Raw genomic sequence first — 128,870 nt, 5'->3', positions numbered from 1 at the left:
AGATGCTAGCAATAGCAAGCTAGCTTTGAAGGCATTAGAGCCTACCCTCTCTTCTGAGCGCTCTCCAAAGCCATGCCCCAAAACCACATGAACGCACACAGCAGAGTCTGCAAAGCGGCACGAGATGAGAGACGGCGTTAAATTACCTCATGTCTCAAAGCACATAACATTATAATAATAATGAACGTAAACAAATTACAGAGCTCTTACTTGTACCACCTGACTGCTGCAGATTAATTTGGGCATTGATAGTGTTGACATAGAAACACAAAAATCCAAGTCTAAGGACTGAACAGCTGTGAGTAAAACGTCATGAGTTGCCATCTCGTAATTACGGTTACGAGATGGCATGAACGCGGCATAAGCTCAGTCATATGTTCAATCAATGTTTTGGTTCAGGAGTAAAAGGTGTAACTGTGAAAGGTGGCCGCTGTTTGTTTGTGGCGCTCGGTGTCTGTCTGTCTACGGAACACACTGATGACGTGTGATGTTTGCGTGAACAGGGTGTCAGATCGACAGAGGGTTATTAGCAGAACAGTTATTGTAAGGGTTTATCACTGAACATTGTACTGTACTTTGTCTATTCTTTAAACAGCATAATGGTAAAAATGGAACACTATGGCAACAGCTTTCTTGCCTGTACTCGACGGCATTGTTTCGGGAGTTTGGTGGAACTAATGGCAGTTTTTTTCAGTTTTACTCCTCTGTTTGGCATAAAACACTGTGTTCATGGCCATCCAGTTTGAAATGTTGGCTACAAACACAGAGGTTTTTCAGATTTTCCCTCACGCTGTTCTCTTCATATTATTTACAATATACGATCGTTTGCAGCCTTCAGCCAACACTATGGGTGTGTACAATATGCTGGATCCTACACTGGAAACCGAAAGTAACTCACTACAACTAAATGTTTACTCTTTGAATTCTTGAATTCTAGAACCCTGGAATAACAGAGTGCCTCAGGGATGACACATTTTTGCAGGCAAAATCCGGAAGCGAGTTAGCATTTTAGGACTTCCGGTTCCAACGCCGTAAAGTCTATGGGTTTTTTGAATGGGTTTTTGCTAAATCGCCTGAAATAAGGTCTGTGGTTAATAAAGCCTCTAAATACTTTCACATTTTGATCTTTGACATAAAACACACCAGTTATAACGCACTTGTGATTTTTTAAACTTTTACTGTGTCTTCAAATCGGCGGTTGCTAACAAATTGCTAAAAGGGACTACTTCCTTTGGCGGGGACTTCAGACATCATCATTAAAAACGGGACATTTGGACAGCATTTCTCATGAAAAAGTGGATAAGTATTCATACACAGCACAGATCATAATCAGTGAGGATGTTTTTAAATAGAGTTGTTTTCTAAATAAAGTTTGAGGACGCTTGGTGGTGACGACGTTGATCCGCGAACATGGTGTGCTGTAGTCTGTTTATAGCCTACTGTTAGCCTTTTATATCTGACAACTTTATTTAGGCTTCAAAATCTATAAATGTTGTGTTAACTTGTAAAGATTATCTTGATAGACAAAACGTGTAAGTGTCATAACCCTTTGTTAAACACAGAGCTTATTTTCTGCGATTTTCCAAAAGTATGGGAAAAATGCATAGGCTTTCAACCGAGGGAACCTGTGCGCCGCTAACTTCCGGGTTGGCCTACAAAAATGCATCATCCCTGAGGCACTCTATACAATTCGACACAATTATGACAAAGTTTGCCAAGAAGTTTTACATAGGAAGGCCTATTTGACTCTGGTAAGCATATACATAGCCGACTGGTGGGAGTGGCCTTGGATGGCAAAATGCCCAGTGCATTATGGGTGTTGAAGTTTTCCTACCTATTTGACAAAAGGGAAGACAACAGCCTTTTTTCTCTGTTTTCTCTAGTCAGATAGCACTGATTTAAAAAAAAAAGACAGCAAAGTTTTATTAAAAGCCCATTTTGCAACCTGGTCTCATGGAAAGACGTACCTGTGGGAACGTTTGCGCGAGTCGCAAAAATACGTACCAATACGTACATATTATCACTGCAGTTTCCAACAGAAATGAACACTAGAGGCAGTAAAACAGAAAGCGTTTTTAATCGTTTTCATACACAGTTACGATTATAGGATCTGATTATGGATTAATAAAGACTTTGTTTTTACATCTCCTTGCACAATATTATGTTATGACTTCAAAACGCTTTTTATCGAAGTGCACGATTTGTAAACGAATATATTTTGGACTTTGCATCGGTTAACCAGCTCCATATGTTTTGCTTTTCTGAAATAACAAGCTTGCTTGGTAGCTCAGCTGATACGGAGTTGGACTTAGGACAAGGAAGCCTTGGGTACGAATCCGTGGAAAAACGAGTCATGGTAAAAGAGCTCAAAGATCAAAAGAAGCTAAAACGGCATGATAACAGATGCTTTTTGTGTCACATTTGCTTTTGTTAACTCTATCAGGTAGGTTTAGGTGTAGTGTTGGTACTGGTAGTACGTTATTTTAAAAAATAATGGAGCATTACACTTTTAACGCCACTGACTGGACAAAATTTCAAATCAGAACTGCGGTGATTTGCATAAAAACCAACGTCATAAAAAATGAAACATGAAAATGAACATGCTTTTAGTGCTCAGTGGATATTTCACATTGAAACTGCAGTGATATGTACGTATAGGTACGTATTTTGCGACTCGCAAAAATGTTCCCACAGGTACATTTTTCTAATGAGACCAGGCTCACATTTTGCCAGCAGTGAAGTACCCCTTTAATAATAACAACAGCAGCTAATCTAATATAATCTAATCTAATCTAATTTTATAATATAATATAATATAATATAATATAATATAATATAATATAATATAATATAATATAATATAATATAATATAATATGAGCAGAATTATTTAGGAAAATCGTGTATGCTTGTGTGCAAATTAGAGGTAAAAAAATGCAACAATAATATTCTGTAATAAATGTGTATATAAAAATATAATCAGTCAATAATGATGTGCACACAGTCATTCTGCCTCTGGTGATACACAGCTGGAGAAAATGAAACAAAATAGAGAAATAAATAAATAAAAGATCTTCATACATTTTTATGACCACACATATAAGGTCAGCCATGTGCTTTCGTTACTAAGCAACACTGCAAGCCTGTGTGAGGGTTTTGTCAGAAGTTGACTCAGATGTGTTGTACGGCTGTGAGAGTAACAATCAGGCTTTGATTACTGTGCAGTGTCAAGCCCGACAGCAGCTGCCTATGAGCTTAGTCCTGTGTGTGAATCTGTCTCCTCCTCAAAAATTCAGTAGAAGCTCACAAATTATTAAGGAATAGTGGACTCAACAGAATTTTTTTGATAATTTTTTTCTGAGCCAATCTAATAAATGTAATTTCCACCATATTATTTTTTGTTCTCTGGCAGTAATTTTGGTAACAATTTATTTTACAGTGTTCTTGTAATATGTACTTACTGAAGTAATAACAGCAAAATATGCAACTCTCAACCAAACACTAGTAATTATGTACATTTTGTTAATTAATATTATTTAAATGTATAGTTACACTAACAAGGACACCATAATATTAAGTGTCCAAAATTTATTTGCTTCGCTAAGACTAATTTCATAGCGTTTTATGTATATTAAATAAAACATTTACTAGTTTTTCATACGTTTTGCATGAGACAAATGCTAGATAGAATGTGATATCTTATATTCTCAAATAAATATTAAAATTATTTGCACTCCCTGTTAAGATTATAATAGTAGAAAATTTATATTTATATCATCAATTTCCCAATTTTTTAGATTTAGACAAGGGTAAAACAAAGGGTTAGTTCACTCAAAAATTAAAATTCTGTCATTAATTACTCACCCTCATGTCTTCTACATCCGTTAGACCTTTGTTCATCTTCAGAACACAAGATATTAAGATATTATTTGATGAAGTCTGAGAGGTTTGTGTCCCCATCTTATTACTTCAGATGTGGAACGACATGTGGGTGAGTAATTAAGGACAGAATTTTGATTTTTGGGTGAACTAACCGTTTAAATATTTAAAAAATAAAAATCTGAATAGCAAAAATAAATGATGCAGGCATGAATCTGTTTAATAAAAATGTAAAAAATCAAATAAAATAATAGTGCCCTTTTATATTCGCAACTTAAATGAATTAAGTTGATTACTAATTTTTTTCACATTTGTGTATTTCAGTGTTTCTATTTGCTTAATGTTCTGCATTCGAAACAGCACTGGAAACGTGAAGCCTGTGTCACAAAATGAAATGCAATGACGTATCAAAGGTCCTATTATGATGCTTTTTAATGCCTCTTTCATTCAATGGCTCCTTTCATTCTCTCTCCCTCTCTACTACAGCCCTGTTTTATTGCATTGCGCCTGAAGAGTCCTGCTGGGCGTGGATCGGTGTGGAGAGCCAATAGCAGGCCGGCAGGCGGGTGGCGGTCAGTGGCCAATGATCCAGGGTGGGGTTACTGTGTCAAAATCAGAATAAAGAAAAGGGTCAGCAGTTCTTTATTCATACACAGAAAACTCACTCAAAACAATCATAATAATAATTATAAACAGGCAATATAGCTTTTTTCACCTTTTCCTTTGAACAGAGATCAAAGAAGATGCATTTTACAGATGAAAGTGTTTTATTCAGCGCTGCACTGGACGTGCTGCTTGAGAGGATGAGATCTGGATGAAGACGCTGCTGCATTGAGCCTTTAGACTCTGAGCATTCAATATGTGTGATCAATACATGGATTCCCAACAGCAGGTCATTAAGACTGTTCAGCCCAATCAAGCGCTTATTCTCCTGTGTGGAAGAGATTCGCCGTTTCATTTAGCTTCCAGTGATTCATGGGAGTTACCTTATTAGGCAGGACCTCTCCTGTAAAACGAGCTCATTCACTTGAGCACCCGGCTGCTAGTATTAATGAAGTCAAACACACGTCACATCTTAAGCATTTTAGACCAGAAAGTGAAAGAGAAATCATTTTGTATGTTACATATTCTTAGTTTGATCATATTCTGGTGTCTGAAAGCTGGTGACACAGATAATATTGGTTAATACGCTCTTAAAATTAAAGGTTTTAAAAGGGGGTTTTTACAGCAATGCCATAGAAAAGAATCTAAAGCACCTTTCTCCACTATAAAGAACCTTTTGTGGAATGGAAAGATTCTTCATGGAACCATCAATGCCAATACAGATCCTTTTAACTTTAGAATATTATTGACAATATATAGTAAAATATACAATATTACTGCATGATTTATGCAATTTCTGAAATTTTAAAACATCTATAGATCCATCTATAGATTAAATAACATTATGTTTCTAAAAAGTATCTATAGTATCTGTTTAGCAAAATTACATTTCTTATAGACTTTCAAATGTTTTTTATAGACAAATGTTTCTCTCTCTCTCAATTTTCCAACTATATGATATATTTATATATTTTTTTTTCTACTTTGGTGGTTGGATTGGATTCTAACACCTTTTGTTCTTTCTTTCTCTATTGTCACAGATAACATCCATTGTACCTGCAGAGGAACATCCGGACATCCGGTAAGATTCTGTCATTTATTGTAAGCCACATTCTAGATGAAATAAAGCAGCATGTGAGAAGAGTCCGGGGAGAGCTGCAGGCATGTGTGCTTTTGTAAGGGATTCTCCAGCCCAACAGCTGAAACAGCTGCAAGAGCGGCAGCTCCGGTGCTGATGCTCTGGCACAGAAATGCTTGTTAGGGCAGAATATAGCCAGAGCTCCAGGGACCATCCAGACACAGTGACTATTCATAACTGTAATGGGTATCAACCACGTCGACAAAAAAAAAAAAAAAAAAAAAAAAAAGTGAAAGAAAGCAAGAGATGTGCTGAAAATACAAATTTATGGGAAACACTTATTGTATCAAAACTAAAAAAAATCCTGTCCAAAAGCATCATATTGTTCTTGTTGCTCTACTACAGAACAAGTGCAAAACCCATGAGAATCCTGAAATGTTTCCTGTAATATTTTCTACTTTATTCTATATATTTATAATTTTATTTAAATGTAATTTATATAGAACTATAGAATGTATAGCATATATATATATATATATATATATATATATATATATATATATATATATATATATATATATATATATATATATATATATACATTCTATAGTTCTATATAAATTACATTTAAATAAAATGAAAAATATATAGAATAAAGTAGAAAATAATTTTTTTTTCTTCTGTGATTTCTGAAAATAGAAACTATGTACTAAAGAACACATTCTAATGCATAAACAGTTTACGAAACTAAAACACATGCAATCTACTGAAACTAACATCATCCCAAATCCCTGAGAATCCTGAAAGTGTTTCCTGGACTTTTTTTCTACTTTATTCTGTAAACATGTATTTTATTTTATTTTATTTTATTTTATTTTATTTTATTTTATTTTATTTTATTTTATTTTATTTTATTTTATTTTATTTTATTTTATTTTATTTTATTTTATTTTATTTTATTTTATTTATATAACATCCTCCCACATCCCTCCTGACCACTGCCTGTCCTGCTCATAATTAGCTGTTCTGTTTTAATCCGTTCCCTGAGGTTCTCTCCCATCCTCTAGGCTGGAGTCACTCCGAGAGAGCAAACCACAGGAGATGTGTCCATGGGCAACGCCTATCCGTAGACACAACATCCTCGGCGTGCCTGGTGCACATGACTCGCCCCCTGAGAAAGAACAGCGCCCTGATATCTGCTCTGTGATAGCAGCCAACACGACTCCCCTCGGCTAAACCCGCCGTACGAACTGCGGCTGTCTCGCGTGGGCTGTGCAAACCGAGCGCCAACATTGTTATTGGCTACAAAAGCTAACGAAACCATAGCTTTTTCTCTGTTTCACATCTTGTGACAAAAGCCTGCCTGGTTAGAGCGGATGCTCTGTGAATCAATGGCTGCTTTAGACAAGCTTACACTGCACAACATGCATGTGGAAACTCAGTTATGCTGCAGTGAAGCGGCTCATGCATGGAAAGAATCAGAATGAATATGTTGCCATTTAAAGTAGAGCGCATGTCTAGTCATTTATGTATAAAATAAATAGATAAATGATATTGAAATGTCTTTAGAAATAAGACAAGATAAAAATGGCACCTAAAGGGAATCCTGAAAAAAAAAAAAATTCTCTAATTCAGTAAATGGTGCAGAGGTTGTGCTGGGCGATGGGTGGGGGGATAGAAAGATCCGAGGGGAATGTAAAGACTTGTGCAGCTCATGTGAAGACAGCAGGCAGCCCTGGAAAAAAAAAACACTACCGGATACTGTGAACGGGAACAATACAGACGCTTTAAAAATCACAGGGCTATTTGAGAAGAGATTGGACCGTCTCAGATTCTTGGCTTTATTTGCCACCAAAATTTGTATTTCATGCCGCCTGTTGAGTTAATCATACCAGCACACTTTCTAGTAAGTTGCGTCTGTCGAGGGGATTTCTGTAAATGTATCAGGATAAACGAGCATGCAGAGCTGGGGAAAAGCAGACTGGAGCTTTGGGTTAGTCGTGTCGCGGTGGCTGAGTCTAATGATGTGCTGTGGTTTTGGCAGTGACGAGTGACAGCTCCTGTATTCTGCAGCATGCAAAGATCTGTGCTGAATCTGAAAACCACAGGCAGAGCCTGTGCAGACAAGAAAAGGAGCAAATTGTCTACAAATCACACTCTTGATAGAAGAACAGTACTTAAAGAAATATAGAAACGCTATTGGAATATTATAATTTTACAATAATCAGCAATGGTTGATTATGGTTTAGTGGACATATAATTTTACCATTCAGAATGAAGTATTTCAGAAAGCAGTTTCATAAATAATAAATAAATAAAATAAAAATATGTACGGAAGAGGATTACGGCCAAGCAATAATAAAAAAATAAAACCATCTCAAGATTAAAGTTGTTAAATTGCGAGAAAAAAGTCGAGATAAAATGTGGAGAATAAAGTCATTAAATTATGAGAAAAAAGTTGTTAGATTATGAGAACAAATTCATTAAATTATGAGAAAAAAAGTCGTTAAATTTCGAGAAAAAAAGTCAAGATAAATGTTGAAAATAGTCATTAAATTACGAGAAAAAAGTTGTTAAATTATGAGAACAAATTCGTAATTTAACAAATTTGTTCCTGTAATTTAACAAATTTGTTCTCATAATTTAATGACTTTTTTCTAGTAATTAAATGAGTTTATTCTCAACATTGTATCTCGACTTTTTTCTCGAAATTTAACGAAATTTTTCTTATAATTTAACGAATTTGTTCTCGTAATTTAACGACTTTTTTCTTGTAATTTAATGACTTCATTCTCAACAATTTATCTTGACTTTTTTCTCTAAATTTAACGACTTTTTTCTCATAATTTAACAAGTTTATTCTCAACATTTATCTCAACTTTTTTCTTGAAATTTAATGACTTTATTCTCAACATTTTATCTCGACCTTTTTCTCGAAATGTAACTAATTTTTTCTCGTAATTTAACGAGTTTATTCTCAACATTTTATCTCGACTTTTTTCTCGGAATTTAACGAGTTTTTTCTCGAAATTTAACAACTTTAATCTCGAGATGGTTTCATTTTTTTATTTTTGCTTGGCCCTAATCCTCTTCCGTGTGTGTGTGTGTGTGTGTGTGTGTGTGTGTGTGTGTGTGTGTGTGTGTGTGTGTGTGTGTGTGTGTGTGTGTGTGTGTGTGTGAATTTAAAAACCATTTACCTTGTTTGTGTGTGTATAAATACATATATGAGCCAAAACATTATGACCACCTGCCTAATATGCTGTTGGTCCTCCATGTGCTGCCAAAACAGCACCAACCCGCCGAGGCATGGACTCCACTAGACCCCTGAAGGTGTGCTGTGGTATCTGGCAATAAGTTGTTAGCAGCAGATCCTTCAAGTCCTGTAGGTTGCGAGGTGGAGCCACCATTGATCGGACTTGTTTGTTCAGCACATCCTACAGATGCTCAATTGGATTGAGATCTGGGGAATTTCGAGGCCAGGGCAACAACTTGAACTCTTCGTCATATTCCTCAAACCATTCCTGAACATGTGTGCAGTGTGGCAGGGGGTATTATCCTGCTGAATAAGGCCACTTGCACCAGGGAACACCATTGTCATGAAGGGGTGAACCTGGTCTGCAGCAGTGTTAGGTAGGTGGAATGTGTCACACTCCCTCCACCAGATTGTCATCGTCCCACAGTGCATGCCATCATTTCCCCAAATGGCGCGCACATATATGGGACTCATCGGACCAGTCGACCTACTTCCAGTGCTCCAAGGTCCAGTTCCGACACTCCACGTGCCCACTGTAGGCGCTTTCGGTGATGGACAGGGGTCATTATAGGCACTCTGAGTGGTCTGTAGCTACGCAGCCCCATACACAGCAGAATGCGATGCACTGTGTGTTGTGACACATTCCTCCCATAACCATCATTAAAATTTTGTGCCACAGTAGACCTTATGTTGGCTCAGACCAGATGGGATAACCTTCGTTGCCCTCGTGCATTGATAAGCCTTCGGCGTCCAACACCCTGTCGCCGGTTTGCAGTTTGTCCCTCCTCTAAACACTGTTGGTAAATTCTCATCATTGCTGACCGGGATCAACTCAAAAGCCTTGCTGTTTCAGAGAGACCCAGTTGTCTTGCCATAACAATTTGGTCCTTGTCAAAGTCGCTCAGATCTTTATTCCTGCCCATTTCTCCTGCATCCAACATGTTGATTACGAGAACTGATTGTTTGCTTACCAACTAATCTACCCAGACCTTAATATGTGGCCTTGTTAGGAGATGACTTTTGTAATATACATGAAAATTATAATATACGTGACATTTAAAAGTGTATAAATCTATTGTGTTTTTTTAAAGTAACACTGTCCAGCTGCGACACCCGCAGGTAAAATTACAACGGGACGCTGCGTCTCTTGTGCCTCCCCTGAGCCTATTGACTTTAAACAGACCCCCTAAAGTATGCTGTGGCTTTAGTGGGGGGTAATTGAGAATGAATGGGGGAAAGTCACGTGAGAGGAGGCAATGCCTCATCACGCTATGATTGGATGTGATTGGTTATGATTGGCTATGATTGGTTCACACGATAAATCCCGCATCTTGTTTTCGTGCTTTGTTCCATATTGTTACTGTCATTAGTTGTTATTTTGGAATAAATGTGAAAATGCTTAAAACACTAACTTGATTCAATTTATGCTTGGTTTTAATAAAACAGAACATTAATTATATTGTTAATGTAGAAATACAAAATAGAATTGTATTTGGTTTTTTTTTGTTTCTTTTTTCTTTTTCTTTTTTTTTTGATGTAGGAATTATATATATATATATATATATATATATATATATATATATATATATATATATATATATATAATTCAGTATATAATATATATAATACTTAAAAACTATTATTATTAATTGTCTAGGTTATAATAATAAATAAATACCACATTAATTTATTTTTATTTTTAATTGCATATACAAATGGTTCAAAAACATCAAGTTTATTGTGTTATTATTAGACAGAACATAGGCTACTCAAAACTAATTAAAGGTTAATGTTTTTCATGAAAACGCAATGAGTCGCCCCAATGCCTCACTGCGCAGGAGGCAAATGCTCTGATTTGTCAAGGTCAATTAATGAAGCCAGCTTAAGGGACAAAAAAAAAAACCTCACATGCCCTCAGGGGTTCTGAATCCTAACAGAAACCGCATTAAATGACATGAATTCATGTCCTCCAATTAAGATCATTTAGAGGAAGTTGTCATACACAACTGTGATGTTACTGTTACCTTCATTCCATGCTGTTCATTTTTAGTTTATGTATAGTGTGCAATTCCTAACAAAAAGAAATTCAAGAACTTGCCACATGCTATTTAATTTTTTTATCACAGTCATGTTTCATTCATCTCAACATTTACTAATACATTTTTAAAATCAAAAGTTGTATCTGTTAACATTATGCACTGTGAAGATGAACATTTTTATTAATGTTAACATTAAATATTAACATTAACAAATGTTAATAAATGCTGTAAAAATATATTATGTAAATTATATTTTGCTCATTCTTAGTTTGTTAGTTAATGCATTAACTAATGTTAACAAATGAGTCCTTATTGTAAAGTGTTACAAAAACTCTTTAAATAAATGTCCAGTGGTGTAACTAAATTAAAGTAAAATAAATTAGTAAATTTTTCCTTGCACTTTGAACACGTGTGAACTTAATAACATTTTTCAATAATGTTTTAATTATTTTATATTTAATTTAAAATAAATTTGAATGAATGTTAAGTTAACTTTTTTTTTTTTGCCTGAACAAAACATAACTTTTTTTTTTTCTTTAATGAAAATGTTTTATTGGCAGTCCTCTCTTATGCTTATTTTGTCACATGACAACAAGATGGCTTCCTTTCAGTGAGGCTTTTTTCTTTATTAAAATATCCATACAGTTACACACCTAGATTTTTTACTTGCCACACACACACACACAATTTAAATAACATTTATTATGTTTGTATGATTTACATTTTAATGTATTTTTTAATAAAGTAATACCTTGAACCTCACATCATTGACCTTAATTTGTTGCATGTGAGTGATGATGCTTAATGATCACATGATTTTTTCGGTTTTTTTTTTTTTTTTTTTGGTGTGCTTGGACTCTCTCTTTAAGAGCAGCACCCCTGCACCTTTAAGGCTGCAGAGGAGAGAGAGAGAGAGAGAATGAGAGAGTGAGGGGGGTGTTGTGTTGTGTGATGCTCTGGTGCTGATGCTGAGCTCTGGAGTGATCAGTGCAGCAGGGGAAGATGCGCGTGCTTGCTGACTGCTGGACGGTGCGAGGTGGTGAAGAGGGATGTTGCTCTGAGTACAGCTAACAGCCATCATCTCTATCCCTTCACGCGCTGGAGTTTCAGAGCTTTTTCTTTTTAATTTCTTTTTCGTTCTTTTTTTTCTTTTCTGTAAACTTTCCGATATGATTTTTAATCATTAATAATTCAGTGGATTTACTTTCCCGCTGTTTATTTCTTGTACGAGACTACACCTGTGCGCAGTGCCCCTCAGTAAGCACGCGCTCTGACTCAGCATCGCACCTGCCCGCCGCTCACCGTCTCGCGCCACAGCTGGATCTCAGCTCGGAGACAATCAGCCTGGGAGCGCACGCGAGCGAGAGCTCTGGTTCATATGCATCCCTTTCACTGGAACTACTAATTACAGATATTCATATTCCTGCGCAACGGTTTTTTGGAGGAAAAGTGTGCAGTGGGCAAAGAAAAATCTTAGTTTGGAGATTGAAAGGAGCGGGGCATGTGGATATTGGCCATCATCTTTTTCCAGTGCATTTTGAATGGTGAGTAGTGTTTTATTAGTATTATTATTTTAAATGTTATGCAGGCTGTAACTTCGTGGAAATTAATTAACATCGCAAAGCACTAGGGATACATTTAAGCACGTTTGAAATACGATGCATTCTGCACCATTTGATTTAGTCTATGTTAACACCTTTGGTAGATTCTTTTAAAAGCTTTACATATATAATTTTAGTGCTTATGTCTAATTTTAGTGCTTATGTCCCCCCCAATAGTTTAAAATTTTGTAAATTAATTTGAGCAAGTAATTCAGGTGGAACCAGTACAGTAGCAGACTCGTAAATAAGCATGTAAATCGTTTTATGATTAGTCACTTTATTACATTTTACAGCACATAATACTAAACAAACAAGCATGCATTATTATGCAAATACCCTCAATTGCATCAAGAATGTCAAAAATATGAATCTTGACATCCTTGTTGGACCAAACCTAATGTGATGTGAAAAATTTTGTTTTTTGTTTTTTCCTCCCTTTCTTTATTATGACCTTGGACATATTTTATTTTAAGCATTTACAAAAAATGATCTGCTGGTAATACTTTTTAAAAACACACAAAAATAGAAAATTAAGGCAATAAAACAGTTTTATTCATTTAAAAAGCACCAAAAACAAACAAACAAACCAAAAAATCCTGAAAAGCATCTAAAAAAGAAAAAGAATAAAAAGAAAATTTGCTGTATTGTGGCATAGTGACACAGCCGCCATGTTTCAAGAAGAAGCACTGAAGCATTGAATGAAAAAATAACTCGCAGTCACTCAATTGGCACTTTACTGAATGCGTTCACTGTGACCTTTTCACAAAACATTTATTCAAAAAAAATAAAATAAAAATTTCCCATGTGGGTGTCCGAATCATATTGACCTCTAAAAAAAAATTCTACCGCAAATGCTCGACAGGAGGCGAGTGTGTTGATGGTTTTAAAATGGAGAGACAGTGAGTGGGTGCTGGTTGCTGGGCTAAATCAGGATGGGTGTGTTTGTGGTGGAATAGAGAGAGAGTGAGAGGGGGGTTATGAGGGATGGGGGGAGGAAGAAAGGAGAAAATGGGGCCATTTAGGTGGTTTTAACAGAGTAACACTGTGGGGCGTTAATATCAGACCCAGGCCACTCCACATAGACTGACCGGTGATAGTAAGAACAGGAGATGCATTTTGATAGGATGCACACACACACACACACACACACACAATAACCCAATGTTTTAGCATAAAGGGTGCGTTGAACGCAATGAGGCCACAATTTGTTGAATCGTATCAGTCTAATTTTCAGTCTTTCATATGATTTTTTCCAAGCTTTATCAGTTTTCTGCAGGGCTGCGATGAAGCCAGAAGTGGACACAAACGTTTAACCTCAATTAATGGTGTATCGACTAAATTGATTATCATTTCAGAGGGATTTTGTTTTTGGCCAATTGAGTGATGCATGTCTACTGAACTGTGTTCAAATGAGCATTTCTAAAAAGCATTTTAAGTGTTTCTCTTTGAATCAATATGGTCCCATTTGTGCCACTGCGTTCTAGCAGTGTATGTGGGTCTCTGAGACTACATTGATCAGCGTTCTGATGCAGTGCCGCTGCTGTCAGTGCAGTGAGCTCTCTCTCTCCCTCTCTATCTCTTTCTCTCTCTCTCTCGATCTCGCTCTTTCTGGCCAGTGTAGCATGTTTCTTGCGGGTGTGTGGGAAAGAGAGAGAGAGAGAGAGAGAGAGAGAGAGAGAAAGAAGCCATAAAAAAATGAGCCTTTCGTGATTTGGTTAAGCTCACAGCCCAGTTCTCCACTGGTCTCTATGGAAACCCCTGAAATGTATGTTGGTGCAGTGGCCTTGGAGCTTCCTTTACAGGTGACCCCGGAAGTGTTTTCATAATGACTAGCAGAGGAAAGCGTGGTGTGCTTGTTTGCAAAGCCACTTGGGATGTTTATCTAGAAGGGAAGGATAAATTAATTCCCTGGTCTCCTAAATATCCCTTTTGAGATTTCATATTTTTTTCCTTTTTTGTTGATGGACAAGTGTTCAGTGCAGTTGCAGCTTGTACACTCTTAGAAAAAAAGGTTCAATGGGTTTCTGTATAGAAGCCTAGAGTAATTAAATCAAGTTTAAAGAACCCTTTATGCCAAAAAGGTTCTATATAAGTGTAACCCCTCCAAGCGGGATTTAAACTGGCCAGGCGAGTGAGTTTTACCTGCACAGCTCTTTACTAGCTGGCTTCTGTTACACTCACTACCATCCAGGTCACGGAACCAATTTAACCCCTCCAGTTCTACTCGCAACTGCTCTGAGCAGGATTCGAACTGGCGCTTCCAGCATGGGAGTCAGGTGTGCTAACAAGGACACTAAAGACCTCAGCATCTAATGTCTGTCACTAGTGCTCCTCTTGAGGCCAGTGGAGTGAGGTTTACCTACACAGCTCTTTACTAACTGGCCTATGTTACACTCACTCCCATCCAGGTCACGGCACCAATGTAACCCCTCCGGTTCTATTCGCAACCGCTCTGAGAGGGATTCAAATGTTCTTTTCTGGCATGTGAGGCGGGCACGCTAACAAGGATACTAAAGACCACATCATCTAGCTTCTGTCGTAGTGCTCCTCTTGAGGCCAGGGGAGTGAGTTTTACCTGCACAGCTCTTTACTAGCTGCCCTACGTTACACTCACTCCCATCTGGGTCATGGCACTAATGTAACCCCTCCGGTTCTACTTGTAACTGCTCCGAGCGGGATTCGAACCGGTGTTTCCGGCATGGGAGGTGGCCATTAACAAGGACACTAAAGATTGGAGTGAGGTTTACCTGCACAGCTCTTTACTAACTGGCCTATGTTACACTAACTCCCATCCAGGTCATGGAACCAATGTAACCCCTTCGGTTCTACGCGCAACGGCTCAGAGTGGGATTTGAACTAACGTATCCGGCATGGGAGGCAGGCACTAATAAGGACACTAAAGACTGTAGCATCTAGCTTCTGTTGTAGTGCGCCTCTTGAGGCCATAGGAGTGAGTTTTACCTGCACAGCCCTTTACTAGCTAGCCTATGCTACACTCACTCCCATCCAGGTCACGGCACCAATGTAACCCCTCTGGTTCTACGCGCAACGGCTCAGAGTGGGATTTGAACTAACGTTTCCGGCATGGGAGGCAGGCACTAATAAGGACACTAAAGACTGTAGCATCTAGCTTCTGTCGTTAGTGAGCATCTTAAGGCCAGGCAAGTGAGTTTTATCTGCACAGCTCTTTACTAACTGGCCTATGTTACACTCACTCCCATCTGGGTCATGGCACTAATGTAACCCCTCTGGTTCTACTTGTAACCGCTCCGAGTGGGCTTCAAACCAGTGTTTCTGGCATGGGAGGTGTGTGCAAACAAGGACACTAAAGATCGTAGCATCTAGCTTCTGTCAGTAGTGTGCCTCTTGAGGCGATAGGAGTGAGTTTTACCTGCACAGCTCTTTACTAACTGGCCTTTGTTACACTCACTCCCATCTGGGTCATGGCACCAATGTAACTCCTCCGGTTCTTCTTGTAACTGCTCCGAGTGGGATTCGAACCATGGTTTCCGGCATGGGAGGTGGGTGCAAACAAGGACACTGAAGACTGCAGAATCTAACATTTGCACTAATGTACCTCTTGAGGCCATAGGAGTAAGGTTTACCTGCACAGCTCTTTACTAGATGCCCTATATTACACTCACTCCCATCCAGGTCACGGCACCAATGCAACCCCTCCGGTTCTATTCAACCGCTCTGAGAGGGATTCAAATGTTCTTTTCTGGCATGTGAGGCGGGCACGCTAACAAGGATACTAAAGACCACATCATCTAGCTTCTGTCGTAGCGCTCCTCTTGAGGCCAGGGGAGTGAGTTTTACCTGCACAGCTCTTTACTAGCTGCCCTACGTTACACTCACTCCCATCTGGGTCATGGCACTAATGTAACCCCTCCGGTTTTACTTGTAACTGCTCCGAGCGGGATTCAAACCAGTGTTTCCGGCATGGGAGGCAGGCACTAATAAGGACACTAAAGACTGTAGCATCTAGCTTCTGTCGTTAGTGAGCATCTTAAGGCCAGGCAAGTGAGTTTTACCTGCACAGCTCTTTACTAGCTGCCCTATGTTACACTCACTCCCTTCTGGGTCACGGCACCAATGTAACCCCTCCGGTTCTATTCGCAACCGCCCTGAGAGGGATTCGAACCAGTGTTTCCGGCATGGGAGGTGGGTGCTAACAAGGACATTTAAGACTGCAGAATCTAATATCTGTCACTAATGTACCTCTTGAGGCCATAGGAGTGAGTTTTACCTGCACAGCTCTTTACTAGCTGCCCTATGTTACACTCACTCCCATCCAGGTCACGGCACCAATGCAACCCCTCCGGTTCTATTCGCAACCGCTCTGAGAGGGATTCGAACCAGCGTTTATGGCATGGGAGGTGGCCATTAACAAGGACACTAAAGATTGTAGCATCTAGGGATTTAAACCCGTCTTTTATGGCATGTGAGGCGGGCACGCTAACAAGGATACTAAAGACCACATCATCTAGCTTCTGTCGTAGTGCGCGTCCTGTGGCCAGGGGAGTGAGTTTTACCTGCACAGCTCTTTACTAACTGGCCTATGTTACACTCACTCCCATCTGGGTCACGGCACTAATGTAACCCCTCCGGTTCAACTTGTAACCGCTCCGAGTAGGATTCGAACCAGCATTTCCGGCATGGGAGGTGGCCATTAACAAGGACACTAAAGAGAATAGCATATAGCTTCTGTCGTAGTGCGCCTCTTGAGGCCATAGGAGTGAGTTTTACCAGCACAGCTCTTTACTAACTGGCCTTTGTTACACTCACTCCCATCCGGGTCACGACACCAATTTAACCCCTCCGGTTCTACTTGTAACTGCTCCGAGTGGGATTCGAACCAGTGTTTCCACTATGGGAGGTGGGTGCTAACAAGGACACTAAAGACCGTAACATGTAATGTCTGTTGCTAATGTACCTCTTGAGGCCAGGCAAGTGAGGTTTACCTGCACAGCTCTTTACTAGCTGCCCTATATTACACTCACTCCCATCCAGGTCACGGCACCAATGCAACCCCTCCGGTTCTATTCGCAACCACTCTGAGAGGGATTCGAACCAGTGTTTCCGGCATGGGAGGTGGCCATTAACAAGCTGGCCTACGTTAAACTCACTCCCATCTGGGTCACGGCACCAATTTAACCCCTCCGGTTCTACTCGCAACCTCTCCGAGCGGGATTCAAACCAGCGTTTCCGGCATGGGAGGCGGGTGCTAACAAGGACATTAAAGATCGTAACATGTAATGTCTGTCGCTAATGTACCTCTTGAGGCCAGGCAAGTGAGATTTACCTGCACAGCTCTTTACTAGCTGCCCTACATTACATTCACTCCCATCCGGGTCACAGCACCAATGTAACCCCTCTGGTTCTACTCGCAACCACTCATTTTGGGCATGGGAGGTGGGCTTGCTAACAAAGACACTAAAGACCACAGCAACATTCTTTTGCTAGTGCACCTCTTTAGGCCAGAGGAGTGATGTTTACCTGCACAGCTCTTTATTAGCTTGCCTGTGTTACATAACGAGAAATGTCTTAAATGATTGGATAATACTTTCACGTTTAACATATTTAATTTTTTCCCCAGTGATAAAGTATGTTTACGACCTGTTTAATTCATAACATTTTATTCAAATTAAAATTGAAACAAATCTAATTATTTAAAAATAAATTCATAAAATGATTCCATGATGGGAAACATGAAATGGTTCTTTATATATGAAGCGCCTGACAGAACTCTTTAAAGTTCTATAAAGAACCTTTACCTCTAAGAGTGTAGATGCACAATTAATGCATTTAATACAAGTTTTATAATTTATTCCTAATAACAAACATTTGCACTCAGCTTTCTGGTATTGAACAAACAAATGTTTTTGCATGTAAAATCATGCCGAGTTGCTTTCAATGGCTCTTGTGTTGGTGAAGAGCTCTCGAGACCATGTGCATAATAACACACAAATGTAATTGGAACAACAGAAGCGTCCTTGCACAGACGGAGCCGAAAGTAGGTGCGATGTTGTTTTTGTAAACTGATGCTAGGGGCCAACTCTGACATACACTCAAATGGACACGAGTAAACAGCGCTGCGTAGAGCAAAGTGCCCAATCAGCTGTCGCTTTCCATGAGATGGTTTTTAAGAGAGCTTTTAGCTGAGTCCAGATCAAACAGACAAAAGTGTGTGGGCATATCCATTTGTTTTGCTTAACTGTACGCCTGGGTTTTTAAGACTGCAGCTGCATTTTGATGTGGTGGAGAGAAATCAAGGCCTTGTTTACAGTCCTGAAAGCAAAGCTAACTGATATTGCTCTACAAATAATTTGATATGTTTTAAAATCAACTTTGTCTCAGAACACTGTAGATTCATTGTTTTTGTTTTTTTGAAAGCTCCTGACATGCATAGAATGATAAGAAAGCAAAGCAAACATATTCTTGTTGGTTTTATATTATTATGGTTAATAGGCTATCCTAAAGTGTTTTTATTTTCATTATTTTTTTTTGTTTGTTTTTGCATTTTTAGAGTTAAAACAAATACTAATTATTTACTTTATTTATGAATTGTTTTTACAGATATAAAAAAATTTCCAGATTTTTTTTTTAAGAGTTTTTCCAGAATTTTGGGGAATTTACTAGCTTTTACTATAATTTTTAACATTATTGCATTAGATTGTATTTTTTAGGAACATTATTTACTTTATTCATTCATACCTTATTCATTATCTTCAAGAACATTCCAGAATTCTAATTCCAGATTTAAATAAGATTCACAATTTTGTTTAATTTTGCCCTCCGCTAAATAACATTTTTTGTATTATAATTATTTATTTATTTATTTTTAGCTCACCTATTAGGGACAGCTCTGTCCCCAAAACATAATTAAAACCTTTTTTGATGGTTTACTTTGAAACAATTTTCTAAATTACACAAATAATTTCACAGAGATGGCAAGTAACACATTGAACTGAATGTGAAATTTTGGAATAGAAAGTCTGAAATAGTCTATTCTTGTCAAACAAACAAAATTTATAACTTTGTTAATCTTTTTTTTTTTTTTTTTTTTTTTTACAGTGTTTTTTTTTTTTTACATTGTACGCACAATTTGCTTTGATGTATAAGTTGATTTCCCATAATATCCATTAAAAAAAGCATTAAAAAGGGATTTTTATCAGATGTTTCACACAGATGCGGTATTGTTGCTTTTTATTAGTTATAAGGTAATTAGTTAAGAAGATTAAAGCTGTGCCAAAAGGAAAGCAAAATGTGTATTAGAAATAGACATAAACGTGTGGTGTGTGTCAGACTCTGTAGAGCACACACACACACACACACACACACACACACACACACACACACACACACACACACACACACACACACACACACACACACAGCTCTACTCAACCTAGTAGCTCTTTCTCCAGCATATCAGTAATTCCAGGAGTCGTTTGGCATAATGGCATTTTGATGATCTGCTTGTACTAACTGTTTAGCGAGAAGTAAGGCTGATCAGTGTTCATATTTTCCATCAGCACAGCTTATTGTCAATCAGCTGGAAATATGCCTGACAGATGGGCCTGTACCAGTGGCCGTAATGTGTATTTATTTCCTGCTTTGATGACTTGGCAGAAAAAGCACTCTGTATTTTACACTGATGAGGACTTTCAGGCTTTTTTAGTAAAGAAGCTTGATGACTTTAGCACAAACCACTGTGTTGCTCCATCCACTGTGACCATCTTAAATGAGTTTTCCTGTCAGAAGTGCTTTTGGTCTGTTGTTGTGAAAGAACTGAGTGGTATAGGCTGTTTTTGGTGAGCCTTGATCAGGTAATAGGTGGAAAGGAGCAGATGGATCCATGTGCTTTTTTTTTTTTTTTTTGAGGTCTTGCATGTGATTTGTACATTTATCGCTTCACTGTCCTGTATGTAATTTTGGAAAGAAAGCATGTGAATACTATCTATCTATCTATCTTGTAAGTGTCTTTTTAATGAATGTTTCAAAGTAAAAATTAAATAAAAGTGCAGTTAATATTTTAAATAAATATAGATATTGCCATGTGATTTCTGTGATTTCTCAGTCACTGAATAATATTTTATATTAGTCATAATGAAAAATACTGGTTAATTTTAATTCAGTTACCAAATGAAGCACAATTAAGGTTTTTTAGGTTCAATTTTTAGTATTTTTTATGGCATATGAAGTTTTACCTATTTATACCTCATTTTTATGATCCAAAATAGATATCATATCATATTTTTAACCTAAATACAATCTTTATTGAATCATAATACATTTTTGACATCATCTCCAATATTCATATTAATGATCAACTAAGGTTTTCCTATAAAATTCTAAGACTGAAATTAAATTCTATTGTTTTGTGTGATTTATAAATCTCAATTTCAAAAACCCTTATGACTGGTCACATAACTTTTTATATATTTACATAATATGTTTAAACTATTGAAAAATTGACAATGCATTTGTCCTTTGTTTTTATTCAAAATAGGCCAAATAATTCTGCCTAAGTCAATATTTTTGTCTATCACAATTCAGATCTGGAGGGCTTAATTTATTGATTCTCCAAAATCTGTTATCATAGTGTGGAATCGATAATTACCCATGATTGTTTTTTTGTTTTTGTTTTTCACCACTGATGCTCCCATGGGGAATGTATCTGACTGATAAAGACAGCATGATTCCTCACTGTCCTCACTGTGGAGTTGCTCTTTGTTTTGGAAATTAGATTCTAATCTGAATACTGTAGGTGAAGTGTTCGCCCTCAATATCTATTGTATTTATGGTATTCACGCCCTTCCAAAAATGTATTATGATTATCTTCAGTGCATACTTTTATTAAAAATCGGATAGTAAACACCTGCAATTTTGTTTGACAGAAAAGAATTGGTTAAATCTGGTCCCCTGCAGTCTTGAATATGTGGTTACATCCTTGATTTTTGTCCACTAGTTAACAAAGTCTGTTTGATCACTGAATGTGTCCATGTAGCAGAGCAGACGGGGGAAAAAATGGGCAGAATTTCAACACCCAGAAATGTGTAACATTTGCAGAGATCCCAGCAAATGTCTCACTGAAGCTGCTCTCGCCTCAGGTCTGTTCTGTTTCCACTGCATTCTCTATCGGCCCGTCCCCAGAAGTGATTATGCTAATTGCTGTTTGATCAGATGATTAAATTATAATTCGATTAATCCTGAGCACTAAATGCTCTGAATACATTTACATCTGCTTGGCTGCGTCAGTGCGCAGAGGCGCAAGCTTTCAGCCATGCAGCCAGTGAGGAGAGGAGCTGACCTGAGACTCACACCCAAATATTAGCACAGGCACGTGTTTAGAAAAGGGCAGAAACTGAGACATTGGGATACTGTAAGCTGTTTAACAAAACAAAACAATATCGTTAAGTATTTAGTGGTAAACCAAGATTGATTTTTCAGTGGTTGATGTCAGTATATTTGGAGCCAGTATTTACACATATACATGTGTGTAATTAAATATATTGTATAATTATATAGTGTATTTAACAATTCAGCATAAATATACTGAAATTTTTTAAATAACATATGTGACCCTGAACCACAAAACCAGTCATAAGTCGCACAGGCATATTTGTAACAATAGCCAACAATACATTGTATGGGTCAAAATTATCGATTTTTCTTTAATGATGTTCTATGAAGATATATTGTAAATTTCTTACTGTAAATATATAAAAAATGTATTTTTGTGTGTGGATATGCATTGCTAAGGACTTCATTTGGACAACTTTAAAGCTGATTTTCTCAATATTTAGATTTTTTTGCACCCTCAGATTCCAGAAATAGTTGTATCTCAGCCAAATATTGTCCTGTTCTAACAAGCCATACATCAATGGAATGCTTATTTATGTATAAATCTCAGTTTCACAAAATTGATCCTTATGACTGGTCCAGGGTCACCTATGCTAACTTTTTATATATTTACATAATATGTTTAAACAATTAAAGAATGACAAAAAGCAGCATTTGTGCATTTTTGCTTTTGTTTTTTGTTCAAAATCAAAAGTCACTTTGTCTATCATAATTCATATGTTTTTTTTTGGGTTTTTTTTTTTTTTCCTAGGCCTTAATTTATTTTGGTTCTCCAAAATCTGTTTATATTGTGGAATTGATAATTACCCATCTTTTTTGTTTATTTTTTTTCACCACTGATGCTCCAACCCAATCTCATGGCAATTCGTACGTATTTTACGAGGTGGCTAATTCGTACAAATTCATACATTTTTTACTAAATTGTACGTATTTTACAAGTTTACAAATTCGTATGAATTCATACAAATGACTTATCCCAAACCCTCCCCTAAACCTACCCGTCACTGAGGTTTTCGTCACACAAATTCGTACGAGTGAGGTCATATGAATTCATACGAATTAGCCATTATCTCACTTGCTTCTTTGAGTCTGATACTCTATAAACAATGGCTCTTGTCCTTCCATGTGGACAAATTTTCTGACATTGCATTGGCTGACATTTTTGGAAGGTGGAGTTTGTGTAGTGGTGTATATGAAGGCTGATTAGTTTAGTGGAAGTTAGCAAAGCAATCGCTTGACAGGCTTGACTTGTTTGTGTGTGTGTGTGTGTGTGTGTGTGTGTGTGTGTGTGTGTGTGTGTGTGTGTGTGTGTGTGTGTGTGTGTATATATATATGAATGATTATATATATGAAATTTTGAAGTAGAAAGACTGGAGTACTCAGGTAAACTTTGAAAATTATATATATATATATATATATATATATGGTGTTGGGAAGGTTACTTTCAAAATGTAATATGTTACAGATTACAAGTTACCCTATTTAAAATGTAATAATTAGTGTAACTATTTCAATTACTTTAAACAAATTAATATTATTCAGCATATCCTAGCTTTTTACAGAAATATTCAGATGTATAACCCCTTTTGTAATCATTAATATTTTCATAAGTTACTGTAATTTAATTACACATTTTTTCTAAGTTACATTTTTGTAATTAAATGACGCATCTGTTACATGTAACTATAGTTACTCCCCAACAATATAGTGTAATATAATGTTTTCCAATAAATCAATCATTTGATTTATTATAATTAAATGAAGTACACACATCGTTTTGTAAATCTATTTGAGTTGTTGTCTCTGGGAGATGAGGAGACGCCATCCCAGCGTGAGCGGACAAGAATCTCGTAGCTCTGCTTCATGTTTCCTCATCACCGGAGTCAGCAGCGCTTTAGATTCAGACATCAGCGGTGTCGGCTCTCGTAATTGATGTAGATCCACGGAGGCCGTTTGATCTCCTTCTCACCACCAGGGAGGCTCTAAACGAACGTTTGCTCTGACATTATTCAGATGATATTCAAATTATCTCACTTAAGAGATGAAAAAAAAAAAACCCCACAGAAACTTCGCTTTTCCGGTGGGACTCGCGCTGCTCCCGCTCTCACCCTTTTTCGGCATCTGGGGGATATCTTTGGCTTTACATATTGGCAGTGAGCGGGAGTCTATTAACCCAGACACGGCTGGGCTGTGCTTAATATTCATGAGAGCAAATTGCAAGCTGGTTAAATTGCGGTGCTCCGCTACAGCTCCCTGATGCCAGGCCCGCTGTAGCCCCGAGGCAGGGACAGGAATTCTGACTTTCCCGGCTGCTGTTCTGGGCTCCCCCTGCACTCTCTGGCTTTCTACATGCCGCTGCCTTAATTACCTTGAGCCCGTGACGTTCCGTCAAGGTTCCGCAGCCCGCGGGGAAGAACAACCCCTCCTATTTGCTGCACAGACAACAGCGCAGACACAGTTGGCCTGCAGCCAACACAGTGACCCATCCACCCACACCAGGGCCAAGATTTCATCCTCAGAGAGCTACTGATTTTATGGTTTGCAGTGTTTTAAGACATTCTAACATAATGTTTGTTTATTTTTATGAGTTAAGCTCAAGCAATTCATCATGAAAATCTATGAATCATCCCAAAAATAAATCATCTGTCCTTTTAAGCCTGCACAGAAGCAAAATATAGTTAATTATTTGGTTATTACTATGCTATTACTATGATTTTTTTGGACAGGTTTTGCCATGTTTTTTATATTTATTTTTCTGAATTATACATAAGCAAATCATCCAAAAATATTTTTGATTTTATCAAATGTGCAGATTTAACCCTCTGGAGTCTGAGGCTGATTCATAAGTTACAGTTTCTGAGAATTTTCAGATTGGATTTCGTTCAGAGGGAGAGGAGAGATCACGCATCATGTTAGTTTTCTTTATTTTACAAAAAGCACAACATTTTGTTTTTACTTTGAGTGTATATAAATAAAAGAAGACATTCTATAGTTTCAATTGATATATTACTTATGTCTCTATGACAAAAAATGACGGAGTATTTGAAGTCTGTTTTGCTGCAATGTGAAAAAAAACCTGCAAAACGCGCCGACGCGTTTTTAGACCTCAGAGTGTTAAAATGGATATATACAAAACGTACCAGGTTGTTCAGGGTATATATTTGTGAACTTGGTAATACCACGTGATTTTGGACATTTGTCCATTTTTGTGAATTCGGCTATATATGTGTGCAATTCATGACTGAAATATTCAAATCATCAAAACATATTTAATTTAGTTTTGGAATGGACAGGGGCTATTTCACTTATGAAAACGTATAATGATATTACCATGTCTAACATGTTTTTAGACAATTTTTGTACTTAAACATAAGCAATTTATCAAGTTTCCAAAAAAGGCAATATTTTTTAAACAAAACAAATAGATAAAAGAGGGCAATACTATGATATACTGTCTGAATATGGTAATCATACAGTACCACAGTATAGTAGTGACCAAATGGGATATTTGGTTTCAGTGACCCTACATTCGATTAAACCATCAAAATATGAGAAAAATATTTTATATATTTTTTCCCCCAATATTTTAAATATAAAGGAAAAACAAAACCTGTTTAAGGCATTTATTTTACAAAGTTATTAGGCAAAAAAGGGTTTTATTTTACTATGCAAAAAGAAATAGAATAGAAAAACAAAAAGCTCACAAAAAAGCATACATTTACTATAGCATAATCAGTAATATTTCTTCGGTTCTCTAGCATGTGTTCATATTTTTTTTTTATATATATATATATGACAGCCTGGCCAAAAAATATTTCCACACAATTTGGCATGTTTAATTGTGTTATCACAAATAAAACAATTTACTCCAGACACAACTACGCAATATGCTTTAGCACATTTTTATTATATTTAAATAAAGGGTGAAGATGTCAATTTTCCTAGGCTGAACTTATGGCCACCACTGTGTATATTGAAGTACCAATCATCTTATTCCATTTGTGTACAGTTACATCTTATTTGTAAGGGTTTACTGTGTCTGTCCTGATCATTTCCAAACCAAACAATCCTATCTCAGGTTCGTAAGGGTTAATACCAGAGGCGCCCATGCGGTTTGCAGGGTAAATATTGATCGCACATTACTTAAATAAATCGCCTGGCTAGTTTTGAAAAGAGTCTTGTGATGGCTGGTTACACACTATCAGTGGACAAATGCTAATGTGTTTTCAAAAGACAAACCCATATTTCTGCTCACCCTAAATGCTACTGTCATTCCCCTTCCTCATTACAAACGCCCAGTCAGATCTGTCACATTCATATATAACTCATTTCTTTTTTTGTTTTCTAAGACTGACTTCCCTTTAATTTCTAAAATTGTAGAAAAAAAGCCATATTTAAAGCATATTATTAAGTAAAAAAGCAATGTAAAATCTGAAAATGTGTGTTGTTCTATCTAATGAGATGTTTATTGTACTGAGGTAATTTTGGACCTTTTTTCACCCCAAACTCCTTTTAAAGAGATAATTCACCCAAAAATGAACATTTTGTCAATAATTACTCACCCTCAACCTGTAAGACTTTCGTTCATTTTCAGAACGCAAATGAATATCTTTTTAATAATGAGGTTAAACCACTGGAGTCACATGGATTACTTTAGTGATGTTTTAACTACCTTTCTGGGCCTTGAAAGTGGTAGTTATGCTGGCAATGGAGGGACAGAGAGCTCTCAGATTTCATTAAAAAGATCTTCATTTGTGAAGATTTTCCATAGATTAACGAATCTTAATCTTAGCCTTTAGTCTTATGGGTTTGGAATGACGTGATTGTGAGTAATTAATCACAGAATTTAAATTTTTGGGTGAACGAACCCTTTAAAGTAGAGTTTGTGGGGGAAAAGTCCACTGTTAAATGTTAACCAGACCTTCATCTTAATCTCACAGATTGTTAAAGCGAACTGTGCACTTGCCTGACCACCGTGCCCCTAGATCAGCTTGACTTTAAAATGGTCTCTGCCCTTGAGCTGTCACATGCTCAGCCCATAAATATCACCCTGAGTCAAGCCCAGACAGGACCACAGAGGGACAGCGCGTTAGAGACTCTCTCAGCGGGAATTTACAATGATCGGCTGTGAAAGACAGAAACAAGCGGTGACAAAGAAAGCACCCTGTCTGTTATTTCAGGCAGATAAGGATCGCTGTTAATCAAACCGCCTGAAGCGCTTTCTGAAAAAGCCAGATTAATTATAAATTCATTCAATTCATATTAGAAGAGTCATGTCTGGCCGTTTCCATCGTTTAGATAATTGAGAGCAGAATGATTCTGACTGCATCTCGAAGCATGCGCTGGGTTTTACTATCTGAATTGGAATCAGATTGACAGACGCTGACCGTGCAGATTTTTAAAGATGAAGAGTCCATCAGTGCTTGAATCCATGCACAAGCCTCAAATGATGCTTACTGCATGATGTCTGTGGTGCTAAATCAGATGAATCATGTCTGGAGAACAGCTGCAGTCTTCTTTATTTTGTCCTCATGTATCTAATGGTTTTAAGTCTTAAAGTGGAGATCATTTTGCTAGCAGCATATTCTGAAAATATTTTTATTAGATATGTAGAAAGATATATAATAAATACTAATATGTATCATGTATTTGTAAGAAATATTGCATAAAAATAAATTAGAAAATTGACTTGTTATAATTTTTGTATACATAATTGTATACAGTGGCAGTGCATATAATATCTGTTAAAATGTTGCCATGTATCACTGTAGATTCTTAGTATTGACATAAAGTCTTTTAATATTTAATGATTGTTCTTAAGATCCGCAGTTCTTTTGATCTTTCACTGGTGCTTTGCTCTGGATTATCAATAGACCTTAGTTAGAGGGGTTTTATGTTTTGTGTACAAAAATAAGAAGTATACAGTGTTGGATTATAAATGCATTTAGGCTAAATGCTGAAAAAAGATAAAGATATACACTTAATGCACCATAACAACAGGAAAAAAGAATCTCTAATGAAGGTAAAATATGAAAATGGTGATATGAATGTTAAGTTTGATATGTGTCTCTCTTTGTTTTAATAACAAGGATGTTGTGACATGTACGAATTGTGCTGTGAATTTGGACCGGTTTTTCAAGTAAATAGATTTTTGACCACAACCAAATTCAAATGAGTCAGACTTTTCGTCTTTTTTTTTTTTTATTATTATTCCACTATTCCATCTACAGTATTTCCGTTCATCTGTGTTTTTCATCTTGGGGAATCAACTAGCTAGAGTATGGGTATAAATATTTTATTTTTTATGTGCTTTTAGACAATAGTAGCTTTTCCTTGGTCTAAAACTGAGCTCCATTATCTATAAAATACTCCAGGGCACTGAAATTGTGCCCCCCACCCCCAGTATGTCCACCTGAAAACTTAAAGGGATAGTTCATCCAAAAATTCTATTATCATTTACGTTGTTCCAAACCTAGATGAGTTTCTTTCATCTGCTGAACACAAAAGAAGATAATTTAAAGAATGTTTGTAATCAAACAGTTGATGGACTTACTATGGAAGTGTTTGATTAACAACAAATATTTAAAATATCTTCTTTTTTGTTCAACAAACTTTATTGGCATAACTGTGTTGCAGTATTGCCAAAGCAATTGCCATTAAAAATATACTAAATTACTATAAAGTCTTAAAATATATGAGAAATGATTTAGTTTCATTAAAACAAGGTTCAGCACTCATTCTCTAAGTGAAATATTTCTGTTTTAAAAGCCCCAGTGGAGAAATTGCTCACTAAGCTGTTATTTAGCTGATTTTGGCCTATTTCCCTTGCAATCTGTGTGAGTTTTATTTGAAAGATTTAAAGGTGGCCTATAATGCCCATTTTACAAGATGTAATATAAGTCTCTGGTGTCCCAAGAATGTCTCTGTGAAGTTTCAGCTCAAAATACCCCACAGATCATTTATTATAGCTTGTCAAATTTGCCCCATTTGGATGTGAGCAAAAACACGCCGTTTATGTGTGTGTCCCTTTAAATGCAAATGAGCTGCTGCTCCCGGCTCCCTTTCCAGAAGAGGGCGGAGCTTTAACAGCTCACACTTCAATTGCTCAACATCAACAAAGCTGGAGAATCTCACGCAGCCAAAATGAGGATTGTCAGTAATGGTGTTCAGTCTTACGTTGTTCAAACCAGAGTCGGACACTGATGGAGAGATTCAGGAAGAACTTTTAGAATGCAACTGGATGTTTCTGTATGGTTAGTGAATACATTTATGTAACTGCTGTGGAGTTGATTCAACTCATCGACTAGCATGTGCTGTCATGTTCATCTTTTGTGCAAATCCAGTGTTGAAATTACCCTCAGTCTGGCGTAAACTGACGGCATGGCAACAACACTCTACAACTCTTCCTCTTCTCTAAAGCAGCCCAACATGGCCTCACCCCCTTTGTTGCGTGTTCCCGGGGACAGGGTTTATGTAAATTTAAGGGTTTGTGATGTCATTAAACTGGGAAGAAACTCATTGTAGTCCCTACCATCCGTTTGTTGTAGTCCTTAAACAGTGAATTCTTAAAAAGTACATATCTCCATTTGCATTGAATTTTGCTCAAACAGCAAAATTACACACTAACTAAAATTTAAAAAGTGAAATCATAATCAACCACCCCTTTAAGACTTGATCAGTAAGTTTTTCTGTTAGATGTTTAGAGCTACCTGAAACAGCACATTGCATGTATTTAAGCTCCAAATCTGAGAGGTTTTTGTCCATGTAAGCATGTATGACTCTGAATCTAATGGACCATAGAGACTAAAAAGTGCCAAGACTAACTGTTTTAATATATTTATGAGCTGTTAAAGTAATGCGTCCCTGGAGATGTGAAGACCAGCTGTGACAAACAAGCTGTTAGTTCTTTTATAGAGCGAAAAAGAACCTTGTGTTGTGATAAACTCTAAAAATGGTTCAGACTGCATAAACAGTTCAAATGCTAACCGCATGTCCTCTCTTGTCTCCTGCAGTTCTCAGTGAAGACCTACATTCCAGCTTGTATTTTGTCAATGCATCTCTGCAAGAGGTAGTGTTCGCCAGCACCACGGGGACTCTGGTTCCCTGTCCTGCAGCAGCGGTGCCGCCTGCTACCCTGCGCTGGTATCTGGCCACCGGCGAGGAGAGCTACAACGTCCCAGGGATCCGCCATGTCCACCCAAACGGCACTCTCCAGATCTTCCACTTTCCTCCGTCCAGCTTTAGCAAAGTGATCCATGACAACACTTACTATTGCACAGCGGAAAATCCTTCAGGGAAAATTAGAAGCCAAGATGTTCATATTAAGGCCGGTGAGTGTTTAAGGATAATATAGATTGTTACAAATGTTTTAAAGACACAAATAGATATGAGGGTTTTGTGGATTTTAGTTAATGTCTATTTGATTTGAGACCAATCTATGCTAGTGTACTCCTAAATGTTGACAAAGCTCATTCTTTTAGCTGATATACACAATTGAAATTCTTTTCCAAGAAAACGAACCTGAAATTTTGATGACTCATCCTGCACTACAGACATTTTGTCCAATCAAATTCTCAGCATGAGAATGTCCCTCCCCCTATTATCACCTGTACCTGACTAGCAAGTAGCAAATCATTGCTCATAAAACAATAAACTGGTACTGTTCGCGCATCAGTCAAAAATGACCAAATTTGTTTTGTTTTGTTTTGTTGTTGTTTTTTCAATAAAAATGATTGTACTATATTTTAGTTTTAGATTTTTTTTTTTTTTGATATTTTATATTTTTAAGGGATTTTATGGTACTGAATTATATTTATGCATTAGTTTTTATTCACTTCTTGAGCATGGATGTGAAAATGAAATTTCAAACTTAACTTTCATAAATCTTGAATGCTTTTGTTGCAAAGACTTCAATTTGGTCTCTTTTTAAAGATGACACTTAGCAGATTGAAAAAGTTTAGAAAAAGTGAACTTTTTTAAATTTTACAATTTTAAATTTATTGTTATGAAAAATGCACAAAATACCATTTTCAATTTTTATATGAAATATTTTCCAAAACATGTTTAACTGTAAAACTGAACATGCCACTAAACAAGCTGCGTTCCAAATTTGAGGTTGATATCTCAAAAAATGAGCTTTCAGTAAGAATTTGTTTGGGTGCAGTATCGCACGTTTCCAATAGATGAAATTCGTCTCCCATTCATTTCCAATGCAGTCATTTTTGACCGCAAACAATACAAGTATGACCATTTTTTTCAGGACCATTTAACCTTTTCGAATCATGTCCATGATTTTTTGTGTGTTCACACAAAACCTTTACCAAGTTTTCAGACAGGTTTCCCTCTCACCACTTTGGTCATTGGTCAGAAAAACAGATAGTCCTGCCCCAATCTCTCGCCACTGGCTGAGCCAGTGTTGTTACAGTATGTTGGACTGGTTGGATTCTCATACAAAAAAAAAAAAAAAAATGTTTAGATAGTGCCATAGAGTTTTTTCCTTTTTGGTAAAAGACAAGTTCCCACTAAAACACTTCAGATTTATGGATGTTTACTTAAATTAGCAGTGTGTGTTTTTTTAACCAATGACACAAGCTCTTTCTATTCAGTTTTACGAGAGCCCTATACGGTCCGTGTGGCGGACCAAACCGCGATGAGAGGCAGCGTAGCGGTCTTCAAGTGCATTATTCCTTCCTCAGTGGAGAACTACATCACTGTTGTGTCATGGGAGAGAGACACCGTACCACTCGTCTCAGGTAGGACACTGGATGCTTGTCTGCATATTTTGAGCTCGACCTTCTAAGGATGCAGTATTATCTTACTTAAAGCAATAGTTGACCAGTCATCTCATGCTGTTCCAGACCGGTTTGCCTCTGTGTCCACTCGTTTCTATATAATGAAAGTGAATAGGGACTCAAATGTCATTGACGTCAATGCTGCCATATTTGATTTGAGAGCTACATTCCCCCAGTTATTGTGGTGCATTAGTATAGTGCATGAGTCATATGAAGCTTTTTATGATATGTTCATGGTGCTTCTTGGACCTTGACAGATCTAGTCAACAATCACTTTCAACATACTGGCCAGGACATTTTTCTAACATTCAATTTTGTGATCCATATAGCAAGTTAAACAGATTTTCAACATGAAGTTAAGTAAATTACAACATTTTGAGGTGAACTATTCTGTACAATGTGTGATTTCAAAATACATACAGGCGTCTCTGAGGATCAGCGGTTTTGATGGTCCTAAGCAAATTTTAAGCAATTAAAGTTTTGAGTCCTTGCTTTTTTTGGTTTCCCATCAGTTTAACAACCTCAAGCCTGCTCTTGAAAACACATCCACATCTTTAAGTCATTTCTTGTCCTGTTGGTGACAACGTGAGATTTATTAGTCTCTAACTTGGCATGCTGTCACAGTAACGCTCTTATAAAGAGCTCCTCTCTCGGCTCACGGCTGTCTAATCCTGAAGAAGTGGACGATGGCAGTCGTGTCACCGAGATTCACTGTACTGACCTACTTCCCTTCCAGAGGCAGCGCGGTTTTGAAAATCCGTATCAGCTAAATGGAACACTTGTCTACACAACTGTTTCCTTCCCTCAGGGCTGTCGGCTCGTTTTATGGGGCATTTAGCAAATTCAATAAAGAATCAAAAGTCGTTTAGACTGGGGAGCGAGCGGGGACATTTTCCATAGATGTGTCGCAATTTTCTGTACGGGTAAAAGATACCAATGAGATATATGAATCTTTTATTCATCTTTAGAGAGTAATGTGACAAATGCTCGCCTGCAGTCTAAATTACAGTCTTTAAATTCTTCAAACATCTCCCGTCTGATGCTCAATCTCAATTTGTGTGCACATTATATTTCCTATATGAATGTTAGAGCCCAAGACGGGTCTATTTTAACATAGAAAAGGGAAAATGTGCAATGAATCTGACAGATGTCTGTCATTTAATAGTGGCTGTCACAAAACATTAGCTTGCCGCTTGCCTGTGCGTATTTTCCATGCTAAATATTTAATAGGTAAAGCAATATTCCTGCAAACAAACACTGTTTAAACACAGTTCACTGTGTGTGGAACACTTTCACCTTTCCACAGAGGCTTTAGAGGGCATTTTGGAGGAATCCCTATGTGTGGGTGTGTTTGTGTGTGCACGTGATGTACTGTATATTTGCTGATGGCCCCTCTAAAATTTTCTAAAACCTATTCTTCTGCTATATGCTATAAATAAATAAGCTTTCTAAGTGACTTCACACAAGTAAGAGTAAAGCTATACTTTTTTGTTATAAAATATTAATTTCTATCTGTATTTTTGTCTGGTGCATTTGGACTCCAAGTAATGAAATGTTTTTGTTTTCCAATGTTAGAATTCCACATATTTGAGATTTGTACTAAATTATATCTAAATTATGTATATCTAAATGTATCTAAATTAATGTAACTTCCATCTTAGATAATTTATTTATTTATTTATTTTTATTTCACTACATTAAAATGTACTGCTTGCCCATGCAAAACTCTCCGAAACACTCGGTGGTTGTTGCTAGGGTCTTCTGGGTGGTTGCTAAGGTAATCTGGGAGGTTCTAGGCTGTTGCTAATGTGATCTGGGAATTTGCTAGTTCTGGGTGATTTGGATGGTTGCTAGACTGTTGCTAAGGTGATTTTGGAGGTTACTAAGAAAATCTAAATGGCTGTTGTTAAATTTAACGCAATTCAAAAAAGTCCACCCTCAAGTCTTTAAATATGGCTCGGGTTCCTCCTTCAATGTATATGTATGGTATTTCAACAATTTTTATTGTGTACAAAGTGAACATTTCCTCTTTTTAATACGTGAGAAGATCTGAGGTATCCACATCCTAGTATAAAAACTGAGAGCAATTAATCCCCCCAAAAGGTGCAGTATGTAATATTAACAGCTAGTGGTTGAAATTGGTACTGCAGTCCAAATTCAAAATATTGGAGAGGGTAGTTTTTTTCTCCCACCCCCTTGGACTTGACGCTCATATTGCCAAATTGAGGGTGCACAACAGGAACAAGTGCTATTGACAATGGAAGGCGACGAGCCTTTCGCTGTAAGTTGATTTTTCCACGTTTTAATATGGTCAGAGCTTTTTAGATGGATGCCGAGGTTTTTTAGATCAGGTAGAATCTGCAATCTCTGACCCAGTTCGTTTGTTGGCTTCCATGGGTGCAATATCCTTTGTTTTCTGCCAACTGGCAACCCGAAGTGTCGAAACACTGTTGGGTAAACTTGCAGTGGGTGGGATCACACAGACCAAAACAAAAACAGACATTCCGACACAGAACGCACATTTCAGAGTAGAATAACTGGCTGTAGCATTGTTTTTTGGAGAAACAAGTATGTGAGCTTAGCATGTTTCATAAATCTTTGCAAATATAGCATGGTATTTTTATGCTTTGGTAGAGTCAAACAATTACATTCAACACCTTTAAAGGTGCAGTATGTAATAATTTTGTCCGCTAGAGGTCGCTAGATGCCAATTCAAAAAAAAGGTGTAGCTTGATGACGGCAAGTTTGAGTGTGGAATCTTGGGACATGTGGTCTCCACCTCAACAGACAGTGCAATAGGACTTGGGAAGAAAACATGTCAATGGATGCGATTTTTAACGTTACTGTAGTATGAAGCAGAGCAGGAGCGAGTGTTGTGGGAGCTGAACGAGGCCGCTGGAGCGATTGCGCAACACACGCCTCACGAGCAGCAGAACTTTTATTATGCCACAATCGCCGGCGCTGCTTCCGCTTTACCATATGTATCATATTTATTGACAGCACAATTTTTATTGTGAGGTTATGATGTAAAATTATGATAACTACACTGTAGCTGCTACAGTAACTAACAAAATCTATCCAATACCGGATTTCGTAAGTGTCTGAAAAAGACAATTTTCACATGCCACCATTACATATTGCGTCATGCTATATTGCAATACAATACAGCAAATATAGTTTGACAGTAAATTATCAAATTAATTGATTACGGTTTAGTCAGATGATATGAAAACGATTACCACTTGTTCAACAAATATATACACTCGTGTACATTCAAACACAATAACTGGGCAAACATAGAAAATGCGAGTTTAACGATTTGCGCGAGTAGATTACATACAAGGTCAATGCAAAAATGCGATCAGACTATGGATCAGACACGTCCTCGCGCGGGTCTAGAGACGTGATGCCCCGCGTTTGGCGTGTATGCCCCATTATACTAATCGTGTTGATCGTTATAATGGCATACGTTTTCTGTAAAGATACGAATCAAAACAACTCACCTGTTGAGTAAAACACAAGCGAGATCGGCATCTCTTTCTAGGTGAAGATTGTCGCGAAGGTCTCTCCATCTAGAAAATGCAACACCGACATTGATCCTCGCTCTTTCTCTCCTCTTGTCCCAAACTTGGGTCATCTTGGGTCGTTTGGTTGGCCCGTACGCTTACGTTTACGGGAGCTGTCCTTGTCGACAGAACCAGCGGCGGATGGTAAACAGTAATTATGTTCCATAAATAAGTAACACAATCCACCATAAAACGTACAAGAAGTAAATAAGGAACTGCTTGAAGCAAGTTATTGGTTTGCTGGACGCTAGACACTACTTCCGCATTTGTCCACGACACTGTTGTCATGTTGTTTCTACGTCAGTAAAGGCGGTAACAAAGGGTAACTGATGTCATTGACAGGCGACTACACTGCCCCGTGTCACTGTTTAGAATGGGAATTTTCTCATGATTTACAAGTAGTTGAAAACATTAGAGATATTGTTAGTAATCAGCTGGACAAAATATATAACACTAGCCTAGTGGTTTTTGGATATTTTACTGCGAATATCTTACAAATTGTACCTTTAACGCAAAGTATTGGCAATAGTAATAGTGATCCTTGGAATAGCAGTCACTACTAACTGGGGTTTTATGGCTGTAGTATATTCAGTATTAGTTGCTATTGCACAGGTGTTTTAGTTGCAGGGGATTGTGGGAAGATCTGGATGCAGGCGGCTGTGTTATGCAGCGGTAAGCCACAGAACAAACCGCTACAGGCACTTTAGAGAGTCCTTAGCATTCTGCTCACATGCCTCGCACTGAGACCTCTGGCCAGAACAACCACTAAAGAGAGAGAGAGAGAGAGAGAGAGAGAGCACCAGAGACAGACCCTTTCTGTTCCATTTTTTCCCCTCTTTCTGGTTCTACCCTGATCATATTCCGCAGTGAACAAATGCATTTCGTTGCAGACAGATTTGTGGAAGATATGAAAATACATTCTATCTTCTTGCTCAGAGAAGCTTACATGTATTGATGGAGATTAAATGCTGTAAAGACTGCCACTTTTGCCATTTATTTCCGAGTGAGCAAATCCCACCTCAGGCTTGTTGTGTGTCAACCGAAGCTGGTGGCATTCTGGAGATTTTCTTTTCCATGTTTACCCGTTGTGTTGTTGACATTTTGAAAACCATTGAGCAGCAAGCTGACCATTCTCTGAAAATCACATTTGGCGCCCATCGTGGGGCGAGGCGCACATTTAACCCAACACCCATTTAATGGACCGAATCTAACAAAGCCCAGCAGTAACAAATAGACTCGTTAGCGCTAATCTGCTTCATAAATACCCATAAATGCTCAATATTAAAAGATCGTTTAGCCGGTGGGGCTGAGAGCAATTAATACATACCTAAATTTTGACAAGCAGAACACAAATCTGACCAAATGTATTGTTAAAACATTTCCATGCTTCAAAGTGAAAGAAATAGGTTGTGTAGCATTCAAAGCAATGGTATAGGAGTGCTAATGTATTTAACTGGTCCCACTGCGACTTTTTCCCTCCAAGCTGGGTGAGGCTGAGCTCTCGCCTCTGCAGTCAGTGTTTCTGTGTATAACAAGCAGGATTTGGGGCTCTTGTCCTCAGTTTTCCCTGTGATTGGTTTAAGTATTGTTATTCAGAGAAAAAATGGGTCAACCTGCCCACCGAGGACAGCATGTGTAAACAGGCAAACCGGAGAGAAAGTGGCTCTGGGGTGGTGAGTGGTGCCTCTTTAGCCAAACAGTTTTAAAACCTTTTCTGTACATCAGTGCTCAGTGAGCAGAATTCCCAGAATTCCCAACCCTCTCTGAATCCCTGTGTCTTTTCCACTCTGACAGAGACAAGCAAAGCTTAGTCGGATAAATAAAAGGGATACTCTGAAAAGGAGAAGAAGAAAATCAATATTGGTGTGCATTAATCATTCTGTGGGTGCCAGAGAGAATTATGGGTACACAGAGGCGAGAGATTCATGTGTGCTTTTGCATAGCAAGTGTTCTCAAGGCTCACTGGTTTCTTCATCATGTTAAAGTGATTGTAAGCAGTTTGGTATCATTGCTTGATTCTTAAATGTAAATTATGTTGTTAAAATATTTCTGATCAGTGAACTGATGGTTGATATTCATTGTTGTTTCAGAAATGGTGCTTCATAAACTGTGATCAGCCCATGATGGTTATTTTTAAAGTCAATGTAAAAATTGACACTGTTATCTAGGGCTGGGCGATATGGCCAAAAATATTATCACAATGTTTATTTATTTATTTTTTTACATATCATACGATATCGATATTTATCACAATTCATTTACAATTAATGGGGAAGGAAATGCTTTCCCCATATTTGTTAGAGTTTGAGAATGAATGTAAACATGTAAACTTGTTTGTCCGCAATTCAATTCCACAGAGTAGCTGTGGCGACCAGGGCGGGCGAGAGCCGTGAGGGAACGGCGTGAGGCCGGTGACGCAAGTGATAACAAGCATCACCTGGGAGGCGCACCGGCCTTGAGTCTCTCATGGAGGAGCTCCGGGAGCATAAAAGGAGGAGCGACGACCGTGGAGGACGAGAGAGGACCAGGCCTGGATATTATTTTATGTTTTATTATGTTTGTGTGGCCGGCAGACGTCCGCGAGGGTCTGCCGGCATTACTTTCGTTTTGTTCTTTGTTTATTTTGGATTAAAGTTTTTGTTGAATGTAAAAAAAAAAATAAAAAAAAAAATGTAAAACAGTTCGTAAATGGGAAGAAGGAGGCGGGAACCGGCGAACATTCAACAAACTTTAATTCAAAAATAAACAAAGAACAAAACGAAAGTAATGCCGGCAGACCCTCGCGGACGTCTGCCGGCCACACAAACATAATAAAACATAACATAAAGTCCAGGTCATTGAATCTGATTAGACCGTTAGCATCGCGCTTAAAAATGACCAAAGAGTTTTGATATTTTTCCTATTTAAAACTTGACTCTTCTGTAGTTAAATCGTGTACTAAGACCGACGGAAAATAAAAAGTTGTGATTTTCTAGGCTGATATGGCTAGGAACTATACTCTCATTCAGGCGTAATAATCAAGGAACTTTGCTGCCGTTCCATGGCTGCAGCAGTGCAATGATATTACGCAATGATATTACCTACATGTGTGTGAGTTTGTCAGATGAAACCACTCCATTCAATCACACAGAGACATGCAGAAGTAAACAAAAATGTCAGAAACCAAAATTTTTGCATTTTGTCTGATGTCACCAAGCCCTTTATTTTTAAACCCCTCATGACCAGGCTCCATTTTTAAATCAATTGCAATGGATAAAATCATGTCCAACCCTATACAGTCAGCTTATTCTTGGTATATTGATATAAACTGATATAGATCTGATATAGTGAATCCAGTTTCTGATTTCAGAATCAATTAAACTGCTTTGGTGTTCATTACAGTTCTTCCCACCTAGATGATTACACCTCAGACTGGATCATGTCCAGCTTAGAAAACACATCATAAAAATAACATTTGCTTCCCTAAAGACTTGAATTGGAATGTAAAAATTGTCCCCCAATCTGGCTAATTATGATGATATTATCATCTTCATTTGACCTTTGACTCCTTATTCTGTATCCAGCATCTGCAAATCGGTTTCCCCACAGCAGCAGCTAATCACTCTTGAGGACCGTGTCCATGAGCCCTTATCGTCAGCGGACAGCTGCTGTGGTGTGTTTGAATGGAGGCGACGTTTGTTCAGCGTTCATTGTGCTCATGACCACAGCCCCCTAACACACTGCTTCCCTGCTATTGTTTACAGAGAGAAAAGGGAAAAAACCTGGCAGGAGCTTTCATGATAATCTTTGAAATGTTCGTGAATAGGAGAAGAGAGTGAAACGCTCGGTAAAGGAAGAGAAAAACGCTCAAGGTTGTTTGCATTGCAAGCCTGCACTACGCTATTTGAAACAAACAAAGCTAGCAGCTAACAGCTACAAGGACTTATTGTTATTACGTTTAACTCTGCTGTTCACATTTGACGTGTGTGTACTTACCGATTTATGAATAAATTCACTGAGCTATTTAATGTCCTATAGAGCTAGATCTGTGTTTTGTTTTTTACTGTGTAAAGGCCTGATAACCTACCTTAGGGTGGTTTATTAGCCTAGTCAATATCAAGGAGGGTTTACTGTCTGCTTTCAGGCAAAAGCCAAAATAAATAAATCATTACAAAATTACAAATAGCATAAGACAGAACTGTATTTTAGGACAAGGATAAAACTTCCGTGTTTCTCAATAAACAGAAGTGTTGTTGCTATGGTTCTCCGCTACTAGCTGCGCAGGTAAATGATTGGCTGAAACGTTGCATGCCTCTTCTATTTGTAGCCAGTAAAATCTCCTGTGCCTTTTTTTTTAGTAAATTGCCTGGAGAAATTGAACAAAATAACTGAAAGGGGAGAGGGGGGTTGCGTTTCATCTAATTGAGAGCTTCATATTATCTGTGCGGGGAAGATAAGCCCTGTTCTCTTAACAGTTATTACTCACTCTGTTTGTAAGTATGTTTCATCCTTTCTATTGCACTCTGAGGTTTTAGGCCTGCTATCTCTCTTCCTCCCGCTGCAAAGCTTTTCCGCCAGTGCAACTGCTCAAACATGCAAACTCCAAAATGGAGGCCAAATCATGTGACCGTGAGCAGCCATTTTCTGTATGACTGCGCAGTCAAGTTTGAGTCAAGAGAAAGCTGTTCATTTAGATTGCTGAACGAATTTTTTTTTATAGATTTATTGTTTAATATTGACATTGTAACAGACAGATGTACATAAAACAATGATAAGGTTGCAATGGATTTATTACTGTTGTACACAGATGATGTATACTGCACTGCAATTATTTTTAAATTCTTGATTTGAACATAAAGCTACCTAATTTTGTTCTTACAAAGAAAAAAAATACCAGTGGGGTAAGATAAATTAAAATTATATTGTCTAAAACAATATTCAATTTTATACTATTTCAAAATTGAACTAAATTAAAAAAAAAAAAAAAAAAAAAAAAAACATTTACTGGCAATCAAACATTTTTGCAATGTGGCTTGTAGAAACATCACTTGAAGCCAGAAGCACCAGACACCAGTTTCTTTCCACAGAAATGACTCCTGATATGAATATTGTGAACATATGGTGAATTATTTATGAATGACTAACCCCAGATGCCACACTTGTTAAAATGTGATAAAATGTATAAATGCATTCTCCATCTGAACCAGGATTTATAATTGATGACATCTGAGTATTCATTTTAAAGCTTTTTTGGCTCAAGTACTTTTTGAAACGCTGTGTGTCTACTGCACAAATTAAAGCACCTGAATTATTTTCCGGGATAATAATGAGATGGACAGGTGTGCCGTCTGGCTAATAATAACCTATTCTTATGTAATCAATCAGGGGAGTGCATAAACAATCTATCTATCTATCTATCTATCTATCTATCTATCTATCTATCTATCTATCTATCTATCTATCTATCTATCTATCTATCTATCTATCTATCTATCTATCTATCTATCTATCTATCTATCTATCTATCATCAATCAAATTATTAATTTGATTATTAATTCAATGAAAATAAAATGAAATTAGCTTAAAATGTATGTTTAATGAAAAAATGACATGAAAATATATATTTTTGTTAATATGAAATTTTATCTTATTTTTGTCATTGTGGCATATAAATTGTGCTGTGACTTTGCACCTGTCGTTCGAGTAAGAGTTTGAGCGAGTCAGCATCTAGACACTGGGCAAACACTGAGTGATGGGCGCACACATCAAACAGCATGTGTTGCTGTTGTCCCTGCTCGTTTTTGCCTGGTCTTCTGTGTGGGGTGCATCAAGCAGATGGGTCTCGGCAGATTAGATGGACAGATGAGTGGAAGTAGGGTGGCTGGGGGGAGGGGTGACCTCAGCATGCTGACCCTTGAGATATAAGATTTAGATGAAAGGGGAAGACATTGCACCAACAAGGCTGTGTAGAGAGAAGTAGGGCCATTGCCTTCCTCTTTTTAAAAATGTTCATTACTATTAAGAACATTGCCCCCCAAATTCTCATTACTGTAATGTATCTGGACGTTTTTTAAATGCTTATTATTTTCGTATTATTTATTCTTATTATGGTGATTCTCCTTATTGTAATATAAATTCCCTTGGAGTAGTTAATTTTTTTGGTAATGTTTTAATTGCATAGGGCTAAGTAAGTTTGTGTATGTGTGTATAAAAAAAATGTATATTATATATATATATATATATATATATATATATATATATATATATATATATATATATATATATATATATATATATATATATATATATATATATTGTTAAATAAAATTGTTTATACTAGTATTATATCATGCGTGTAAATATATATATATATATATATATATATATATATATATATATATATATATGATACTATATTATATAAAATAAATATAAAATAGTTTTTGTGTCTTTTGATGTTTTTGCATTACAATAATGAGAAAATAATGGGAAAAAGTACATTTGAAATAGTGCTGTACAAACGTTTACATAATATATGTGTGTGTATTATGTATAATTATTAATATATATATATATATATATATATATATAGTTAAATACAATTGTTTATACTAGTATTATATCATGCGTATATATATATATATATATATATATATATATATATATATATATATATATATATATATATATACTATATTATATAAAATAAATAATGCATAGTTTTTGTGTCTTTTGATGTTTTTGCATTACAATAATGAGAAAATAATGGGAAAAAGTACATTTGAAATAGTGCTGTACAAACGTTTACATAATATATGTGTGTGTATTATGTATAATTATTAATATATATATTTATATATATATATATAGTTAAATACAATTGTTTATAGTAGTATTTTATCATGAGTATATATATATATATATATATATATATATATATATATATATATATATATATATATATATATATATATATATATATATATATATATATATATATATACTATATTATATAAAATAAATAATGCATAGTTTTTGTGTCTTTTGATGTTTTTGCATTACAATAATGAGAAAATAATGGGAAAAGTACATTTGAAATAGTACTGTCAAACGTTTACATAATATATGCATGTGTATTATGTATATTTATTATGTATATATAAATACTCACACATGCATGTATATATTTAACAAAAAATATATTATATTTATATATAAAATATTTATATTTATATGTAATATAAATTATATATAAATATACATGTATACATTTCTTAAATAAATACATAGGTGTGTGTATTTACTGTATATATACATAATAAATATACACAGTACACACACATTATGTACTAATATTAGTACTAATTTTAAATCATTGTCTTGAATATCAGTGCCTCTTTTTAATTTTAAAATCTTTCTAATCTACAACCATTAAAAATGAACTTTTGTTTTATCTTTGCTCTGTCTTTGGACTGTAGATGAATACGGGACTGTATAAAGTTCCCCTCTGTGATGCTGATGCCACTTGTCTGATAAGTAGGTTGAAAAATGGACCCCTGGGACACAATCCAGGGCCACACAGACAGGGGCCACACGGAGTAATTAAAGCGTCCACATCCAGACAGCAGATCTGTTGGTGTGCGGTAATCCGCCTGGCATATGGAGATGAACAGAATTAATGCAGAGACAAAAACAAATGAATTAAAGCGGCCAGAAGCTTAAGAGCAAATATTTGTGTTTTTTTTTTGGTGACCTGTCAGGATTCTCCGCTGAGCTAAAGTGGTTTAGACAGACGCTCGCTGACCCAGAGCACAAGTGCGCTCCAGGAGGATCTGTCTGCTGTGACATAGATGAAAATCTTGAATGTGTTGTTGCAATTGATCGGATGTTGCATCAAGGTTTTATCGAAGAAGTCTGTGGTGGTCATTGTGTTAGTTTTAAACATCTATTCACTGTGAACTTCATTGAGTATGTTGTAGTAAAGGAGATAGATCTTTGTGTTTTAAAATTAAGCAATAGTTTTAAAGAAAGAAAATGAGCAGTATGTTACTTAGAGCCATGCTACAGTGTATGTTTGACATGTCTGGGCCTGTATGGTGACCGGGGGTGGGCAGAGACAGATCACTTCTCTCCATGGCAGTAAGTCAGGCTGTTAATGTCTAATTGGCACCTAATGAGAGACTGCTGTCTGACAGCCTCTGAGATCTGCTCTTATTACCTCTTCAGAGCCCACAACATCTCTGACTATGTTCATCTGAGAGCCGTGCTTCATCTTTAAACTCTTTAAACGATCAGGTCAGTGTGTGATATTAATCAGCCCAATCAGTAAAGAAAAAAAAAAACGTCTGAATTATTATTATCATCATCATCCTCTCATAACTCAAAGTATATTAGTGAAGTAATTACATCAGTTTTGAGGATTTTATTTGAAATGTTTCGTTCCCATCAAAAGCTCCTTAGGTTTATTTTAAACTTGTCTCTGAGCCAACGCAAATATAATACGTGTATCTAGTTACATACTATAGGATTATAGAGATCAAGCTCACTGTGTATCAGCTGATCGTAAAATAACATGTGTTTCAATGTTCTCAAGCCACTAATCTGAGTATTTTTTTAGATTTTCCACAGGATAAGACATCTGCTTTAAAAAACCCTCCACATTAATACCTAAATCTCTTTCAAGGATTAACTGAACTGAATTTAACCACTGTAGATTTCTGTTTGTGTGAGGAAGTAACATTTATTTAATCTGTATAGAAGGTCTTGAGGATACAAACAACTCCAGTGTAAAACAATACATGCACTTTTAACTACTGCTTTTTGGAGTAGTCGTTTTTTTAACGACTTTTTCACTTCAGGTTAGAGAACATTAAAATTGTGTTTTAAAAAGCAAATAGTGCTGATTTTCGGAACACAAATTGAGATATTTTTGTTGAAATCCGATGGCTCCGTGAGGCCTCCATAGGGAGCAATGACATTTCCTCTCTCAAGATCCATAAAGATACTAAAAACATATTTAAATCAGTTCATGTGAGTACATTGGTTCAATATTAATATTATAAAGCGACAAGAATATTTTTGGTGCGCCAAAAAAATAAAAATAAATAATGACTTATAATATTAATATTGAACCAGTGTACTCACATGAACTGATTTAAAGGTGCCCTAGATTCAAAAATTGAATTTACCTTGGCATAGTTGAATAACAAGAGTTCAGTACATGGAAATGACATACAGTGAGTCTCAAACTCCACTGTTTCCTCCTTCTTATATAAATCTCATTTGTTTAAACGACCTCCGAGGAACAGGCGAATCTCAACATAACACCGACTGTTACGTAACAGTCGGGATCATTAATATGTACGACACCAATATTTGCATATGCCAGCCCATGTTCAAGGGCAGCCAGTATTAACGTCTGGATCTGTGCACAGCTGAATCATCAGACTAGGTAAGCAAGCAAGAACAATAGTGAAAAATGGCAGATGGAGCAATAATAGCTGACATCATCCATGATATCATGATATTTTTAGTGATATTTGTAAATTGTCTTTCTAAATGTTTCGTTAGCATGTTGCTAATGTACTGTTAAATGTGGTTAAAGTTACCATTGTTTATTACTGTATTCACGGAGACAAGAGCCGTCGCTATTTTCATTATTAAACACTTGCAGTCTGTATAATTCATAAACACAACTTCATTCTTTATAAATCTCTCCAACAGTGTGTAATGTTAGCTTTAGCCATGGAGCACAGCCTCAAACTCATTCAGAATCAAATGTAAACATCCAAATAAATACCATACTTACGCGATTAGACATGCTGCATGACGAACACTTTGTAAAGATCCATTTTGAGGGTTATATTAGCTGTGTGAACTTTGTTCATGCTGTTAAAGGCAAGCGCGAGCTCAGGGGCGTGGAGCACGAGATTTAAAGGGGCTGCGTACCCTGAATCAGTGCATTTATAATGATAGGCAGTTAAAAAAAAAAAAAATGGGGTATTTTGAGCTGAAACTTCACAGACACATTCAGGGGACACTTAAGACTTATATTACATCTTTTGAAAACATGTTCTTCGGCATCTTTAAATATGTTTTTAGTACATTAATGGATCTTGAGAGAGGAAATGTCATTGCTGGCTATGCAGGCCTCACTGAGTCATCGGATTTCAACTAAAATATCTTAATTTGTGTTCTGAAGATGAACGAAGGTCTTACAGATGTGGAACAGCATAAGGGTGATTAATAAATGACATTATTGTCATTTTTGGGTGAACTAACCCTTTAAATGGTTAGGCTGTTAGTTCTACACAATGCTAGTCAGATGTATAATATATTTTTATTTGTCATATGATATATGTTTGTAGAATATCTTGGGAATTATATGAATGAAACCAGGAAACTTTAGGCTTCTATTAGGACTGAGTAGGCCTCAGGTCTCTATGGCCTTGTTTACACCTGGTATTAAGATGTATTTTGGTCGGATCACAAGTGGACGACATTGAATACAAGTGTAAAAGGGGTTTAAAACGTTTTTTGCTTATCCACTTTCGACCACCTCCAGAGATAGTCGAAAACGCATTTGACCAGATTGTTTTCGTAGTGTAGATGCTCATGTGGTCGAATGGGTTGAAACAGCCACAAAACTGCCTACTGACCTAATACGTAAATGTTATGAGAAGTGCGCTAGCTAGACAGGATTTAAACTTTTTCAGCCGAAGACCCAAGTTTGGTTTTAAGGTGAAAAATGTACCAAGCACAAAGTTCTCTCACCATTCCTGATTTCTAACACACACTCACTGCAATCGGTGTCGTCTTCGGCTGTGAAAGCAGAAACGAAAGCTGCTGCTGTCCTGAAATCAGGACAGAAGTGGTTGAAAGTCGACAATAGAGATGGATTAAAACACGAGATGTAAACGGTTATGTGTCTCCCGCATCTTCTTGTGATCCGATTGACCAAAACACATCTCAATACAAGGTGGAAACAGGGCCTATGACTACACTGCATGTTTCACTTCAGCATATTTGTGGTACTAAACAATAAGTAGGCAAGTCTGCACCAGTCACTAAATGGTACAATGAAATTAAGCTGCTATTTTTGATTTATATGTTATGAACACTTTCTTGATGGTTTTTAATATGTTCTCTTGATGAGGAATTAATTGTGGCAGGCGAAAGGAGGATGGGCTAAAAAAAAGATTGAAAAATATACACTCATTGGTTAAACAGGTTGGGAGAAACTGTATAAAAGAGAGAGTTGCGAATGAGATTGCTGGTGTTCAGCTGGCATCCCAGCTTTGTTGACTTGACCAATAAAATCCGATCTTTGGCATATGGACCTTTTTGACTTGAGAGATTTTTTGCGAAGAAGAGAAGACTTATTATACAACAGATACTACCTTACCTAAGAGACATGGAAGCCTCCAGCCTAGTTGTGGTTAATGAGTAAAACTGGATTGGCAGGATTACATGTATGTCCCAAAATTGATCTAATTCAGAAAACAATGTTTGCTCCCAGGCAGAAGCCGAACCTGCGCTTCTCATCTGACTGCTCTCTTAACTCCGCTGTACTGTATGTGCATTAACGTGCCTCCCGCATGAGTTCATCTGCATAAGATGATACAGTAGCGCCTCAGGATATGAACAGATGGGAGTGTTTAGCAAACTCACAACCCACCTTCTCCCCCCGCCGCAGTGCGGCGCCCCCCACGGGCGGCTCTGTTAACCTGTCACTTGTCATCACAGGAGATCCAGGCACCATATGCCCAGAGCACCAGAACCTCACCAGACATGAAAGCGGATGCGGAGAGGAACAGGGGAGCTTCTTTTTTAGTGGCGTCTGTTACGATCAAAGATCTGTCAGTTTGCTCTGCATAATGTGGAAAACTGTTCTGATCATGCAACGTCTGCTTCTTAGATTGATCTCTGGAATATGTTACCAGCTCATTGATCCACCGCAGACACCTGTGAGAAACTCCTGTTGACTAACAGTTCAAACCTGAAACGCTTATCAGCGTTTGCAAGTAGGCGATCAGGATAAATGACTTCCTGAGCTGTGCTTTATGTATTTATGTATTTATTTTACTATGATTTATATTATAGTGTTTTATTTTTTTAAGATTTGTATTTTATTATTTATTTGTACATTTTCAGTATATTATATAAATAGTGTAAAATATGTGTGTATGTATATATACAATATGTGTATATATATATATATATAAATATATAAACACATACAGTATACTATATAATGTATATTAAATATTCACTAATATAAAATAAATAAATAAAATGAAGAATGTGCTGGGCTTTCAAACTTCAAAAATATGCAAAAGAACAAAACTTGGTCCATATATCACATGCTACATTATAAGCCTTTGTGTGACAATCGGACCAAATTTTAAGTTGTTATTCACCAAAAATCTGAATAGTAGCCGTAGATTTCCTTGCCACGCAAGTATTGTTTATGATTCGTGAACAAACCAATGTTTTGAGTCAGATCCTTTGAATGAATCTGGTTCTAAATGATTAATTCCCAACAAAAACCAACAAACTTGAATGAACTGTTCTTTTAAATATGACTGTAGCTGCTGTGCTTGATCATTCATACTCAAGGTTTACATTTTTTAGAAGAAAATGTGAGTGGTAATTGCCTATGCAAAAGTTGCTAGAGTATTGGACAGGGCACTGACAACCAGTTGCTAGGGTGTGCTGCGTAGTTGCTATGGCATTGATAGCACTGGGTGGTCACTAGGAGGTTACTTACTGACCAAGTCTCAATGAAATTAGCATTAAAGGGATAGTTCACCCAAAAATGAAAATTCTGTCATCATTTACTCACCCTCAAGTTGTTCCAAACCTGTAAGAATTTCTTTATTCTTCTGAACACAAAAGAAGACATTTTGAAAAATATGGTTAACCAAACAGTTGTGGGGCAACATTGACTTCCATAGTAGGAAGAAAAGTACTAATGGGGCCCATCAACTATTTGGTTACAAATGTTCTTCAAAATAGCTTCTTTTGTGTTCAGAAGAATAAAGAAATTCATACAGGTTTGGAACAATTTGATGCTGAGTAAATGATGACAGAATTGTCCTTTTTGGGTGAACTATCTCTTTAAGGGAGTGATTATTTGGTCCATTTTATCAAAAATTGTCCAATCCTTTAAAAAAGTAACAGTACTCTGTAAAAAAAGATTATTGGAATATTTTTTATAAGCAAATACTATTTGTACTTCAAAATTGAATGTAGAAATGTTGCCATCCATGTAGAATTTTTTGCTGTTGTCAAAATTGTTTGCAGTTTCTTTGTAATTATTCATGAAATTTACAAGCAATTTCCGAGTGAAAGTTTTTTTTAGTTTTTTTCAGTCTACATTTCTCCTCAAAAAGCTTCACAATTTTAATTATCATTCATGTTTGTAGCATAAACAATACGTGTCACACACCAAAGTTTAATATTTAGAGTTCAGGGTTTGTATTTGTATACGATATGCATGTACGGAATAGTGATATTTGCCTTAACATGCACTACTAATTAAACCATGCAGTCTTGTCTTTTATATTTAAAATTTCCCTCACAGCGCCATTTTGATACGGCGAAAAGTGTGCCAAGGGCTTCTTGTAGCACACGGGACGGCACCGTCCGGTTTCAAAAGGCTTAGTCCATCAAAAGAGCTCCATGTATTACATGTATAATGCATAAAATTTTTTTACACCAAATGTTCAGTCACATGAATTTTGAGTAAGACATTGCTGGGGGCTTGACGTCCTCAGAGGCAGGACCCTAAAAAGGGATTATTTTCTTTCTCTCTCTCTCCCACTCTCTCTCTCTTAGAGCTTATTCCTGCGAGGAGGAGACGGGGAGAATGTCTTGGTGCAGTAGCCCAGTGACACATTGCTCTGATCTGCCTCCAGCAATACCACCAACCCCCCGTCTCCACCCGCTTCCACTCGGTGCTAATGTCAAATCCTACGAGTCACTCCGCTGGTTGCCACAGTAACCAACTCACCTTCCACTTGCCTGTCAAATCACACCTAAAGAGACAGATGCGTCTCGTAGTGAAGAGTCAGGTAGAATGCGAACCGCAAAACAGACACATCTCTGAAATAGCTAAAAGCTCGATTTTTGTTTTTCGTTCAGTACAATGCCAGAAAAAGAACAGCTGTCAAGGAAAGAGAAAGAATGGTGGTTTGGGAGGGGGGGTTCTGGGTAGGAAGTGGGTGTATCAGACATGACAACCCGACTTTTGCAAATTTGCAAGCTTCACAGGACAGCTGTATTCCGCAAAAGAGCGTCTGGCTCTCTGTACTGTCTGTCTGCCGCAGAGCACAAGCTGTCTGCGCGTCACAGCACTGCGGGCGGCAGCCACAGAGGAAACACAGCCTTTTGGCACCTGGGCGTTTAACCTGCATTTTACTGCATGTGCTGACAGGCAATTAAACCGTAGCCAGGGGCTAATTACCTCAGATAGCAGCAGCTGCAGTTGAGACGAGAGGTAAAAATTCGAGCACATCAAAAATGGCGTTTGTTCGCTTAAATTACGAAGATGCGTGTTAGCATGTCTGACAGCGTAAGACGAAAGATCTGTGATTAGAGGATTTATGTAATGTGGGTTCCTGGAAACTTTATCACGTTTTTGCACAAGGGCAAATGTGGCTTTCGGGGAAGATGTACAGAGCTAAAAGAACAATGTCAACTCCACAAAAGCGTAATGGAGTAATTGTCGGTCTCCACGGTAACATTCAATGCACATTGTTCAGGTGGAGCAGCTGACAGAAAGACCATTACGTACTAACCCTGAGAGAGAGAGAGAGAATACCCCATTTTTGCATCCTTTTCATCACGTGTTGTGCAGAACATATAACATGTAAAATGTTTGTATTGCTAAAGAACTAGCATTTTCTGGTAGGTTGTGCTTGCTAAGGCATTATTTGAAGAGTTTGGTTCCAAAACGCAATACTCCATTTTGATTATTTTGTGTAAAAAGGTGTATTCTTTACCAAGAAAGTGGCCACTATTTTATGTTTCACACTTTCACATAGCATCTTTTGGATATAAAAACATTAAAAATTCAAGTCTAGATTTTGATTTTAAAAAGTTTATTATAAAAATGTATTATTTTCCCCCCAAAATGCAATAAATCCATGACACTTTTTTTTTTTTTTTCAAAATGCAATTAATCCATCAATATAAAAGTTATTTTTCAAATTGAAAATACACAACAAAGCAAGCTAATTCACATATATGACAGAGTCTAAACTTTGCCAATATTTATCTTATATTCAGGCATTTTACTAAAAAGACATTCAGCCATCACTCCCAAAATGTTAATCTTGGTAATGTTATGAATTATTTGTCATTACCGATTAAAGAGTATCTGGCTCCACCGCACTGTTAAATAAACACATGTGCAAAGTACATTGGTATTAAAAACGACTTTTAAAGGTGCTCTAAGCAGTAACTTCCTGTTGACGTTCGAAGTGTTGTCAAACAAAACAGAGGCTAGCTAGACCCTCCCTCCTCCTCCTCCTCCTCCCCCTCCCCTCCGTGCTTCCTGAAACAGTCATGAACGCACATTTAAAATCATTCTCTGTTATTGGCTGGAGCATGTTTTTTATGTTTCGTGGTCCAGGCTGCACCAGTTTGTTTTTATTGCCATTTTTGGAGCTTGTGGCGACTTTAGAGAACGCGTTTTTTTACATTGTGTTCAGGGGACAGGCAGCTAGCGGATAGTGAGGAGATGTTTGCTGTATGTGACAAAAAATGTTTTGGCCTAAAAACGCGTGACATCACTTAAAAAAGCCTTCAATGTTTACAGTGCGTGGAATGGTGCGCTGGGATTGGTTGAGCGAATATATCGCGTTCTGCAGAAAAAGAGACTGGTGTTTGTCGTGTTTTGGGAAGAAAGGGAGAAAACATGAAAGAATAACACAACGGATATTGCATTTTGCGCGAAATTAATAAATCATTTTTTAATACCGACCAGATACAATACTGATTTTGGCGGAAACTCAATTTTTTGAAAATGGCGTTTATCGCGTTTTGGAACCAAACTCTTCATTTCTACTCTGTACATATAAAGTAGACCCTTTGACCCTTTGATCTGACCCTTACATTTCTTTGTCAGTCTAATTTAATGTAGTCAGGTTTATTCAGTAAAAATATTATTGACTGTTTCATTTTTAAACGGATATTTCACCCAAAATTCTGTCATAATTTACTCACCCACAAATTGTTCCAAATCTGTATGAGTTTCTTTGTTCTGTTGATATATATATATATATATATATATAATATATATATATATACCTATCTCAGCTGTTGAGTAATAAAAACGCCATCTCCGCATTGCTTTTACATTTCAAATCCCTCAGTTCTTGTATTCTCCAAAAAGCAAAGCTAATGTTGATTCTTGTTTTATTACGAGCTCTGTCATGTTTTCTTTAAAAACAGATAATTAGAGAGAAGTTTTGAGATTAAGCATGTCAACCTTTCTCGCTCATTGTAACAGCTAACCTATGCCGCTCACACACGCGTCAAAGTAGCCATAGTTCTCTATTTACGGTTATCATGGGACAGACACGGGCGAGTGACTTAAGTACACAATTTCCCGTCAGAAACATCCCGCTAGGTCTAAAATAAAAATACTTATCATAGAAAATCAGGGTATAAGACGGAAATTTGGAAGAAGGGTTGATGATATATTGACTCGTTATTTAAATGTTGTTAATTTTGAACAAAAAAAAAAAGTTTAACAAAAGACAAAACAATCCACTTGCTTTGTCTTTGTTGAAAATCCTAATTTTGTATGCAGCCTACTGCATCTAGTTGACATGGGGAAGTGTTGTCCAGAAGTCCCGAGATACAGGTAACCGTCTGTTCCTGTTTACTCTGACAGAAATGGCAGTCCTGCCAGCAGTCACGAGGGGATGGAAACTTCCCCCCTGGAGCAATTAAAACCTGAGGATAATTGACAGGGTGTTATCACACTTCATCTCTCCACTAACTCGAGAAGAGAGAGAGAGGTGCACAAAGATTATTTGCAAATAAACCTGGTCATCAAATATCCATTTCACAGAGAACACATTGATGGCCTCTGCCTCCTTTAAGCTGACACAGATTCTGTACCTTGTAGTGTGTGATTGTCAATGCGTAAATCAATTTATCTACGTCGCATTTGGCACATGCTTTTATCCAAACTGACTTACTGTGCATTCAAAGTAAAATGTTATCAGAATATGTGTTACCAAGGAACTAATCCTGTGCCACTGACATAATGTGAAGTGTTTTTTCTCTTCAAAAGGAGGCTAACATAAATTTTTTAGTTTTAATTTTAGTCAATAAAGCTGTACTATTTTATTGTCATCAACTCCTCACTGTAAATAAAACTCATTTCCAGTAAGCAGCGTTATAAAAGATTAACAGGATCTAATTTAGCACATGATTTGACATTATAGGCTTCAGTTCGCTGCAGTTTTTTTATATCCAGGAGTTTAATGAACTGAGCACAACAGCAAGGACACGTGCTCTCACACTTACTGTTGTACGCTTTCATCTGTCCATCTATCTTTCATTTGTCTCTTTCTACCCTTTCCCTCTCCATCACTCTCTCTCTCTCTCTTGCACTCGGCCCTGAATATTTAATGTCTTTGAATTACAGTGCCTCTCATCCATAATGAAGAGATATCAGACAAATGGAGCTTCTGCCTTCAGTCGCTCGTTTCGCAGCTGAGGAGCTAAATGATTTTAAGGGTCAGGTTTGTTTGAATATCTAATCCAGATTCGGTCTCCAGGGCTGCTGTGTGTTCCCTGACTCAGCTGGATACATTTTCTATCAGCTGCTGCTAATCACTGAGATGGATTGCAAAAATGAAACCTCAAACCACTGGGAAGGTAATCATGTTATGTAGAAATTATTATACACTACCGGTCAAGCTTTTGGAATAATTAAGATATTTTAATGTTTTTGAAATAAGTCTCTTATTGCTCACCATGGCTGCATTTATTTAATTAAAAATGCAGTAAAAACAGTAATATTAATTACAATTTAAACAAACTGTTCTCCATTTGAATATATTTTAATATGAAATTTGAAATATAATAATAATAATATGAAAGCTGAATTTTCAGCATCATTACTCCAGTCTGTCACATGATCCTTCAGAAATCATTCTAATATGCTGATTTGCTGCTCAGTTATCAATTATAATATAATGACATGGGTATTACACTGTATTACAATGTAAATATGAAATATGAGGACATTTTAAGAGTCCTCATATTTAAAATAGCTTTAAAAACATACTAATACTTAATGTTTATTAAAAAAATGTAAAAATGCAGAATGTTTTCTGTGATGGGTAGGTTTACGAGTAGGGGTACTGTAGGGAGATAGAATGTACAGTTTGTATAGTATATACCATTACACCTATGGAATGTCCTCACTAAGATAGTAAAACAAACCTGTGTGAGTGTGTGTGCGTTTGTGTGTGTGTGTGTGTATATACCTACTTAACCATATTTGCTGCTGGGGTTATGGTGTGGATAGACTGTAGCCTAAGTATGCAATTTCCCCATTTAAACATTTAAATAAGTAAACGTGTGTGTGTGTGTGTGTGTGTGTGTGTGTGTGTGTGTGTGTGTGTGTGTGTGTGTGTGTGTGTGTGTGTATGTGTGTGTGCGTATGTATATACAGTAACAGGAAAGGCCACGTTTCCCTGACAACAGCAGCTGCTGTCAACATCTCACTCTCTGACAAATGATGCTTTTTACAGCCGTGTTAATTGCATTCCATCTCTCTCTCTCTCTCTCTCTCTCTCTCTCTCTCTGATAAAGACTGATCAAACTGAAGCTCACTTATTAGCATGATTAGGCTTTATTAAACGCCTGGGTCTCTTTCTCTTGTTTTTTTTTTTTTTTTTTGGAAACTCTTTTTAGGACACTTGCATTTGTGCTTTTACTTCTGTTTAGAATTAAACAAATTCCTTACCTGCGTAAGGAATAATTTTTATTTAGCTTACTTTTTGTATTGTTTAGAGTTATGAATCAGCTGAACAGTTTAGGTTAAGTTTAGTGTACAATGTTAACACGACAAAGATGTACTAAAAACAGTTTTTGTTTTCCTTTGTACAGATGGAAATGATATCAAAACTATCCCCATTAACACGGATCCACAAAAACAACTCAAAAATGCTGTATTACACAAGCCAGACAAGTAGTTGGCGATGTCACTTTGTAAAGAAAGACTACGCGTCTGCGCATACGTATTCTTTTACAGAGCCCTCGTCTAACGCATGCCCATCCACCTTTATTTTTTAAAGTTTACTGCACTTTGGTATTTACAGAAAACACCTTATTTCCTTGTTAAAAATAAGGTACCGTCATCATTTTCACAGATTTGCGTTTTTGCAGTTTACACAGAGATGATAACTATAACGTTTTTAAAAACTTTCACTTTGAAACCCGTTTTCAAAAGTTTGCATTTTCAGGCCACCAAAACGCTGTTGTCGTGTAAATGAACAGTTCTTTGACATGTGTTCTCCACATTTAAGTGAGCTGAATGAATATGAGGTCTATAAAATCATGTGGTGTAAAATGTCATTATGAGTTTGTATGAATCAGCTAACAGAAACTGATTTCTGGGGATAACCTTTGGTAAATGCCACATCAACAATATTAGCATTAAATATGATGTTTAATTTTTTTTAAGTATGGTTTTAGCAGGTGTACAGAATTAGACAGTGTGGCTTGTTTAGCCCATGATTTTATGAGGTCAGAATCTTCAAGCGAAGCAGGGACTTGTTTGTAATTGCTCACAAAATGTTTGTGCTAAAACAGATTGTACATTTGACAGGCTGATGTTCATTTAGGTTTTATTTCAAATAAATGTCTTTCTTTTGAACTTTCTATTCAATTCTGACTTTATATCACACAATTCTGAATTTATAACTCGCAATTCTGACTTAATATCACACAATTCTGACTTAATATCACGCAATTCTGACTTTATATCACACAATTCTGACTTTATATCACACAATTCTGACTTTATATCACGCAATTCTGACTTTATATCACAATTCTGACTTTATATCACAATTCTGACTTAATATCACGCAATTCTGACTTAATATCACGCAATTCTGACTTTATATCACACAATTCTGACTTTATATCACACAATTCTGACTTAATATCACGCAATTCTGACTTAATATCACACAATTCTGACTTTATATCACACAATTCTGACTTTATATCACACAATTCTGACTTAATATCACACAATTCTGACTTTATATCACACAATTCTCACTTTATATCACACAATTCTCACTTTATATCACAATTCTCACTTTATATCACAATTCTGACTTTATATCACACAATTCTGACTTAATATCACGCAATTCTGACTTAATATCACGCAATTCTGACTTAATATCACGCAATTCTGACTTTATATCACAATTCTGACTTTATATCATGCAATTCTGACTTTATATCACAATTCTGACTTTATATCACGCAATTCTGACTTTATATCACACAATTCCTACTTTATATCACACAATTCTGACTTTATATCACAATTCTGACTTTATATCACAATTCTGACTTTATATCACGCAATTCTGACTTTATATCACGCAATTCTGACTTTATATCACGCAATTCTGACTTTATATCACAATTCTGACTTTATATCACAATTCTGACTTTATATCATGCAATTCTGACTTTATATCACAATTCTGACTTTATATCACAATTCTGACTTTATATCACGCAATTCTGACTTTATATCACGCAATTCTGACTTTATATCACAATTCTGACTTTATATCACAATTCTGACTTTATATCACGCAATTCTGACTTTATATCACGCAATTCTGACTTTATATCACACAATTCTGACTTAATATCACGCAATTCTGACTTTATATCACACAATTCTGACTTTATATCACAATTCTGACTTTATATCACGCAATTCTGACTTTATATCACGCAATTCTGACTTTATATCACATAATTCTGACTTTATATCACAATTCTGACTTTATATCACGCAATTCTGACTTTATTTCACGCAATTCTGACTTTATATCACAATTCTGACTTTATATCACGCAATTCTGACTTTATTTCACGCAATTCTGACTTAATATCACACAATTCTGACTTTATATCACAATTCTGACTTAATATCACGCAATTCTGACTTAATATCACACAATTCTGACTTTATATCACAATTCTGACTTTATATCACGCAAATCTGACTTTATATCACGCAATTCTCACTTTATATCACACAATTCTCACTTTATATCACAATTCTCACTTTATATCACAATTCTGACTTTATATCACGCAATTCTGACTTTATATCACAATTATGACTTTATATCACGCAATTCTGACTTTATATCACGCAATTCTGACTTTATATCACAATTCTGACTTTATATCACGCAATTCTGACTTTATATCACAATTCTGACTTTATATCACGCAATTCTGACTTTATATCACACAATTCCTACTTTATATCACACAATTCTGACTTTATATCACAATTCTGACTTTATATCGCAATTCTGACTTTATATCACGCAATTCTGACTTTATATCACGCAATTCTGACTTTATATCACGCAATTCTGACTTTATATCACAATTCTGACTTTATATCACAATTCTGACTTTATATCATGCAATTCTGACTTTATATCACAATTCTGACTTTATATCACAATTCTGACTTTATATCACGCAATTCTGACTTTATATCACGCAATTCTGACTTTATATCACAATTCTGACTTTATATCACAATTCTGACTTTATATCACGCAATTCTGACTTTATATCACGCAATTCTGACTTTATATCACACAATTCTGACTTAATATCACGCAATTCTGACTTTATATCACACAATTCTGACTTTATATCACAATTCTGACTTTATATCACGCAATTCTGACTTTATATCACGCAATTCTGACTTTATATCACATAATTCTGACTTTATATCACAATTCTGACTTTATATCACGCAATTCTGACTTTATTTCACGCAATTCTGACTTTATATCACAATTCTGACTTTATATCACGCAATTCTGACTTTATTTCACGCAATTCTGACTTAATATCACACAATTCTGACTTTATATCACAATTCTGACTTAATATCACGCAATTCTGACTTAATATCACACAATTCTGACTTTATATCACAATTCTGACTTTATATCACGCAAATCTGACTTTATATCACGCAATTCTGACTTTATATCACAATTATGACTTTATATCACAATTATGACTTTATATCACGCAATTCTGACTTTATATCACAATTATGACTTTATATCACGCAATTCTGACTTTATATCACACAATTCTGACTTTATATCACAATTCTGACTTTATATCACGCAATTCTGACTTTATATCACAATTCTGACTTTATATCACAATTCTGACTTTATATCACGCAATTCTGACTTTATATCACACAATTCTGACTTTATATCACAATTCTGACTTTATATCACGCAATTCTGACTTTATTTCACGCAATTCTGACTTTATATCACGCAACTCTGAATTAATATCACACAACTCTGACTTTATAACTCGCAATTCTGACTTTATATCATGCAGTCACTGATTTTATTCATAAAGCTCCGAAGCAGTGTTTTGAAATCGGCCCATTACGATATTGTTGAAAAGTCGTTATTTAGTTTTTTTGGCATACAAAAGTTTTCTCGTCGCTTTATAAAATTAAGGTAGAACCACTGAACTCACATGAACTGTTTTAAATATGTTTTTAGTACCTTTATGGATCTTGAGAGAGGAAGTGTCATTGCTTTGAATGCAGGCCTCACTGAACCATCAGATTGTATCAAAAATATCTTAATTTTTATGGGTGTCTTACGGGTGTAGAATGACATGAGGGTGAGTAATAAATGACATTATTTTCATTTTTGGGTGAACTAACCCTTTAATGAATAAGAAAAAAAGTAGATCAAGATTCGTTTTAGAATCGGAATTGGATCGGATCGTGAGATGACTAAAGATTCCCACCCCTAGTAAGCACTTTAGCAGGCACCACTAACAAAATATTTATTTCACAAATACTTTTATGTGATGACTCAAAATAATGTGTCAACAGCTTGAATAAAACAATTCACTATATTGAATCAGACTTCACAACTGTTACGGATGCTGGTAGAGATGAGGCTGATACGGATTTCCACAATACGAATGATACGTTTATTAAACAGAAAGCAGGAAACACCAAACATACATCTTAACAAAACAGAGAACGGACAAGGAGTGCAGGGAGTGAGTGCAATATATGGGGAGTGCTGACAATAGAGTCCAGGTGCAGGTGATCTGTGATGATGAGGAGCTGACGAGGGAAGTGTGTGCAGGTGAGGAGAACAGGAGGATTCTGGGAAATGGAGTCCAGGGAAACAAGGGATCTGTAACAGTACCTCCCCCTCCCGGTAGGCGCGTCCTCGCGCCGTAGATGTAACAACCGGGAGGGGGGCGGGCGCCCTGGAGACCTCAAACCGGAGCAGGGGGATGAGTAGACTGGAGTGGAGGTCTCCAGGGTGGGCTCAAAAGCCATGGCGGGTCAGGAGCCGAAGGCAGCCATGGCGGGTCAGGAGCCGAAGGCAGCCATGGCGGGTCAGGGGCTGAAGGCAGCCATGGCGGGTCAGGTGCAGCGGGCAGCCATGGCGGGTCAGGTGCAGCGGGCAGACATGCAGCGGGCATACATGGCGGGTCAGGTGCAGCGGGCAGCCATGGCGGGTCAGGTGCAGCGGGCAGCCATGGCGGGTCAGGTGCAGCGGGCAGCCATGGCGGGTCAGGAGCCGAAGCCTTCGAGGCGTTGAGCCCAGGCGGCGCTGAAGGACCGGCGGGAGATGGCGGAACCAAAGGCTCTGCCGACCGAAGCGCAGCCGGGACTCCAGAAGGCCGCAGTAGAAGCAGTAGGACAGCCAACAAAAAGAACACCGGGGGGAGTGAGGAAGCCAACTGAAACTGAGGGACGGAGTGACGGAGCGGAGACGGAGGAGTGTAGTCCAGAGGGAAGGGCAGGCTGACGAGTGCACAAGGTGTGAGTGGAGGCAGGATGGATACTGGTGACGCTGGTGGACTGATGGGTAACGGTGGAGCAGAGGGAGGTTGGAGCCGGGGTGTAGGTAATCGCCCAGAGGTCCGAGGTGGAGATCTGGGCGAGGGGGCTTGAGGTGAAGGTTCAGTGCTGAGACATATGGACTGAGGCGGGAGAGGGAGGCAGGGAGGGGAAACAGTCTTTGGGCTGGAGGTTTCAAAAACACAGTTCATAGGAGCAGTTGGTTCGGCGGCGGCGGCGGCTGGAGCGGCTGGCTCGGCGGCTGGAGCGGCTGGCTCGGCGGCGGCGGCTGGAGCGGCTGGCTCGGCGGCGGCGGCTGGAGCTGAGGGCTCGGCGGCGGCGGCTGGAGCTGAGGGCTCGTAGGCGGCGGCGGCTGGAGCTGAGGGCTCGTAGGCGGCGGCGGCTGGAGCTGAGGGCTCGTAGGCGGCGGCGGCTGGAGCTGAGGGCTCGTAGGCGGCGGCGGCTGGAGCTGAGGGCTCGTAGGTGGCGGCGGCTGGAGCTGAGGGCTCGTAGGCGGCGGCGGCTGGAGCTGAGGGCTCGTAGGCGGCGGCGGCTGGAGCTGAGGGCTCGTAGGCGGCGGCGGCTGGAGAACTTTGCTCGGCGGCGGAGACTGGAGAACTTTGCTCGGCGGCGGAGACTGGAGAACTTTGCTCGGCGGCGGAGACTGGAGAACTTTGCTCGGCGGCGGAGACTGGAGAACTTTGCTCGGCGGCGGAGACTGGAGAACTTTGCTCGGCGGCGGAGACTGGAGAACTTTGCTCGGCGGCGGAGACTGGAGAACTTTGCTCGGCGGCGGAGACTGGAGAACTTTGCTCGGCGGCGGAGACTGGAGAACTTTGCTCGGCGGCGGAGACTGGAGAACTTTGCTCGGCGGCGGAGACTGGAGAACTTTGCTCGGCGGCGGAGACTGGAGAACTTTGCTCGGCGGCGGAGACTGGAGAACTTTGCTCGGCGGCGGAGACTGGAGAACTTTGCTCGGCGGCGGAGACTGGCGCTGCTTGCTCGGCGGCGGAGACTGGCGCTGCTTGCTCGGCGGCGGAGACTGGCGCTGCTTGCTCGGCGGCGGAGACTGGCGCTGCTTGCTCGGCGGCGGAGACTGGCGCTGCTTGCTCGGCGGCGGAGACTGGCGCTGCTTGCTCGGCGGAGACTGGCGCTGCTTGCTCGGCGGAGACTGGCGCTGCTTGCTCGGCGGAGACTGGCGCTGCTTGCTCGGCGGAGACTGGCGCTGCTTGCTCGGCGGAGACTGGCGCTGCTTGCTCGGCGGAGACTGGCGCTGCTTGCTCGGCGGAGACTGGAGAACTTGGCTCGGAGGAGACTGGAGAACTTGGCTCGGAGGAGACTGGGGTTGAGGGCCATTTCATGCCCTCAAAAACAATTAAAATCCCCACAGGCACTGGAGCTGGCTCTGTGGGGACTGGAGCTGGCTCTGGAGATACTGGAGCGGGCTCTGGAGACACTGGAGCGGGCTCTGGAGACACTGGAGCGGGCTCTGGAGACACTGGAGCGGGCTCTGGAGACACTGGAGCGGGCTCTGGAGACACTGGAGCGGGCTCTGGAGACACTGGAGCGGGCTCTGGAGACACTGGGGCCGCTTTCTTCCTCCTCCTCCGCTTACTGGGCCCAGTAGCGGAATATGGGTCCAGCCTGGGGCAGGCAGGGAGTTCGCTGGAGCGGTGTGCGGAGGAAGCCGGAGGTTGACTAACTGGCCCGGCCAACCGTTTTTCTGGATGGACTGGACGACAACACTGATCCTGAACCTCTTCTACTAAGAATTTGGAGCCATTCAACCACAAAATTAAATTGATAGTATCGCTTAAGGAGAAACAAAAAACAGGTTCATCAAAACGGATAGTGTCGTCATCCAATCCATCCAAAAACAAGGAGATCAACTGAGCATCAGGCCAGTCAGACAAGAAAGCAAGCTCCACGAACTCCTCCACATACCTCTCCAGCGAACGACCCACCTGTAGGAGCCCGATGAGGCGATCGCCGGTTGTCAGGAGAGTGAGAGGCGCTGGAGGAGCAGGAGCCAGGGAGCTGGTGGAAGTCTCCATTTTTTCTTTTGTGGGAAATCCGGTCGTTTAAGGTCCGTTCTTCTGTTACGGATGCTGGTAGAGATGAGGCTGATACGGATTTCCACAATACGAATGATACGTTTATTAAACAGAAAGCAGGAAACACCAAACATACATCTTAACAAAACAGAGAACGGACAAGGAGTGCAGGGAGTGAGTGCAATATATGGGGAGTGCTGACAATAGAGTCCAGGTGCAGGTGATCTGTGATGATGAGGAGCTGACGAGGGAAGTGTGTGCAGGTGAGGAGAACAGGAGGATTCTGGGAAATGGAGTCCAGGGAAACAAGGGATCTGTAACAACAACATTATCAAATACTCACTGAAGGCTTTTTTCTGCAGTTCACGTTGCAGACAGGCCGCTGTCAGGCAAGCTGGATCGTTAGTATTGATCACACTCTATTGTACAGTGCACACACACACACACACACTTAAACCAGTTAACTACTCAGATACCTTATGGACTGTCGTCAGAGTCAAGGGAATGGATTCATGTTTATTGTGTTCAATGTTTTTGTGTGTCATTTTGAAGGTGACACATGCTTGATCTTAAATGTGATGTTAGAAACTCTGTTAAAGAAGGCGTATAATTTCCCTTGATCTTTTGAAACAAACTACTCTGACATTCACCTTTTATTAACATTTATGGAAACTAAGCTGCAAATTTGGTCTTTCAGAAATCATCATGGTGTTAATATCAGTCAAAACCACAAGCTCATTAGCATATGACCTCCCATATTTACATATTAATGCTTATTCAGAATTCAGCAACTTGCCCTGCATGACAAACAGCAGTGCTGAACTATAACATACACAGATGTATGCCAGTCATAACAATTACTATAATGTAATTTAATATGGAAGCTTGTTTCCACCATGGAATATGACTTTTTGACTTTTTGGAATATGAATTTTGAGTTTGTATCTCACTATTCCTACTTTATTGCCCAGTTTCACAGACAAGGCTTAGGCCTATAGTCCCAGACTAAGATGCATGTTTGTGCTCTTTTAACTGAAAGCAACTTGCACTGACATATCTTAAAATATGTCAGCGGCACTGTTTTGTCGCAAGATTCACACCAGTAATGTTTTTTTTTTTTTTTCCAATGCACATTTTAAAAAGCTACTTAATTTAACTAAGGCCCAATCCTGGCTTAATCTAAACCCTATCTGTGAAACCAGGCCTATAACTCGCAAATTCATATCTCACAGTTCTAATACAAACTCGCAATTCGCGATTCTGAGTTGCAATTCTGAGTTTAGACATAAACTCTGAATTGCGAGATATAAACTCGAAAATGCGAGAAATTAAGTCAGAATCGCGAGAAAGTCACAATGTTTTTTTGTTGTTGTTGTTGTTGTTGTTTTTTAATTCCATTGCGGAAACAAGCTTTCACAATTTACATATACAAGACTTACAGTAGCAGAAAGTTTATTTTTATTTATATTATTTAATTTATATAAATTAAACAAGTTGTTTTTATTAAACTTAAAAAATAAACTTTTTTGTTTTCAGTACAAGTATAATTTTATTAAAGTCTTAGTCTCAGCATAGTCTCACATTTACAATTCATAACAATTACCTCATAAAAATGCATACAAGTTAAATTGTTAATTAGCAAAACTATAAAATATGTACGTGTGGGTGTTTTGTGGTGAAGGGGGTTAGGAAAATGCATTGTATGTGCCAGTTTGTATTGATTTCAAATTGTGTTTGTTTGATTTGTTTCAATGGGGAACAAATTATATCTTAAAGGATTAGTTTACATCAGAATTAAAATTTCCTGATAATTTACTCACCCCCATGTCTTCTGAGATGTTTATGTCGTTCTTTCTTCAGTCAAAATGAAATGAAGGTTTGTAAGGAAAACATTCCAGGATTTTTCTCCATATAGTGGACTTCACTGGGGGTATAACGGGTTGAAGACATTTTGGATGACATGGGGGTGAGTAAATTATCAGGAAACTTTAATTCTGAAGTAATCCTTTAAGATTTTTAATGAGTTTGACTATGTTGTTTGCTATTGTTTTTTAAGAAGCAAAAATCACTTACTAGCGTTATAACTAATCATACTGCAGAGGGTTTTAACGCAGTGGCGAAAAGTTTCAAAATGCATTGTGGGTTGTGCATTAAAAATCAGGAGGAGGAGCATTGTATGGTTTTGGAGTGTATTTACAGTTTTTTACAGACGCTAGGACACATTTCTCAATACTTAGGTCACTTTTGCAAAACTCTTCACACAGTGAGCACAACAGAAGTCTATGTGGGCTAAACTGAGGATCAATTATCATTGCTTTGGCACAAAATGCATTCAATGACTACATCTCTCAAATTTCATGAATTCTTTTCTCACTCAGACACAACAACTGCCAAAACTCTGTGTACGTACAGGCCAATCTGCACACGCTTACATACTGTTTTCAAAACTGTTAAACTTATGTTCAAAACAATAACATAATACAAAACTCAATGAGACAGCAATTTCCTACATTCCTACAGTAATATTTTAATGAAATATATTTTAAATCTGAAAATGAAATGCTATAAAAACAATTGAATTGTATCTGTATCAGTGGATGGTGTGTATACAAATTCTTGTATTTTGGAATTATAAAAAATTGTAAAAAATAAATAAACGACATAAAATATTGATGAATTCTGCATCATGTCTGATTCATTCCAGTAACATATATTGCAGTGAATTATAAACAGAGATGTGTCCTTGTTTTACACAAGAAAACATTGTATAATGCTACATGTTGTTAGTGTTTTTTTGGTCATTGTTTTGTGGGTGACAAAGTGTGTTTGTCGGCTGTCAACCTTTGCTAGTGTTCTGAAAGAATAAGTTGATTTTAGACCTGAATAAAGTGATTTGGTAGTTGTAGTGCATTTTGAATGTGAAATGAACTGCTTTGCCCAGATGAAAGTTGGTTAGGAGAACTGTGTGAAGAGTTTTGCAAAAGTGACCTAAGTATTGAGAAATGTGTCCTAGCGTCTGTAAAAAACTGTAAAGGAAAGAAGAAAATGTGAGATTGCTAGAGGGAGAAATGGAGAAATCGGCTTTACAGGAAGAGAAAGGAACCCAGTAACCTGTCATTTCGACACAGTTAAAGCACCTCAAATGCTCCAGCTATCAGATTAAGAAACTGGGGCACACAGCTCCCCTATCGGCTCTTCTGTAAGTATATTCGTCCTCAACGTCTGGCCTTTCGTTGCACCATCTCAAATACAAAATGGCACGGGATAGTAATGCTACTGAGTTAATAATCTCATTCTAAATAACCTGAAACGTCTCCTCATTCTCAAGACAAATACAGCAGCACATTAAGTGTGACTGTTAGTAGAAATGTAATTTGCTCGTGCTGAAGTGTATGTTTGAGTAAATAGGAGATAGCTGCAGAGCCGGGCTCTGACAGAGATGTGTGTGTGTGTGTGTGTGTGTGTGTGTGTGTGTGTGTGTGTGTGTGTGTGTGTGTGTGTGTGTGTGTGTGTGTGTGTGTGTGTGTGTGTGTGTGTGTGTGTGTGTGTGTGTGTGTGTGTTTCTGCTGCAGTCGGCACACATACACACAGTTATTTTCCTTTTGTCACTGAAGACAATCTGTCTTTTTATATACTAGCACTGCTCGCATGCAAAGGAACGAATAAACAAGTACTTCACATATCTCTTTAATGTGATGTGTCTTGCTGGATTAGGACTGAAGGGGTGTGAAAAAAATGAGAAAACAAGTGCAGAAGATTGTGATATGAACAGTGATGATTGTGATGTCTTTTCATGTTCTTAATAGTCTTCTCAAAATATAATAATATAATATTAATAATAATACAAAAAAATACTAATAATAATACTACAATGCAGAAAAGCCTTCAGCAACAATATAATATAATATAATATCATTATTATAATATATAATAATAATGTGTGTATATATACTATATATATATATTATACTATATATATATATTATAGTAATTAATAAAGTATATATGTGTGTGTAATTGTAAATTGCTATACATATTATTTCAGGTGATTAATGTTGAACATATATTTTATTTCTTTTAATTTTGATGATTATAACTGACAACTAAGGAAAATCCCAAATTCAGTATCTCAGAAAATTAGAATATTACTTGAGACCAATACAAAGAAAGGATTTTTAGAAATCTTGGCCAACTGTAAAGTATGAACATGAAAAGTATGAGCATGTACAGCCCTCAATACTTAGTTGGGGCTCCTTTTGCCTGAATTACTGCAGCAATGCGGCGTGGCATGGAGTCGATCAGTCTGTGGCACTGCTCAGGTGTTATTAGAGCCCAGGTTGCTCTGATAGCGGCCTTCAGCTCTTCTGCATTGTTGGGTCTGGCATATCGCATCTTCCTCTTCACAATACCCCATAGATTTTCTATGTGGTTAAGGTCAGGCGAGTTTGCTGGCCAATTAAGAACAGGGATACCATGGTCCTTAAACCAGGTACTGATAGCTTTGGCACTGTGTGCAGGTGCCAAGTCCTGTTGGAAAATGAAATCTGCATCTCCATAAAGTTGGTCAGCAGCAGGAAGCATGAAGTGCTCTAAAACTTCCTGGTATACGGCTGCGTTGACCTTGGACCTCCGAAAACACAGTGGACCAACACCAGCAGATGACATGGCACCCCAAACCATCACTGACTGTAGAAACTTTACACTGGACCTCAAGCAACGTGGATTGTGTGCCTCTCCTCTCTTCCTCCAGTCACTGGGACCCTGATTTCCAAAGGAAATGCAAAATTTACTTTCATCAGAGAACATAACTTTGGACCACTCAGCAGCAGTCCAGTCCTTTTTGTCTTTAGCCCAGGCGAGACGCTTCTGACGCTGTCTGTTGTTCAAGAGTGGTTTGACACAAGGAATGTGACAGCTGAAACCCATGTCTTGCATACGTCTGTGCGTAGTGGTTCTTGAAGCACTGACTCCAGCTGCAGTCCACTCTTTGTGAATCTCCCCCACATTTTTGAATGGGTTTTGTTTCACAATCCTCTCCAGGGTGATGTTATCCCTATTGCTCGTACACTTTTTTCTACCACATCTTTTCCTTCCCTTCGCCTCTCTATGAATGTGCCTGGACACAGAGCTCTGTGAACAGCCAGCCTCTTTTGCAATGACCTTTTGTGTCTTGCCCTCCTTGTGCAAGGTGTCAATGGTCGTCTTTTGGACAACAGACAATTCAGCAGTGTATTCCCCATGATTGTTTAGCCTACAGAACTAGACAGAGAGACCATTTAAAGGCCTTTGCAGGTGTTTCGAGTTAATTAGGTGATTAGAGTGTGGCACCAGGTGTCTTCAATATTGAACCTTTTCACAATATTCTAATTTTCTGAAATACTGAATTTTGGATTTTCCTTAGTTGTCAGTTATAATCACCAAAATTAAAAGAAATAAACATTTGAAATATATTAGTCTGTGTACAATGAATGAACATAATATACACGTTTCACTTTTTGAATGGAATTAGTGAAATAAATCAACTTTTTGATGATATTCTAATTATATGCACCAGCACCTGTATGTATATATATAAATTATATTATGTATTTATGTATATATGTAGTATCATTATAATATGTTTATATATAAAATGTATATATATGTACGCATATACAATTTATATATAAATATACATATATACATAAATACATAATACAAATATATATATATTAATATATTTTAACTTTTTAATATAATTATAAAATATATGTATATATCAATTAAACTGAAATATTGTACATATTCATATTATTAATGTTAAGGGTTTTTCTTTTGCATATATTTAATAATTAATAACAGTATGTAGAGTATGTTTTTGTCAAACAAAACACAATAAAGAAATTTAACACTAATTTAATAAACTAATTTTAAATTTAGATCCTCATGCTAGTGGTTTAAAAATCAGACAGCTCATTAATCTTTGCTTAGACAAAACGAACACTCTCTTGTGCACTCTCTCTCTCTCTCTCCACCCACTCGCTGTGTAAATTGTAGCTCGTCACACTCCACATTAAGTCCACGACTGGCAATGCCTGCAGGACCTCAGATCTGTGGTGTGTCATCTCTAACTGGGTCAGAACTCACAATAGCTTCATCTCGCCTTTTGGCTCGCTGTAGCTTCTTTTATTCATTGCTAAACTGTTTACTTATGGTGCTTGATTTAACACACAGACAGTAACAGACTCACATACACATAAATACACACACAGAGGCATTTTGTAATAAAATGGAGATTCTTTTGGAAAATATCCCAGACAAAGCCCACAGGAGAACAAGAGCATCAGGAGCAGCTCAGAGGGGCATTTGAATATCTGAAATCTAGAGGGAAGAATCATCCTTATAGCTGGTCTCTACCGCTTGTGTTTTTGTACTATATGAATAGTTTACCCAAAAATTAGAATGATCATTTACTCACTTTCATTTTCATATGATAAAAAATATCATTTTTAGTCTTTGACATCTGAATTAAGTCTCTAGACTATAATAAAATATTTCTCTTTAGAAGTGTGCTTCTGCTTCAGGAATTCGTAGAAAACTGAGCTTTAAATGACGTAGTGGAATTACCTTCTTATTTGAGGGCTGTGCGATATGTTCTTGTTACAGGAAGTGAGACAAATTCCACCCCTCCGTTTTAGTCATGGCATAGAAAGGAGAGCAAATGGCATTCTCAATCAAATCTGACAGCGACGTCTCCTCTGAGAGGCATGGCAGAGCGTGTGGCGGCCCTGGCAGACATTATTCCTCATAAAGTTTTACGACCTGCATATTCTGTGTTATCGAACCATTAGCATGAAATCAGTACTTACTGGTACATGAGCGGCAGGGCAATCAAAACTGCAAGTGACTGGCAGGAATAGCTGCGCTAAATCAGCGATTTCCTGCTGAGGCTGATGGGAAAAACAAGATTCTGTTAACCATGTCTGTAATGTTTCATTATGACATACAGATGCTACAGATTAACTGTGTTTAACGCTCACCAGTTAATTAAAGTTTACAAAGATGTTTACCTCACCCTAATAATATTGTGTTTTGTGGTTATAGGGGCTCGATTTCTCATAACGTCCACGGGGGCCCTGTACATCCTAGATGTGCAGAAGGAGGACGAATTATTCAACTACCGCTGCATGACGAGACATCGCTACACATCCGAGACCAGACAGAGCAACAGCGCGCGGCTCTTTGTGCCAGGTGAAAGTGTTTAATGATATATTATTATTCAGTCAGACGAGACATTCATTACTCCTGTTGCTTTAAAGTTTCTGTGAAAAAGCCAGTGAGACCAGTGAGTGCTAGCTAGAATCTAGATATATAATATAGCTTATAATGTCTAAAAGGAGTCTGAACATTTCTTAAATGTCTAAAAACTTTAATCCAAAGTAACTTAATGTGCATTCATGGTGTATCATCCTGTGACTCAAACTCAAAGCCAAATTGTGCTAGTTTTTGACTTGTGTTCTGAGGTTTTAACTGATGTTGTGGGAATATAAGCTTGACAAACCGAAGATTTTAGTTTTCATTCAAGTAGCTGGAAATGTTTTTACTAGCTCGCTAGCTTGATAGATAGACAGACAGACAGAAAGACCAGATAGATAGATAGATAGGATGGATGGATGGATGGATGGATGGATGGATGGACAGGTAGATAGACAGTAAGACAGCTGAATGTATGGATGTATGGATGGATGGATGGACAGGTAAATAGATAGACAGAAAGACAGCTGGAATGGATGGATGGATGGACAAGTGGATAGACAGAAAGATGGCTGGCTGGCTGGCTGGCTGGATGGATGGATGGATGGATGGATGGATGGATGGATGGATGGATGGATGGATGGATGGATGGATGGATGGATGGATGGATGGACGGTTGAATGGATGGCAAGACAGACAGACAGATGGATGGATGGATGGATGGATAGATGATAGATGGATGGATGGATGGATGGATGGATGGATGGATGGATGGATGGATGGATGGATGGATGGATGGATGGATGGACAGTCAGATAGACAGTAAGACGGATGGATGGATGGATGGATGGATGGACAGGTAAATAGATAGACAGAAAGACAGCTGGAATGGATGGATGGATGGACAGGTAGATAGACAGAAAGATGGTTGGATGGATGGATGGATGGTTGAATGGATGGATGGATGGATGGATGGATGGATGGATGGATGGATGGATGGATGGATGGATGGATGGACAGGTAAATAGATAGACAGAAAGACAGCTGGAACGGATGGATGGATGGACAAGTGGATAGACAGAAAGATGGCTGGCTGGATGGATGGATGGATGGACGGTTGAATGGATGGCAAGACAGACAGACAGATGGATGGATGGATGGATGGATGGATGGATGGATAGATGATAGATGAATGGATGGATGGATGGATGGATGATGGATGGACAGGTAGATAGACAGTAAGACGGATGGATGGATGGATGGATGGATGGACAGGTAGATAGACAGATGGAAAGACAGCTGGAATGGATGGATGGATGGATGGACGGGTGGATAGACAGAAAGATGGTTGGATGGATGGATGGATGGATGGATGGATGGATGGATGGATGGATGGATGGATGGATGGATGGACAGGTAAATAGATAGACAGAAAGACAGCTGGAACGGATGGATGGATGGACAAGTGGATAGACAGAAAGATGGCTGGCTGGATGGATGGATGGACGGTTGAATGGATGGCAAGACAGACAGACAGATGGATGGATGGATGGATAGATGGATGGATGGATGGATAGATGATAGATGGATGGATGGATGGATGATGGATGGACAGGTAGATAGACAGTAAGACGGATGGATGGATGGATGGATGGATGGACAGGTAGATAGACAGATGGAAAGACAGCTGGAATGGATGGATGGATGGACGGGTGGATAGACAGAAAGATGGTTGGATGGATGGATGGATGGATGGATGGATGGATGGATGGAGAGGTCGATAGACAGTAAGACAGCTGGATGGATGGATGGATGGATGGACAGGTAAATAGATAGACAGAAAGACAGCTGGAATGGATGGATGGATGGACAAGTGGATAGACAGACAGATGGCTGGCTGGATGGATCGACGGTTGAATGGATGGCCAGACAGACAGATGGATGGATGGATGGATGGATGGATGGATGGATGGATGATGGATGGACAGGTAGATAGACAGTAAGACGGATGGATGGATGGATGGATGGACAGGTAGATAGACAGATGGAAAGACAGCTGGAATGGATGGATGGATGGACGGGTGGATAGACAGAAAGATGGTTGGATGGATGGATGGATGGATGGAGAGGTCGATAGACAGTAAGACAGCTGGATGGATGGATGGATGGATGGACAGGTAAATAGATAGACAGAAAGACAGCTGGAATGGATGGATGGATGGACAAGTGGATAGACAGAAAGATGGCTGGCTGGATGGATCGACGGTTGAATGGATGGCCAGACAGACAGATGGATGGATGGATGGATGGATGGATGGATGGATGGATGGATGGATGGATGGATGGATGGATGGATGGACAGGTAGATAGACAGTAAGACGGATGGATGGATGGATGGATGGATGGATGGATGGACAGGTAGATAGACAGAAAGACAGCTGGAATGGATGGATGGATGGATGGATGGATGGATGGATGGATGGATGGATGGATGGATGGATGGATGGATGGATGGATGGATGGATGGATGGACGGGTGGATAGACAGAAAGATGGCTGGATGGATGGATGGATGGATGGATGGATGGATGGATGGATGGACAGGTAGATAGACAGTAAGACAGCTGGATGGATGGATGGATGGATGGATAGACAGAAAGACAGCTGGAATGGATGGATGGATGGGTGGATAGACAGAAAGATGGATGGATGGATGGATGACGACAGATGGATAAATGGATGGCTAGACAGATATATAGACAGATGGATGGATGGATGGACAGAAAGACAGCTGGATGGATGGATGGCTAGACAGATAGAGATAGACAGACAGACAGATGGATGGATGGATGGATGGATGGATGGGCAGACAAAAAGACAGCCGGATGGATGGATGATGGATGGACAGGTAGATAGACAGTAAGACGGATGGATGGATGGATGGATGGATGGATGGATGGATGGATGGATGGATGGATGGATGAATGGATGGACAGGTAGATAGACAGACAGACAGAAAGACAGCTGGAATGGATGGATGGATGGACGGGTGGATAAACAGACAGACAGAAAGACAGCTGGAATGGATGGATGGATGGACGGGTGGATAGACGGAAAGATGGCTGGATGGATGGATGGATGGATGGATGGATGGATGGATGGATGGATGGATGGATGGACAGAAAGACAGCTGGATGGATGGATGGATAGATGGATGGACAGAAAGACAGCTGGATGGATGGATGGATGGATGGATGGATGGATGGATGGATGGATGGATGGATGGATGGATGGATGGACAGAAAGACAGCTGGCTGGATGGATGGATGGATAGACAGACAGACAGAAGGATGGATGGATGGATGGATGGATGGATGGATGGACAAAAAGACAGCCAGACAGACAGACAGATAAATAGACAGATAGATAAATTCTATATAAATTAACACTTTTTATTGCTAATAGATCCTACAAACTCAGCGCCAGCGATCCTCGATGGGTTTGAGAAGCGGGAGGTCATGGCGTCCCACAGGGTGGAGCTCCCATGCAAGGCCTCCGGACACCCCGCACCAAAATACAGCTGGCTGAAAAACAACAGACCACTAGAATCAGACTCCCGTTTCCGTCAGAGCGTAACAGGCCTGCTGATCGAGAGAGCCCAGCCCAGTGACACCGGCAGCTACGTGTGTGAGGTGTGGAACAGCTATGGAAATGCAGAGGTCATAGGTCGCCTCACTGTAAAAGGTATATATCACATTTCTCATTCCAAATGTAATGTTTTTGGTTTGAGTCAGTAAATTCTTAATATCTCATTGATAAATAATGTCACCGTGTTGTTCCAGAACCTCTTAAAGTGGTGGTCAGTCCGCGAAAGGTGAAAGGCAGTGTGGGCAGCCAAGTGTCGCTAACCTGCAGCGTTACTGGCTCCGATGAGTACGAGCTCTCGTGGTACCGCAACGGCGACAAGATCAATGCCGGCGCTAATATACGAATGAATGGGATCAATAAGGAGAACCTTGTGATGGACGGGATGGCGAAGAGCGATGGTGGAGCTTACCAGTGCTTTGCCAGGAAGGCCAAAATGTCAGCTCAGGATTTTGTGCAAGTTATTTTAGAAGGTCAGCACTATCCCGGCTTTTTCATTTTGGTACATTTTGATTTCTTAAAGGGTTAGTTGATTGATTATTGACAGAATTTAATTTTTCTTGGTGAACTATCCCTTTAAAGCTTAATAAAAACATCTCTTTCTGCAGATGGAACCCCTAAGATCCTGTCCGCCTTCAGCGAGAAAGTCGTCGGTCCGAACGAGTTTGTCTCCTTGACGTGTCACGTCAAGGGAACTCCACAGCCCGCCGTCACCTGGACGCTGGACGATGACGTTGTCATGAAGGACAGTCGGCACCGCATCGGTCACAGCATAACGGCGGAGGGGAACGTGGTCAGCTACCTGAACATCTCCCACACCCAGGTCCGTGACAGTGGGGTCTATCGCTGCACCTGCAACAACTCTGCAGGGACGGTCTCCTACCAGGCTCGAATAAACGTAAGAGGTGCTTGTCAGATCAACTCCTCCAAAACACACACATACGTATATTTCATTCTGCTCATCTCAAGTTCATACGTGAGACGAGGGCCTGACTAACATCTGCTGTTGTTTATTTTCTGCTGAGCTTTTTATTCTTTTAGTTGCTTTTTGGGTCATGTTCACTCTTTCATATGGCTCAGTGTGTATTTGTTTTCCTCTGTGTGTTTCCAACCACGGTTGTAGTTTTCAAGACTTTTTTTTGTGTATGTAGTGTATGTTTTACTTCTTAATCAATATTTTATATTTTGCACTCTTTTGCTTTCCCTTTTTTTGGAGAAATAATTATTGATTTACTAATCCTGTGGTTTCACCCATGATTGGCAGCTGTCTCAAAAATGTCTTCAGATACCTAGGTGTGGGCTCTTTAGACTTGGCAACTTAGCAACCACCTAGAACACCTTAGCAACTGCATAGTAACACTTTGTCAACCACCCACAACACTCTAGTATCAATGTTGCCACTTTTGCACAGACAAATACAACTTTCTCATTACAGTTTGCGAAACGCACAGAATTTAAGCATAGTTTTAAACATCATTTATCCTCTAGAGACATCACATTACCCTCGTGAAAAAGAAGTAAACTTTAGCATACTATTGTATACATACTATTGTAATTGTATACTTATTATGGAAATGTGAAATGAATGTATTGTTTCCTGACAGTTAATTGCATGTTATTCAAAATTAAATGATAAATGATTTATATGTAATTTAATAATTATTACTTATATTGTCTTTAAAATATGGTTAAATGGTATTGCAAAATATAAGCATTTATGGTAAACTAAAATATATTTTAATGTCATTTCTATTTAAACTTGTATGTCATGTATTTAAATATATTTAAGATTTAACAATGTTGCAATTTAGTACATTTCAAATATATTAACTTTAAATCTAATATAAAAAGTATTTTACATGTGCTTCATATGGTGGCCTAGTAGTGCACAACACAACGAAATTAAAAAAGCAAACATAAGTTCACAACACAACGGAATAAAGCCACAACACAATGAAATCAAGCCACAACACAACGGAATAAAACCACAACACAACGAAATCGAGCCACAACACAACAGAATAAAACCACAACACAACGAAATCGAGCCACAACACAGCGGAATAAAACCACAACACAACGAAATCAAGCCACAACACAACGGAATAAAACCACAACACAACGAAATCGAGCCACAACACAGCGGAATAAAGCCACAACACAGCGGAAATGCTCCCAACCACTAGGGGCCTCTCAAAGCTCGGTATTGTTGGTATTCCTTGCCAATGTTTAATAGAGTCGGCAGTGATATGAATACCACGATTAGTTTCAGCAGTATATAACCACTGTATATCGACATGAAATATTAATTCAAAACCACTTGAGTGCACAATAGCTTCATATTTATACTTGTGAATGATTCGACGCGCTACCACGGCGAATGATGAAGGGAACGTCTGACAATTCCACCAAGTGGTTAAAACGTATAATTTGTATTCATTAAAATTACTTTTAACATTTAAAAACAGACATGTTCAAATTATAAAGCTTGTCAGTCTTACCAACAGGAAGTAAGAAGCTTTGGAATTTGGACATGTCTGTTTTTAAATGTTAAACAAAGTCATTGTAATGAATACAAATTATACGTTTTAACCACTTGGTGGAATTGTCAGACGTTCCCTTCATCATGCGCTGTGGTAGCGCGTCAAATCATTCACAAGTATAAATATGAAGCTATTGTGCACTCAAGTGGTTTTGAATTAATATTTCATGTCTATATACAATGTTTACATACTTAAAACTAATCATGGTATTGATATCTTTGTAAAAGACTGTCGACTTTATAGAACACTGGCAAGGAATACTAATATTAACAAGCTCTGAGAGCCCCATAGTGGTCGGGAGCATTTCCGTTGTGTTGTGGCTTTATTCCGTTGTGTTGTGGCTTTATTCCGTTGTGTTGTGGATTGATTTCGTTGTGTTGTGGCTTTATTCCGTTGTGTTTGCTTTTTTAATTTCGTTGTGTTGTGCACTACTGGGCCACCGTAGCTTCAGTATGTTAGTCAACACAGTCAACAAGTATAGTCTAAAACATGACAAAAGATTATTAAAACTAAATTATTTAAAATGTACTCTAAAGTAAAACTTTTAATTTGACATTATTACAAAGTGCACTTTTTAAAAGTGCACTTAAAGGTAGGGTAGGGAATTTTTTTTATAAACACTCTTTTTTTTATAAACTCTCTTCACATCCTGATAGCAATCAATATTAGTAGTGGTCTAAACATTAAAACATGTACATATATCTTCTGTGTCTCAGGACCAAAAAATGTTCATCCAATCATTGCATTCGGTCCACAAACATCACACGTCATCAGCGCGTTCCGTAGTTGTAGACAGTCACCGAGCACCAGAAACAAACAGCAGCCACTTTTTACATTTACACATTTTACTCCTGAACCAAAACAACAAGCTTATGCTGCGTTCACGCCATGTCATAACCGTAATTACGAGATGGCAACCCGTGACTTTCTACCCGGAGCTGTTCATATCCTCAGATTTATGTGTTTCTATGTCAAAACTATCAACGCCGAAATTAATCTGCAGCAGTCAGTTGGTACAAGTCAGTGCTCTGTAAGTTATTTACATTATTATTATTATTATTGTAATGTTATGTGCTTTGAGACATGGTTCAAAGCTAGCTTGCTATTGCTAGCCTCTCTGAAATTGCCTACCCTACCTTTAAGTGTGTTAAGAAACATCATGATAGTGATACTCCCTTTAAGCACACTTAAGTGGCATTTTATTTCATTAATTTTATATTATCAGCCAGAACAGTTTTTAAAAATATATTCCCAAGATTTGAAGTACACTACAAGTGCAAATTCAATACATTTAAGAACACTTCTTTTTCACAATAATATATAAAGGGATGCAATGTGTGAGAAACAATCCCATTTACGAGTATCAAACTAACCTTCTTAATCATTAACGTTGTGTTGTCTGTTTCTTTCTTTGATCTTAGAAAGGCCCTCATCCATTAACCATAAATCTACATTTTCTTTCTTTTCTTTTTTCTTTTTTTGCTACATTTTCTGCAAATTGGACTTCCATCACAATGTCAATATTCTTTTAAAGAGAAGTGTTTCTTTTTTGTACCTTTAAAGGTTCTGCTGACATACGACCAATGAAAAACCTCACAGCTATAGCTGGACGGGACATGTACATTCACTGCCATGTGATTGGTTACCCCTATTACTCCATCAAATGGTACAAGAACTCCAACCTTCTCCCTTTTAATGACCGTCAAAGGGCGTTCGAGAACAACGGCACGCTGAAGCTGCTGAATGTGCAGAAAGAATTGGACGAAGGAGAGTACAGCTGCCATGTGCTCGTTCAGCCCCAGCTGTTCAAGAACCAGAGTGTCCACATCACTGTGAAAGGTAGTGATACTTGACATCTGAAGGAAAATGAGTTAATTAAAAAGTCCTGTTCATACAGTAGCAATATTTAACAATGTTCTCTGGTTGTCGTCAGTGCCTCCCTTTATCCAGCCTTTCGAATTCCCACGATATTCCATCGGCCATCGCGTCTTCGTGCCCTGCGTTGTGCGCTCGGGTGACCTTCCCATCTCTATCACCTGGGAGAAGGATGGAAAGCCCATTAATGCCAGCCTGGGCGTGACCATCGACAACATCGATTTCACCAGCTCCTTGCGTATCTCCAACCTCCAGCGGGTGCACAACGGCACCTACACCTGCATTGCCCAAAACGATGCCGCTGTCGTCAAATACCAGAGTCAGCTCATAGTTAGAGGTAAGACTAAATGTTAAGCATCCTTTTTTGGATTACAATGAAGAAACTTTCACAAAGACATAACTTGAATGTGAATTTCTGGATTTTTTTGTAGTTCCACCAAGGTTCAAAGTGCAGCCTCAAGACCAGGATGGAATTTATGGTAAATCTGTGACCTTGAACTGCTCTGCGGATGGAGAGCCACGGCCGACTATTGAGTGGAAATATTCCAAAGGTACTTAGCTTCAATGACAACTATAACTTTGCATGCAAAAATAATTTTCTTAATTGGTATTTTGTCTTGAAAAATATATAAACATTCTTTAAAAGCAGATACATTTACTTGAGAAACAAATTTGTGTACGATAAAACATCATACCTTGTAGTTTGTTTTTCTTAGAACATTGTCAAAATAGCTTTTGGTTGTTTTAAAGGTGCCCTAGAATCAAAAATTGAATTTATATTGGCATAGTTAAATAACAAGAGTTCAGTACATGGAAAAGACATTAAGTTTCAAACCCCATTGCTTCCTCCTTCTTATATAAATCTCATTTGTTTAAAAGACTTCCGGAAAACACGCGGATCTCAACATAACACCGACTGTTACGTAACAGTCGGGATCATTAATATGTATGACCCCAATATTTGCATATATGCCAGCCCATGTTCAAGGCATTATGCTGCGTTCACACCAAACGCGAATAGAGCGTCATATTCGCGTCTACCGCGTCTAGTTTGCCGCTTAACGCGGCGCGAATTTACACCACAGTTCAAATTTTTCAACTCGGGCGTCAGACGCGAATTAGCGTCAAACACATAAATGCACAAAAAGCACCACTCGCGCGTATCGCGCAAAACGCTCAATTTGCGTCATTTGCGTGAACTAGATCACGCAAATGACGCGCCGCGAGACCTCCAGACGCGCGTAAACGCGTCTTTACATTGACTTAACATTGAAATCATTCGTGCCAGACGCTCTATTCGCGTTTGGTGTGAACACAGCATTAGACAAGGAAAGGCAGTATTCACGTCTGGATCTGTGCACAGACAAGGTAAGCCAGCAAGAACAACAGTGAAAAATGGCAGATGGAGCAATAATAACTGACATGATCCATGATAGCATGATATTTTTAGTGATATTTGTAAATTGTCTTTCTAAATGTTTCATTAGCATGTTGCTAATGTACTGTTAAATGTGGTTAAAGTTACCATCGTTTCTTACTGTACTGACGGAGACAAGAGGCCGTCGCTATTTTCATTATTAAACACTTGTCTGTATAATGCATAAACACAGCTTCATTCTTTATAAATCTCTCCATCAGTGTAGCATTAGCCGTTAGCCACGGAGCATAGCCTCAAACTCATACAGAATCAAACGTAAACATCAAAATAAATACTTTACTCACATAATTCGAAGCATGCATACAGCATGCATGACGAACATCTTGTAAAGATCCATTTGAGGGTTATATTAGCTGTGTGAACTTTGTAAATGCACTGTAATATAGTCGAGAGCTCGTGTGGCAGGGAGCACGCCATTTAAAGGGGCGGCGCGGCCAAAATCAGTGATGCCCCAAAATACGCAATTAAAAAATTAATAAAAAAAATCTATGGGGTATTTTGAGCTGAAACTTCACAGACACATTCAGGGGACACCTTAGACTTATATTACATCTTGTGAAAAAGCATTCTTGGGCACCTTTAAGAATAAATTTCATGATAGATAGATAGATAGATAGATAGATAGATAGATAGATAGATAGATAGATAGATAGATAGATAGATAGATAGATAGATAGATAGATAGATAGATAGATAGATAGATAGATAGATAGATAGATAGATAGATAGATAGATAGATAGATAGATAGATGAGACTGTCCTCCTCCAAAAAAACAACCCTATAGGTCGTTTTTTCAAGCACCTTATTGTGACCTATATTTACGTTTTAAAGTCATGCGCCCTCTAGCTGGTGTAAAACTAATGACAGTGTCATGTTACGTCTGTCGTCATGAAATGACATATGACCGCCGTTACCAATCAAAATGCATATTAATTTAAATGCAGTGTGTGGACTTTTTATATGGTCCCTTACCTGCCATTTGTCCTATTTCCATTTAGCAAAGTATCCTGTTGTCGATAGGGGCACAAATTGAGTAAATGCTCCTATGGGTCGTATTTCAGGGAAGTGACAAATGACTATATTGGCGTATTGGTTGGAGGATATGTTGGGGTTAGATAGATAGATAGATAGATAGATAGATAGATAGATAGATAGATAGATAGATAGATAGATAGATAGATAGATAGATAGATAGATAGATAGATAGATAGATAGATAGATAGATAGATAGATAGATAGATAGATAGATAGATAGATAGATAGATAGATGGATGGATGGATGGATGGATGGATCAACTGTACATTTATTTTATTTTATTATTTATTTTATTTTATTTTTTACATTTTAAAACTATTTGCCAACGGTGAAAAAAAAAGTATGAAAGCACTTTAACTAGAGGACGTCTTCCTCTCTTTGCCAGGTGCTGGGGTGCCCCAGTTTCAACCCATCGCTCTAAACTCCGGCTTCAGGGTCCAGCTGCTCGGGAATGGCTCACTACTGATTAAGCACGTTCTTGAGGAGGATGCAGGTTATTACCTGTGCAAGGTCAGCAATGACGTGGGAGCCGATGTCAGCAAGTCCATGTACCTCAACGTGAAAAGTAAGAAACAATATTGTACTGAGATGATAGATGATTGTTTTAACGGTTCGCTTTGCAGTTCTGGTAAAATTATAATCTCTCAACCATATTGAGGTAAATATTTAGATGTTTATTTTTTAAGAGGTACAAGATACAGATGTGTCCATTGTTTTGACAGTCCTCCTGGAGAAAGCTTGGGCTGAATGTCTTAAGGGACACTATGGTGAAAGTTCACCGAGTGACCATTATGGGGCGTGAACCAACAACCTTCTGGTTACCACTTGCAAAACCAATCAAATGTGTGTTTTGGTCACAGTAGTTTTTATTTATTATTTATTTTTTATTATTAATCAGCCTTTTTGTGTCATAAGGGCTTAGAATTATTCTTTGTATTGTAGACTAAACCAGAGTTGTATGTGTCAGGTGAGAGTGTTTCTGCAGTGAAAGTGTCTTTGTCTGCCTTAGACACATGTGGGTGTTTATCCACGAGTAGCCAAAAACCTTTTTCCCCCTCATTACACTGTGTACTCCAGTAGGAGCTGACATGTGGAAAGGCTTGTGCTTTCAATGTGCTTAATGTGTGTGTGCATGTCTCACTTTTTCTGTTTCCACCCACTCTCTGTTACACTCTGTTACCACACACATACAGTACACACATAGGGAGAGAGAGAGGGAGAGCTCAGTAATTATTGCTTCAGATTATATTCCAAAAATTCTTGATAATGGTTGTGAGTAAAATAGGATATTTTGAGCATATATTTTTATATTTAAAAAATAATTATAGAATTAATACTAATACTAATATTATATAAGATATATAAATTAATAATTCTGCATTTATAGAAAAAATATATATAACAAGGCTGCATTTATAAAAACAAAACTTGCAAAACTGAATTTTCAGCATCATTACTTCAGTGTCATATGATCCTTCAGAAATCATTCTAATATGTTGAAAAAAGTTGTGCTGCTTAATATTTATAGGTAGAAACCATATGTTTTTTTAAGGATTTTTGATTTTCAGGAAAAAATGCATTTATTTTAAATAGAAAATTTTGTAACATTATATTATTATATTATTATACAATAATAATTTATTTAAAAAAAAATCTTACTGACCTCTATATTTTGAATCGTACTTTAGCCAACCGTGCTGATAATTCTGAGCCTAGAATGGTTTGTAATCGTGCTGTGCCGTACCAGGTTCAAGTGGAAATAATTCGTAAAAAACATTTCTAGAAGCGTTTGGCCCAACGGTGGAAAAGCAGTTTATAATCTTATAAACATTTACATTTAAACATTTACGTATTATTATTATCATCCATAGTAAAATAGTTCCAACAGTTTTTGCTATGGTACCGAAACTGGTACAGAGAACGCTGAAATTTTACCGGTATTGGTACTGAGTACTGGAATCTTGGTACCGTGACAACCCTATTTGCAGGTTTGTGAAATAGTTTACATTTCACTGTTTTTGTTCATTTTGAGAAATATTGAATATGTTTTTGTGCAAGTGACATGAGTAAATGCATGCTCACATTTAGTCACAAGTAATTCATTACTTTACTAGTTACTTGAAAAAGTAACTCAGAAATGTTGTTGTAAATTTAAAAGTAATGCGTCACTTTACTAGTTACTTGAAAAAGTAACTCAGAAATGTTAATTTAAAAGTAATGTGTTACTTTACTAGTTACTTGAAAAAGTAACTCAGATATTTTGTAAATTTAAAAGTAATGCGTCACTTTACTAGTTACTTGAAAAAGAAACTCAGAAATTTTGTTGTAAATATAAAAGTAATGCGTTTCTTTACTAATTACTTGAAAAAGTAACTCAGACATTTTGTTGTAAATTTAAAAGTAATGTGTTACTTTACTAGTTACTTGAAAAGGTAACTCAAAAAAAGTTGTTGTGAATTTAAAAGTAATGCGTTACTTTAGTTGCTTGAAAAAGTAATCTGATTACGTATCTCATGTTACTTGTAATGCGTTACCCCCAACACCGAATATAATAAGATTTATTATAATAAGACCTGGAACGTGTATTCTTAGAAAGTAAATTGGGTCATGTTGACTTCATCAAAGATGTTTATTTAAAATGTAGTAATATCTTTAAATACTTGTGTGACTCAAATAAATGCTGAAATCCATTTGCTTTAACAGTGTTTTTCTACAGCGTGTGACACAGCAGCTAAATGATCTGTTTTAATGTCGGGTTATCCGACTATTCCCTGTCTGCCTATGCAAAGGTGGCTGCGTTCTCATTTGATCAGAGTGTGATGTTAGAGAGACTTATTTTCACACCCTGCTCTTATCAGCACGCAGCAGGAGCTTCCCTGCAGAGCCGCTCTCTCTGCCCAATACAACCTCTTCTTCATCCTCTTTCCCTTCCTCCTTCCCTCCCTCCCTTCCTCCCTCTGTCTCTATTCTCTCTGCCGCTCTCCTTCTCATGTCGTGTAACAACACACACATACACTCTGTTCTCAGAGAGATCGATCGGGCTGACAGGTGAAATACTGTCGTACGTGCATGCCGTGGTGTTTGTGCGGAAAGCTCTGCTCCCGGAGGCACAGGTCTGTTGTTGTGGCTCGCTGGTGTAACTCGAGTCTCCCTGAGAGGTTTGTTTCAGAGTCCGCTGTGATCTTTCCACTTTACCGCAAACAAGCTCCTCATTAAGATCACCCGTGATCAGCGCTGAGAGTACAGTTCATGTCCCCATGGCCACAGAACAGAAGGAGAGATTGTACCCTTCTGAAACAAAACAGAAAAAAATACTCAAATCCATTACTCACTACTCATACTTCTTTTATACATTTAATGTATGCCACATTGCATGTTTAATTCAATGAAAGGGGTTCAGTTAACTTTATTTACTAAAAATAAAGATGTAAAAAAAAAGAGAAATAGTCACAATTGTGACATTTTTTACAGCAGAAACAAAGGAAGATTAGATTAAGGATAGAATATTCTGTGCATTAAATTTTTTTGTACACCTCAGATTTTGAAATGTAGTAAGTCACAATCTGGGCATACTATGCACAGACTAAACTTGCTAGTTGCCATATCTTCATTACTTATATAGAGAAAAAATTACACCAAAATTCAAAAATCTTTAGCCATAGCAAAAGTACATTTCTTACTGAAGTTAATAATTAATCTCAGTTTTTAGTGTTTATTTAAAATGAGACAAATATGCTATCATTTTTAATCACCAATCTGTTTTTTAGCAGATTAGTTATTTAAAGGTGTTGTAAGCGATTTCTGAGAAACACTGTTGAAAAACACTTCATTCATCTTCGGAACACAAATTAAGATATTTTAGATTTAGTCCGAGAGCTAAGGTAATAAAAACATCATCAAAGTAGTCCATGTGACATCAGTGGGTTAGTTAGAATTTTTTGAAGCATCGAAAATACATATCTGGTGCGCCCGAGCTTCATTTACAGCCTGAGGCCGGGTTCACACCGCACGCGTCAGCAGAGCGTATTTTTTTCGGCGTCCATGTTAACAGATGAGAGCGTTCACACCGCACGCAGAGGCTGCGCTGCAGCGTGTTGCAGGAGCAGAGCAGGAGCAGAGCAGAAGCAGCAGTGCCGCAGTCGTTTCGGCGCTGGGTCTATTTTTGCTGCGCTGCTAATGCTCAATTAAAGTGAGAGTACACCTTTGATGGACAAAATAAATATGATTTCACACAAAAAAGTGATTTAAATGCACAGAATAAGCATATCTAGTGTGTTTTAACAAAAATTGAAGTATGTCAGGAAAGAAAATTAATATTAAAAAATATTTATAGAAGATTTACTTATTTAAACTTGTTTTTAATTATTCAGTTTGGGTTAAAGTATGGTCTTATAAAAAAACTAAACTAAACTAGCCAGAAAATAGTATATATAAACATTACTTTAGTTATTACACAGACAGCAATATAGGCTCTAGCATACCCAAATCAAACCCGAGTTTGCTGGCTTTTTTCGCTGAGTTTTCTGTGTTGTAAACATGTTCATGCAGCAGATGATGTAAAACACAAAGCTTACCTCATTCGTGTGCAGCAATGGATGACATGAGGCTTTTATTTATTTATTTTTATTCATTTTACGATTATATGTGCGTTCTGTACACCTTGCATGTTAACAAACTTTCAAGTTTATTAATGACCAACTTATAAAAACAAATTTATAGTTGTGTTTGTAGAGAACATGTCTAAGGATTTCAACACAGAGGAAAACTTGCATTTTTTTGCTCAGCCATATTTATTTGAACCCGAATACACAGACGCAGAACTAAGAGTGATGGAAGAAGCTCCTACACAGCAGCAACCGCTGTCACAAGCAGCCTCACTGTGGAGTCGTGAACGCGGATTGACAACAGACCCGGAAGAGAAGACAATGCTGAATAAAGTCATAGTTTTTGTTATTTTTGGACCAAATGTATTTTCGATGCTTCAAAAACTTCTAACTAACCCACTGATGTCACATGGACTACTGTGATGATGTTATTATTACCTTTTTGGACATGGACAGTCTACCGTACAAACACTTTCAATGGAGGGACAGAAAGCTCTCAGACTAAATCTAAAATATCTTAAACTGTGTTCTGAAGATGAACGGAGGTCTTACGGGTTTGGAACGACCAAATTAATGCATTTTTACCTCTAGAGGTGGTCAAAAGTGGACAAGCTCAAAATATTTTACACCCCGTTTACACCCGTGTTTAGTATCGTCCACTTGTGATCCGATCGACCAAAACGCATCTTAATACCAGGTGTAAACAGCATCAGCCATCTCCCTTTCTACAGGCTTTCTTCAAATCTCTCTCTTGCTCACTCTCTTTCCTCCCCCATCATGAGTGGACACGCCCCCCTACTGCTGATTGGCTACAAGTACATTGTGATGCTCAATCTGATCCACTTTCAACAGCGTTTCTCAGTAATCTCTTACAGCACCTTTAATGTTTAGCTTACAATGTGCCCCACTATTCGAACTATACTATTCTATGACATTAAATTTATAATTTTTATAAATTTTTATTGAGAAACCCTGAGAAACAGGTGAAGAAAGACATGTTATGCCCTGCACTCCCCTACTATATACTGCAGAGGAGTACAATAGTATGCTATTTAGAAAGTAGAAGCACTGATGCTTGATTGTACAGAGCAATTTTCAGGAAATTCTGCTGATAAAAGAACAGCTATGATGATCCCAACTCTCTATATAACAAGACATAATGGAGTGTCACGTTAATGGCTGCTTATCTATAATCCCTCCCCTCCTTCGCTCTGATTGGCCGCACGCTTTTCCAGTTTCAGCATCATGATGCGGCTCATTCTCCACGCAAAGCCCAATGGTGCAGTAAAGGAGGAGATCAGGCCGCAGTGAACACGGCCACTTAACCAGTCAGCTCACTGTTAACCCCAGTGCATCGTGGGGCAGGGGATGCTATACACATGCATGTAATCTGCCTGCCAGCCCAGTGAGGTGGATGGTCTTGGCCTACATCCCCCACACACAGCCCTGAGCGCTGATGGGATAGGGGATGATGGGTGCCCTCAGAAAGCCTGCGGGGAGCCAGGAGCCGCTATGAGACTAAGACAGGAGAGACATTACACTGGAGTCAGCCTCCGTCTCGAGCTCCAGTCATTCCGGTTTCATTTGTTGCATTATGCGGCCAAGAAACTAAGCAAATATTAAAAGTAATATTTTTGGATAACCTACTGCTGGTTGTCACAATTTATAATGATAATATTTATTATATTTAAGATTATTTATGAGTAATTGTTATAGTTTTTTATAGTTTTACATTATAAATATTAAATATATAAAATACATTTATAGTGTAAAGGTATAATGCAGTGAACACTGCATATAGCTAAACTAAACTAAAAATTAGCTATGTGTATATATATATATATATATATATATATATATATATATATATATATATATATACATCATTTATTAACCTTTTTAATGTTAGTTAATAAAGATAATAATTTACAGAGCATTAACTAATGTGAACAGATACAACATTTTGATGAAAATGTATTGGTAAATGTTGAAATTAACAAACGAAAATTAGTAAATACTGTAAGTATTATTCATTGTTAGTTTGTTAGCTAATATTACAAATATTGATTATATATATATATATATATATATATATATATATATATATATATATATATATATATATATATATATATTATAAATTATATACAAATTAGATTTTTTGCACAACAATAGTTTGAAATATTGATTTATTTTATTTAATATTTGCATGTTGCAATTTACATAAATTATTTTGTCTATTATCATTGTTTTACTGTTTAAGTTGTGCTGAGAAACTGTTAAATGGACATTTTCGTTGTGACAACATGCCCCTCAATAGGAGTGCTAAGGGTTAATGTCTTAAATTAACAATATCTTTTTGTAAACTTTAAAGTACATCTTTAAATATTCACTTGTTCTGTATAAGGGAAACTGGATCATTTCCCTGTGTCTGCACCAAACATGCGGCAAACGTGTCTCCAATTCGCAGATTTATGTGTGGATTGATAGTTTGAGGTCAAATGTCATAGAGCTGTGCAAAGCAAATTGTCAATTCTGACCCCTTGTGACCTAATTAGACTGATTAGTTTGACAACCCCTCCAGCCTTATTCACATCAAGACATTAAACAAACACAGTCGTTCTTTTCCTCTTGTGCTATTTTTTTTCTCATTCCGAAAAGGAATGAAAAAGGACAAGATTACCAGCGTCATCCTCCCAGAGAAAGATATTCAGCTCGGATCCATGATACAAACATGCAGGCTAGTAACTGCTCTCCTCTGAAAATCAATTCTGGATGTTTGTTCTATTCTTGTCCTCCATTGACAGCACCCTCTTACAGCTGGGGGAGAGCAGGCAGGCCGGAGCTGGTTGGCATGGTAACGTGTCCAGGTGAAAGGGAGATGCAGGGAGGGGGGCTCTCATGGGAGGGGGAGAGGAAAGCAGCCAGGATTCCCTGCGGGCTGGATATAAACCAGAGACCACAGACTCCCACTGCATCTCAGTCAACTAGACCTGTCAAGGACACACATCTGCAAAATGAGCTCTGTGTTTAGATAGATAGATAGATAGATAGATAGATAGATAGATAGATAGATAGATTTATATACGTAATTTACTTATATACAGAAAAATCTTTCAGATGATGTGTAATAGCACCCCCTAGTGTATAACTGTGACAACACGGAAAGCAGGAAAATTCCATCAATTACAGGGAAGCGTTTTCTCACAAATGACGGAAATTTTAAGTTGTTATGAAAAATGCACAAAAATACTATTTTCGATATATGAAATATATATTTTCCAAAACATGTTTTACTCTAAAAATGTGTGAAAATCAATGCCATAAATCTAAACAAGTTGTGTGCCAAATTTGATTGTGATATTTCAAAAAATTAGCTTTCAGTAAAATTTTGTTTGGGTGCAGTACCAAACATTTCCACTAGATGAAATTCATTTCCCATTCGTTTCCAATGCAGACATTTTTGACTGTTAGGAGTACAAATGTAATTTTTTTTCAGGACCATTTAACCTTTTTGAATAATTTTTTTTTGTGAGTTTCGTTCCATTCCGATGAAGTAAAAAATAATAATAATAATAATTAAAAAAAACAAAACATAAAATTTAATTTCAAAATGTTGTGCAGTTAATTATAATACATTCAGTTCCTCTTAAGGAAGGAAAACAGACTAATTTGTTAGAAAGATTGATGCAGCTGTCATGCAGTGGTTCTCATTAATGCTAGTACCATCAATAGTGTTTTTCACCTGTAAAATTTCAGACATGTTAGGCTTCCAAAATTAAATTATCCCAAACATAGGCTGCAGATTATTTAATTCTTGTTAAAAGTCCCTGGATTTGGTTTATAAATAAATTTGTTGGTCCTTTTTACTCTTGAAGGATAAAGTAGAACGCATTTTGACGGGCCTTTAGAAATCACACAGATCATAAATAAACTGTTTGGGTAACATGAATGTGTTAAATAAATGTATTAAATAAGTTAACACATAAATGTTGGGAGATACACTGTTTTAATATACTCTGATACAGTTTGCTTTGACTAAAGTGAACAGAAGTTGTGAAACTTATGTTCAGGGATTCATTTTTCCTCACAGGTAAATAATGGTGATTCTTTCTCTTGGGATGGGTGAATATCACTTTCTCTGCCCCTGATATTCCAGGGAATAAAAGCAGCTACCTCGAGAAACTGTGTGTAAATGCGTGTATTCATGACACATGCAAAAATACAATAATACATACGCTCAAGCACACAAAGCAGCCTAACGCGGATCATTTTCGTCCATTTACGACCCCTAAATGAATGAGTAAAATGAGCCTGAATCAATCAGAGAGGATTCAGAAGAGACGTAAATCACTCCTACAGCCAAGAGAGCAAGTTCCTGCCCAGCAACACACCGTTCTTCTGTCTGGATCTCAGGAGGAGAATTAGCACCTTCCATTTCAGTCCAACTGCTGCTTATAATTCTGCTGGATATTAAAGAAATACATCAACACAGCAATTATGCAGTCGTGATGAAGACAGCTCGCAGCCTGAGGGAAGATACAGCTGCCCCTCCAACACAGAGCCTACTTCCCTCTTTAGTGTTTTATTCTGGATAATCGCATAACTAGCGAGCACTCGGCCGGGATAAGAAATAGGATGCCAGTTTAGGCTGCCTGCATCTTTTATCGGGGGACTGTACAGCTTCATTTGTACCCTCTGATCAACTGTAGTCGTATTAAGAGACTTCACACGTGTCCTCTCACTGTTTACAAACGAAAACGCTAGGATTGCTAACAGGGTGGACATAAAGGGCTAAAGTTAGCCGTTGCTCAGTGACAGTTAGCTTATAGGGTGTCAATGTAATATCAATTGAAATATTGATATTAATCATACTTATATTTGTAACTTTTAGCTATATTCATGTTAGGAAATGATATTTTTCAGGCTGGTCCAGCTAATGCATATGCAACAAACTAATAAACAAACAAACAAACAAACAGGTGATGCCACTAAAAAAAGGGTCAAATTTCACAATTGTTTGTGTATATATATAGTTTTTGTTTTTATGAGCTGATTTTTTTTGCGCTTTTGTTATTTTGCATATATGTGTGTGTGTGTGTGTGTGTAAGGTGTATAATTATTATGCATATACAAATACACACACATGCATGTATATATGTAATAATTTTTTTAAATTAAAACAAAAATATTTATATATAATATAAATATATACTGTATATACATGTAAATATTTCTTAAATACATATATGTGTGCGTATTTAAATATACAAATTATACACAGTACATACACATATATTATTTAAACACAAACTTTTATTTTGGATATAAATATAAATTATATAAAATTTATATATATATATATAAATATATATTATATATTATATATTATATATATATATATATATATATATATATATATATAATATAATGTGTATATATAATGTGTATATGTAATGTTGTTTTCCCTTTAATAATGACGTCACTTCCTGGATAATAATGTCATTAAAAGAACTCAATTTTTCAAAAAGAAACCATGGGGATATTTCTTATAAACTACAATTTTTTTTTCCATGCAGCACGTTGATAATGTTACTTTTCATATTGTGATAAAAGATTGAAAAACAAGAATTTTTGATCAGATTTAAATATTTACAATTTTTCATTTTAATATTTTCAAAAAATAAAGAAAAATAATTAATACATTTAAAAAAATCTTAAAATATGAAATGTTTTAAAATCAGGAATGGAAACCAAAAAAACCTAAGTAAAATCTTTTTTTTTTTTCCCCTTTTTTTTTTTTTTTTTGCTGCTGAGCTGAGAATTGCTAGAGTGAATAAGAGATGACATGTAAACGGTCGGGACTTTCAACCTGACACACTCAATCACATCACACGCTGTACCGGCGCTCCCACGTACCCGCCTGGTGCTCCTCTCCCCCAATGAATGCCTGTGAGGAACCGGGACGTGTGTGTGTGTGTGTGTGTGCGAGAGAGGAATAATAACTGTACCTCTGCATAAAGCATCACATTCAATCTTGTATTTGCCATAGAGCTGTAAAACATTTACCTTGTCTGGAGTTGTAAAGTGTTCTGATCCTTGCTGTTGCAAAACGTTACATGGCACTTACACAAATGTAAGTTAAAAGTCATTGATGTCATAAGAAAAACTCACTCATTTTAATTCACAGTGATGGCATTTGTCCTCATGATGCTTTTTCTTTTCTCTCTCTCAGTTCCGGCCATGATAACATCGTATCCCAACAATTCACTGGCAACGAAAGGAGAGAAGATAGAGATGAGCTGTAAGGCCCATGGCGAGAAGCCCATCATGGTTAGATGGGAGAAGGAGTTGGAAAAGGAGAAGCAGTCACATATGATCAATCCAGACATGTGGCGGCACACGGTAACAGTCAAGAACGTCGGCGACGAGGTCGTCTCCACCCTGCAGGTCAGATTCTTCATTTGTGCGTTGTCATTTTTCATGCTTGGCCTCTGATACTCTGATGCTCATATTTCAAAATGAAACAATCCTTCAAACTTAGTTCAAAATATAGTACTGATGATACTTGGTTTAATTCTGAATGCTAGTTTAATTAATTAATTAATTGTTTAAATGGTGATGAGGTCCTTCACATACACATACTATTATATTTAAATAATAATACATATTTAATTATATATATATATATATATATATATATATATATATATATATATATATATATATATATATATTGACAATTTATTTTTTGTTTATATAGTTGTATAGTTATGTTTATTTAACATTTAAATGTTATTTAAAATTAAAATTAAAATAATAATAATAAAAATACAAATGGTATAATATATAAAATAAATGCATTACCGTTTAAAATTTTGGGGTTAGTAACAGTTTAAATATTTTTGAAAGAAGTCTCTTATAGTTACTTGACAGGAATATAGTAAAAGCAGTAATATTGTGAAATATTATTACCATTTAAAAATTTCCATTTGAATATATTTTTAAATGTAATTTATTCCTGTGATGGAAAAGTTCAAAAGAACTTGAACTTTCTATTAATATAAGATTATAAATGTCTTTACTGTCACTTTTGATCAATTTAATGCATTCTTCTCGAATAAAAGTATTCATTTCTTTTAAAGGGGACCTATAATGGCCCTTTCACAAGATGTAAAATAAGTCTCTGGTGTCCCCAGAATGTGTCTGTGAAGTTTCAACTCAAAATACCCCACAGATCATTTATTATAACTTGTCAAATTTGCCACATTATTTGAGTGTGAGCAAAAACATGCTGTTTTTGTGCATGTCCCTTTAAATGCAAATGAGCTGCTGCTCAAGGCCCGCTTTCCGGAAGAGGGCGGAGCTTTAACAGCTCACGCTTCGGTTGCTCAACAACAACACAGCCAAAATGATGATTGTCAGTAAAGCCGCGGTCACACTAGACTGTTAACTTGCAAAATTTCTACAGCGTCTTTTTTTATAAACATGAATTCAACACATAACTTAAAGTAATACATTCAAAATGTAAAAATATAGAACCTACTCGACTTTACTGCAAAAACATCTTTCTTTTAATTCCGCCAAGAGGTCATGCCATGACGAATCGATCTTCTACTGGTCGCACTTCTTCACATGATGCGAATTCGCAGGTCAGAGTTCACCAAACTTGAACTTTGGAACGCAACGAAATGCTAAATTTTTCTCACGAGCTTGCGTTTCTGGTCTGTCACATTCGCACACGTTTAAATGGAAGTCAATGGAAAGAAAATTGCAGTGTTACCGCACCTTAACGGTGTTCAGCCTTACTTTGTTCAAACCGAAGTCAGAAACTGATGGAGAGACTCAGGAAGAACTTTTAGAATGAACTGGACATTTCTGAATGGTTAGTGGATAAATGAATGTAGTTGCTGTGGAGTTGATTCAACTCATCGACTAGAATGTGCCGTCATGTTAATTTTTTGTACAAATCCAGCGTTGAATTGAACCTCATTTGTGAAGCAGTCTGGCATAAAATGACTTTATGGTAACAACACTCTACTACAACAACTCTTCCTCTTCTCTAAAGCAGCCCAATATGGCCTCACCCCCTTTGCTGCGTTTCTCAGGGGCAGGGTTTATGTAAATTTGGGGGTTTTTGATGTCACCAACCCAGGAAGAACCTCATTGTAGTCCCTACCAGCTGCTGTAGTCCTTAAAGCGATTTCTGTAAAAGAAAATATCTCCCTTTGCATTGAACTTTGAGCATCGTAACTTTGCAGATGTTGTTTATGATCAAACAGGAACATTACACACTAACTAAAGTTAAAAAAGTGAAATCATAATCAACCACCCCTTTAAAAAACATCATGCTGACCCCAAACTATTGAATGTTGGTGTTTTTAAATGTTGTTTAAACAAAATACTAGTTTTGTAACTAAAATGTTATTACATTGAATTTATATTTTTATTTTTATACTCATATTTCAGATCTATCCAACGATGAGAGAGGATTCTGGATTCTTCTCCTGTCACGCCATTAACTCTTATGGTGAAGACAGAGGCATCCTTCAGTTAACGGTTCAAGGTAAGCAGCCGGAAAATCACCTGGGCTTGGCTGAAATCTAGGGATTTATTAGGCATTTGAAATGAGACTCTTGAGAGAAATCTCCTGATTTAAATGTCATTGTTTAAATGTGGGGATGATTCCAAAGCCTCTGAGAATCTGAGAGCCGTTTCATTAAATTCTCAGAGCCGCCAGAGCCTCCTAAAGTGGAGATTCGTGAGGTGAAAGAGAGGACCATCGCCCTCCGCTGGACCATGGGGTTCGATGGAAACAGTCCCATCACCGGCTATGATATTGAGTGCAAAAATAAAACAGGTATGTGATGCAAATGAATGCAAACAACAGTAGTTTGATGAATAGATCATTATAAACCTTGTAATTGTCATTTGAAATGACAATAAATAAAGCTGATCAGTTGACACATGAGATCCAGATATGTTTTCAACCATTTGCATGTCTCTACTTATAAACAGAAACTTGGGAAAGAGCTCGCAGGACCAGAGATGTTTCTCCCACCTTAAACCAGGCTACCATCATTGAACTCCACCCATCATCCACCTACAACATCCGTATTTTTGCGAAGAACCACATTGGTGACAGTGAACCCAGCAACGAGCTCACTGTAACCACCGATGAAGCAGGTATGATTTACTAGTCGTGAAATCAACTTTACTTCACATCCCTGGTGTTATTATGTTCAATTCATCAGTGCATGTTACTCTTCCATCTTATTTCTGATATTTGAAATGTTTTGGGCAAACTTTTAGGGCTTTTGAAGGGCTTTTTTTATTCATAGATCAAATAGTAATGCAAACATATTGTTAATGTTTCACTTCCTATTGAATTGTTCCATCAGTTGACACAGAGAAGCAATTATGTTGCAATACTGCCAGCTGGTGGTCAAGGTTGACATTACAGGAGAGTGACTGAGATACTTATAAGCGCTGGTGCCACTGTTTATGAGAAATATGAAAGCAGATGTCAGACCAGAATAACCAGAGTAAATGTTTGACCGCTCTAGATCCAGAAGGACCACCCCAAGATGTAACGCTGGAAGCCATCACCTCCCAAAGCATAAAAGTTACATGGAAGGTAGGCCACAGGGTATTATGACTGTATCAATGCTGTTTTACTGTAGTGTAATTTGTTATGTAATTATTATTAATTATTTAATTATAATATGTATATATTAATACATATTTATAATAATAAAGAAATGAATAATATATTTAGTGTGTATATATATATATATATATATATGTATATGTGTGTGTGTTATTTAAATTTTATTTTATTATAGTTTTATAATAAATGTATATACTGTATTGACTACAAAACGTTTAACTAATTTATATATAGTTAATAAAATATATGTATGTATAGATTTTATATATATATATATATATATATATATATATATATATTTAATGTGTGTGTATATTTTTATTTGAATACTAGTTTAATAATACATTTGTATGACGTATTTATATTTGACTACAAAACTAATTTCAACTAAAGTAGTTTTGTAGTCTAGTTATAAATTAGACTACAAAACATACACACACGCAATTAATAATAATAATAATAATAATATATCTATATATAATTAGTTATTTTTATTATTTAATATATTTATAATTTTGAATTACTCATAATATTTGTTTGATTAAAAATACATAAAACAAATTATAGAAAGTGTGTGTGTTTGTGAATATTTAGATTTTTTATTTTTTTCTGATGTAGAGAGAATGTTTAACCATGAAATATAAGACTATATTTTTTAATTAATATATTTTTTGCACTTTTCATTTATGTGAAGCTATATATACGGATTTATGTCAATAACTGCGGTCTTGCTGGTGAAGATGTTTTTCCAAATATCATTTCATCATCTGTAGGCACCTCTGAAACATCTCCAGAATGGCGTGATCAGGGGATATCAGGTGTGTCATCGAGAACACTCCATAAACGGCAGTCACCAGTTCGTCTGCATCAGTATGGAGGCCACGGGAGAGACGGAGTCCCTGAGCCTCAACAACTTGAAGAAGTTCACAGAGTATGAGGTGGTGGTGCAGGCCAGTAACAGTGCCGGGCCGGGACCCGCTTCCAGTGAGGTCCGGGCAACAACAATGGAGGACGGTAAGCCATTGTAATCATTCAGATGATGAACGGACCACTTTTTGGATGACCTATAAATGAAAGAACTAATGTAACCAGTTTTTATAGCTTTAATTAATCTTTAAAAAATGAATCATACGCATCAAGCACATTTCTTTAATATTTGCTGCCATCTAGTGGCTACTTGAAATGTTTGCAAAGCTTGGAATTCTTGTATGGTCTGTCTCGGATTCAATCCAATCCAAGTTCATTTGTCAATTTCAGTTTCATCACACCTACAATACATATTCTGTGAGTAATTATGCTGTTCTGATGGCTTTTTATTTCTCTTTTGCTCAGTACCCAGCAGAGCTCCAGAGAAGGTTGTGGCCACTGCCGCTTCCCCTGAAAGCATCTCTCTGTCCTGGCAGACTCCATCCAGGGAAGCTCTCAATGGAGTTCTACAGGGTTTCCGCATCATCTACTGGGCCAATCTACCAGACGGAGGTAAAACTCAGACCCCAGGAAGTGCCTGAGATAGTTTTAATAAAAAAATAGTAATAATAAATAAAACATACACTACCATTTGGGTTATATATTTTATAATATACAATATCTTATATATAATATCTTATTTTATATATATATATCTCAGTGCTGTCAAGCTATAATCGTGATTAATCACACCCAAAATAAGTTTTTTACATAATATGTGTGTGTACTGTGTATAATTATTATGTATATATAAATGCACACATGCATGTATATATTTATTTTTATATATAAAATATTTATAACTGTAAATACAGTATATACATGCAAATATTTCTTAAATTTATATACATGTATGTGTGTGTGTGTGTATATTATATATATATACATAATAATTATACACAGTACACATATATTATGTAAAAACAAACTTATTTTGGATGCAGTTACTTGCGATTAATCGTTTGACAGCACTAAAACATGTAATATATAACATGTATTTTATATATATATATATATATATATATATATATATATATATATATATATATATATATAGCATCCATAGACCACTAGGGGGCAGAATATACCTTTTCAACTGGAAATTCTTCCTTCAGAATCCTTTATGAAAAATGACTATCCATATTACAGACTAGAAATATTGCATCCCAAATCATCGAACATTAGCATATTATTTTAAAGTGTGCTTTTTGGGCTAATATTGTCTACAACAGGTTCTCTCATGTAGATACATGCCGCTATGTGACTGAGGGGTATGTAGGATCAATGCAATTCTATGACCCAGTACTGGCGTATTAGCTTTACTATATACTCAAAAAATGCATACCACCAATGCAGTACGTGCATTTTGCAGTTCAGCAATATTCTCTTTTCATAAGTGTTGTGCCAGCATGCATACTTGAAGTGGCCTCTCGTGAGTGATTTAGACTGTGAGGTTAGCTAATCGATCACTCAGCGCTGGAGCACACAAACCAGAGAGCAACATAACACATTCCGCACACCTGTTTAATTGGCTGCTTTATGGCTCTCGATCAACTTGTGCTCAGTAGAACAAACTCACAGCACACATTATGTCGATCCGGCTCTTTCCAGGAGCTATTTGCTTATAAATTGCCTTATTATGAAGCAGCAGAATTCAGCCCGGGCGACTCTAGGACAAAATTCAGCAAAGAGTTGCAAAAGACAGTGGCTCTTTTCCATCCAACAGCGGCAGTTAGAGTGTGAAGGGAATGATAGATAGCAGGAAAAAATTTAGACATTAAGAATGTAAAACCTGCAACTCTCCTGGATAGCTGCAGAAAATCTCAGTGTCTGCCCTATATCTCATAAATCTAACCTGTATGGGTTGTAGTTCATTTTGTATGAACAATTTTTCAACCTTCACTCTTGATATCATATCATAATTTTCACACCAGGGGCCAGGTGCATAAACATAGCCACTATGTTAAGACCGTGTTTCAGAACTAGAAAAAATGAGATGAGTAACTCGTAAGACTAGTATAAGCAGTTTATGCAACCAGCCACAGTACGTTTATAAAAGTACTTGTTAAAGTGTACTTCTTTTTCACAACAGTTTGCAAAGCCTGCATGTTTCGTGTGTGTATGTGTGTTTGAATTTACAGTAAATAATGTGTTCACTTTAGCATTATATCAGCACTATCAGCTACCATATCAACTGACAGCAGGTCTTGAGAAAAATTTCTCTAAAATCTAAGTCTCTAAATGGTAGGTCTGCATGATAACGTCATTCAAGTGTTTGAAATAACATTTTAAAAGGCAAACATGAGAACATCTTGTCCAACAAAAGACAACATTTAATAACGTGTTTTTACTCTAAACTCACTTCATAACGTCAGTTGAGTGTTTGAAATAGCATTTTGATTAGTATTGCATTATACTTTATGATTATGGAAATACCTGAGAAGGCATGAAGAACACAGATAAACCATGTATTGTCGTAGTCGCCTGTTTTTTATATTCATGTTTAATCAATCAAAGCGTTTTTTTATCTTGTTTTTATTCAGTCACAGCGATAGTATGATGTCCATAGGGGATTTCCTGGAACGACATGCATTATATTGCGGTAGACATATTTGGAGGATCTGTTTTATACTATAATCGATCCTATTCTGGGTAAAAATAGAAAAAATAATGATTCTTTCTAAAGAACTTTTAGGGAAATGTATAATCAATATGTTTTTCTTCAGTAACCCTGCATTTTTCATTCAAGTTTTCTGTAAAATACAAATATTATTATTTTCTAATTATTATAGTTATATTTATCATTAAATACTCAATTTTTTATTTTTAATAAAGAAATGTATTACAATAGTTATTTTTATTATTTGGTTGAATATTTTTTATTTAGCAATAATGATAATATTAATAATTATTATTAGGCCTGGGACAATACATCGATTCTCAGTTCGCGATTACAATTATTTTGGATCGATTCTGATATTTTCCGAATGTATCGCAAATTGATTCTGATCTTAGTACTACGTGCTTTAGAAACACCAGTACACTGCCTGCTTCCAATTCCTTTATACACAGCACTTAAACCTAAAATAATCATTCATAAATTTCGAAAAGGTTGAAGGGAATTACAAAGGTGTTCGCAGTGGGCTGTGTTTACATTAATCTAACGTCATAAAAACATTCTGAGCCGAGGTGCAAATATATTTAACTACTTATATGACTCAGCCGAACACAGCTCTCTTCTTTGTGAGCACTTGAGCGTGCGCATAAAAACTAGCCTAGAGTGCCATCTGCTGTTAAAAACTAAGCTCAGAATCGATTTGAGAGAATTACGGTTCATCTGCAAAATATCAGAATTGATCCTGAATAACTGTATCGAGAATCTATGTATTGTCCCAGCCCTAATTATTATTATTATTATTATTATTATTAGTCAAATTAATATATTAGCACAAAATTTGGGCCAAATTGTGCAGCCCTACAAACAAGCAAAACAAACCTGGTATTGTTTATCTTCTTTTATTTTTCATTTTTTTTTATAAATTGCATTTTAAATCGCAATTTTAACCAGAAAAATCGCAATTAGATTTTTACTCCAAATCGTGCAGCCCTACTAAATAGCCTTATTGTTTATGGCACCACAGAACTAGGGGAAATCAGAAATGTCACTACCCAGAAGGCCCCACTGGAGCTGGAGGGTCTGGAAAAATACACCAACTACAGTATCCAGGTGCTGGCCTTCACCAGAGCAGGAGACGGAGTGCGCAGCGACCAGATCTACATCCGCACCAAAGAGGATGGTATGACCGACAGATATCCATTCTGTGATCAACTGAAGTCATAGCTTATGTTTTGGGATATCATTGCTGTCAAATTCTGTTTGCCAGTCTGAACAGCATAAAGATTTCTCCAAACAGCCTGACTCTTTTCCCTGCAGTGCCAGGTCCGCCCGGTGGGGTGAAGGCAGCTGCGGCCTCCAGCTCTGTTGTGTACGTTTCTTGGCTCCCTCCGCTGAAGCTGAATGGCGTCATTAGGAAATACACAGTCTTCTGTTCCAGCTCGTATCCCACGGTAAGACTCGGCCAACTGGTCTCATACTAACAGGAGAGATATCAGGCTGGCTATTAAGACAGTGTTAAACAGTGTGTGGAAGTGCAAACATTTTAGCACACCGCCAATACTGTGCCATCAAGCTTAAAGGTGACGTTTAATACCTTCTCCTTTCCCAGTTTGAAACTGAAGTTGCGATAGTCTTTACATCCTTATTGTGACGTATATCTGAGTGAAACGGCTTCTTGAACAAGCAAAAATGTAGGGCGGTGCTTGATTTTTTCGATCAGGATTTGATTGGATAGTTGTGGTTTGCTATTGGCCGATCTCATGTGAGTGACAGGTTGCCCCGCCCTCACACCGGTAAACACGTCATGAGAGAAGAGATTTCACTGCAAGATTAAAGATTATGAGGGCACATGAATTTTAAAAAACAGAATGTGCACGGATAAATCATTTACAATAAATACTGCAAATATTCCATTAAAAAAATAATTTAATTTCATTTTTGGTGACTTTAATATGAGAAACCTGGGTGTAGCTGTAAATCTGTTCATCCAACCAATGAAAGACACAATGACTAACCAGCAATCGCTTATTCTGGGTCTTGTTCAGGTGGTCAGTGAGTTTGAAGTGGCCCCAGATGAATTCCTCCACCGGGTTCACAATCTCAGTCGCAACAGGAAGTACAGTATCTGGGTGATGGCGGTAACTGCGGCCGGCCGGGGTAACAGCAGTGATGTCATCACCGTGGAACCTCTGGCTAAAGGTGAGTCAGTTACCTTCATTCTTCAGGAGGAAAGAAGCTGAACTGTGGTTTTAGGAGCGACATTTTAAAGTCAAACCTCATGTGGTATGTGGAGTAATTAGTTGTATTTTGAGTTCTCGGCACTCTCTTGTGGCCCTTCACATGAGGAGCATGACAAAATCTTTTGAATACAAAATATGCCATGGTGTATAAATATGCTGAAATACACAGTGGTCCAAAAAAAGTATTTGGGCACTAAGGGTACAACTAACAACAAAAAACGCTGTAATATGCTGCCAGGCCAGTAGTTGGCAATGCCACTTTGTAAAAAAAAAAAACTATGCAGCTATAGACTGAAAACATAATATGCATATGCATGTGGCCCAATTAAAGGCTCACGCTCCCCACCCCCGAGCTCGCGCTTGCCTGTGCATAACAGTGCATAAACTAAGTTTACACTGCTAATATAACCCTCAAAATGGATCTTTACAAAGTGTTCGTCATGCATGCTGCATGCATGCGTCGGATTATGTGGGTATTGTATTTATTTGGATGTTTACATTTGATTCTGAATGAATTTGAGGCTGTCCTCCGTGGCTAACGGCTAATGCTGCACTGTTGGAGAGATTTATAAAGAATGAAGTTGTGTTTATGAATTATACAGACTGCAAGTGTTTAATAATGAAAATAACGACGGCTCTTGTCTCCATGAATACTGTAAGAAACAATGGTAACTTTAACCACATTTAACAGTACATTAGCAACATGCTAACGAAACATTTAGAAAGACAATTTACAAATATCACTAAAAATATCATGATATCATGGAATCATGTCAGTTATTATTGCTCCATCTGCCATTTTTTGCTATTGTTCTTGCTTGCTTACCTAGTCTGATGATTCAGCTGTGCACATCCAGACTTTAATACTGGCTGCCCTTGTCTAATGCCTTGAACATGGGCTGGCATATGCAAATATTGGGGGTGTACATATTAATGATCCTGACTGTTACGTAACAGTCGGTGTTATGTTGAGATTCGCCTGTTCTTCAGAGGTCTTTTAAACAAATGAGATTTATATAAGAAGGAGGAAACAAATGGAGTTTGAGACTTACTGTATGTCATTTCCATGTACTGAACTTGTTATTCAACTATGCCAATATAAATTCAATTTTTAATTATAGGGCACTTTTAAAAAAACATTTTCAAAAGTTTGAGTTTTCAGGCCCCCAAAACACCATTGTCATATAAATGAATGGCCAATACACATAAAAAGTTTTCCATTTTTAGTTGAAAACAGTGTTGTATAAACACCCCCTTAAGCACATTTTAAGAGGTCTAAATGTCACTGCATTAAACAAAATATCGAACTGATTGGCATCTGCAAACAAATGCTGCAAGAGCTTTTAGCAAAACTAACATTTTTCTGAGCCATTTACTGCTAACTCAGTGTGATCTTGAAGTCAGTTCCTCTTTTTGAAGCCAACAAACCTCTTTCAGTGCAGCATTTTGATATTTTAAACAGCATTTGATATTTTGCTTTCTAATGCAGCAACATATTTAACATATATAGTGTACATTACTGTTTAGGGTCAGTTTAAATGTTTTTCAAACAAATCTACGGTCATGATCCTTACATGATCCTTCAGAAATCATTTTAATATGCTCATTTACTGCTCAAAAGCATTTCTTATTATTATCATGTTGAAAACCGTTGAGCTGATTAATATTTTTGTGGAAACTGATACATTTTTTTTGATTTCTTTAATTAGGACGTTCAAAAAAACAGAATTTATTTGAAATAGAAATCTTTTATTACATTATAAAATCTTTACTGTCACTTTTGATCAATTTAATGCATCCTATGCTGACACCATATTAAAAAAATATTTTTAATATGGTGTAATTTGCATTTGATTGTGCTTTGCAGTGAGATTATGAAGCATTAAGCTTTCACAGATCAATAAAATAATGAATTGTGGTGTTTTTTAATCTAAACAGCTCCTGCCAAAATCCTCACATTTAGTGGCACCGTTACAACACCTTGGATGAGGGATGTTGTTTTACCCTGCAGGGCGGTCGGAGATCCACCTCCTGCTGTCAAATGGCTGAAAGAGAGGTAAACAAACCTGTTTCAGGGCCACCAGTGAGAATGTATAAAATATACACTCTAAAAAATAATATTCACATGAGTATGAGCATGTAAAAAAACAAAACAAATATGCTATATACTGAGTTTAGTATCATAGTGAAGAACATACTGCAGTGCAGTTCTAGCTTTTCATTAAGAGCAAACACGAGCATCTGAATACCTATGACTAGAATCAGTCACTGGGGAATGCTGGGAAATGTCATACTCTGCCCCCTTCATTGACGATTCACACTGTTTCTCGACAGCGGGAGCCCGGCCCCTGCGGTCATTGATGGAAGACGCAGTATCCATGGAAATGGCAGCTTCGTCATTAAAACTGTGAAAGCAGAGGATTCTGGGTATTACACATGTGTCGCTAGCAATAACTGGGGAACTGACGAAATAATTCTGAACCTCCAGGTTCAAGGTGAGGTGTGAGAGTCGGGCGGGATGATCACTTTCTGTATAGTTATTACGCAGCGTTTCTCACTGTATAAATATCATCTTCAGTCCCCCCAGACCAACCTCGTCTCACTGTGACCAAGACAACCACCACATCTATTACCGTGACCTGGACACCAGGAGACAATGGCGGGAGCTCCATTAGAGGTGAGCCGCTTCCACCTTCAGCTGCTTTTCATGCTGAGGAAAAAAAAACAGTGAATAAAACTGTGTGGGTTTTATCTTTGTTGATCATGATTTTTTTTTTTTTTTACATATTCTATTCAAATCCATTTCGTATTTTGTAGCCTGGACAGCAAAAAACAAATAAAATGTTTTAAAAACCCAATCGAAACATGGGCGTGGGTGGTTTAAAACCCAATTAAAAACAGATATTTTCCCCTAAATTAATATAAAATTTAATTAATGTGCAATTACAGTTGTGTGCACTGTTCGACAGGGTTTAAGGTTTTGAATGTGGCTCATCCAATCAGTTTCATCATATTAGTTTGACTTTTTTGAGTCTGTTTATTTGAGTCTCAAAACATAATCTGAATCTCTTTTTATGTTGATGGCAGACTTATTTGATATGAATAATCTGATTCTTTGGTTTGTGCCCATTAAGTTCCTAATGAAAAGAAAAAATAATCATAAAAGAATACACGTTCATTTGATTAAAATACTACTGGATTACCCCCAAAAATGGCATTACATGGTTAAAATAAAATAAACACCTACTGTTAAAATTTTTGTATTTTGAAATAAATGTATACATTTATTCGGCCAGATTGCATAAAAATGTTTCATGAGCAGCAAATCAGCATATTAGAATGATTTCTGAAGGATCATGTGACACTGAAGACTGGAGTAATGATGCTGAAAATTCAGCTTTGCATCACAGGAATAATTTGCATTTTAAAATATAGTGAATTAGAAAACAGTTGTTTTAAATTGTAATAATATTTCACAATGTTACTGTTTTCCCTGTATTTTTGATCAAATAAATGCAGCTTTGACGAGAAGAAGAGACTTAAGAGATGACATGCGAGAAATCCTATCTATCCCCAAACTTTGAACAATACTGTAAATATAAACCATTTACATAACTACCATTACAGTGCATAAATATGTGTATAGATATAAAATATTAAGTGCGTGCTTTCGGACACAAAACGTGTTTGAATGTGTAAAATACAGCAATGTCTACAATGCATCCATCCTCCCTTGTCACACTGACAAGATACTCTGTTGTTGTGAAAGAAAACCACTCTCTCAGTATTGTGCTGATGAAGTCATCACTATAGCAACCGATGTGGATGTGCTGGATATTAATGGATCTGATTCATCACATGAAAAATGAAGTTCAAAACAAAGATTTGTTTTTGTGAATTAATTCTGTCTGACTTTTGTCTGCCTTCATGAAGGATATATTCTGCAATACTCAGAGGACAACAGTGAGAAGTGGGGAAGTATTTCCATTAGTCCTAGTGAGCGTTCCTACCGTCTGGAGAACCTCAACTGTGGCACCTGGTACAAGTTCACGCTAACGGCCCAGAATGCTGTTGGTCCAGGCCGAATCAGTGAGATAATTGAAGCAAAGACTCATGGGAAAGGTGTGCATTTTATTATGCTCTTATTTGTTCTGTAAAAACAGTATTCTCAAATAACGGTGACCCTGCTAACAATGTACTGTATAAATATAATTTTTGAGAACATTATTAAAGACCAGATAATTTTGAACGAACTGGAAGAAGGTTTGTTTATAACTTTGCCAGAATGTTAGCCGAAGTTCTGAGAACGTTCCCTGTTATCTGGGGACTCCCAGGGAATGCATGCACTGATAGAATGAATACCTTGAATGAAAAGTGAATACTTTGTAAATTGTTGAAAATAGTGATCATAAACCCCCTTCCTGTTCTCCTTCATCCTCTTTACCCTTCACAGAGCCACAGTACTCCAAAGAGCAGGAGCTGTTTACTAGCATTAACGGCACATGCGTCAAACTCAACCTGATTGGCTGGAATGATGGCGGCTGTCCAATCACTTCCTTCACTCTGGAATACCGTCCGTTGGACAGCCCCGTGTGGACCAAAGCAAAGCACACGTCTCTTACAAAGAGCTTCAACCTGCAGGACCTGCAGGAAGCCACATGGTACGAACTGCAGATGAAGGTGTACAACAGCGCCGGACTGGCCGAGAAACGTGTCAAATTTGCTACTCTGAACAACGACGGCAGTAAGTAAAGTTTGATCCATCACTCTTTGCACCTTTAAAGATGACCTATTATGCTTTTTTACATTTTCAACTTTATTTAGAATGTAATGTTGCTATTTGAGCGTGAAAAAGGTCCACAAAGTTACAAAGTCACTCCAAAGGGAGTTATTCTCACACTGTTTCTAAACTCCCGTTGATTGTAGTCTTTGAGTTTTCTTCTGGGATAGAACACGTCACAAAATTCCTCATTTAAAGGATTAGTTCACTTTAAAGGTACCCTAGATTGTTTTTTTACAAGATGCAATATAAGTCCTAGGTGTCCCCTGAATGTGTCTGTGAAGTTTCAGCTCAAAATACCCCATAGAGTTTTTTAATTAATTTTTTTAACTGCCTATTTTGGGGCATCATTAACTACGCACCGTTTTTTTCAGCACGGCCCCTTTAAGAGATGCGCTCCCTCTGCCACACGAGCTCTCGACTATATATACATTCCATAAACAAAGTTTACACAGCTAATATAACCCTCAAATGGATCTTTACAAGATGTTCGTCATGCATGCTGTATGCATGCTTCGAATTATGTGAGTAAAGTATTTATTTAGATGGTTATGTTTTGATTCTGTGTTAGTTTGAGGCTATGTTCTGTGGCTAAAGCTAACATTAAACACTGTTGGAGAGATTTATAAAGAATGAAGTTGTGTTTATGCATTATACAGACTGCACGTGTTTAAAAATGAAAATAGCAACGACTCTCGTCTCTGTGAATACAGTAAGAAACGATGGTAACTGTAAGACTACATTAGCAACATGCTAACAAAACATTTAGAAAGACAATTTACAAATATCACTAAAAATATCATGTTATCATGGATCATGTCAGTTATTATTGCTCCATCTGCCATTTTTCGCTATTGTCTTTGCTTGCTTACCTTGTCTGTGCACAGATCCAGATGTTAACACTGCATTTCCTTGTCTAATGCATCAAACATGGACTGGCTTTATGCAAATATTGGGGCCTAATGATCCCAACTGTTACGTAACAGTCGGTGTTATGTTGAGATCCGCTTTTTTTTTTTTTGGAGGTCTTTTAAACAAATGAGATTTACATAAGAAGGAGGAAACAATGGAGTTTGAAACTCAATGTATGTCTTTTCCATGTACTGAACTCTTGTTATGTAACTATGCCTAGGTAAATTCAAATTTTTATTCTAGGGCACCTTTAAAATGAAATTACCTCAAGCTTTACTCACCCTCAAGCCATCCTAGGTGTATATGACTTTCTTCTTTTTGATGAACACAATCTGAGATATTAATAAATATCCTGATGCGTCCAAGCTTTATAATGGCAGTAAACGGGACCAACGAGTTTAGAAGCTCAAGAAAGATCCATCCATTATAAATGTACTCCACACGGCTCCGGGGGGGTTAATAAAGACCTTCTGAAGCTTCATACTCGTTGGTCCCATTCACTGCCATTATAAAGCTTGGACGCATCAGGATATTTATTAATATAACTCCGATTGTGTTCATCAGAAAGAAGAAAGTCATATACACCTAGGATGGCTTGAGGGTGAGTAATTTACATTTTAAAGTGAACTAATCCTTTAAATAATTCCTGCCTAAAGCATACACAAAGAAAAGCGGACCAGAGGGGATGATATCCTAGAGACAAGCTGTTTTTTTTTTCCCCTCAATGAATCCTTATGGTAAGGGGCATGACATTTCCGAAACACTCTCGAATCAGTTCAATCAATCACAATACACTGATCCAGCTGGCCAATCAGAGCACATTGCGCTTTTCAGAAGGAGGGGCTTCACAGAGACAGGAGTGTTGCAGACAGACTGTGAAGGGAGGTGCTGCAACAATATAAAATATGTGGAAAATATGTGAAGTTTATTGAATATTCAAGCTTTAAAAACCTATTCTAGTAGGGCCAAAAAACAAAATCAAGGCATAATAGGTCCTCTTTAAAATAATCATCAAAAATGTATTTGTACTTTAAAGCTAAGTATTGAATCTGTTTGCAAAAGGCACCATTCCTCCGCTGGTGAAGACTGCGGTGAAGGGCCCGGAGAGGAAAACAAGCAACGAGGGAATGAAGATGATGGTGACGATCTCATGCATCTTGGTGGGAATGGTGCTGCTCTTCGTCCTGCTGATGGTGCTGAGGAGGAGGAGGAGAGAGCAGAGGCTGAAGCGGCTCAGGGGTCAGATGGTTTTCACAGCTCTTAGCTACAGATCAGTGTTTTCAAAGAGAAGGTGTAGATTCGTAGGCGTAAATACAGACAGCATATGTTGCCGTTTGAGATTTTACTCATATCAGCCTATTTTTCTATTTCCATTTACAGTTTATGTTAATAAAGCTTATTGTTTGTTCCACAGATGCAAAAAGTTTGGCTGAAATGCTTATGAGGTAAACATTTTATTGATTTTTTGGGGGTTTTTTTAAGCAAAATCAGCCCAAAATAGAAACTCTGTCATCATTTACTTGACCTCATTTCATTCCAAACCCATATGACCTTTTTTCTTCTATGCAACATAAAGTAAAATATTTTGAATAATCTCCGAGCTGCTATTCTCCATTCAATGACAGTACAATGACTAAAAGAACCGCCTTTTTCAAATTTGACAGCCTTTGGTTGCCACAGTCTTATATTTTATGGAAACTGCAGCTTAGAAATTCCTCAAAATATCGTATTTTGCGTTCCACAGAAGAAAGAAACCATATAGGTGGGTGAGTATATGATGAACTGTTCCTTTGATGGCTTACGGGTCGTACTGACCTTGTGAAAGCCGAGATGTTATTCACAGGCTTATTTGTGTTTTTCTCCAGTAAGAACACAAGGCCTTCAGACACCATGAACAAACAACAGCAGACCCTCCGCATGCACATCGACATTCCCCGAGCGCAGCTGCTCATTGAAGAGAGAGACACCATGGAAACAGTGGGTGAGTCGTGTTCGCTGAACCATGTTCAAACCTGAATATTTATCTGAGAAACAGCGATACTAGGAGCCTCTAATAGTTCCATCTCTCCCTTCGCTCTTAGACGACAGATCAACGGTGCTGTTGACCGATAACGATTTCGGAGAAACTGCCAAACAGAAGTCGGCCACCGTCACGCACTCCGTCCACTATCAGTCTCTGTCGCAGGCCACCGGCCCGCTGGTGGATGTCTCTGATGTCCGACCTGGGACGAGTAAGAGCAGTCTGTCGAGTAAGAGAGAACGTTTTTTTTTTTTTCCGCTTTCTTAACAAATAAATAATACGTGAATATTTGATTGTGCTGTTTAACTGAGTGTTTCGTAACCATCCTCAGATCCCACCTCTCGCCGTACAGCTAAAGCTGGTCCTGCTGCCCGTAATCGCTACGCCAGTCAGTGGACACTAAATCGCCCTCACCCCCCTGTCTCCGTCCACACTCTCAGCACGGACTGGAGGCTGGGAACTCCTAGAGTGGCCGGATCGGTGGACAAGGAAAGCGACAGCTATAGTGTCAGTCCATCACAGGACACTGGTCAGTTTGCTACACTCACAACAGCCTTCACTGGAAATATATGTAATATATGTACATCTGTACATGTATATAGTATATGTACCCATCATTACAGCTGGATACTTTAGCTCATTTGTTTTAATTATATTATATTTTTGTAGATTATTTGTAATATTACAAAATTGCATTACCTTATCAGTATTTTTACAAAATTCAGTATATATCTCAATGTTTATGTTTTAAAAATGATGAACACGATGAAGATTTATGTTTTTTATGCATGAATATAAAAATAAAAAGCAATATTTACATACCTAAAACACTTTAAAACATATAAAATGGCATGCAGGAACATCCATGAATATCCATTGAATCAGTTTTGAACAGATTCATTTTAACAGACAGATTTATTATATTATGTATAAAATGTATTAAACTTCACTACTCTTTCAGCATTTTATTAAAATACACTACCATTCAAAAGTTTGGGCCCAGTAAGATTTGAGTGAGGACACATTTAAATTCATCAAAAGTGACAGTAAATACATTAATAATGTTAAAATTTAAAATAAATGCTGCTCTTTTGAACTTTCTTTTCATCAAAGAATCTTGAAAAAACGTATCCCTGTTTTCGCAAAAATATTAAGCATCACAACTGTTTTCAACATTGATAATAATACGAAATGTTTCTTGAGCAGCAAATCAGCATATCAGAATGATTTCCGAAGGATCATGTGACACTGAAGACTGGAGTATTGATGCTGAAAATTCAGCTCAGGAATAAATCACATTTTAAAATATATTAATAAAAAATGTTTTCTTTCAAAAACATTAAAAAATCTTACCAAAATTTTGAACAGTAGTGTATCTCTGTCCTTGTTTATTCTGAAAGCAAACAATAATAAGCATTTTAAATTAGCATAATATTGATAAGAACAGCAAAGCTACTGTTGTCGTTGATGAGTTCTGACCCAATGTGTTCAGACCGCGCTCGCAGCAGCATGGTCTCCACTGAGAGCGCATCTTCTACGTACGAGGAGCTGGCCAGAGCCTATGAGCATGCCAAGATGGAGGAACAACTACGGCATGCCAAGTTCACCATCACAGAGTGTTTCATCTCGGACACATCCTCCGAGCAGATGACCGCCGGCACCAATGATTACACGGACAGTCTGACATCCAGTACACCGTCAGAATCCGGCATCTGCAGGTTCACTGCCTCACCACCCAAACCACAGGACGTCTGCAGGGTGATCAACATGGCCGTACCCAAGGCCCATAGACCAGGTAAGACCACTGATGGGAGGTAATGACTCTGAACTCTGTTTTGCCCAATTGGAGATGTTCTTAATAATCTAGAAAAAAGTTGGTAGACTTAGCATTTAGGAGCAGCATTTTAAGTAATTATATGCTTCCAAAAGCGAAATAATCCTGCCTTCTAAAAGTGTGGTCATATTAGCAAAATTTTGGTGAGATTTCGCTGCCAAAAAAGTCCATTGTTTATAGTAGAAATTAATGAAGCACAGCTCACGTAGAAATCATTCTCGAGCTTCGCATCTTTCTGTTAGTGAACTTTGAACACAAGTGAAAACTGCAAACTCCTTCTTGTACATTCCTGTTGAAATGTCTGGATTTCGCCCACAGAATTTCACCGTGCATCAGGGTTGCCAGGTTTTCACAAAAAAAATTGCCCAATTGCTGTCCGGGGGGTAGAATCTGCGTTTTTGGCAGGGTTCCTCTTTTAAAATTTGGGGTCGCTTGAACCTGCAGACATTAAAAACAACACGCGTGAAGAGTGTTAAAGTAGCCCAATTCCCCGGGAAAAAGACTTGGCAACACTGCAGCGCGTTGGTAAATGTAACCGCACATTAAGACATATCCAAAATTTAAGGCAGAATCCTTTCTGGATCTCATTACAATTGATTTGTTTACCCAATATTTGTTTCTACTGTCTTTTTATGCTTTTATTTGAGTATTACGTTCTTAGATTAGAAAAATGCTAGCATCAAACTCTATTCAATGTCTATTGTTAGCAGAACGTCTCACATGAAGAGAGTATAACAGTAATTTGACCCAACCCTGCTGAAAAAAAAAACATCTTATGCCTGGCTCACACTACAGGAGTTTTAGGCCGATTTATGCACGATTTCCCCCTCCCGAGAATCTGAGAAAAAATCTTGTCCACGACCTCGATCGGTTCCGATGTTCAGTGCAGATTATCTGGTAATGTGAGACGTTCACAGATAAAATCTTGCACCTCCTGATCTGATCTCACACAAATCGGGCTCACCCCGATCATATCAAACATGTTTGATATTTATCGGGATGACCAAGATTGTAATAACATCAGTACTGTCACAAGTACTACTCGACCCGCTCCGAGCGGGATTCGAACCGGCATCTCCAGCATGGGAGGTGGGGTGCGCTAACAAGGACGCTAAAGAACACAGTCTCTAGTGCACCTCTTGAGGCCAGGGAAGTGAGCTCTTACTCTTACAAGGACGCTAAAGACCACAGTCTCTAATGTCAGTTGTTAGCGCACCTCTTGAGGCCAGGGGAGTGAGGTTTACCTGCACAGCTCTTACTGGGCTACGTTACAACAGCACAAGTCTAATCAATGACTAGCTCCTTTGAGGGCAGCTGGTATGAATATAGAAAGTCAGTTCAAAGCAATATTTTTTATTTAATAAAACCAGTATAGATAGACATATGCAATCAAAGTTGAATTTCCTTTTGAAAAGTTGAAAAAAAGTTTCTTCTTCTTGCAGGAGGGGAGCTTGTCCACCTGCCTCCATACCTGCGGATGGACTTTCTTTTGAACCGGGGTGTGTCGGGATCGTCTCGTGAGGCGGCGATGGGCCAGGCCTGTTTGGAGCCGCAGAAAACCCGTTCGCTGAAGCGCCCCGGCCTGCTTGAGCCGACGCCCATGGAGGTGCCGACCAGCAGGGACGTGCAGCAGTGGCAGCCGGGCACGGCCTCGACGCTTCCGCAGAGAGAGGCCGGAACGGACTTGGCGCAGGCTGCCAAAATCAGCACCTCCCAGGAATCACTGCTGGACTCCAGAGGACACTTAAAACAGAACAACAATCCCTACGCAAAGTCCTACACACTGGTATAACAAAGACCGGACAAAAATAAAACATCAAGAGCAAAAAGCGAACTCTTCATGCGCGGTTGTATATATATTTCCACTTCTACTCCTAACAGTTTCTTTATTTTAAGCTTTTTTAAACAGTCAATTCACTTCTTAAAGACAACTCCACACCAAGAGATTGCCAAAATGATTTTATTATTATTATTATTATTAATAATAATTACGATGACTATGATGATTTACTAATTTACTTATTTTAGCAGTTAGTGTGCACAAACTAATGACTGGGAACCCATTTTAATTTTTCTTTTTACTGAAATTTCTTTGTGTAATTAGTTTGAGATACAGCGTGAGAGTGATTTCCATTGGTCCAAAGTTGTCACCGTTCTGCTTCGAAGAAATCCATTTCCTGGGAGTGCATGAGTATGAACCGATTTAAGACGAAGATGACAGTATGAATATCGACCGCTGGAGGGTCCAGCCCAGAATTTTTTGACTACAAAAATAATCAAATGTGAAGATTTCGTATTCTTATGAGTATAAATATATAAAAAAAATATATATATAAAATGAGATTTTTTTTTTATTTGTGGGTATTACAGGGAAATTTTTTGATTTGGTTAATAAAGTCCTTTAGTCATGTTTGCACATATCTTGTTTAACCTAGAAAAGCAAGTCTTGATTGATGATTATTTGTGTTCCATTCTCTGATGGTGCAATATGAAAATTCATGAACCATGTTTGCTTTCTACTGTACTGTATCTCGCCCATGACGTGAGCTCCTGAGAGCCGGAGCGAATGAAATGACAGATTCAGGTGTAAATCAGCTGCAGTGGAAGCAAGGGTTGATTTAGCATGCTGCATGGGGGGAGATCGGACCACCTACTGCACTGACAGTGTGACTCTTTCACCCCCTATGTGTAGTGCACTAGAAAGGTGTCTTCAGGGCACGCTCTCTCTTGTCTTCATTAGATTTATTTTTGCTGCATTGCAGAGATGCTGCACTACAGGGAAAACTGAGACAATCTAAAGAGATCCCCTAAAAGAATAACAATTATGATAATATTAATAAAGAACCACGAGCAGTTCTATATGATTATGGGCATATGGTGGCAATATGGTACTTTTGCCGCTCTGCACCAAACTGTCTTGCAGGGAGAGTTGTGATGAAGAATTGAGATGATATTTCACTATATTTGATTAGATAAATCTATTGTCCTCACTATACTCATTTACAAATGTTTTTGTTGGTTTTCACCTTTTTTCTTTCTTTCTTTTTTTTTTTTTCTTATTTTTTGAGACAGAGTGCTCACAGTTGTGACACTCCAGAAAAGATTTTCCATGATAATCCTGTCGACTAATAAAAGGTTGATCCCCAAACGAATCTGGCAGTTTGGTTTAACGCTTTTCATTTTGCTGTGGGATATAAAGGGATCTGAGCGTATGTGATGAACGGTGAAAATGAACAGCTTAATATCTAAACCGAATTCCTGGGAACTTCAAGCAACAATTCATGTCAATTTATGTCGTTACAAACCTTCAACATTTCTCCTTTTGTGTTCCACAGAACAAAGAACGTCACACAGGGTTTGAAATGACATGAGGGTGAGTAAATGATTTTCATTTAGGGTGAGCTATTGCTTTAATCACAGCAAAGACAGAATCACTGTTTATCGGATCATCTGGATGAATATTAGACATTTGGTTTTGGAAATCATACTTAAATGAGAGACTGAGAGCTCAGCAGGAACACAATGAAAGTAGAACCACACATTCTCCTGAGAGGAAAAAGAACTTGCATCTTCTTGTTGGTGTTCTTCTCCTCAGCTACGGTGGCCCAGGGGGGAAACAGCAGAAAATTAGCAATGCAAACAAAAGATAGAAATAGTCCACAATGCAACTGAATTAAACCACAACACAAATAGTCCACAGCACAATGGAAATCATCAGTGCAACAGAAATAAGCCACATATTGGTTACAACAGAGTGGAAATAGCTTGTTTCCAGTTGTTGTGTTTTGCTAACTGTTGCGCTTATTTCCATTTTATTGCAATGCAACACAAAAGTTTTGTATTGGCAACATGAAGATGTTTTGCAACACTGCAGAATTATCTTTTAATGCAGAGATTTTACCTTTTTATTTTTATTATTTATTTACAAAATGTTTAGTCCTAATGGTCACTGTAGATTCTGTTTAAATACCAGTTATTTATAGTGTTAAATTATATTCAGTGCTGGGTAACTGATTACATGTAATCTGGATTACGTAATCAGATTCCTAAAATTAAATACTTGTAATTAGATTATATTACATTTTAAAATACTCATAATCAGACTACAATTACTTTTCTGTTGATTATATGAATATTTAATATCATACCCTATTCAATTCAATGTGATAAAAGAGTTCAAAAGTAATCAAAAAGTCATCAGATTATATTACCTAAAATGCATAATTGAATAGGTTACTAACTACAATTTTCTTCATGTAATTTATATTCAGTAATGGATTACAGTTTGTAAGTAATCTACCCAGCACTGATTATATTAAAGGGTTAGTTCTCCCAAAAATGAAAATTTTGTCATTAATTACTCACCCTCATGTCGTTCCACACCCGTAAGACCTTCGTTCATCTTCTGAACACAAATTAAGATATTTTTGATAAAATCTGATGGCTCAGTGAGGCCTGTATCGCCAGCAATAACACTCCCTTTTTCAATGTACAAAAAGCTACTAAAAACATATTTAAAACAGTCCATGTGACTACAGTGCTTCAACCTTAATATTATAAAGCGAAGAGAATACTTTTTTTAAAACAAAAAATAGCAAAATAGCGACTTTATTCCACAATATTTAGTGATGGGCGATTTCAAAATGATGCTTCGTGAAGCTTCGAAGCTTTACAAATCTTTTGTTTCGAATCAGTGGTTCAGAGCGCCAAAATCACATGATTTCAGTAAACAAGGCTTCGTTACATCATAAGTGTTTTGAAACTTCAATAGTTCACGTGACTTTGGCAGTTTGATGCGCGCTCCGAACCACTGAATCAAAACAAAAGATTCTTAAAGCTACGAAGCTTCATGAAGCAGTGTTTCGAAATCGCCCATCACTATATTGTTAAATAAAGTCATTATTTGACTCTATATATAGAACGGCATGAGGGTGAGTAATTAATGACAGAATTTTCATTTTTGTTTGAACTAACCCTTTAATATGCAATCCTCCTTTAAATAAGATGGTTTCATAAAGACCACGGTAATAACAAACAAGTTTTCCCGTTTCCTATTGATTTTTTACAATAACGGGCTTGGATTTAAAAGTAAAATCAGGTTTGTGGTCAACATTACTTGAAGAAACGTTGTTTTATTCAACATCATGAATTACACAGTCAAAGGAAATCGAGGGAGCCTATTAAGCCTTTACGAAAGGAGGGACAGTAGCCTATAGGATTAGAAACTCTATCTGAAGTAACTTGGAGAGAAAACAATTAATTGCGTTGTTTTCATCTTTTTTTTTACCATTCTAATTCTGTTGTGCCCACCTCGACCGCCGTACCTCACAGTCTGTTGTTTCGTGAGTGAATTCCCGCACGGCCTTCAAAGAGCGCGAGCAACTCTCTTAAATTGCCGTATTGATTCAGAGGCTTTCCGTGAAGAGCTCGAGACAGCCACTCTTCCTGGAGCACTTGGACAGAAATTGGTTTTATAGTGCTATGTCAGCCCGGTGGGTAATGGGGGAACACGTTAGTCATTGTGACAACTATATTCTCCATCTTCGTCGGAAGTGGGCAACAAATTAAGCGTCGCTGGCACATATTTATAGATGGCCTCGCTCAGCTGTTATTAACCACCGTCCATCGTCATAAATAAAGCTGCAGTGTGTTGAATTCTGATCTCCCTCAGAAACGCAAAGCTGTCAGCAGCACAACACTGATGGCATCACAATCAAGAGAAATGGACAGAGTTCCTCTCTTGGTTGAGAATGCATGCTTACTAAATGCAGTATAGACAGTACCTACTGCCTGCTACTATTTAAAAAAAAAAGTGGTAAGTGGAACAATAGCCAGTATTCCAACAAATGTAGTATGCTATGACTTCATGCATTTTTAATAGAAATATGGGTATGATAAAATAATACAAATCATCACCAACATATTAAAGGGATGGCTCACCCAAAAATTGCATTCATGACATTGATCAGCAACTTAGAGCACTCAGATTTGGTAAACAGAAGCTCAAGCATGCTTGCTTGACGCGCAAGAACCAGTGAGGTTCATTCTCGCATGTCACGCAGCGCATTTGAGCTTCCGCAAACACTCTATGTATGTTAGCTGTTTATTTGTGAATAAAATCGTAAATTAAACATTTTCATTTTTGGGTGAACTATCCCTTTAATACGATTAATTAATCTGTTCTTCATTTAAAGTGATCATGTCTCTTCAGAAGACAACCACTCGATTCATATGGGTTTATTTTATGATCTCTTTTGAAGCATCAGAGTTTTGGGCAACAAAATTTTTTGGGGACAGAAATCTATATCTAAAAATATCTTAATTTATGTTTCGACAATGAAGGAAAGTCGCCGTTTGGAACGACATGAGGGTGAGTGATAACAGAATTTAATTTTTTGGGTGAACTATCCATAGAAAAGGTCAAGTTGAGCTTATTGCATTATGGGATACAGTGTTTCATGAGGTAAGTTCTGTTGTATACAGCACATTTTGAGTACTGTAGGTCATTTCTGCATTTAAAATAGTGAGCCATCCCTTTAATATGTTGGTGATGATTTGTATTATTTTATCATACTCATATTTCGATTAAAAATGCATAATAATCTGATGCTTTGGATCAGCAATAGCTTTGGATCAGTTGCATACTGTGTGCTGCAGATAAAATTAAAGTAGTCTGCTAGTATGCTATTTGGAACTTAATGAGTAAAAAATTAAGGCTAATATTACTTCCTGTTCATTAGCCACACTGGAAATTTAAGATCAAGTCAAGCACTTTGCCTTGTGGGATATTTAGAGATATTCAGAAATAGTAAAAGTAGTCTGAATATACTTTTGTATCTGGACCTGCAAAACTCATCCTGTTTTGTGTACACAGGCTGTTTGACTGTTTGGCATTATTTTCAGTGTGTATTTTACAGTTTGGAAGTGAACAATACTGATTAATACACATTTTATCTCAGTGTTTTTCTTGTGTGAGCAATAGCTTTGGATCAGTATGAATCCCTCAGTGTTTTCTTTTCTATCCTGGGTACATCAGAGCGTACTCCCCTTCCCAGCTCAAACCTAATGAACCTGTCAGACCTCAGCATGTGGTTCTGAACAGAAAAACTCCCGTAATTAGACCCATGAGGGGGATTTTCTCTGAGCCTCTTTGAAACATCCTATACATGACTCACAGAGCTCAACATTTGCTGCACATAGCAGAATGACACCATAATAGATTAAAACACAGCATTTTATAAGATTGTGGTGGTTGATGAGATGAGCTTCTGTCTTCTTATTCTTTTTTTTTTTTAAATAAGTGTTAATTCATTCAAGTAATTAACTGAAGCACTTTCAGATCAATAAATCAAGATTGGGATCCAGAATGTATTCATCACAATGGTTGTGTCCGAAACAGAAGAATCTGCCTCATTGCCCAATCGATGACTTAACGGATAGCATTTTGAATGAAGGTACCGCCTGAGGAACTGATTTCAGACTGGATTTTAATTGGGAGATAACCGAGCGAATATGTAATGGCCAGAAGAGACAGGAGACCAAATAATACCACCAGTGTCTATCAGTTTATTTGTTCAGACAAAGAATGGAAATAATAAAGAATTTAACAATTTCCTGAATTTTTTCTAAATATAACTTAGTTTAGGACACTTGGGACATTTTGAGTCACTGATTCAAAAATGCCTGAAATGGTACGTACTTGAATCATTGAATCTTATATAATCTATTAATTTAGAACCATCTGAAAGAACCAATTCAAAAGGATGTCATAATTCTGACTTTGAATACCATAATTTTTATGTCATAGAATTTAGTATGTTATCATTCCGATTCAGTATTTTATAATTGATTTTGCCATAATTTTGACTTTGAATGTCAAAATTTCGACTTAGTATGTCATAATTATGACTTAGTATGCAGTGTTGGGGAAAAGTTACTTTTAAAAGGTAAAAAAAGTAACTAATTACATTATTTTTTATGGAATGTAATGCATTACATCACTTTTGTGTTACTTTTTTCACCTGGGCTGACTTACTTGCTTCTTTTTTAATGACAAAAAAAACAAAAGTTCTATTTTTGGTAAAAGGCCCTTTGACGCCAAAGATGAAATGAATAAGCCTCATGCAGAAGGAAATGCAAATTACACCTGTACAGAAGAGGGAAATAAATGGGAAAACAAAATAACTTGAAATACTTATTTGAAAAAGTAACTTTACTCATTACTTTAAAAAAGTAATCAGGGGTGAGTTGCATAAACATAGCCAACCAAACTCACCAAAATGATATATTTAAACGTTTTTTCTTTATCTTTAAAATAGCTCAAATGTAACTCTACACCCTTCCTTCATTTAGTATAGTCGGATCTATGAATATACTAATTAGCCCCACCTCCTATCTGTGCTGGAGAGGTTTGCATCTTACCTCAAGGACAGAACCTTTTCTGTTAACGTGGGTAAATGTTTCTCATCCCATGCTCAAATCTCCTTTGGTGTTCTGCAGGGCTCTATTTTAGGTCCACTTCTTTTTTCTTTATATATGCTTCCACTTGGTCATATTATTCAGAAACACATCTTATCATATAATTTGTATGCCGATGACACTCAGCTTTATCTTCCCATTAAAAATAACAGTTCTGTTCTCTGTCTAATCTGTTAACTTGTCTTTAAGACATTAAATGCTGGATGGACACAAAGCAGATCAGCACTGTGGTGAAAAGTAGTTTCTTCCAGTGAAGATCAATTGCTAGAATCAAGAGGATGCTTTCTAAGGAGGACCTTGAAACTGTAATTCATGCTTTTATCACATCAAGGTTAGATTATTGTAATTCTATTTATCTGGGTTTGCCTAAATCATCTTTGGAAAGTCTGCAATTGGTGCAAAATGCGAGAGTGCCAGATTACTAACTGGCACTAGAAAACATGCACATACAGCATTACTCCTATACTTGCCTTGATTTTAAGATTCTGCTTCTTGTTTTTAATGCTCTACATGGATGTGCTCGCGGTATATTTGTAATCTCCTTACCCCACATACTACCTAGGGATCTCTTCGGTCATCAAATCAATTTCTCCTCTCAGTCCCTCGTTCACATTTTAAAACTAAAGGCTTTGGAATAGTCTTCCCTATCACATAAGATCTTCCCCTTCAATTTTTATGTTTAAATTCTCTTTGAAGGCATATTTTTATTCTTTGTTTTAATTCTGTTTGAGGGTGTAAACATTTTCATTTGTCCAATTAGTTTTCAGATGTTTTATTATGTTTTAAGTTTGTTCTTTGGTTTCAACTTCTGTTGTTTTTAAATTTGCTTTATAAATGAATAAACTAAACTAAGCTAGCAGTTAGTCAAGGGAGAGTCAGTCTTACTTTTCAGTATCAAATTGGGCCAATCTATGTTTTTGTTATGTAACAGGATGTAACAGAACTAGTCTTAGTGGATTATCCAACCATAAATAGACTTCAACACTGTATGTCATAATTATGATTTACCAAAGCATGATTTTTTTTTCTTATGTGGCAGAAAAAGGCTTCCATATGCTCATCAGTGAAACTGTGCGCGACAAATGTGACAGTACAGTGAGCGTTTGCCGATACACCGCTAATTGTTGGCAAATGCTTGCAGTGTTGAAATAAACATAGATGGTATTAATAATATGTTGAAATAATCAATCAATCAATCAATCGTTGAAGTCATCCTAATATTTATTCAGTTCACATATGATTATTTCCAACTATTTGGTGTCAGGAATATTACAATACACTGTTGACAAAACATTGACTTGGTTAAGATGGTAATGACACATCACAAACACAATATCAGTTCATCTATGCAGAAAGGGAAAAAAACAACAACAACAACAACAGAGGTGAAAGACTGAATAAGGCTGTTTGAATCTTAATGATTTTAGTTTTAGATGCCGAACAGGATGTTTTCCTTGAGCAACATTTTCGATCGTTTGGCATTAAATACCTGTGATTTCTGGTCTTAAACACAGGGAAAACTATCACAGAAGTGCTTAACACTTTAAGATGGATGTTTTCAAACACCTTGATGTTAATGAGACAAGTCAGTTCATATTTATCAAAAAATAACAAAAGTATTTTAAAAGGAAAGAGAAATTTATTGAAAAAATCTATGTACTAGGGGGAACCAAAATATCACATTTTATTCCTGACAGATGATGGCAAAAGGCAAATTGCCTCTTCACCTCTCATCTGCCCCCACCCCAACCCAACCAACCAACCCATGACCCCCCACCCGAGAACAGTGCCGTTTATCTGACATGCAACTCCCTGCCCTAATGGTGGCATTGGGCCCACGGGGGCCAGGGACGCCCTACATGGGCGTGATTATGATTTCACCGTCTGCTTCTTCTTTTGGAACTTTCTGAACTGCGATTGAATGGCGACTGCAGCCTTCTCCGTCTCGGGGGCGCCCATGTCGATGTCAATGTCCTCGGCGGGGACTTCCTTCTTGGATGGGTCTATGGGAATGAAACATTTTGTATTGGACTGATATTCTGCACAATGCACTGCCTTTCTATTACTGCAGTTCTGCAATCAGGCTTGATTCTACTTCATACCTTTGTGCTCTCACTCTTAGAAGAAAAGGTTCTATTTAGAAGTTTAAAGGGTTCTGTCAGGTGCTTCATATATAGAGACTTTTAGGGCTTCCATCATGGAGTTTGAATTTATTATTTTTGTTTTAATGAATTTTTACTTTAAATTTTATTATTAAACAGCTCGTAAACTAGAATTTCTTTTTTTTTTTTTAAATAACCTGTTAAACAAGAAAATATTTTGCAATCATTTCAGACATTAGCTTAAAGAGTTCTTCAAGCCCCCTAGGGTTATATTGTCACATGGTTTTGGGGTTTGTTTCATGTTTATACACTGTGAAAAAGAATTGTTGGTTAAATTAAAAAAAAGTAAGTTAGCTGGTTGCCTTAGTCCATTGAAAATAAAGGTTACAATTTATTTTACAGTGCCACAGTTACATTGTAATTACTCAAATAAGTACTGAGTACTATTAATTAACTACATGTACATACTATAGAGTTACAGTTAGGTTTAGTTTAGGGTTAGTTACTTGCAATTATGTATAATTTACTGTTATTACTAGTAAGGTGTAACTACGGCACTGTAAAATAAAGTGTTACCATATTAAAAATTTTAGTTAATTCAATGAAAGCGATTTATTTAATCAACAGAAACTCAAAATACTATGTTATCTGAACCACATTAATTATCTAAGTTGATTTGACAAAAGAAAAAATATTGTGATAACAAACCATGAAAATAATTTTCTACAGTGTAGTTTCATGTCTTATATTTGGTAAAGAGTAATCAGCCAAGATGGCCGCCACACTTGTGTCTTCAACCAAGATGGCCGCCAAGCCAACATGACTTAAGGTGTGTCCCAATTCACGTACTTATGCACTATTCTATGACGTTTTTAAGTATAAATTGTGCAAGTAGTGCGTTCACACTGAAAATTCCAAAAAGAAAAAGTGCACTTTAAATACCCGGATGATGCACTAAATTAACGGAAAAAACGTGTGGAATGTTGGACACTTCGTGCACTCGACTGTCGCAGATTTAATTACGCAGTGGAGGGGTAGGGAGGATCGGACTCCATTATTAAATGACAAAATAACCTTTTACAATTCACACACTACATGGATGAGTGCATAGTGCACAAGTACATAGTGTATAGTGCGTCATTTGGGATGCAACTTATGACTATTTATTAAATAAGAGACATGAAACTATAAACATAAAATAAATCCCAAAATCATGTGACATCTATATAGAACCTCAGTGAACCTTTTTTTCCTATGAGTGTATGAAATGAAAAGATTATTAAAAAGTAGTTCATCTAAAAAGCAACATTCTGTCACCATTTACTCACCATTTTGTTCCAAACTCATATGACTTTCTAAATTCAAAAAGGAGATTTTGTAGCATATTCACTTTGTTCTTTTGCATTTTTAGTAATAACTTTAAAATGTTCATTCTATTCCTCATACAAAGCTGCAGTGATGTGAATTTCTTTCAAAATAATATTGGTAACACTTTACAATAAGTGCTACATTAACATTAGTTAACATGAATTAACAATGAAAAGTACTTGCAAAATTTAATAGACTTAGTATTAAGTAAGATTAATAAATATTGTAACAAATGCAAGTAATTGAATCTTAACTAATGGAACAAACATTAACTAATGGAATGTTCTACCGTAATATTTAATAAATAAATTTGGTTTAAAACGGCATGATGGTAAATTATGACATTTTCATTTTTGTGAGATCTATTGCATTAATTGCATTCTCTATTAAATGAGCATGTTTCTTTACTAATCTACACTTACCTTCAAACATACAATTATATTGCTTTCTCTACAAATATTATTTACACTGTGTAAAAGAGAGAAAGAGAAACAAATGCAGACTTGCAAAACAGTCATGATTTTATCCAGATGAGGACATGCACAATTCAAGTATGGAGTAATGAGCGACACTATACCTTGTCCACCTGAGGGTTTGATGTTTCCAGCAGATCCGGATTCTTGTCTCTGTAAACAAACAAAAATAGAACTGAGATTAATATGTGTGGATACCTTCAGAACATCCCTACAAAAAAAAAAAAAAAACCCTATATAGCCAAAGAATGATGAGACAGGCATTGAAGATGTCAGTTTTCTGTCTCATTAGCTGATCACAATTTGGTCCTTCACATCCTGAATTAATAAGTCAGTGTGTACAATGAATTTCAAACACTTCAGAAGAGCTTTGATGCTCTGACGCTAAAGCAATCTTCTTCAGTGTGTGTGTGCGCTGCTCGTTTTCTGCTGATGGCATTCTGTATGGATCTAGTTACAGTGGAAAGCGTGTCATTATATGCAGAAGGATTATTCCACACACATACACACACTGGCACAATTTAATCATATTAGTCTCTCTCTCTCTTTTCCTCAGTCTCCTTCTACCTCAATCAATCCTCTTGCGTTCAGTTCTATCTTTGTCTTACAGCCTCTGATAAACGTGTAGAATTTGCATAAGAATGTTTGGCAGGGGAAAATCTGTGAGCTCTTCACGTTGCCGGAGTTGCCAAAGCTTCTGATACAACCCGCTCGGTTATTGCTTTGCATTTAGGAGGCGACGCGAAGAAGTCCTCCTGCTGGATGATGTAGCGTATAGTTTGTGGCTGTTATGGGGATGGTGAAGGGCGCTGCTGCATAAATTACAGTCATTTGAAATGTCATACAGCGCAGAGAGTTGAGCGCACAGCTTCAAAAGCTTGAGAAATTAAATAGATGCTAAAGTGTGAGTCTAAAGTCCCAATCAGGAGGAAAGTTCTGGAAATAACAATCAGATAATGAATGCAGGCATTCTGTGGATAATGGATATTTAATTGTGCGTGAATTAATTCCTTTTGACATAAAGTTCATTTTAAAAGCACTAATAATTTAATAACACAATTAAATACAATCTTCAACAAATCATTAGCAATTTTTTCATATGTAGTTATTAAAACAAAGATAATTGGAGTATGTGCTTCATGTTTAATTCAATGTTACTTGCCATTTCAATTGTTTGTGAAATTTACTAGCCATTTCTAAGTGAAAATTATTTCTACACTTTTTTTTTTTTTTTAAACAGCATATACAGCACGTGATCACTGCGCAAAGTTACACAATCGCAGCCAATCAGGAAAATCTTGATGTTTAAAGTGCCCCAATTATGTTATTTTAAAGGCTACTAATTTTGCATTAATAGGCTTACATGCATCCAAGGTCAAAAAATACTTTAATTTTCTCATAATATACATTGAAGCATCACCTCTCACAGTGTATAAACAGTTTGATAAAGGAATCTGTCTCTTTAAACTCCGCCTTTCCAAGAGTCTACTGCTCTCTGATTGGTCTGATGACCCAGCCAGTTGTGATTGGTCTACCACTTACAGCGCATGTCAGAAACATCCATCACCATATCTGAATTTCAGCTCTGGAGGCTTCCTCAGCGCTTGATACACAGATATGAACAATAAAGATGCCGTCAGTTTACAGTGTCAATTCGAGCCTGCGTTTTAATCCTTTTGAAGTTCATGCAAAGTGGATTTGCAGCAGTGTTTTCTCGACATGTCGACAACACGAACCAAACTCTTCCAGGCCTCAGCTACAACTAGGCTGCATTTAACTCCATTTTTAGACATATACTCAAGAATTTCCCATTTTGAAGTGTGTACAACTTCGTCAAGTGGACGAGGGAAGATTATTTGAACAGACCCTCAAACCCTCGATTTTGACTGAGGGACCAAATACATACACTTCAGGCAGGTGATGATGATTGTGATGTCACAGCAGGTTGCGCTTAAAGGGTTAGTTCACCCAAAAATGAAAATTCTGTCATTAATTACTCACCCTCATGTCGTTCCACACCCATAATCATTCATCTTTGGAACACATATTAAGAATATGTAAGAATCTGATAAAATCTGATGGCTCAGTGATGCCTCTGTTGCCAGCAAGATCTTTTCATTTTTCAATGCCCAGAAAGCTACTAAAAACATATTTAAAACAGTTCATGTGACTACAGTGCTTCAAAAAAAAAACAAAATAGCGACTTTATTCAGCAATATCTAGTGATGAGCATGAAGCTTCGAAGTTTTACGAATCTTTTGTTTCGTTTCAGTGGTTCGGAGTGTGTATCAAACTGCTAAAGTCACATGAACTATTAAAATTTCGAAACAGGACATAACGAAGCCTCGTTTACTGAAATCATGCGATTTTGGCGCTACGAACCACTGATTCGAAACAAAAGATTTGTAAAGCTTCGAAGCTTCATGAAACAGTGTTTTAAAATCGGCCATCACTAGATATTGTTTAATAAAGTCATATTTTCGTTGCTTCATAACATTAAGGTTGAACCACTGTAGTCACATGAACTGTTTTAAATATATTTTTAGTACCTTTCTGGGCATTGAAAGTGCAAATTAACTTTCTGTCAATGCAGGCCTCACTGAGCCATCGGATTTTATTAAAAATATCCTAATTTGTGTTCTTACGGGTGTGGAACGACATGAGGGTGAGTAATTAATGACTGAATTTTCATTTTTGTGTGAACTAACCCTTTAATTTACCCCCACCCCACACAAACTCTGCTGTATGATATTGGAGTTATTTTGACATTTAACCGCATTTAATACTTGTAGTTACCTTAAGCTGACTGCTTTTTTACACAGTTTTTATATTTTATATAAATATATTTTTATTGAATATTTGTTTATATTTAAAGGTGCCATCGAACGCTTTTTTACAAGATGTAATATAAGTGTAAGGTGTCCCCTGAATGTGTCTGTGAAGTTTCAGCTCAAAATACCCCATAGATTTTTTTTAATTAATTTTTTTAACTGCCTATTTTGGGGCATCATTAACTATGCACCGATTCAGGCTGTGGCCCCTTTAAATCGCGTGCTCCCCGCAGACGGAGCTCGCGCTTGCCTTGAACATAGGGGCGTAGTTTGTGGGGGGGATGGTAATCCCCCCAATATTCAAATCCATCAGTTACAACCCCCCCAATATTTCAACATGAAAATCACAGTAGATCTATACTAAAATATGTATAATTCATTTATTTTGTAACAATAATTTTGTTTCTAATCGAATATGTGTTTGTCATAACAAACTAGTCAAAAAAATACCCCCCCTCCATTGAACCGATTGGTAACGCCCAACCAATGCGCATCGCACTTTCACCAACACAACGCGAGTGGAGCTCTACTGTTTGAATGAAAGAGAGCAGGTAGCACCAAAAATGAAGAGAACCGCTGCCCAGCCGACTATATTAAACTTCTGTTCAAAGAGGGACGTTAAAAAGAATAAAGCATGTACTGAGAAGGAGGTAATAGCTAAGTACACTCTACATATATTTTAGTTAGCTAATCCATTGCAATTTAGCCATAACTATCAGTGTAACTGTAACCAATTACTAAAACAGCCATCTATTTTGTTACTTCATTTTTCAATAGCGTCTTATCAAAGACAAAAGTATTCACATCTGTGTTTGTTTTCTTCCTTAATTCATCTGAATTGGCTGAATGAACGATTTAAGTAGCTCACTCATTAAAACGTTGAATCGCTGCCACCTACTGGCAATGTCAATATATACCATAATTTATTTCTTTTTAGAATCACTCAATTCCATAAAGTTTGATAGATAGATAGATAGATAGATAGATAGATAGATAGATAGATAGATAGATAGATAGATAGATAGATAGATAGATAGATAGATAGATAGATAGATAGATAGATAGCATACCAATGCTCAACCCCCCCAATGTTGAAACCAAATCTACACCCTTGCTTGAACAGCATAAAAAAAGTTCACACAGCTAATATAACCCTCAAATGGATCTTTACAAAATGTTCGTCATGCAGCATGTCTAATCGCGTAAGTACAGTGTTTATTTGGATGTATTACATTTGATTTGATTTGAATGAGTTTGAGGCTATGCTCTGTGGCTAACGGGCTAATGCTACACTGTTGGAGAGATTTATAAAGATGTACAGCCGAGTGAACAAGACGAAGGGAAGTTAGCGAGGGAAGGGCATAAAAAAGTGGACTTAAACGCAGCCCTACAGTGGACAAAGTAGACATTGTTCGAGGGGTAGCTAATGAAGACCATAGGCTGGCATTATGCAAATTTGTTAAAAAAAAAAAATAGATAGGTTTGTGCAGGAAGTAAGACTGGAATGTCTGACAACCTGACTTTTTTTGAGGCAGTTCAGAATCGCTTCTTTCTTTCTTCATTTATTGTGCACTTTGAAATTTTGCAGACCTTTTACATTCACAAACAGCTATATTACACATTACATGAAAGATAATATCTGAAAAAAAAAGCATAATAGGAAGGAAGGAATTTGGACCAATTTGGACTTTATCATGGCATACCTGGATGTTATATAAAGACCAAGATGAATTAATGCTTTTCTGGGCTTTTTAAATTTTGCTCCAATACTTTTCATTTTCCAACACAATTCTATCCTCGCTGTAGGTGCAAACCCACATTGAGACACCCATCCCTGTTCTTTTTCTGCTTGGAAAGGGGTGAAATGAGGGAAATCTCCTCACTGCAGAGGAATGCGTTCCCGTTTCTAATCCTGTTTATGTGAGGAAACTCTAGAGTGAGGAGCAGAGGGAGACATTCTCCGGCAGCATCAATATCAGCACGGTTACATCCCTCTATCCTGACAGTCTCAAACCACACAGCCTCAGAGCTAATGCCATTAAACTTGGATTATTGCATTGAGCTCCAGGGAGGCACAAACAAATGCATTAATTGGAGTGAAGTGTCAGTCAGTTGTGTGGCATGTGAACATGTGAGTCTGAGTGTGGTCAAACACGGGTGAGAGAGAGATTTTATTCAATTTATTTATCTAATTAGATGGACATCTCCCTTTAAGGCCAGTCAGTTCACTCTGCGACCAGCTATTTTCTATGCAGGCAACAATTCAATTAAAGTTCAAATAAAGCTATTTTAAAGGTTCCTAATTTTGTTTTGGAGGTCTCCTGCAATAGATGTACATGAATCAAAGGTCAAAAATATTTTATTTTCTCATAACATACATTGCAGCATCACCTCTTTTCTCAGTGTCTGAAACGGTTCGATCATGGATTCAGTCCCTCTTAACCCCTCCTTTCAGAGAGCCTGCTCTGATCTGATTGGTCAGATGGCCCAGTCTGTTGTGATTGGTCTACCACTTATAGCACGTGTCAGAAACAAAATGGCCATATCTGAACCAGAAATGCAATATAATATACATAACTATGTTTTCAGTGGTACATAAAGACCTTACATAATGAACCGTTATGTTTTTATTACCTTAGAATGAGCCATTTCTCCATATCAAGTCGCCATTTTGTGCCCCCATGTTCCTACAGGGTGAATGTGATTTCACCAAGTACAACATGTTCCTGGATCAACATCTTTGTTGATCCTGGAACAGCATTCCAATCAACCAATCAGATTTGAGGGACAAGTTTACCATTTATGTCAAGTTTAGGCTTAGATCCTGGGTTAGGTGTTTCCACAACAGTGTTATTCAACTATCATTTCCCTCTGATTTTAAGGATAAGTTATGGGTAGGGTTAGGTTTAGGGGTTGGGAAAAGGTTAGGATTAAATTTTTGGATAGGAATGTTGTTCCAGGATTAACAAAATATGTTGATCCAGAAACATGTCTTGGCAATGTCACGGTTTCTGCATTAGCCCTAAATGGACAAACACTCTACAGAGCGTGTTTCGTCACTATGTTGTTGTTCTTCTAAATCGTTCGTGTTTTTAGAGGCAGCTTGCATCCTCACTATGTTGAATATGCATGAAGTAGTAGTAGTAGTCGTCTGGTTTATTAGAAGCAGAGATCGTTCTTTGTTAGAAATAAGAAGAAACCTCATTGCTTCACACAAGCTACTCTCAGACGATGACATGTCGGCCTAGACGGCCACCGTAGCTTCTCCGAAAGGGAGGGGTGCGAGGGGTGTGCGCTGTTAATTGCAGTTCGCAACCTCACCACTAGATGCTGCTAAAATTTACACACTGCACCTTTAACAAGAACAACACTGGTTTCGATATCATATTTTAGCAATAATTCAACAATGGTATCATAAATTTTGCTCATTTAGCTCAAATTGAGCTAAATCAACAAGCATGTTCTAAAGGCAATCTTGCTGCACAAGATAGTTAAAATAAGTTAAACTGCTGATATATTTATAACTAGATACATGAAAAATAACGTGTCAGTTTAATGGCATAAATATTTGAAGGTAACTCTTGAATTTTAAAGGTGCCGTAGAATGTCTTTTTAAAAGATTTAATATAAATCTAAGGTGTCCCCTGAATGTGTCTGTGAAGTTTCAGCTCAAAATACCCCATAGATTTGTTTTTATTAATTTTTTTAACTGCCTATTTCGGGGCATCCTTAAATATGAGCCGATTTAGGCTGCTGCCCCTTTAAATGCTCACGCTCCCCGCCCACGGAGCTCGCGCTTGCCTTTAACAGCATAAACAAAGTTTACACTGCTAATATAACCCTCAAAATTGTTCTTTACAAAGTGTTCGTAATGCAGCATGTCTAATCGCGTAAGGATAGTATTTATTTGTTCTATCCAGACTGGACTACTGTAATGCTCTCTTGGCTGGCCTTCCAGCATGCACTATCAAGCCTCTACAACTGATCCAAAATGCTGCAGCAAGACTGGTCTTCAACGAACCGAAGAGAGCGCACGTCACTCCTCTCTTCATCAGTCTGCACTGGCTGCCAGTAGCTGCTCGCATCCAATTCAAGGCTCTGATGTTTGCTTACAGAACGACAGCTGGCTCTGCACCGCTATACCTTAACTCACTACTTCAGACTTACGCGCCCTCCAGAAACCTGCGTTCTGCAAGTGAACGGCGCCTTGTGGTGCCATCACATAGGGGCACAAAATCACTCTCACGGACCTTCTCCGGGACTGTTCCTGGCTGGTGGAATGACCTACCACGCTCTATCCGAGCAGCCGAGTCTCTAGCCATTTTCAAAAAAATGCTAAAGACGTATCTTTTTCGTCAGCACTTGACCCAGTAGAAGTAGCACTTACCTTGACTAATATTCTTCTCCTATCTGTGTATTTATTTATTTAAAAGAAAAAAAAAAAAAAAAAAAAAAAAAAAAAAAAAAAATTCGCTATGAGCACTTTACTGACATAACTGTGACTTCACTCAGCACTTATACACTGTTGTTCTCATGTTGATTTAATTGATTCTACTACTCTCATTTGTAAGTCGCTTTGGATAAAAGCGTCTGCTAAATGACTAAATGTAAATGTATTTGGATGTTTACATTTGATTCTGAATGAGTCTGATAGTGCTCCGTGGCTAAAGCTAACATTACACACTGTTGGAGAGATTTATAACGAATGAAGTTGTGTTTATGAATTATACAGACTGCAAGTGTTTAAAAAATGAAAATAACAACAGTCTTTTCTCTGTAAATACAATAAGAAACGATGGTAACTTTAACCACATTTAACAGTACATT

The 128,870-nt window shown here is 37.4% G+C and overlaps 2 protein-coding genes across 6 annotated transcripts in view; one reads left to right on the top strand and one right to left on the bottom strand.

The window, feature by feature from the left end:
• The first annotated feature begins 30,004 nt into the window (after nucleotides 1-30,004).
• Nucleotides 30,005-110,583, top strand: dscama (Down syndrome cell adhesion molecule a). Of its 5 annotated transcripts, none has more exons than XM_067397609.1 (32): nucleotides 30,005-30,151; nucleotides 31,427-31,573; nucleotides 68,462-68,608; nucleotides 72,076-72,354; nucleotides 72,453-72,728; nucleotides 72,864-73,160; nucleotides 76,362-76,637; nucleotides 76,732-77,010; nucleotides 77,105-77,224; nucleotides 79,534-79,713; nucleotides 89,988-90,202; nucleotides 92,222-92,318; nucleotides 92,484-92,612; nucleotides 92,771-92,938; nucleotides 93,319-93,389; nucleotides 94,196-94,436; nucleotides 94,755-94,901; nucleotides 98,030-98,185; nucleotides 98,323-98,456; nucleotides 99,051-99,204; nucleotides 101,184-101,301; nucleotides 101,580-101,740; nucleotides 101,824-101,922; nucleotides 103,179-103,367; nucleotides 103,699-103,989; nucleotides 106,000-106,176; nucleotides 106,352-106,382; nucleotides 106,803-106,918; nucleotides 107,019-107,168; nucleotides 107,289-107,486; nucleotides 108,450-108,752; nucleotides 110,237-110,583. In XM_067397609.1, the coding sequence occupies exons 2-32, from the start codon at nucleotides 31,471-31,473 to the stop codon at nucleotides 110,581-110,583; spliced, it is 5,649 nt and encodes a 1,882-aa protein (XP_067253710.1). In that variant the 5' UTR covers nucleotides 30,005-30,151; nucleotides 31,427-31,470. The 5 variants fall into 5 exon arrangements, with proteins under 5 accessions (XP_067253710.1, XP_067253711.1, XP_067253709.1 ...); XM_067397610.1 differs by having other exon boundaries at nucleotides 108,450-108,756; nucleotides 110,295-110,583; XM_067397608.1 differs by having other exon boundaries at nucleotides 107,019-107,186; nucleotides 110,234-110,583.
• Nucleotides 110,584-119,138: 8,555 nt separating this feature from the next.
• pcp4a (Purkinje cell protein 4a) overlaps nucleotides 119,139-128,870 on the bottom strand; it is a 25,347-nt gene continuing 15,615 nt past the window's right edge. Inside the window, exons 2-3 of the mRNA XM_067397632.1 lie at nucleotides 121,317-121,365; nucleotides 119,139-119,272 (exon numbers count right to left, since the gene is read on the bottom strand). Coding sequence (XP_067253733.1) covers nucleotides 119,139-119,272; nucleotides 121,317-121,365 — 183 coding nt within the window. The remainder of the gene's footprint in view (nucleotides 119,273-121,316; nucleotides 121,366-128,870) is intronic.

Source organism: Chanodichthys erythropterus, chromosome 10 (assembly GCF_024489055.1).
Source record: "Chanodichthys erythropterus isolate Z2021 chromosome 10, ASM2448905v1, whole genome shotgun sequence".
NCBI classification, from domain to species: Eukaryota; Metazoa; Chordata; class Actinopteri; order Cypriniformes; family Xenocyprididae; genus Chanodichthys; species Chanodichthys erythropterus.
This window is presented reverse-complemented; position numbering and strand designations above follow the sequence as displayed.

Excerpts from the sequence above, each read along its gene's own strand:
- dscama (XM_067397607.1), top strand. The coding sequence starts at position 31,471 with ATGAGAGGCAGCGTAGCGGTCTTCAAGTGCATTATTCCTTCCTCAGTG. Across the intron at positions 73,161-76,361 it reads GGCTCGAATAAACGTAAGAG|GTTCTGCTGACATACGACCA; the intron begins GTGCTTGTCAGA and ends GTACCTTTAAAG. Across the intron at positions 107,487-108,449 it reads CAGTCCATCACAGGACACTG|ACCGCGCTCGCAGCAGCATG; the intron begins GTCAGTTTGCTA and ends CAATGTGTTCAG.